Raw genomic sequence first — 128315 nt, forward strand, 5'->3', positions numbered from 1 at the left:
TTCCAAGTTCAATATAACATTTCTCTTCTACTGTTTTAAATCCCCATAAATTAAAACCCTTGCATATGTTCACATACCTCTTTTTATTCCCAGAGTAGGAGATTTATTTGTCAGAAGTCATATTAACCTCTCCAAGTCATCTTATTTTCTAATAATTTATCCTGGTGCAGACGCTCACATTTACACACAGTCCCTCAACTTTTATTCACCTGCAATGATTCTGAAATGACATTACCGGTGACAGCCAGGCAATAACAAAAGTACAAAAACTTCTTTGAAAAACAATAAATCAATAAGCCTTGCCAACAATTCCTGTTACATTCGCGACTCCTTGACACCTGAAGCTCATTAAACACAGCCTAATGTCAACTTAGAAGAAGGAGAGTACACAGAGGCTCGCCTTTTCACAACCTATCACAATAAGAGCTGCTGAGCAGCCTTGATATATTGTATATACTAGAAATAAATATGATTGTCCTTTAATCTGATTTTATTATACTGGGGACTCCCGCTGGCAAATCTACTGAGGGCTGATAGCCTGTAATCTTATTGCAGGGAGCGCGGTGTATTTCATATCCCCTTCCTGATAGTTTTTTATCATGTCAAGACTATTATTGTTCCTATTGGTATATGTATTTCTCCATTTATATGCACTCGTGTATATAACCTAATAAATCGCGTTATTGCACATTCTTGAGCATCTGTCTCTGTTTGCATATGTATGTGTGCATGTTTGCGTGCATCCAGAAGTCTCTCCAGCTCGCATGTGGGTGCTAATTTTGCCCCTCAGCATGCCGTGCTGCATTGAGGGTTCTGCTCTGTTTATGAACCAGGCATATTGACCCAATTTAAGGCCTTGGCGCTTTCTCTCTCATCTCTTTCTCCCTCTGTCTCTCTCTTTGTCCACCTGCCGGCACATATTGGGAGCCTGCACGGTTGGCGAGACGGGCTCGCTCGGTCTGAACTAAACGGCACCCGCATCATTGAGCAGCATTACCAGCCTCTCCCGACTCATCACTCCCACTAAATGCTGCAGGTCTGTGTGTGTGTGTGCGCATGTCTGTACAAGATGTGTTCGTGTAGAGGGCCCGTTAACTAGAAGGTCTAATAAATCAACCTGTCTGTCCACAGCCTCCGCCCATTCTTTGCTCTTATCTGTTCCCCCTATTACACCTCCCTCCTCCTTCCTCACAGTCCTCTTTTTGCTCCCCACTTTCTCTCTTTCTTCCTCCTCTGCTCTCTCCATCGCTCCCTCCTTTATGTCCTGTAATTCTTCTTTTAAAGCTCAGAGGGTGGTGTTGGAGGCATTACGCGCCTCCTAATAGATCACTGTCTGCGAGCAGAGCAGAGCAGAACAGTGAAAAGTAACATGGCCATCGGCAGATCAACTTACTGTTGCATGTGTGCATGTGGATATTCTGACAATGCACAGTATTGTCCCAAGTATTTTACCATTGTGCCCTTGTGTGCATGATCGCGTACACGCGTCTCAGGTACTCCTGATTGTATATTATGTGCAGCTTCTGTGTCCAGGCATACACTACAACTGAATGCAGCGTGTGGCAAGGAATGATCTCCCTGTCCTACTGAATGGTGGCTGATTGAGACACATGGACTGCCGTTGTGCCCTGATCTAGTTGCCATTGATTACCTATCAGGGTTTTTGATTGCATCCTGGAAGTAATTCTTTTAAATAGGCCCTAATGGCCTCCAATCTGGGCTGATGACGACCTCAGAGAGTCCAATCGCAGATCCATTTAGACTCTTTCAGACCCCTCCATGTACACTCTGAAACTCTCACTCATAGCTCACCCCTCTACCCCCCCACACACCCTCCACCATCACTACTGCTACTATTTCTTTGCCTTGTGTGGTGTCAGCGCCAGATTTTTGCCCTCTGTTACTCACACGCAAAGAAACGTACTAACCCTTAGAAATAGAGATCGTTCACGTCCTTCGTTTAAGATTAGTGGAGCTGATGATTTCGGGAGAGGAAGAAAAGTAACTGAGAAGGAGAGTAGGAAAGATAGAGCAAGGTGCAGAGATACACAAATAGCGGGCAACAGTGCTTTTAACTGAAAAGGACAAAGTAAGAAGACAGACATGCAAGTTTAGAAGAATTAGATAGGGATGATAGATCTGTTAGGGATAAAGGAAGGAATGTGTGTGTGTGTGTGTTTGTGGGTGTGTTGGGGGGGGCATCGCTATGTTAGACTGTGTTATTATAGTCTGAGGGTTGGATGGAGGCACAAGAAGAAAGAAGAGTGGAGGAGGAGGAGGAGGAGATGAGAGAGGCAGTGGTGGTGAGGGGGATACAGCAGACAGGAAGAGAGCTCGCCGTCTAATCCTCCAATTTTCTTACATTACTGCTCACCCTCCTTCTCTCCACCTCCATCCTTCTCTCCACCAGTTTCCCCCCTCACTCTTACTCCCTCCCTCCCTGCCAGGCCTGTCGACAAATGAAACTAGAGACAGCAGCAGCTTCACATAGATTGACTTGAAGGAGTAAAACACACACAGAGAGAAAAGAGAGAGTGAGACAGAGACCTCCTGCACCTCTAACAACATAAATGTACCCAGAAAACCCCAGTGGCTTGGTCATCTATTGTTCTGTGGTGGACAAGAAAAAAAAAAGACAAAGAAACAACACCATATAGGTCCACATATTTTCTTCAGTTGCAGCCAAATAATAAAGAACTAAACAAGCATAGAAATGTAAATACACCTGATGATAAGAAGAATATATAGGGGGGAAAAATGCAGATGTATTGTTGTGAGAGCAGCCTTGAGCACGATCAATAACTTCCTGCTGATAAGGAGAAAAACCTGATGACAGAATATTAAATTTAAGAGATTGTTTTACGCTAGGAATGTATTAACAGCTCACTTAGGAGAATTACGAAGCAATGATGACAAACAAGGTTCCTCTGCCAGGCAGTGCTGATTGCTAATATGCTGAGCCTTGTTTATTTATTGGTAGACCCCCCCACCCCCCAACGGATTTTATTTGATTCAGAGAGATACTGTGCCTGGTTGACCGGGCAGTGATTTGATGAATAGCTGATGCTGATTAAATATGGGCTTTAGAAAGAGTGTAAAACTGAGCTTTTAAGGGAATTAAACTTGCAAATTCAGAGTAATGTTTATATAATTTACAGTTGATTTCTTCAGGCTAACAAGAGTCACATGCCAAAGAGCAGTGCATCATCCATCCTGTGGAAAGAGACCAGTATTGGCCAAAAATGCCCCTCACGACCTGCCGTTGCAAAGAACAAACTTCCCAAATTGGCTCAATTTCGACCTTTTTCACTTTTCTGTCTATTTTCCTGTAAACAAGACGCTTGAATTTTTTATCCTCTCCAAAATAAACATTGACACTACATTCTCATCCTCTGCTCTTCACCACATTTTGCAATTTCCATTTGCCCGCCCTCTTGATTGATTTGCATTCCAATCACTTCTCATTGGGTGAGGCAGAACCCTGACTGAGTGGGACTAATTTGCCATGCTAATGAGATGGCTCCGACAAACAGAGCCAGCTGGAGACCAGAGTAAATGATCCTGTCATCAGTCAAGAACACAAACATGGCTAACAGCTAATTAGCTCGCGGCAGTTTGTAGAGGTGACATTCTATCTGATCTGTGCCTCGGTGGAAGAGAGGAAGAAAAAAGAGGCGGTACAATAATGAAGAGAGGAAAGTGGTGATGGGGAGGTTTGGCTTGCTTGTGAGTTTGGCTTTTTGTGTTCCCAAAAACAACTGCGGGGCATGCAGTGCATAACATACACAAGCACATGCTCAACACCATCTATAACCTCCCTGATTCCTTTGCGATGCACTGTGCAATGAGGATAAGAGCTGGTATATGCCATCAGAATGAAGGGAGAAAATATGCTAAGCAGACAATCAGAGGTGTACCCCCTGGTGCTAAACAGCCAATCATGGCTGTCCCAGTGTGTGTCACCAGCCAGCAGGAGGCAGAATTAGTCCTGGTTAGCAGCCAGAGCCCTGCCGAGTGGCTGATTAGTCTTTTAGACTGAAGAGGAGACAGAATGTTAAACGTCCAACTGCCTATCTGAGACTCCCCTGCACAGCAGACAAAGGCAAGGACTTTTTTATTGAAAAGAAAAGTTACCAGCTGCCCTGTTGTTTTATGAATGTGATACATCAAACTGGACAATTAGCACTTTTTAACGTGTATTTAGAGAATTGATTCATTATAATGGAGCAAACATGGATGAAGGAGGTGAACTAATTTCTTACAGATAAAATATCCACAAACGTTTAATCTTTTTCATTGTGTTCACTGTATTTTCAAATATATTAATTCACTGTGGTATAAAGCATTGAGAAGAAGTTCCTGAAAATCAAACAAATGGCCTTTAATATTTTGTAGTTTTTGCTAGCTTATTAATGTAGTTTCTTCTATGGTAATTGGAGGCTGGTGTATAAAAGTAGATTTTGTATTAGACTAAAACACTGAAATAAAACATCCCCTCAAATGGATTCTTGACAAGCAGGGATCCTTGATAAGCCTTTTAAATGTCCTTATAGCTGCAGAGGAGTCTAAATACTCGTTTACGGTTACTATGCTGCATGTAAATACTAAATGGTTATCTACTCCTACAATGTCTGCCACAATCTACTGTTATGCACGTTTTGGGATGCTGTAGCTCTGATGAGCCCTGTGCATTGTCTGGACCCTCAGGATTTCTGTTTCAGATGTTCTCGATGTCACCACTTCCCCAGTAATTAATTATTCTTCATCTACGTCTGCCTCTTTTTTTCCTGCTTTCACTGTCTTGGTCTGTTTGTCATCTGGTCGCTCCGTGCCATTTCAGTTTTTATCAGCACAAACACTTGCATCCATCCATTTGTAATCTAATAAAGAAATGGCAGCAATCTGTATGTTCCTTTCGGGGGACTGGATGACTTTGAGCACCAGATGCTGATGTTCCCCCAGAGTCGTTACCGAGATGGAGCCGATCTTTAACTGTCTCCAATAAAGACACGCACACACACATACAGGCACACTCACACACACTGCCTCCAGTCACTCACTCAGCGTGGAGGCAGGATTAACCTGCTGGTAGCAGAGTAAATCCAGCACCGCGTTGCCTCTGCCTCGTTCTCTCTCTGTCTGAGGAGGCCTGGTTATCCCTCCCTGTTCAAAGGGGCGGCCGCCAGGGATTAATGACGTGTTAAAGGGGCAACCATGGGGGATTTAGACACGGCTTGCTGTAAGGACAGGAGATTTGAGAACATGGACCAGTGGTTAGTGCTTATTGAAGTATGATTAGTTAGACTCTGGACCCCCAACATGCACATACACCAATGAGAGGCGAGATACCATATTAACCTTCGATGGATCTAGAGGATGCCATTGTGGTGGCGAGACAATGTGGTTATCTAATAGTAAATATACCTCGATAGCTCCGATGACCTGTGGGACAAGAGCAGATTATTGTTAGAGCAAGAGGCATGGCGACAATTAAAAGTCAGCCGTGAATGTATGAGATTAATCTTTCAGTTTAATGATTAGATAAAAATTATTACCAGTCCCATTTATTACCAGGTGAAGAGCTTTTAATTGCCTTGTCATGAGCTTTATAAACATCTTCCCTTGTTGTGTGTCTGTGAAATCAATTCCTTGGACATTTGAAGTGTTTCAAACTTTAACTGGTATGTCATGATGTAAGCGACATTTAAGATTCATAATATAGAAACACATTTGACCAACCTTTAGTATGTGATAACAACACCTCAGGTGAGAATAAGTGGAAAAGCTAGGTTATTTATATTGACGGTTTCATTTACGACTATAGTTATGCATCATAATGAATAATACATTTCACCGTTATTAGAAAGTGTTGTTTATGGCACATGTAGAATTTCTCGTTCTCCTTGGTCTTTCTCATTTTAAAATAATTTACACCAGGAAATATCAGTCTTTATTTTAAACAAGCTTTGTCAGTACCAGTGTTGGTCAAGTTACTTGAAAAAAGTAATCAGTAACTAATCACTGATTACTTCCCCCCAAAAGTAATCCCATTACTTTACTGATGACTTATTTTCAAAGGTAATTAATTACTTAGTTACTTAGTTACTTTTTAAAAACACGATTTACAACCTGAATAGATAAAGCGATAGATCTTTCAGCCCAATTCTACTTTTTCTGCATAATCCATCATACAAAATGTAATCAAATGGAAACGTCTCTTTTTAAAACTTTACATCTTTTAACTTTATGCATCAAGCAAAAACTTAATTATATGCAACATTCTCTGACTGGAAGAAATTTGTTTAACATTTAAACCTATTTTCTGCACATTCCAGCACATAAAATAAAATATTTTTTTGTGTTTACACTCACTCTTTCAAATAGATGCAAGTAAAACACAGCAGAAAATAAATAAAATCAAAGACTAGCGGTCCTGTTGCTCTATTTTCACCTGTAAAGCAGGACTGGGGTAGGCGGAGGTTTACCCTGGTGCAGGTGTGCCGCAGCGGTCAGTGGAAGAATCCGCGAGTTTCTCTGTGAATTTCACATTACGTCGTAGCGCACTCGGTGCTTGCTTGGAAGTTTAGGGGTTTTTTGCTGTAAAAAGAAGTTTTCTTCCCACGCACAACGGACACTAATGTTTTTGTCACTTTTTATGGAATCAAACTCAAAGTAAGGTCAGTACTTCCACGCTTTAAACGCTGCACGCTCATACTCTCTCCGCACTCCATATATTATCCATTGTTGAACTGCACACAGCTGTTGTCACAAACGTCGCACTCGCTTACGTCACTGTCATGAGACATTCTTGCAAAAATTCACGGTTTTAGTAACGCAGTAACGCAGCGTTCCTACGTGAAAGTAACGGTAATCTAATTACCGTTTTTGCAATATAAATCCCTTACATTACTCGTTACTTGAAAAAGTAATCAGATTACCATCTCTGGTCAGTACTGCCTGCCTGGACTCACTTCTTCTCCTCTCTTGTGCCCTGTCTGTTGCTTTGGATGGTTATAATGTTGACCCCTGGTATTTATTTAAATTCATCCACCTTCACTATCTCTGCTCTTTGGATCTTCACGAGTAAACTTGCCTTCCTCTCACTCACATACATTCACACGCTGTCTTTCCTCTGCTGATTTTCATTCCTCTTCTCTCCAGCAGATTCCTCCACCTGCCATGGCTCCCATCTTCCACTTGCTCCCTACTCTCACTACAGATCACAATGTCACCTGCCAACATCATACTCCACAGACCCCTGCCTGACCTCATCAGCCAATTTGTCCATCATCACAGCCAACAAGAAGGGGCTCAGAGCAGATCCCTGATGTAATCCCACCCCCACCTTGAATACATCTGTCACTTCTATCACACACATCACCACTGTCTCGCTGTCCTCATACATCTACTGCACCAACCTCACATACTTTTCTGCCCTCTTGACATCCTCATGCAGTACCACAGTTCTTCTCTTGGCACTCTATCATGTGCGCTCTAGATCCACAGAGAGACAGAGTAACTCCTTCTGACCTTCTCTGTACTTCTCCATCTGTAGTTACTAACGAGGGATAAAGCTTGATTTTGAAAATTGGTACCAGTACTCTTCTTCCTCAGACATCCTCCCACTCTCCAAGACTGCACTAAACAATCTGGTCAAAAATTCCTCTCTCCTAGACATCTCCATATCTCCACAGGTATGTCATCCTAAACCAACTTCCTTTCAACTCTTTAGTCTCTTCATAACTGCCTTCACTTACTCCTTACAAATCTTCTGCTCTTCCTGATTCATTTTCTATTTTCATATCCATAATGTTAACCAAACAAGTTAGGAATAAAAGTACTAACTAAAAGTCAACAACTTCTTTAGTATATTGTGGGATGATACATCGCAGAGTGTGCAGGGATCTATTGTTGTTCTTGAGTTGTCACCGCCTAATAACACTGACTCTCAGTGCCACTCAGGTGACCACTGAACACAGCCAGAGGCTTTGTGTCAGCTTTTTCAGTTTGTAAAACAAATAAAATTGCAAAAAAAGTAACAAACAGGACATAAGAATAAAAAACGAAATACAAATATAATAGAAAAACATGAAGTTAAATCAAAACTTCTCAGGGGAACATTTAGAGACCAAAATGACAAGTTCTTGCAAATCTAAAAGGAGCATACTAATGAACAAACCAGATAAATAGTTAGGAGATAGTCTATTAAGCTTTTGTTTATGAGCACTAAAATAAGCCCCTATTTTCTTTTGTGTTTTAGCAGTTGCACAGAACTTTGGTGTCCAGTGAAACACACTGAAGCAGCTATCATAATGAGCCCATGCTGGTGCTGCCATGTTATGTGGAGTTTACAGCAATCGATGTAGCCTGACTGATAATTGGTTTTTAATGCGCTTGCTGAGGAGTCTCGCCTAAACGACACCTTCTGCACCATTTAAAGTTGATGTGGCACACATTATTAAACGTAAATAGCAGTAAAGTGAAAACCAATTTCTGTCCCTACAGGAAGATTTTCCTGTTTCTTTAAGTTAAATTAAAAGCATTCAATAAATTCTTACATTTGCCATTCTGTATCTTTCTTGTATCTTGTATTGAGTTTTGTTCTATTTGTGCCTGTTTAGTTTTCTCTGGCTTCCTCACACAGGCAACCACCTTAATTAGTTATTATTTGTCTACAATAATTTCATGGACAACCGTGTCAGGCTTATTGATGGATCACCCCGAGGAAGTATAAAATTAAAGATGCACCTTTTTTAAACGTTCTGTTTTTGTACCCTGACATAAAAGACTGGTCTCCTTAAGGCACAAACTACAAGCTTACAATGGTGGTACTTTAGAGGGTAAAGCTATGGTGATCAGCTGGTATATTCCCAAATGTAGTGGAAGATACTTTATTTTCTGAGTGTACACAAAGATCTCATCTAGTCTTTATATGCTGCATGGAAAGCTAAACAAGGGTATGCTATCCTCGACCAGTGGTCTGTATTTGTGAGAGCACGGTGTTGAAAAGTAATAGTGAGGGAGTATAATATTAAAGATAAGCAGAAGCAGTAGGCAGTGATGTGTGTGCATCTGCGTGTGTGTAACAGTGAGAAGGAGGGAGGGACATATGTACAGGTACTGATATCTAGTTGGGATCAGTGCACTGAGCAAGATGTTAAGCTCGGGTTTCCTTGCCACCCACTCCCCACCACAGACCATGTCAAGCCTCCCCCTTAATCCCCCCTCCCTGTATAAGCCACTCTCCATACACACACAGACATCCAGCATCCAGCTTGCTACCCATCTACGCTCAAAATCCGCTCCTGTGCAATCTCCTGTGCATCAGCTGCCAAATGAAGTTCCTCTTTAGAAAAAAAAAAAAGAGCCTTGGCTGTCGAATCGTCTGAGGCATCGTGCCTGGCGGCATAGGCAGCCCTTGTGTTGAAGCCAATAATCCGGCGTCAGAGCTTCAGGTGCGCAGAGGGTCGTGATTGACAGGACTCGATATGAGGCCCTCGCCTCACTTGACATTTGGGTTTCATAAGGTCTGGAACAAAAGGCAGGGGCAAAATAATCAGAGAGGGGCACAGGCAAATAAATCTGTTTATTCCTCCTCACCTGCCCCCCTCCCTCACCTCTGCACCTCCTCTGCTCGTCTACATCATGGCTCAACCCTTGGAGGAGAAAAGAGGGAGGGCATGATATTACCTTTTCACAGCCTTGGTGGATTCACGCACCGCGACAGCAGGTCACTTTAGGCTCTGTGCTTACCTGAGATATTAGTTTGTATGTGTGGTAGATAGAGATGTGTATTTGAATGGGTGAGGCAATGTGTGTGTGTGTGTGTGTGTGTGTGTGTGTGTGTGTGCGCACAATCCCATGTATGTTTGAGGGAGAGGCAGAGACAACAGACAAGACAGAAGCAGACTGACAAGGAAAGTGGATTGATGTGGTGTCACATTGTGGATTATAATTCATACACCTGTTAGTATGTTTGAACAAATATTATTATTAATCATAGAAGTAACATTACAACATTTACTACTGAAACACTGAAATGTATTTTATTGTGTCGTGTGAGGCAGACACACACATTATAACAAATGTGATCCTAAATAGCTTTAATGGGTTATGATAAATTCAGAGAAAGAGACATGAAATATAAAGTGTAATGCAGCACAAAATGATTAAGATTTCTGGACACAGTCAGTTAGTTCTGCTAAATGACCGAAGGCAGCAGTGAAGAGAGCTGCTGACCCAGCAACAGTGTGTTTCATCTACCCACACTGAACATCTTCTCACAGCCACAAATGCAGGCTGACAGACTATATGCACTTGTTCGCTCAAAATGAATGGTGTCAACTCTGCGTGTGTGTGTGTGTATGTATGTGTGTGAGAAACAGAGTCTTAGTCATAATATTTCAATTTACTTAGCAAGAGGTGTTCCATTTGGGTTGTACTACTTAAAGGGCAGACAAATTAGGCAAATGATTCAAGCTCTTTTAGGCGGCATTTATCTGAGCAGCGCACACGTATGGAATACATAAAATGCATTCAGTCTGCTTGTACATATAAGAAAAGGATAATGTCACATGTGTGCTGTATGTTAGAGTGTATGCTGAAATATGAACAGCAGGATTAGCATTTAGGATTAGGAATTTGTCTGAGACATGAGATCACATAAAAGAGACTGAGAAAACGAAAGAATGGTGGGAGCCTAAATGTGTATTAGCAGCATTTTCCAGCCATAATCAGAAGCCAAAGGCAACTCAAGTACATAAAGTGCTGACATCATAATTTCACTTCACCAGATTTCGTTTGCCTGCGGTATATTTTAACTGGCAGTCATAGATGCTACTCACTTTTCAAGTTGAGATCTGAGGGATTTCTAAAATTTGTTAAATGTTTAAATGCAGAAGAAGTTAAAAAAAACAGCACCACCATAACCAACCAGATTGTTATTATGTAGTTAAAACCTTAATTTAAAAGAAAAAATGTAAAATTAGAAATTCATGTAAATGTTTTTCCAACTAGACATGAATAAATAGAACGGGCTGAAGCGCTAATTGACATCCAGCCTGATATTGATGCCACCTTTGTGGCTCTAACATAATCAGTTTTTTATTTGTCCACCCTCTGTATGATTTACATAATGTGAAGTGAGAGATGAGGGGGCTGCATGAGAATTTAATTGCAGGGTTATAGGTGCAATCTGCGGACATGATAGCAGACTGTTTAATAGGTGATTCAATTAGGAAACGGGAAAAAAACATGAGACCAAGGGGCCATATGTTCGCTTCTGCCCCGAAGTCTGGAAAAAAAAAAGAAAAAAAAGAACATATAAGTCAACAGATAGTTTTCAGATTAATCCCTGTGACATCCTTTTGTACCAGAGCAGCCCCCACGTGGGGGTCTGCATAAATCGCGTCTTGCTGGATGTGATTGGATAGCTTATAGATGATTGGCAGGGGGGTGCAACGGAGCGTGTATAGTTTTCTTTCGCTATTGGCTGGCTTTAATGGCCGCTCCTCCCTCGGACCACACATCATTGGCTTTGGGGGTTTCGCGAAGGAGCTGGGAAGTTGTAGTTCTTTACAGCAGACGCGCATCTGTAGGGCTTATTATCGACTAATATGAATTAAACTACACGTCCCGACGTCGTGCTACGGGTCCTTGTAATTGTAGTGAATATGTAATTGAGCTCGTACGACTGGTTGCTTCTAAATTTGGCGTCGCAGAGGCAGGCTGCTGTAGTCGGAGAGGTGGTCGGTCGGCCGGTGCTGAATGAGGATGCAAACCTTTAACGGAGACTGTAGGAAATAAACCAATGAACGCGTGACAACGGGACGCTGTGGAGAAGCGTACTCGCAGACAAGTAGGGTCATGGTGTGCGAGATTTTAATGTTTTCTGTGAGAAATCTGAGAAAATAGAGGATTTGTTGTTAGTTCAGAAGGAGAACGTTAAGCGCTTAGAATAAGGTGCTGAAGATTTTGGAAAAGACTGGGACAATTTTTGCCTTTACTATTACGCTGAATGGACTTTTGAATTACTGTCTTGCTGTCTTTGGTCAGCCAAAGGTCCGAGGATGTCTCCACTCTTCGCGGAACCTGCATTTAGCCCGCAAACCAGCCACTGACTGACTTTTTACGCACGGAGAAAGCTCTGTTCTCACACACTTTGTTTTCGTGTTTTTCTGGATGAACACTGCAATACATTTTCAATGATTCGAGATCTGAGCAAGATGTACCCCCCGGCGCGGCATCCGGTAAGTACAGAACAGTAGCGGTAAGAGCAGTGTGTCAAAACAGCGCAGATTAACAGTCGCGCCTGATGCGTAATCAGTTTAGATCAAGTTTCCGTGCCACTGCGCGCTCTCACGGACAATTGCGCTCATTGTCAAACTGCCACAGCTGCATGTGTGTCTCTGAGTGTGCGTGAGTTAACGTGTAAGGAGACTGAGTGAAACCAAAAAGGCCATCCTTATCACAGAGGCCTATTGTCAGCTACAGTCCTGCCTGTGTGTGTGTCGTGACGCTGAACTTTGGTGGCTCAGTTCTTCCTTTCTTCCTTCGCACGCTGTTTGCTTTGGATTGAGGTCCCTCATCAGCCGGGACAGCCGTTCAAGTTCACTGTCACCGAGTCCTGCGACCGGATCAAGGAGGAGTTCCAGTTCCTGCAGGCGCAGTATCACAGGTAGGATTTCGGATACGAGCATGACATTTGGGCTGCATGGAAACATCAGCTCATCAGCCAGAACGGCAATAAACTTAGAAACCGTTCTGCATTCCCCACAATAGAAGCGATTGCGAATTTGATCCCTGTTGTTCTGGGTGCACATTAGAAGTAATTAGTGGGTTAATTAATCACTTTAATAGCAGGAATTAAAAAAAAATAAATGTTAAAAAATGTTTACATGTAAAATGCACAATTAATTAATTAATTAATACGTTTGGTTTTATATTATTAAATGTTACCTATAATATTTTTTTCTTCTTAATTACCTTTTGGTTCTTGCACTTTTGGTCAGTTGAAACCAGTTTTCCTAAGTCACCTTGGATATCTGGAGCTTATACTAGTGACCCCCCCACCCCCCATCCACACACAGAAAATGCTAACACTGTATTAGAGAAATAATAAATCAAAAAGAATTGATTGATTGACTGTGGATTGACTCACACTGTAAACCGAAAAACCCGAGATAATGTTAAAGAAATGGTCGAGTTCTGTGCTGCTGTGTACTAGTCATGTATGACTCATGAAGTATGACCAAATTATTAGGGAAATGTGTGATGCAATAACATGAAATACAAGACAGAATGTATTTTTTTATTTAAGTTTCGATTAAGAAATACAGTATGCTGAGTTTGACATCTATATTCAGGGATGTTATATTGCTATTCCTCTCAAATGCACAATATGCAGCTAAAACGGTGGTAGCCTGTATTTGTCTAAGGTCCATCTGTTACTAGTGACTAACCACAGGTAAACCCCCATCGACCTTTGCATGCACGTCTCTCACTCTCTCTCTCTCTGCAAGTGCAAGTGGTGTGAAATACTTTTTTACCTGACATGATGAAGTGTGAAATACATTGCTCAGGGCTGAACCACAGGCACAATACCAATGCATAATAATCACCCACTTCTGGCCACCTCATAATTATTACCAATCACCTGGTGAGATGAACCAGTGGTCCAGTTTGTTGGCCAGTCCTGAGGCTGAACAGGCTGAATGGTGCGCTGCATGCTTAATGCTACAGCCGCACAGATCAAACTCTTTCGTTCCAGTGAAATCCAAAACGAGGGTGGCGCTGATCAGATTTTATTTATTTATTTTTTTAAATAGCAGTGAGTCAGACACTCTGGGAATACGCTACAATAAGAATTACTGTGGTGCCACATGTTTCATTTCTTTTAAGGACGAATTTATTAGTATTTATTATTACAGTAGTTCTTATTTAGAAGAAAAGTAAACATGTTATAGACCTTACTAAAACCATGAATCTGTTTGAGAATATTCCCCAACCTTAGAGTACAAAAAAAGACGAGGGCACCGTCATCATCTAACTTAAATAAAGTTGAGGTATTAAACATTTAAAGCCCCAGATTTTCAGCTGATTTTAGCATTTATATTTAAGTAAATATTGAATTTTCTCAGTTTTTGTCATGTTTTACATCGCTGTATTTGAAGTGTACACGCAAAGGTTTTGATGATGATATAAACCTGATGAGTTCCTTCTTAAAAGATGCACAAAAACTTTATGAGGAGCGATACACTGGCAGACACAAAAGAGTTAAGCTTTTTCGCAAAATGGATCCTAATGTTATGGTTGCTTTTTTTGTTGATGTTGCAGTTTAGGCTTTTACTCGCACTATAAGAATATATGATGAGGTTTGTGTGGTTGTCCATTGATCCATTAATTACTGCACTACACCTGCTGAGTAAGTGCCTGTGTCTGCAGAGGAAATAGCTGCGATCCAAACAACTTATTTGTCTTTCTTTTGTAGCTCTCATATTTAGAAATGCAAATTTAAAGTGGCAGGATGCAGTGACTTGCAGGCTCAGTATAGTGCAAGTATCATCTCCGCTTTCAGTTGGCTAAAGTCTTGTTTCATTCTCGCTCATCGTCTTTTATCCACTCCCTACAAAATAAGTCAGTTAGAAGTCAGAAGTTAGAAAAGATTTTTGGTCTTTTAGTTTTACTTTTGATCATGTGTTTGCGTGTGGCATGGATGTAGCTTGCTGTGTGTTTGATGGTGACATGTGCTAACAAAACATTTTCTATCTGTCTCGCAGTCTGAAATTGGAATGTGAGAAACTGGCCAGTGAGAAAACTGAGATGCAGAGGCACTATGTCATGGTGAGACAGCTTACTTCATGTGTTGCCATTAGTATTTTATTAGTGTGTGTGTGTGTGTGTGTGTGTGTGAAAAGAGGAACAGAGAAGACATGTTTGATCGACCTTGCTTTTATCTTTCTTTCAGTACTACGAAATGTCATACGGGCTGAACATCGAGATGCACAAGCAGGTAAGAGATGTTTTTACTCAAATGATGAAAAGGAAAAAAACCAACAAAACAAAACATCTGACGTAAACCACACTGTACTGTGTGACAAAAGGAATGCAAATGGAAATGGGACTTTTATTCCAATTTGTAAGTGCTTTTAAATTCTAAATATCTCACTGGGCAAAGTCCAGCAAACTTGGGGGCACTTTAATTTATTCACCCCATTACATAGGACAGCTTTTAAGCAGAGGACTGACATATCTCAGTTTTCAAAATGTCCCAGCATGCTGATAATATTCTGGAAGAATATTTTTGAGGTCTTTACCTTTTCTCTTTCACCATTTTCTTTGACAGTGAAGAGTCGTGTGCTTCCATAGTACAGATAACGCAGCAGCATAAGTATAGCTATTGCTTTTTCTGGATGTCATCAAAGACTGCTATCAGTTTACAAAGTGCTCTGAAAAAGTGGCATTGTAGTTAAATTACCCAACATAAAACAAGTTGCATTATCAATATGTTGATATTTACATACAAAATGATGTTATTCTTATTGCTTGTGATTTTCTAAAATAGGATTAGAATTCCCAACTTGAGAAATGAGTTACACATAAAAAATAAAAAAAAAAACTCCCTTCAAGGCAGACGTTTAGCAACTTTCTGAATTATTGTAAAGAAATCTAAAAGTCCTAGTGAAACAGGAGCAGCCCAGGATAAGGCCAGAACATCAGCCACCAACATTTAAGAATTTGATCCATTTGTCCCCTGTTCTATTTTCGAGCGGTCGGTTGCCTCGTGAGGTTGAATAGTCATTTCACATGCGAATAATAATTTCATCAGTTTAATTGAACAAGAAAATGGGCTGAAAAATGACTCAAGCGAACGAGGATTTGGCCTTTAACGAGCCTTTACATTATTGCTGCCTTTTTTTAAACACGGAAGGTCATTAGCATAAATGTCTCTGTTAACCACACATCAGCTGCCAGGATAAATGAACCACAGCTAACCAGCTACACATTCATTTCCAGACAAATGGTGTGTGTAGTGTGTGTGGCTGTGTGCGCGCGTGTGTGTGTGAGAGAGAGTGGAAGTGATAAATTGTTGGCCTTTGTCTTTCTGTGTGTGTGTGTATGCGTGTGTTTTCTGTATCTATACCATGTGTTTGCTTTGCTGTGTGTGTGCATGCGCGCGCGCGTGTGTGTATGTTTAACAGCCTGTACATACTGTACATGTTTACTCTGTGTGTGTGTGTGTGTGTGTGTGTGTGCACACGTGTGTGATTGTGTGTGTTTGTCTGTAGGCACACTGTCGTTGTTTATTTAGTTTTGTGTGCACTATTTGTGTATTTGTTCACATTGTGCGTGTGCTCCTACAATGTAGACATTTACTTGTGTGTGCTCTAGTGTTTGTTTCTGTCAGTACGTGTGTGTATTTCTGCGTGCAAATGTTGGACACACGTGCAGCTTTTTACTGCCACACTAATCAGACTTGTCTGATAAAATATGGGATCCCTACTATAAACTCCTGCTGGCTGCTGCTGTTTGTGTGCGCGTGTGCTGTGTTTATATGGGCAAGGCAGGCAAAATAAAAAGCGGTTAAATGTGGCCTGTAGCTCCGTGTGGTGCCCAATGATTTCTCTCAGAAGAGTGAATCCCTCATTTCTGCCAGCAGTGTGCGGTGCATGTTTTGTCCCTGTGCGAGGGAGAGACTTTTGGAAGCAAATGACTTTGAGTATTACACCAACATGCCCAGGCATAAATATGTGTTTCTATCCATGGCATTCAATATGATGATACAAAGTATGTGGCTTGTTGAGTGGATGCTGAGATTGAAGAGAGGGGGGCTGCTGGTGGTGCTGAGGGTAGGAAGGGGGGGGGGGGGGGGGGGGGGGGACATTAAGGCCTCCACCACCAGGCGAGTCGCTAATTTTGCTTGTTTAGCATTTTCGGAGGGTAATAGGCCCATTGATTTTTGACTCTGCTCTGTGTTTTATTTACACAGAAGGGCCCCGGTGCCCGGGGAGTGAAATGTACCAATGCTCGTTAAAGAGAAATTGACTCGCGGATGGAGGAGAGGATAGGCTGTGAGGTAAGGGGAAAGGGGGCGAGGGATAAGGAGGGAGGAGGGTACGAGGGATGTCGAGCATGGGACTGAGCTGACTGAGAGGACAGCTAATCAATTGCAAATTAGCAAAGCTGAAAGAGAAATAAAGAAAGTGAAGGATGTGGAGAAAATGGGTAGGAGAAGGGATGAGAAAGTGGTAAAAGAAGGAAGTAATAAGACGTTTTGATACTGAAGACTGGCAGCGATTTCAATGAGGTCTGACAGCTCATTTTACTGGTGCAGACAGAGAGCCATTTATTTCGAATTGAGGATTTTGGTCACATAGTGTTCCAGTGGTACTTTGAATTTGGGATTTTAGAAATGCGTTGAGAACAACATTAAATTAGTAATATAAAACTACAGTAAAGCTACTCCCTTATTCACAAGGTGTTGCCACAGCGGGTAGATCCACGTGTTTGATTTTGCAGATTTTCATGCCAGGTTGCGTCATGAAGGACATCAGTCCCGGATCAAACCTGGGATCCTGTGCCTTATTAGACAAATGTGTAAACCACTACAGGATGGCACCACTGTAATATAAAATGACAGTATTTGCTATTTAAATCACTAAGTATTTATAAATTGTAAAACTTTCATATACATAGTTAGAAGATAATCTGTTCTATCTTAAATTTCACTATGTAACAGCATTTTTACAGTAAAATTCATATTTGATGGTGAAAAAGTGTAGTACCACAGTAACCACAGGAACTGCACAAGATGCAAAGTTGGGTTTCAACCAGAAAAGCAGGAAGTCCCGGTGGTGGTGAGGTTAGAGATCACTTCAGTTTCATGTCATGACATTATCTGCTGCTAGTGTGAGGAGAGAGGGTAAATGATTTAGTCTACTATGCTTAAGTAACATAAACATAAGTAGAAATTAAAGTTTTTTCTTTACCTTTTTAATCTCCACTAATACTGTGGGGATGTTTTCTTTAAATTGTGAAAAATAATTAATGATAATAGTTGATTTATTACATGCATTAGCTAAAAACTTATTAAAAGTACAACACTCCCTAATGCATGGGTCCCGGGGTTGGAGGGTGTCGAATTTAAGGCCTTGAAACAATAACTGTGTGGTAATAACAGCAGAGAGTTCACAATCCAAGTCAGCTCCAGAATAAGCAATTTCCACTTCCATTCCTTCTTTTATGTTGAGGAATGAATGATTGTTGTTCCATGTTTTTCAATGTATAGCTTGTTCAGGGCCTCCATTCTGTAAAAGTTGACCTAAATTTTTTTGTGTGATTATTTTTATTATGTGTAGGTATGTCAGTCTTATAAAACCTACATAATTCATCTGAAACTAGGCTGCATGTAGACTTTATTTTACAGCAACAGAGAAAGCCACGTAATTGGGAAAAAAAAGATTTGCACATGTGGCAATGAGCGTTGTCAGCATTGGTCTGGTGAAAATTAATCAGGCTTTCGAATGTTTGCTTCTCTTCTCTATTGTAAGGCAGGGTCTTAGTCTGTGTGTGTACCCCACCACTCCCATAATCTCTGAGAGAGAGAGAGGTTGCTTTACAAAAAAGCATCACAAATGTCTCAAACGAATTGCACTTAAGAAATTAAGTTTTTGAGGTATGTTATCACAAACATGCTGTTGCTATTCAGGACATTCTGCCAAACAGGCATGCATTTAGTGAGCTGGACAAAATACAGTCAGGCAGAGACATGCACTGCTGTGAGTTTGTGCATATCCTGATTTCATGCAGTTCAGACTTGAAAGTAATATGTAAATGTTAATTGGCCAAACCCAGTAAGTAAAGCAAATATGACCGGGGTGCTCATTCAAACATGAAGCTGAGACATTTTTATGCTGTCAGTTAAAGGAAGGAGTGCACGGAAGGGGCACACATGTCAGAGTCAAAGAGGGAATGAAAACTTTACATTAAGTGCTCCTTTCCTTTGAACTGTTTGTAACCTGCCTGTATAGCACCCTTTGTTTTTCTTCTCTCTTTCTCTCCACTGATCTAGCTGTTTCTTACACACACCCACCCACGCACACACACATACAGAGTCACAAGGGAGAGTAGCCTTTATATGGTGGGGTCCATTAGGTGTATTAGCTGGTGGTGAAAAGTGGTGCTGATGTGGTGCTTACAAAGCTCCACAGGGGAGATGGACATTTGATCTTCTTTCTGACCCAATCTGACTCCAGGGCTCTTGCCTGATCTAATTTCTTTGTTGTTAGGAGTTAAAGTGGGGGTATTTGGGCAGTTTTTCCTCTCATATTCTTCTTCTTATTATTACTCTTTTGGATAAAAATTCAAGTTAAAAAAAACCAAAACACTTTTTTCTCTGTCACTAGCTTAGTTGCCACCCTATTATCACAAAGAGAATTTTTTTTAAAGACAACAGATAACAAGTGGATTATTTTGGGCAAATAATGAAATAATAAGTAGGAATTTCTTCAGAAGCCAATTTTTGTGGTTATGAAATTCAATAGCTCAGGAAGATCACACCATTAGTTGCATTTTCTCTGTATTGTTGAAGTTTGATGTTGCAAAGCTACTGATGAAAGATATTTTCTTTTTTTTTAACTGGTAGAACATTTCTGCAGCGACTCACATACAGGTTCAAAGAAAAATCCAGTACCCATGATCTCAGGGGTTGCTGCTGTTTTATGTGACTGCAGACTCTTAACTAGCAAAAGGCTCCATAGATTGACTTAGTTTGAGTCCCAACCTCAGTGCAATCTCTGGCCAGTTGTTTCTTATTTTTGTCAACAAGGTGAATAGTGCGTGTTAGAGCTGGGCCCTGATCATTGCAGAAACAAATTCTCCAGGTTTGCACGAACTGCAGGACATTTTTTTGGGAAAAAAGGGAGCCTTGCTTTTTTTTGCTTTGGTCTCTTCAGGGTGAAAAGACGTGTTGGCCAAACGGGCTGACATCCCTGCACTCTGGCCGCCAGACACAATATTTTGCCATTGATGTAAAATGTCACCTGAAATTGGCTGCGTTGCCTCATGGAAAAACACCTCCATTTCCTTTTCCGCTCTGGTGCTTTTGTTTCTGTTCCGATGCCAACATCTTTGGGTCAGTTCTTCCAAATGAGTTGCTTGGAGTTGTTAGGGAAGATCTGCATCTTTACAAGTGATGTTGTAACTTTGAAATCTTTCAAAGTCAATGCATATACACAGTTACATCTATAAGCTTTTGGACAGTGGCAATTGTTTTGTGTCATTTTTGCATCTCTATATCACCCCATTGGATTCTAAATCAGACAATGTGATTAAAGTGCAGCTCTTCAGCTTTAAGTCGTGGAATTGACTAAATTCCACTTTTTGTAGCTTTGCACGAATTGAGGTCCAAAAAGTTGTTGATGGAAGTAAAGGTGACCATAATTAGGGTGAAAAAACAAAATAAACCTATTAGAGAGATAATAATGTTAAGTGTGTCAAAAGAACAATCTGGTACTTTCTTAAAAAGGAGAAAACCACTGGCCAGCTTAGCAACATCAAAAGGCCCCAGAGTCCTTGTAAGCCAGTTAAAATGGATGATCACAGATTCTTTCCTTGGTTGAGAAAAACCCTTAATAACATCTCTCCAAGAACACTTTTGAGGAGGTAGTGTTTTGGTGTTTTACTGTCACACTCCAAAAGCAAGGGACACCTTAAGTAGTATAACTGTTTACAGTGCAAATCACTATTTGTGTTTAAGAAGAAGAAGGCCAGATCAGACTTTTCCAGAACACATTGAAATGACCCTGCCCAGCTGTGGACAGTAATCTCTGGACAGATGAAGTCAAGATTAATATGTAACAGAATGATGGGAACAGAAAAGCATGGAAAAGGAAATAAATGGCTCGTGATTTGAAGTACACTGCACTTCATCATCTGTCAAACATTGTAGATGCAATGTTTTGGCCTGGGTATATTGGAACTGAGCTACTAGTGTTTATTTATGATGCGACTTCTGATAGAAGTAGCAGGATGAATTATGAAGTGTGCAGGGTTATACTCCCTGCTCAGATTCCACTAAATGCTGCAAATGTGATTGCAGAACTTCACAGTGAAAATGGACAATGACCCAAAGCATACTGAAAAAGGAACCCGAGAGTTTCTCAAGACAAAGAAATGGGATCTTCTTTAAGTCAGTCACCTGATCTAAACCCTGCTATTTGCTTTTCAGCTGTTGAAGACTAAACTAAAGACAGAAAGACCCACAAACAAGCAGCAACTAAAGGCAGTTATATTAAAGGCCTTGCAGAGCATCTCAAAGGAGGAAAAACAGCATTTGATGATTACTGTGGCTTCTAGAATTCAAAGGGTTGTGAGTGAGTGTTAAAAACAATTCTTAAGTTTGAAATTATGTTAGTTTGTCCAATTTCTTTTGAGCCTCTTAAAATTGGGGACTATGGATTAAAAAATACTGTAAATCTTTAAACCAGTAATAAAGTACTTTTGTTAAACTCCTTGAATTAAAGCTGAATGTCTGCACTTCAGTCACATCTTGCATATTTGATTTGAAATCCGTGTTGGTGATGGACAGAGAAAAAAAACCTGAGAGGGAAAACATTTTGCTTTCTTAACTACAGCATTTTTTCTCTGCAGTTCTCAAACACTTTACATTTTACATTGCTGTAAAAAGAAGAGATGATGAAACAAAGTGGTAAACATGTCCCTGATCCAACTTTGAAGAAATGTGTCTGAAGCATCAATAAGTATATATTTAAACAAATCTCAGTTTTACACTATGTGATGTCTTTGTTCTTTGTTAAAGAACAAAGACATCACATCAAATGTTGTCTTTGTTCTTTGATACACAAATCATTGTATACACCACTTTTTGGGGCGGGTTGTAGCACGATGTAGCCTTAGGAAGAAACAAAAAAGCCCAACACTTTCAATAATCAAATTCAATTGTGGCCTTATACAGAATTACCAAATAACTTCCTGGCTGTTAAAAAAAAAAAGAATGTCTTCCTTTCCTGCTTTTAATTTCAGCACTAAAAATTAAGGCGTCCTTTAGTAAGGCAGTTGAATGGCAACTAGCTTGGGTCTGATACATACTGGGCAGCTCCCCAGTGTGTGTGAATGTGAAGAAGAACCTAGCTGAGAAAGGGCATCTGTGCTCAGCAAGTCTTTTCTAAAATTAAAATGTCAGTGTTTTAGGTCCTCTATGCCGTCTTGTTATGAATTAGAAGGTAATTTGAGGTGTACATGACACTAAATGGTTTCCTTTGTGTCCTTCCTTTGCCATCCTAAAGAATACTGCAGGCTCCTAATTCACATCAACTAAAGCAGGGATGTCAAACCCATTTTACATTGTGGGCCACATAAAGCCTACTTTGATGTTAAGCAAGTTGGAGGAGTGAAACTCTGCTTTCTGTCAGTGTAAGGAAGTTTAATTACACATTTAATCCCTGATATATTTTAATATAAGAAAAAGAAGGTCAGTTTCAAATAGTGTTTCTGTATGATAAAGAAATGCTTAAATTATAACAAATAAAGGTGTAAAATTACCGAAAAAGGTTTGTTAGCTTGTTGCACAGACTGCCCTGTAATTATAAAATGGAAATTTTTAGTTTCATTTTGATGTCTAAAAAATAATTTCTATAGTAAAAAGTGAAAAAATGGGGACTTTTTTTTTTAATGCTCAATTCCGATTTTTTGATCAAATCCGATTTTTTTGTCTGCTTGTTCACACTACACATAAAATGCGACATCAAACGCTCTCCAGTGTGAACGCTCAAAGCGGCCTGCATGCGCAAAAGATGATGTCACACACAACTCGCTCTGTTTAGACCCAGAGCAAACAATATTGTTTGACTGATTGCCCTTAATATAAAGACTTCGGACTTTATGCTTCCAGATTTTTGCTTTAAGTTATTTTGTTATTTACATAATAATGTAGATGACCTAATAATGATCCTTTTTGCTGTTTTAGAGGAAGTAAAGGAAGTTTAAAGGATAGTTGCAGATTTCTGTCAGAATCTGCAGAAAATACAGTAAAAATAAAATGTTCACATTTCTCCAACGTTGTCTTCCCAACAGTTTCACCGGATGGTAGGAAATCGTTCGCGATGTCCTATCGGGCGCTTCTCCGGCGCTGATAATTGGCGTCTGTCTTGTGTCAGTGACGTAAAAGACGGATTCAATGCGACATGACCGCTCAAACAGCAGTCGCTTTCTAAAACATCGGATACGTATCGGATTCAGTACCACATACGAAAGTGACCCAGATCGGATTTGAAAATATCGGATTTGTGCCGTTCACACTGTCATACCAAGATCGGATACGGGTTGCATAGGGTCAAAAAAATCGGATTTGATGCGCTTTTGCCTGCAGTGTGAACGTAGCCTAAGTTATTTAATTGCTTGTCTAGAGCTTATTTGCTTTGATGTAGTATAAATTGCCATTGATGGGGGGCGCATACAGTAAATACAGTTACAGTATGTCCTATTCACAAAGCCTTTGGAGTAGTCTTTGGAAAGCCAGTTGTGGCCCCTGGGCCTTTTGTTTGACACTTCAGCTCTAAAGTTTAGCACTATTTATGAAAAAAGGATAAAAAGTTGAATGTCAGATATGTTTAAAGGTATTTTCTAACACTGTGTCATAATTTGTGAGGTATTTGTAAGTGAATCATCAAGAGTAAACACTGAAGAAGTTATTCTGAATCCCCTTGAGTTAATAACCCCTCAAGTCTCCTAGTCTCAAGAGTGAATAGGCTCGCTTTGAAGTAGTCCTTCTGTGTTTATTTTATATGGTTTTATATCTCCATGCTGCCTGGTTGAGTACTTTAAAAATATATATATTTTCTAGATAAATGCCTTTTCTGTGGCATCTACTCTAAACTTGTAAAATCTTCACTTGAGCTAGTGCTGCTTCTTTGGCATTATATTTCTTCATACTTCAGCCTTGGTTGAGATAATGTGAAAGTCAGCTTCCAGCCAGTGGCAGATTTAGGTATGTGATGGGCAAGTCCACCTCCTTTAGACCTTGCACTGGCAGTTTTGTGATTTTTACTGAGTCCTAGCTTATTTTTTCAGTCATCAACTGGCATGTAGGGCTTTTATGGACTTTTGTTTGACTAGACGATTGAGACGAGACACAGCTGCTGCCTGCTAAACTGTGTCTTTGAGAGAAATGGGGGAAACTATTTCAAGCTCCTGCATTAAGTATTCTTTAAAAAAATCCAAATAACATAGCCTCTGCACATGGAAAAGTTAAAAGGCTTTTGCACACAGCCTCCAGATAGTCAAGATCTCTGCTTACTTAGTGCTTACATTTATTCACCTTGATCCACAGGTCTTGTGCCACTTTCGCCTTTGCTTACACCTTACTTCTTTTCACTTTAGGTTTTGCTAGAGCTTGTTGAATTCATTTGTTCAGATTGCAGAAATGCATATATGCACTGAAAAAAGGGCATATTGGATTTAATTAATTCAATAGTGGACATTGGTTGCACACAGATGTTGTGCTTTGGCAGCAACTTAAACAACTTATTCATATTCAGTAAACCTGTGCATTTTGTGTTGATAAAACAGGATTGAAACATTTTTAGATGAAGTAAGTGGAGCTCTTGGAATATTTTAATCCTTCACAATTTTCTCACTTTATTCCCACACTATTCAATAACTTTTACCCTTAAGAGGCAGGGTACACTCTGGACAGGTCGCCAGTCTATCACAGGGCTTAAACATAGCAACAAACAACCGTTTGCACTCACATTCTCAGGTAATTTAGAATCACCAATTTACCTATCCCCAATAACTGCATGACTTTTAACTATGTAAGGAAACCAGAGTACCCAGAGAGAACCCACTGCAAACTAACCAGATCATGGATTTGAACCTAGGACATTCTTGCTGCAAAGCAACAGCACTAACCACTGCACCACCGAGCTGTCAATCCAGGCTTAACAAAAGTAGGAAAGCTATTACAAGGCTCGATGCAGAATTTTCTTTACATTTGTGTCCTTGACAGCTTAAACCACAATAAATAGCGATAGCATACACGTGGTGTGTGTGTGTAGTTGTCTGCCTCTTATAACCCCAGTGATTTTCCTGTGGTTTGAAATCTCATGTGATCTTGTGAATTTTGTGAGTCCAGGCAACTAACCACTCTTACTAGATTATATCATGTCATCTCAACAAGAACAAATTAAGTTGTTGAATTTCATACAGATCCTACATGATTTAATTATGTTCACCATAGAAACATGAAATTACTTTCTTCAAAAAGTTATTCTTTTGTAAATGTAACAACCACCCAATTTCCTTTTTTGACTGTGGTTTCATCCACTTTATGTATGGCCTAATGGGCCAAAATGCCCTCTCATCTGTTTCTTTGCCAGTTTCCCGTCAGCCCATCATGTTTGCTAGAGTGGCCCTAACAAACTAAATGCACAGTGTTTCTGAATGATATATACCCCATGCATCAGATTTCTAAACTTCTGTCTTCTGAATAACTGTGATTCCCTACACTTCATAAAACATCTCTACTGCCTGTTCAGGTCCATCTGACCTGTTCTGGTCAGATGGCACAGAGGCGGTTTTCCTATTATTTCTGCTTGTCCTTTAATGCTGAGATGAGATTGTCTCTCTCAGAACATTAAAGTGTTCTCACTAAAGTTCTGGGTCACATCATTAGTCAAATTTGAATTTAAATAGACTCGTTAGTCACTCCGTTCTGACAATCAGTTACTCGTTTCATTAAAGTTTATGTGTCTCGTCATAAAAATAGGGCACACTTTGAGAAATAGTAATTAGGAGAAGGTTTTATTGTTCTCGGTGTTTTGTCATGGGTCATAGATTAAAGATAAACTGATTAATCAAGAAAAAGAAACATTATCATCCCACTGTTCATATACTGTAAACTTTAGAGTTATTTGAATGTTAAACAAGCAGTTGACTATTAATAATTGGTAGTCATTAATATTGCAACCCTAACAACCTAATGACCCAAACTGTCTCCTTATACAGGCTCTAAAACATCTTTTATCAAAGTTTCTTGAAACTTTATGATAAAAGTTAAAATAATGCTCAAACCAGCTATTCAATAATTAGCTAACATTATGAATTGCCATTTCTTTGTTCATTACCAGTTAAAAAATAATAAAATAACCCAAGTTTAATGGCATATAAATTCACACTGTTACTCGCCATTACCTTTGATTCAGTACTTGATTGGATTATGTGCTTTCAAGTTTACTAAACAGAAACAGAGATATCGTTTAGGACTTAGAACTTAAATTGTCACCAGCAGGTTTTGATGGGAACTGACTCTATAATGTTCATGTCATCGCGAGAGGAAATCGTCAGTTTTATGCACTTAGTGTTGCAAACAAAGAAGGTGATGTTCATCTTTGTGTACCCATTAGTATGCGGTTCTGTGTGAGTCTGAGTCTTTTGTCTGTGTTGGTGTTTGTATTTGAGGTGCACTACTAGCACTCCCTTTGGGACAGTGGATCAGGCAATTTCCTGTTAAAAAAATTCTACCTGATCTAGAAAGAGAGAGTGCTGTGTAATCTTTAAAAGCTAACCCTTGGGCTCAGTATAAAACATCTGATGAATACAGAGAAGCTGGAGTGTGTATGTGCATGTGCATGTATTTGCGCACACGGTTGTGTTTATGTGTATCGTACTGCCGCAGTGTTGCTTGTGCTGCTGTCTGAAGGGTTTATTTGCCTCTGAGGGCTCTGTTACCACTGATGCCAGAGCAAAGTTCACCTCTGCCAAGGTTATGTACATAAAACAAGTGCTTGGCAAGGTTACGGATGTAACTTATATATTTGTGTTGGCCTTGGAGAAATTATCTCAAACTCTGATTGCTTTTTTGTCAGTAGTTGGGTCTTAATTTAACCGAAGTCAACAAAAATGTTACACTTTCCTTTATCTGTCTGCAAAGGATTGCACTTTCTCTACTCCACTTTCTCAGTAGAGCTTTCTGGGTTTATGTTTACAAATCATCCATTTAGCTTAAACTGAATGAAGCTCAAAGAGTACAGCAGAGAATAACCTTTCAGGGATGTTGAAGGATAAGGAGTAAATCTGATAATGTAAAGTTGGACTTTTGAGGCCAATAATGAGACATTTAGCTTTAGCATAGCAGCATTTAAAACAATCAAATATAATTGCTATAATTTAAAGAAATAAATACACATCCAGTCTTCGCAGATGAAAAATGGATATGTCATAGCTTTCTGATGAGCATATTATGAAATTGTGATGCCTTTCAAAGTGACCTCTCAGAGGTTGTTGTTACAAGTGACTCTAACACCCATTAAAGTTAAGTTATGTTAAGGCACATTTTATCAGTTTATTTCAAATGTAGTGCTGTGATCATTCCTCTGGTACTTAAAGGATTACTCCAATTAGTTACAGACGAGAGTCAGTTTAAAGGTCTTGTTAAATATTATGGAATTGTGAGCAATAGTGCATTGTGTATGTGCTTTTTTCCCATTATGTTACATAGTTAAGTTGACTGGCCACTTGACCAGTGTTCTGCAGGGGTACTATAAACTTCATCTAAGTTACTGTGTCCATCTCTGAAGCAGCACCCACACTGGAAGCAGGGCAGCGACTAGAAATCATAGAATGTAAGTAATATTTGGCAATTTCAAGCGACTCCAGGTGAAACCATTGGCAAAGTAACCTGGGCAGAACCCAAGATAAATTTTTGACAACTTCCGGGCAACTGATTGAAGGGACTACCAATGAGAATGCAGTCTAATATATGACCTAGTAGTAAATTCATTAGAGGGTTATAGTTAACAGATGTCAGCTTCAAAGAGACGCGCAATGAGCAACTTCCTTGCAGTGTGGCTGCAACTTTATTCATTACCCTTCGGTTTGTTTTTAACTTTCAACATGCACTTCACGAGTAGCTTCACATATTGTTTCACACTACTAATACCGATCATTCTTATTTATACTGAGTTTAACAAATCTATATTAAGTCTTTGCAAGTCCATTGTTCTGGTCTGGCAAAGTGGTCATATCAAATTGGGGCTTGTTCAGGAATTAAATGTGTCTCTGTACAAAGACTTGACCTAACCATAACTCTGTATCGTGATTTGCTTTAGGCTAGCAGCAGAAGACTTCTTTTGGTGCTACTAGGACAATAATCTTATATTAAAGCAGTCAACTGTCCATTGTTGGCAGTCGTGGCATATTTGCCAAAGAAGAACTAATAAAAAGAGAGACACTCAGCTGCACTGATTCTGATATTTTTTGAATACTGCACATTGTGAGTGTTACAGGAATTCAGTCCTGAATCGGTTCACTTCTCCTTTTATATCTCAGTTTGATAATGTTGATGTTCCATTTTGCTATCAGCTTCCATTACAAGTCTCTTAAACAACCACATTGTTCGATTTTGTGCCTTTTCTTTCACAGAGTGACACATTGTTTTGTTATTATTCTGTCAAGAGGCTTAGATGGCAGGGTCCAAGGTAAATTTTCAGCATCTTAGCAGAAATGTTGTTTGATTATTTAAAGAATTCAGCTGCATTTGTTTTCGAAGTTGATACAGTTCACCAACACTGCAAAAAGGATTTGTAACTAAGAGATAATGTCCAGGTTGAGAGAGGGTGAAAATATAAGCGATAGACATTTTTCAGGATACATCAGGATAAGAGTACATGAATGCTTTATTCTTTCTCATATGAAGTATGTGTGCAGAGTATACACACTGTGCCTGTTTGTATTTGTGTGTGAGGTGCGTGCAGATTCTTTTACATTTAAGTGATAAAATGGTAAAAACAGGAAATGTGTGGCGTGACTGTGTATATAAATTTGTTAGAAAATGTATAAAACAGTTTTGTATTTTAGTTGGATGAATGCTTTTGTGATTGGGAGCTTTTGTCTTGCTATTACCAGTTTGGAGTCTTTACTTTTAGAATCATTTGACTCCTTCATGGCATAGATTTAACAAGGTACTGGAAAAATTCCTCAGAGACTTTTGTACTTTTCTACTGATATTTCAGCTACACGTGGATGATGCTAATCTTCCACCACATCCCAAAGGTTTTCTGTTGGATTGAGATCTGATGAGTACAGAGAACTCATGCTCATGTTCAAGAAAGCAGTTCGAGATAGTTTAAGCTTGACACGGCATGTTTTGCTGCTGGAACCATCCATCAGAAGATGGGTACACTGTGGTTATAAAGGGATGGACGTGTATGCTGTGGAGTTTAAATGATGCTCAGGGGCCCAAAGTGTGCCAAGAAAAAGTACCAGATGCCATTACACCACCAGCTGCCTGAACCACTAATACAAGGCAGGTTTGGATCCATCCTTTCATGTTGTTTACATCATATGTAACCCTATCATCTAAATTTTACGCTGAAAATCGAGACTCATGAAAGCCATGAGTGAGAAACACTCTTTCAGTCTTCTATTGTCCGGTTTTGGTGAGCCTGTTCAATCTGTAGCCTCAGTTTCCTGTTCTTAGCCGATGAGTAGTACGCAGTGTGGTCTTCTGCTGCTGTAGCTGATCTGCTTCAAGGTTTGACATGTTGCATATTCAGATGCTCTTCTGTATTACTGTAACAAATGGTTATGGCAACCATGCCACATTCAAAGTAGCTTAAATCACCTTTCTTCCAAATTCTGATGCTCAGTTTGATCTTTAGCAGGACATGTTGACTGTGCTTACATGCCTATATACACCGAGCTGCTTCTGTGTGATTAGAAATCTGTTTTAATGAGCAGTTGAACTGGTGTACCTAATAAGGTTACTCCTGGTAATTAGGTTTAGTAAAAATTAGGTTTAGTAAAAAAGTTGTTGCTGTTTAGAAAATGCTGGTTATGGGTTAGATGCTTAGTGAATTGAATATGTGATAATAGTGATGCTCTATATTTTTGCATGGAAATGTCTTCCTGTAGTTTAATGTGACATGGGAATAATGTTGTAGCTATGAAACAGAAATAAGGCACCAGCAGTGTGTGTGAGTTTCTTAAAGCTAAGCGGTGTGTATACACACAATGTATGAAACTTTCAGATATAATTTCTTGAATTTTCTGCTTTGGTTAGCAATACTTTTTTTTAAGACTTACAGTGCTTTTCCTAATTCACACAACATGTTACAGGGAATTCTTGGTCTGTCCAGTATCCTGTCCAAGCATAACGTAGAGTTTGTAATCAATCTGCTCTACCTCCTGAGTTAGAGTTAACTAAATATTCTTGACATTTAAAATGCAAAAGTTCCCGTGCACCCAGAGATTTGTTTTGGAGGAAACACACTAGATATTATACACTAAGTTTATGAGAGATGTCAAATTATTAGTTTCATGTGACGAGATAAACAGGTCTTAAAATGAAAGTTATGTGAGCTATTACTTTAATATAAATTGAATGAGGAGTTGAAAGCTGTGTGAACAGGATGACGCCTTCTTGTCTGCTAGAGAATTTAAAAAATAAAAAAAAGATTGTGTTTTATGCTTCCCACTTCTCTGTCTTGCAGGCGGAGATCGTTAAACGGCTGAACGCAATCTGCGCCCAAGTCATCCCCTTCCTCTCCCAAGAGGTAAGACTCCAAAATGCCTGTCACTGTGAGTTAAGAAGGAGGTGGGTGAGAGAGAGTCAGAGAGCGGGAGGAAGGGAGACAGGAAAGGGGAGAAGTGTGTGGTGGATTTTGAAGCAAGAGAAAGAAAAATATAGAGAAACGCACACACACGCAGACACACACACTCGTACAGATTATCCTGGGCTAATCCCCCCTGCTCAGGATAGACAGATATGCTCTGAACTTATCAAATGTCTCCCACTAACATATGCAGGAGCCAGCGGCTGAGTGTGTGTGAGAAAATACTTTTTGTGTTAAAATACATTCTAATTGTGTGCACATACAGCAGTGGGTGTGAGAAGTGTTTTTATGCAGTGTTTATTGTGAAATTTTTAGGTGTGCATGTGTTGAGCTGATAAATCCTTCCTCTGAGGAGCTGACAGTGTGTGTGTGTGTGTGTGTGTGTGTGTGTGTGTGTGTGTGTGTGTGTGTGTGTGTGTGTGTGTGTGTGTGTTGAGGGGTGGGAACAGCAGGAAGGAGTGAGTGTGGACTCCAAAAGCTCTCCTCCAGATTAGCCATGGATTAGGAGGGTTTAGGGTGGATTAGGAATAATGGCATTAGACTGTGGTGCTGCTACACAGCCCTGAGGCCTGCAGAGAGGGGAGGCAGGGAGAGGAAGCTGCTTTGTTTTGGTGCACAGCCTTGTTTACTGCATGTGCAAGTAAAATGTAACACATTCATATTATTGTTGTGCAGCAAATCACATCGACTGTGTCTGTGTATTTTGGTGAAAGCGCTTTGTTTTCTATTTTTATTTTTGTCATTTTCTGATAATGTTTCATTGGCCTTTGGGGGCATGTAAGTATGATTGTTCCATTTACAGCAAAGGCAATAAGTTTGTGTTAAGTCAGTTGTCAAAAATGTTATTTCTGACAAATTTATAAAGAAAAATTATGCTTGAGTAAATAAAATCTCCCAATTAACATAAGATATAAATAGAATCATTATCATGGTGCAGATTTTATGCCTCTGCCATAAAAAAGGCCCCTTTTTTAAGATCACATATGCATTTCTTGGTTGACATTTACATTTGCAAGTAAGGTAAGGCAACAAAAGTGCCATCTATTTCTGAAAGTTTTGGAATAACTACGTCCTTAAAGTGGACCAGTTATACTTTTTCTTATTTTAACTCTTTATCAAACAAGTATCACACATACCAGCTGGACTTATTTTGGAGTTTTGGCTGTAAAATTACAAAATAATTCTCATATTTCACCAATCATTTAAATTTTCTCTCTAACCCATAATGGTTGAGTTATAGTAATGTGAAGAACACATGATAGCATCTAGTTGGAGCTAATTTTTCTGTCGGTGTTCAGACGGAAGTACTTCGGGAATACAGTGGGAAACCACGACATACAGAATATCTCCATAAAGGTTGTCTTCTCTCCTTAATGAAACCATTTCAGTTTTGTCTCTAGCACATCGCTAACAGAGTTATGATCATTTAAAGCAGCGGTCCCCAACCTTTTTTGCGCCACGGACCGGTTTATGTCCGACAATATTTTCACGGACCGGTCTTTAAGGAGTCGTGGTTAATACAATAAAATAAAACCAGTACTGGTACCAAAAAAAAGAAGATTTATTCATAAAACACGGGAAAAGACCGAGGGAAACCGAGTTAACGATAAAAACGATAAACAAATAACGATAAAAACCCTGAAAACCATAAATTTCACACCCAAGCCTCAACTCTCGCAGCCCGGTACCAAATGACTTGCTGACTGGTACCGGTCCGTGGCCTGGGGGGTTGGCTGATTTAAAGAGCACTTGTAAAATGGGCACACCACCTGGCCGCTGGTTAAAACTATGGGTTAAGTCTTATATTCTAAGTTGAATCTTTGTGATGTCAAAGAGAGGAAATATTCTTAATATGCTCCTCTCAGAATTGGTGGCTATGAACTTGGTCATGTCTGGTACGCAGCTCTGGTGATGTGCATAGCAGGGACCCAGTCCACCTGCTTCTCCAACCATCTGTTTTCAAGGTGCAGTTGGGTGGGCTGAGGAATTACGCTTAGCTATTGTAGCAGTTTTCAAAAATGAAAATCTGAAACTGGAAAGGAGCATAATTTGTTAAATCTGGCATTTAGTTACTCGTTATTCACATGTTCCTCGGTTGTTGCCATATCCCCAGTGAGGAGTCATTCCTCTGACTTTAAGGTGTTCATGTGCTTTTGAGTTGGAAAGACACCAAGATGTGTTTTAGTCAGTTGCTCAGAGTAAAAGAAAAAGACATGTTGTTCTCTGCGAATAACTGCTTAGCCTGACTTCTTACTTGAGTTACCTCAAACAAATACCTCCATGCTTATCTAGTTCCCTCCTTGTGGTTAACAGCAACCAGATATTTACTTAAACTCACATATTTTTATGTATGACATTAACAACTCAGCAGATCACGTATCAACATTTTCTGAGCTGATTTCTGAGCTCTTCATTTGAACTTCCTCAGTCAGAAAGTCAGTTTTTGCTATTATTCAGCTACCAAATGAATGCACAATTAATTTGATATAATAATTTTAGTAATTTTGTCTGCTTTACTGTGCTGGTTATTAACCTGAATAATTCATCACTGAATAGGTAAAATCTAAAAGTATTTTGTAATGATTGTGTGTGCTTTCGGCTGCTTCTTTATTTCCCAAGGGGGTCACCACAGTGGATGGATCCCCATATTTTGATTTTGGCACAGATTTTATGCCAGATGCCCTTCCCAACAGAACCATCTCATTTATCCAGTTTTACAACCAGCACTAGGAATACATTACCGTGTAATCTCCACCCCGAGGCTGGATTTTTGTCTCCTCCAAGTCCCAAAACAGGTGTAAGGTGAATATGTTAATCACTAAACCATCGAGCCACAGTTTTGCTGTGATTACAGGTACTGTTTCATATTTGGAGTCAGATTTTCCCTTGCAGTTCTACAAGAAATCATAAGTAATCAATCCTCTTTAGGCAAATACAAAAACAATGGTGATACGATTTTTTCTTTTTAAATTATGAAAAGGGAACCTGAGTCATCTGTTGGTGCACAGACAAGCACAAACAGTTATTCTGTAAGAAAATCTTCTTCAATGCACTGAATCCTTGGTGCCATCTGAAGGCAACAGAATATGTACGTTGGTAAATATAGAGCTCTAAATTCAGACGTCCTCTGTCAGAGTGCAGAGGCATTAAGCAAACTATCACTGATTATCTACGTTCAGTCCTGTGCAAATTTTAACAGGCTGCTAGAATACGACCCTCTACAACTCCATCTCATTAGTATCATGCATCATGGCGTCCTTCTCAACTTTTATCAGCTTTCTCAGCTTTTTCGTATTTACTCTTGAAATGCATCACAATGGAAACACTGCTGCAGATGAGGTAGACTTCACAAAATTATTTTGATTTCTTTCTCTTTAAGAGAATTAAAGATTGAACTCTAGTCTTGATTATACGACTGATTTTGGATTGTTCTATTTTTATTTTTTTTTAGAACTGTTGCATAGAAAGTGTTTGCCACAATTTATATAGTGGATCATTCCGTGTGTGTGTGTGTGTGTGTGTGTCATGTTCAGGCAGGTTAGTCTGAGCCTGCAGAGGTGTAGCTGAACTCGATGGTCAGGTTCATTTCCACACCTGATAAGCTCTTTCATCTCGGGCGTACTTTGATGTTTTGCGCTCCTGGATGAATCTCGCTGCTCTCTCACTGTCTGGATCTGTCTTCCTCTCTCTGTACCCTTTGTATGACTTTGCCCTGTTAGCTGTCTGCCTCTCTTGGTACCCATCTTTTTTTCCTATGTGTTGAACTTTTTGGAGCTGTTCAGTTTCGAGACGTGTGAGCAGACTGAGCAAAAATCAGGAAACAGTGTTGCATAAAATTTTAATAACAATCTCCAAACGGAAACATTAAACCAATCACAGAATCCACAAAATATTGTACGAGTGTGTAACTGAATTTTTGGCCACTTGTAATACACATCTTTAACTGCCTCCTTTGGACATCCACTTGTTTGTTAGTTTTTAAATTCTCCTCCACGTAGAGGAAATCAACCAGCCTGTGCAGGTTACACTTGACTAACTAGTATACCCTAATTAGCTGCTAGCTGCTTCTTCTGCCTGATGACTTTTAATGAACGCACTGATGGGTTTCAGATTCTGAAGAGAAGCACTGAAGTGCAGTCATGATTCAAAGGCCTCGGGGAATCTTGTCTGTCTGGCATTTGACCTGAATCTGGTCAGAACCTCAAGTTTTAATAAAAAGGAAAAAATATATTTCAAGTTTCAGGTGATTTTATAGCACGCTCGTGTTACTGAACATTGATATCTGTTTTAATGAGATTGTCATATTTGACAGTCAGTGCATTGTTAATTCTGAAGAAATTGCAGGCTGTGTGAAGTTACAGTGTGCAACTAACTGACAGCTGCTTTTTAGCTGTGAATAAGGTTTGATAGGCAAAGCACAATGATGGATTCAGATGGAAAGCAGGTTAAAAGATATCACAGAATGCATTAGAATGATTGCTGTATGCATATGCAAGTTCAATGTAATGAAACGAGCTAAGTTCCTGCTTATTTTACATGTCCATTTCAGTCCATTTTAAATGTTGTTTGAATTTTGTAAAGATGTTGTTTGTAATAACTATAAAATTATTTTCATATCATTCTTTTCTCTGTCTCAGCTGCTGTTTCAGTTTCTCTGATTTTTTTTTTTCCGTTTCTGTGTGTCTCTCAGCATCAGCAGCAGGTGGTGCAGGCAGTAGAGAGGGCCAAGCAGGTCACCATGGCTGAACTCAACGCCATCATAGGAGTGGGTGTATTACACACACACACACACACACACACACACGCAGACATACACAGTTAAATACAAAATGCATAGATTGTTTTTTTACAGCAATGTTGGAAAATAGCTTGAGAGATTAATTGAAAAAGAATAATGTGAGGAGAAGAGCAAGTACAAAGTCAGATGTATTCATAATAATATACAATAAAACCAAAGTATTTTGTATAGTAGTAATAGCTAACTTCTTTCTGCAAGAAATTTGAATCTTTTAGCATCTTTCACAGAAAATGTCAGTTATATAAATATCACCGTTCATGTTGGCTGGTAATTCAAAGGTTTTGGTGTTTTTAATCAAATAAAAAAAGTGTATCTGATATTTAACTATTCTAGCTGTAGTCTACATGTTTCAGTTGCTATCTTTTCCCCGCTCACTTTGAATGTGTTTTTCTTTCCTCCTCTTTTCTTTTGCCACCTACTTATTTGTATTTTATCATGCATGATCTTTCAAGTCTTAATTGGTGTTTCTGTGTCTGGTTCAGCAGCAGCAACTCCAGGCTCAGCACCTCTCTCATGGCCATGCCATCCCTGTCCCGCTAACACCCCACCCAGCGGGCCTTCAGCCCCCTCTGCCTCCTGGGGCCAGTACTGCCAGCCTGCTGGCTCTGTCCTCTGCCCTGAGTCACCAGCTGCCACTCAAAGATGAGAGGAAGCATCACGATAACAACAGCGAACACACACGAGGTGAGGTCTGCTCTGTATGTGCTGTTTTTATATAGCAGGTGTTGATTTTGGTTTGTGCGTGCTTGTTTCTGTGTGAGTCTTGGTCTCTTCATGCCTGAAATTAACCTTGCATTTGTTACATCTGCTTGTATGTTCAAAGTCACAATTTGAGTTTTCAAACTACTGCTTTCAGGTTTACTTTAATTATGGTTTAGTCAAAAAGCGAGTTACCCGATTATCAGGGGCAAATTCTTACACAAGAGAAAGGTAGATACAAATATACGCTCTCAGTTTGTTTACTGTAAAGGCAAAAAGAAAGCACTCCTTCTGTCAATTCTAAGGTTTCCCACATTGGGATAAACCTATCTAGTCTTTTCAGCCAAGGTGTATCAGGTCTTAAAAGCAGGTAAACACAATCTCAGTTAAATAACAACAGATGATATATTGCGTCATGTCATTATTTAACAAAAACTAAGCCAAAACGCAGAAGCAGCCTGTGAAATAGCCTCAATAGCTGGTAGAACCACCTTTGAAAGCAATAACTTAAAGTAATGCTTTCTTTATGACAGTCTCTCACATTATTGTGGAGAAATTTTTGCCCACTCATCTTTACAACATTGTTTCAGTCACCTGAGGTTTGAGGGCAAACCTTTATCTCCGGCTGTCTGAAGGTCCTGCCATAGCATTTCAGTTGGTTTGAGGTCTAACTGTGCCATTGCTACATCTTGATTTTTTCCTTTTTTAGCCATTCTGTTGTAGATTTGCTCTTGTCCTGTTGGATGACCCAGGTTTAGCCAAGCTTAAGCGTTCAGACAGATGGCCTCACATTAGACTAGAATATTTTATTATAAAGAGGAGTTTGTGGTTAACTCGATGACTGCAAGGTGCCCAGATTCTGTGATTACAAATCATCACTCCTGCACCGCTGTGTTCTACAGCTGATATGAGGTGTTTGTTTGGATATGCTTTGTTTGGTTAATGCCAGATATGGCGCTGTGCATCATGGCCAGACATCGCCACTTTGGTCTTGTATTTCCACAGATGTTGTTTCCAGGAATGCTGTGGTTTGTTCAGAAGCAACTTTGCTAACTTTAGCTGTGCTGCCATGTTCTCTTCATAGAGAAAGGGCTTACTCCTGGCAAACCTTCCAAACAAGCCATATTTGTAATTGCACTGTCAGGAACTTTAACAGTTGACATGCTAACTGAGGCCTGCAGAGTCAGGAATGTAGCTCTTTCTCTGCATTGCATTGCACGGTCTGGTCATAGGTAAAATTTGCTGGGATAACCACTCCTGGGAAGATTAGCAGCATTCTTGAATGTTTCCTGCTTGTGAATATTTTTTAATGATGATGATAGACTTCAGAATGTTTGGAAATGGCCTTATAAGCCTTCCTTAATTACTGGGCAGCAGCAATTGCTTCTTCAAGATAATTGATGTCTTTCCTCCTTGGCATTGTTTTAACACACCCCTGAATGTTAACGACGAGCAAACTGCCAAAACCTCTGTTTTTATAGAGGTGCTCACACTTGCTGATGATCAGTTAATTAAATGGGTGTGCACAACCTGGCTGCTACTTACTTACACACACTGCTTCTGCGTTTTGGCTTTGTTTGTGTTCAACAAATAATTACACAGTATAATATATCACATGTTGTCATTCAGCTGAGGTTTATTTCCCTCATTTAAAACCTGCTGAGGACAAGATATTTTGATTATGCCTTGATGTGTACAGCCTTATAATTGGAAGAAAGTACACTTTGTTTTTATCGTGACTCTTCGTGAGATAGTTTGGACTAAAATACTTTGCAACAACTTGGCTGTTTTATTTCACTCACAGACAGACACTAAATATATTTGGTAAACATAAACGTCAAAGCTTAAATCTTTTGTTCAGTTAATGATCCAAATCCACTTTTACATGTCAAAGTATTCAGCCAGCATTACGAATTACCACTTGTAATGGCTGATGCTTAATTGTTAGTGCTCTGAATGAACAGCAGTTAAACAATTAAAAACTGATTTGTCTTTATGCCATTTTAATTGGCCTAATAGGAAGCAATACACAACCACCATGATGCCTCTTTTCTCTTGTTCACACAGAGCGCTTCTAATTCTTCTCTGAGCTGACTTTGAGCTCAAGCATTTAATTACTCTTCATAGACACTATGTGTGTGCATGTGTTTGTACGTGTGCGTACTTGTGTGTGTAGGTTTGAAACTGTGTGCCAGCACTTAATTACTCTGTTGCAGCATGGCAGTGAGGGTTTTTACAGTGCAGCAGAGCAGTTAACCTTGCACTGTAGCTGCAGTAAAGCTAACGGCTGCTAACTGAGGTAATACTTACCCACCTAAGGTCAAGGTGGGTCGCTAAGAATACAGTTCCAGCTACAGCTTGCTTCCTGAAATGACTATGTGAACAAAGGGAATAAAAACTTTCTTTTTTCTCCTTTTAGTATTTTAAAAAGCATTTTCTCTGCAGTTTACACTGTTGAACATTGTGTGACTGTGGTGCTAACCTCAGTGTATTTTTAACCCGCTGGACTTCTTCGCCTCCCCATTTAGAAACTTCACTGGTCAGTAATAATGGTTGATATTAATGTGTTAAAAGACTGACACTGATAATGACGGATAATGTACAAACTGTAATAAATAAAAATCTATTCACTGGATCAGCTGAGAGCAGAGTACTGAAGCAAACACAAATTAAACCAACAAGTCTTCCAACAGTTATCTGAGTTGTTTTTTCTACTTCCTTGCTTTAGTTGTTTTTATCTTACTGCCCACTTTTATTTTTGTGTTGTATGTTTTGTTTTAGTCACCAACACTACTTGGTTAGGATTTAGTGTTCCCGGCGTGCTGAGTTCTGCCCCACTAAAGGTGCAAACATCAGCACACAACCAGAAAAAAAGACATTTTCAAAACTTAAGTCTTAAGTCTCCAAAAAATGGAGGCTTTCACTTGTTACTTTATCTGAGTCCTCAAAAGGTTCTCCACAACTTTGAAATTAGGATTTAGAGCAAGTTAGGTTGATTGGTTAATCTGCAGCTTCTCCTGTTCATTTGTCGAAGTGCCTTGGGCAAAACAATGAACTTAGACTTTCCAATGTGTAGACGTGTGCTTTGAAAGGCACCCCTGTCACTATCAATGTGTGAAAGCGTGCGTGAATGGTTAATTGAGAGCAAAACTGTAAGAGATTTATCTGTTAATTTGGAAAAGAGGTGTAAGTTCTGTTTATTTGCAGTAGTACTCTAATAGTACCCCTCGAGATCCATAAACAGTAATGAAATTCCCCAGTATCCTCATCAAAAATATCATAAATTTTCCATTAGCTCTCTTTTTGTATCTGTTTGTATCTGTTATATGCAGCAGTGTGTGCGCTTGTGTGTTTGCCAGTGTGTTCTTGTGCTTCAGACATTGAATCTGTCATTCTTTTTTTTCTCTCTCATGCCCTCCGCCCTCTCAGACAGAGACTCAGTCAAGGTAAGTCCTTCCTTTCTTTAGTCCCTTTGTAAAAAAAAAAAACAAAGACATGTTTAGAGCATAGCTTCACTTTTACTCGCTCAACTTCTCTGCGTCATTTTTGTACTTTGAATTTTTTTTGTTGTTGAAATAAAAGGATAGACAAGTTTTGATTTTTATTCATAACACACACAAAAGACTGTCTGTGATGAAATCTTAATGTTGGCTTTAAGGATGTCTATGTGCACGTCTGTGTTTATGTAAAAGAGACTGTTAGAGACAGCCATCAAAGTGAAAACAGTGCTGTGACATTTCCAAGATCCTAAATATTTACACATGTAGTATTTGATTTAAAACATTGCTGTAAAAAGATATTGTTAATATGTTCCCACAAAGCTCTATTATGGACTGGCGACATGTTTGGGGTGCATCCTGCCGCTCGCCAAATGACAGCTGGGATAGGTTCCAGCCCCCCCGCCACCCTTAATTGGATAAGTGGTTAAGAAAAAGGATGGATGGATGTTCACACAAATGTCCTATTATTAAATTTTATTTTATGCTTATCAATGTAATAGGAAATTAAAGTGACCACACTAAGGCGTAATGAAAACATTAGAAGCTTCTGATCTTATTGTCATTTTCATGTTCTTCACTTGTGCTTTGTGTGTAATAAAAATATCAGATATGGGAAACTGGTAACAGCTCGGGAAGAAAAAAACAAAACAGTGTGAAAGAGAAACCCCAAGGTGAGCAGAGAAGAAAGTGGGGGAAAAAAAGCACAGTATGGTTAGTGAAGGAAGGAGGGAGCAGAAAGAGGCAGTGCAACAGATCACTGTTCTATCCAGCGCTTGTAGTAATTAGTCCCTTAAGCGCAGCGTTTTTCCCAAGGCAAACATTTGGTTTGTTGAATACTCAATGAGCAGATTAGCATTTCTTTATACCAGCAGCCTGAGCGCACACACTTTTACACAAACACGCATGAGTTTAGAAGCCTGTGCATGTGTGTGTGTGTGTTCTTTGGTGTTTTGGAGTAGGCGGAAACAGGAGGAATGCTCTAACTGGAGGTATGTTTGTTATCTCTTGCCCCCCATGTAGTTTTCTCCTCCTCCACACACACACGTTCAAACACACCTGGATGCACACGCACATACGCTCAGAGGTGTAGGCACCATGATGGGAGAGATTAGCAGTGTGTGTGTGAGTGTGAGGTCACAAGAACGCTTTGATAAAGATAGAGAGAGGCCAGAATGATGGATGCCTTTCATTAGTGCCCTGTGAGAACACACACGCACACACACATGCAGAGCTGCTCTTTGACATGGCGGCCAACAGTCACTTCATGAAACCAATAAGCCCCTTGTCAGTGGTCTGCAGTTGCCTTGGCAACAGTCCACAGAGTACAGTGTGTGTGAATTGCATGAACATCTGTGCCTTAATGTCCTTGGCGTTAGCACCTCACACACTGATAAAGCTACGTGAATGTAAACGCTACTTGTATGTGTGCTTATGTGTGTATAGACGCCAGTACAGGCAGTCAGTTATGCAGTTACTTTATGGTGTGTTCAAGGACTGCAACTTCACAGACCTTTTATTTTTGGTGGGACTGATTATGAGTACATATTAATTGCTGGATCATTGGTCAATGACAATTTTATTTTAATTTTATGTTTTTGGTTTTTTAATTTGTGGCGTTTTCTTTTAGTCATTTTTGAAATGCAAATTCTCACAAACAGGTTTTCTTTTTTTTAATTACCTTAAATGGAAATAGACTCGTAGAATCACAGAGTAACATTGTAACCATCTTTGTCTGTCTGCGGGATTTTTTTTTCTTTTTAAAAAAAAAAAAAACAGGAGGAATACATTTCTAATGAGGTCGCTTTCAAGTTTAGACTGACCTTTACAGGTAATCACCTGTTGAAGTATAAATGCAGTGCAGCTTGTTGTTTGTGTGATCGCTACAGTGGCCTTCTCTTTCTATGCTTTTTGTGTTGAATTTTGTCGCTGGTAAACAAGCTGTACAGATGCAGTCTGCTTGTCTTTGTTTATGCCGGGATGCTCTTTAAAAGCTCTGCATACAATGTACAGTCTGGCTTCCCATGCTGTGTTGGCTGCAGAATAATAAGTGACAAATTGAGCTGAGCAGAGTGAGAGAACTATTAGACAAAATTACATCAAGCCAGAGTTCTAAAGATTTGGGGTTTTTGCAGAAATCATTTGTGCAGAGCCCCCTGTGGTCCAGCGTAGAAAAAACATATTTGTTTATAAATTCACAATTCTTCGATCTGTGCAGATTTGCTGATGACTTCAGAGAACAAGAACGTCCCTTGTAGTTTAAAACTGAAAGGCTGGTTTTGAAGTTATAGCACAAATATGGACACTCTGTGAGGGAAATCTACCCTTAGATCTAGATAAATTGGACTTACTTGGGCAATGTGGTTGTCGCTAAAATGTCTCTGAACAAAGAAGTTGTTTCTTTGGAGGAGAATATGAGAAGATTTGCACATTTACACACTTTTTTCCTGCTGCACCTGGGGGGGTTCTGTGTTTTTGTGCATGTTGATGACACAGGATTTTCAAATAGCATCTCTTGTGCTGTTTTTTAATTTGCATTTTCTGTGATAAAGTGTGGAGTTAATTTGATTGAACAAGTGGCTCTGTGTGTAATCTCTATAAAAAACGTATCTTCTTATAAATATGCAGTTTGTAAGTAAAATGTATGATTTTTGGCACCTGGAACCTTTCTGGTTTCCATCTGGTCGTCTGCTTGTAGCCCTAATCCTGAGCAGGATTTGGTTGCATCTAGTTAAACAGTCTCTGTGGAGAGCAAAAGAAAAAACACATTTGCTCAAATGCAATCTTGAAAAAGCTTAGTCTTTTTATTACCTTTACTGAACCTAAAGTCTTGTGTGTCCACTGGCTACACCAGAAACCCCCCAAAACTGACCTGTTGCTCCCAGTGGATGACTAGAAATGGAAGACGGACAAAGTTTGATTTTTTGGAAAAGGTGTCAGACTCAGGTGCAGCAACTTCTCAGTGTCAGGCTGCATTTGAACTGCATTTGAACTCTATTTTTATAACCCTGTGATGCACCCCAAACATCCACGCTGAGCTTTGTTGGTCTTAAATTCACGGTGCTTAACAACAGCATAGTAACCTGCAGAAATGGGCTCATCCTGGACGTCCGTGCTCCTAATTACCCGAGAGACACTAGGGAGCGAGACTGTTTGTAAAGCTGAAAAACACAAAACACTCGAGGTTGCAGATATCATTATCAGGACCTGCAGAATCAATTTGAAATGGGAGGCAAATATAATTATGATGTGAATGAAAATGAATACTCTCACTCAACCACACCTCAGAGGTCCTCGCGTTCATAATGCTCGTGCTGTCGGCAGCGCCTTCATTTGTCTCTGCGGCAAAATTAATTTGCTTTGATGTTTTTGAAAGAGCTAATTTGCAGGCTAATTAATCTAATCAGTCTGGAAATAGAGCGACACAGAGTCGGGGGCTCAGTTTGCCTCGTCTCACTCAAGACGAGACACACACCTGTACACACACTGACTCCTTAACACTGTTTGCACATATGGAGTACTAAAATGTAAACAGGTACAAGTGCTGCCTGAGCAGCACGCTCACGCAGACAGACACACACACACAGTGAACCCCTCACTCCTCCCCCACAGAATCTTTGTCATCAACACTTGCAGCACGGCAAAGGGCAGCGGAAAGGTTACAAGCGTGAGTTAGTGGAAAGGTCGAGCTAAAGGTCCTGCTTTATTTTTCTTCTCTGTCCATCGTCTGCTGGGTAAGAAGGACCTCCCAATGAGTGAGTGAGAGAGAGAGAGAGAGAGATCAGCAGAGGCAGGCAGAGCTGGAGGGGAAATGTTTAGTTGACCTTATTTTGATCCTTGCGTCTCAAAGAAGATTAATCCTTCAGTAATGGTATTTAAAGGATGCCATATTTGATTAAGAAAGAGAGACGTCAGCGAAGCCCTCCCCGTAAAGCTGCGATGTTGTAGTCAAACTGTCAAGGCTGCAGTGCTGCTTTTGTATTGTGTGATACAGTAAAAAGGAAATTGTTTTGACAGCCAGGGGATCTTTTAAAAGCGATACAGAAATCTAGCCGCGGCGTACGTTGTGTCTGCACCGCTCAGCTTTGTGTTTTTGCTCAGATTGTTGACTGACCGCACGGCTCTCAACACATTCCAAAAGTTTCTTTTAACGGTAAAAGCTCCAGCTTACATATTTCCTATTAGTCTGTCCTGGGGAAGATTAGTAATTTATCTCAACTTTTTTTGCCTTTGATAATCACATCTTCTTCAGTGGAGCTTGGATGATTCTTTCTGTGTCCATTTGGGTTGGGTTTCACATCCCAGAAAATGTAACCTAATCTTTAAATTAATGTTTTTGTTGAATACAAACAAATGTAATTTTATTTTAATTTTCCTTCTGTCCGGAAGTGTGTTTTGGTGCTATTAGCACAAGTTTGAGTTATTTGTTTCTGGAATTCCTGCCTTGAGTCAATGGAAATGAATGATTTTCTGTTTGGTATAGCAAAAACCAGTCCTCTAATAACTATTTTCCACAGATGTCTGAGCTAGAAAAATGGCCTGTTCTTATCTGATTCTGCCTGATTTTATTATGATTTTCCAGTGCAGGGTTTATGTACTTTAGAAACAAAAAAGATCAGTTTTAATCAGCTTCAGTTAAGTAAATGGTTGTTTTATTCTTCCAGAGCTCATCTGTCTCTCCATCAGCCAATTTTCGAACTGGAGAGAAGCATCGAAGTTCAAGTGATTATTCCTCTGACAGCAAAAAGCAGAAGACAGATGATAAGGAGCTGACCTCCACACGCTATGTGAGTGAATATGCTAAAATGAATCGTTTTTGAGCTGCGGAGAAGATTTATTATTAAGCTCATTAGAAAGGATTAGGGACAGGGAGAGCTCAATTATTGAGTTCTCTTGTGATTACGTGGCCCTGTACTGTCATATCTACAGTAACTACACTTTTCTTGTCTAAATGAAGTAAACTGAGATTAGTTGTTCTTTATTTCAGAGATGAGATTAGGAGAGCTGTACTTTCTAAAGAATCCACCATTATTTTTCATGTTTGCCCAGCTGAAGCTAGAGACTTGTAGAAACATGGCACACCAAAGGTCTTTGAACCAAGGATGATGCAGTTTATGACCTGTAACTCAGTCAGATGACCCACTGGGATGCTTTTGGTGAATCCGTTTTGACCATTATATTTAACAAATGGCGTGTAGCCTGTGAGCTAGTTCAGGCAGGCAAGTCAATCTGCGCTATGCTGTACACAGGTAACACCCCTCACTCTCATCATGTTATATACCAACCATACCTATAAACATTATTTAAGCTGCCAAATTTCTCATGTCATCTTCTGATATGTCTGTGGTGCTGCTGCCCTGCAGCACTGCCTGCTGTTTCAAACCTTACCACCCCACAAACGCCACCTTTAGCCGCTTTGTTAGGTACAACTGCTCAGCTGCTCGTTAATTCAAATATCTGATCAACCAATTACAAGTCAGTAACATGCAGACATGGTCAAGATGACCTGCTGAAGTTTAAACCGGGCATGTTTGCTTGTCTTATGAGCCTAACATTTGAATGGCAGCGTCAGAATTTGGCACCAATGATGTGAAAGCATTGACCCATTCCACCTCGTATTAATGGTTCAGTATAATGGTCTGTGGTTAATATTTTCTTGGCAAACTCTGAGCCCCTCAGTAGCAAATAGGCATTGTTTAACCCTCTAAAGCATAACCTGTCACTGGTGTTAGACAGGTAACAGTTGATTTCTGAAAGCAGCGACTCTGCGCTTTTCAGTGATATTAGGGTCATTACGGTAATCCCACATGTCGCAGCACTATTGCAAAGACGAAGGTTGGTTGAAACAAGAGAGAGTGAGTGAGTTTGATGGTGCTCTACAGAAAACAGACATCTTATCACTCATTTGGGGTCATGTTATTGCTTTGTTTTTGCTGTTTTCTGTTTTTTGTGGTGCCCCGCGTGGGATTACTGTAAAGCACAGAGTTTCTGCTTTCAGGAACCACTGGAATTTTCTGATTGGTTCAAGAGTTACAGTAGTTTGATCTAAAAGTTTGACGCCCCCATTGGTTTTAATGAGTTAAACAGCTTACCTTGGTATTGTTGTTGACCGTGTCCATCCATTTATGACTAGAGTGTACCCATCCTCTGGCTGCTTCCAGTAGGATAATGTACCATGCCACAAAGCTCAGATTAAGTGTTTTCTTCATGACAGTGAGTTCACTGTACTCAAATGGCCATTTGACGTGGTGGAAATTTGGGACGTGGTGGAGATTCACATCATGGACGTGCAGCTAACAACTCTTTGTTGCTATCATGTCAACATTGACCCAAATCTCTGAGGAATATTTTCAGCACCTTTTTGAGTCTATTTCATGAACCATTACAGCAGTTCTGAAGGCAAAAGAGTCCAACCCAGTATTAGCAATGTGTACCTAATGATGCCTATCAGCAAATATAACACATGTGGGGGGTGTGGCCTCAGACTTCTTCTGCTAAAATACATTATTACACTATTTTATGGTCTTTTCTCACAATGAGGGAACTACTTGATTAAACTGAATTTGTACATGAATTTAAATAAATGTAAAAAAAAAATGGACACACAGACATGAGCATACACACTTTTCAACAAAGAATAATTAGCTTGTTGCCTATTCTCAAATCTACATTCTAGGAAATGTATTTTATTTACTTTTGTATGGTCCTTGTTTGTGTTTGACCCAGGAAAGTGATGGAGAAAAGAGCGATGACAACTTGGTTGTGGACGTCTCCAACGAGGTACAAAATATTACCTGCACACTACCAAACTACCCTCCTGTGTGTTACCTGTTCAGAAAATGTGAATTATTTCGGTTTAATGCTTACAGGATCCAGTGTCTCCCCGAGGAAGTCCTGCACACTCTCCTCGGGAGAATGGGTTGGACAAAAGTCGCCTGTTGAAGAAAGACCCACCACTGAGTCCTTCCTCAATTGCTTCCTCCAGCAGCACACCTTCCTCCAAGTCTAAAGATATTAATTTGGTGAGTCATTTGTGTAGCCTCCTTTTCATTTAATTTCATTTCAAGCATTGTTTAACCCTTTATTTAGAGGGTTAAACAATGCTTATTTGCTTCTGCAAAAATGATCAAATAGTAAATATGGCAAATTGTAAACCACATGAAAGATGTAAGATGAAATCTGAGAGATAAAGGACACTATTCGACATTTTTATAGAATATCAATTTAACGAGTCTTAGAATAATCTGATGCATGAATGCTCCTGCACTGTTATTATATTTGAAAAAAAAAGCATAAAGATTTCTTTCCATGTCTTTCAGCTCTGAAACCCTTCTATATGTAGAAATCTTTCTTTGTTAATTTGTCCGGTAGAATGAGAAGTCAACAACTCCCGTGTCCAAGTCCAGCACTCCCACATCCCGCTCTGAAGCCCCCACACCCAGCAGTGCCGCCACCACAGGCCTGAGGTCTGCACCCAGTAAATCATCAGGAGTTGAGGCACTGAGTAAGTGTTGCAAGCATAACATAAAACATCTCTGCCTGCATCTGTCAGTTGGTGGATATGACTCAGTGCAAATACATAAGTATATGTTTTTGAAAACTGAAAAAAAAAACATATTACCATAGACTAGCTTAACAAAAATCTCTGTATTTAAGACTAAACATTTGCTTTAAAGCTTCAAAAAGAATAACCTTTGTACACCACAGTTGAAAAAGATAGATGTTTGTGTCACAATCTGGCTGTCTTGTTTTGTAGCTCCTGGTCTTCGCACACCCCTGGCAGTGCCCTGCTCGTACCCTGGCCCATTCGGAATGGTTCCTCACCCTGGTATGAATGGAGAGCTGAGTGGAACAGGAGCAGCCTACACTGGCTTGCATAACATTTCCCCACAGATGAGTGCAGTGGCCGCGGCCGCCGTGGCAGCCTACGGACGCACACAAGTGGTACCTGAACACTCACAGATGCGTGCAGACGGCAGACGTGAACATTAGCTACATATTCTGTCAGTGTTAAAAATGTATTTTAAAGAAAAAAATGATTTAGTGGAAAATAACTAATATTGTTTTAGTAGTGATGTTGGGTGATTCTAATAATTAGTCAATTTTTTCAAGTTATTCCATTTAGGTGCGTTTTTACGACTGTATTTTCAACCCTTTATGTCAGTTGTACTGAGAAACTGTCCTAAAATGGTAACCATGTGTGCACAAATGACCTCTGGGTGATGACAATCTTTCATCAGGTAGCGGGTAAACACAGTACCGTTAACTACCATCCCCACTGAAACTATGTGAGCGTTTTTGAGAGAATAAAAACTGAAATGAAAAAATCAAACTCATTCTGAAAACTAAACTGAATTAGAATAAAAGCTAAAAACGGTGGTCTCACCAGGATTTTATTATTATTTTTCAGTTGACTGTTGCTTAAATCTGCTTTGAAATGCTGGCATGTATCTTGTACCAAAAATTTTAATTGAAAATTTACTTCGAGATAATTTAGGAGTACAGCTTCATTTATAAAAAAATGTATTTAGCATTTCAACTTTTGATTAGTTTTAAGATTAATCCCAATGGTATGCTTATGTTCAATTAGTAAAAATGCTTAAAAACATTCTGCATAAAGAGAAATGAAAACTGTTTGGAGTTCATGGCGATGGGTGAGGAGGTTGAAGCAGGGCAACATGTGGTATTTACTCAACTAAAGAGTTGATTAGCAAAGCATGACCTGCAGCTAAGGAATGTGGACGAGGTAGAGCATAAAGACTGAACTGTTTCTGATGTTATTAACCATATATCATGATTCACGAGAAGAAAAAAAAGGTCATTGCAGCCTTTGAAAAATCTCCTGCCTCTAGAGCACACTTACCAGGATTTTCCAATAATACAAGAACAGGCGAGGGCACTTGTTTCTAATTTGACATGCTATTTATAAAACATCCTTCTCTTAATTAATTTTAATCCTCCTGTTAATTCAAAACACCTTGATGTCTGGCAATTAATTCCTACTGGGTATCTGTAATGACCCTACATAAACAGTGGGAAAATCACCTAGGTTAAGTCTAGACTTTTCTGAGAGACAAAATAATTTCCACATCAGAGTGTTTTTTAAACACCTACTTGCACTTGGTTTCTGCTTGAGTCATAGTTGGGATTAAAACTGATCATTTGTTAATTTTATAAATGAGGTTGCTGGATGTAAAAACACACTTCCTTTCCTGTCACGTCGCTATAAATGCCTTCCTGCCCTGCACACCTGACTTCATTCAAGTCTTCTATTTGTTTAAGCATTTTTGTATATTTTAAAAATGTCTCACTTTTACGTTCTTTAGGTAGGATTTGATCCTCACCACCACATACGTGTTCCTGGACTTCCTCCTAACCTGTCGGGCATTCCTGGTGGAAAACCGTAAGTCTTTTTTAGTCTTTCTTAAATGGCATAATCATACTGAGAAAGTTCACAGAAACACACATATATTCCCCTCTGCTTATGTTTTCTTACTTTTCTCTCATCATCACCTCACACGACCCCTTTATTTTGCTTCAGAGCTTATTCCTTTCATGTGAGCGCTGACGGACAAATGCAGCCTGTGCCTTTTCCTCCGGATGCACTGATCGGCCCTGGCATCCCGCGCCATGCTAGACAGATCAATACTCTCACCCACGGGGAGGTGGTTTGTGCCGTTACCATCAGTAACCCTACACGTCACGTTTATACCGGCGGCAAGGGCTGTGTCAAGGTGTGGGATATCAGTCACCCGGGCAACAAGACACCTGTTTCCCAGCTGGACTGCCTTGTGAGTGCCACACATTGGTCCTCATGTAACATACTTTTAGAATACCGCACATTTTCAAAGTGTTTTACAGCCACTGGTTCCCTGCATGTATACGTTTCAATGACAGTTCTCTTTTGGCACATCAGAACAGAGATAACTACATTCGATCCTGTCGGCTACTTCCTGATGGACGAACTCTTATCGTTGGGGGAGAAGCGAGTACTTTATCAATCTGGGATTTGGCTACACCGACTCCTCGGATCAAAGCGGAATTAACTTCGTCTGCACCTGCATGTTATGCTCTGGCCATCAGCCCGGATTCCAAAGTCTGCTTTTCCTGCTGCTCCGATGGAAACATTGCCGTCTGGGATCTTCACAACCAGACTCTGGTTAGGTAAGGAGCTGGGGAATGTAATTTAGGGTTATTGAATTATGCTGAACAACAACAAAAAAAAAATTATGAACCGGCTATTAAACCAAAACAGCATCACATGTTGGCTACCCATTAGTTTAGTCAAGATGCTGATCTGGTTGATGTCAAGCCAACTTGAAAGAAAAACAGTATTGTTAGTTATGGGTTTGTCTGTTCCTCTGCAGGCAGTTCCAGGGCCACACAGATGGAGCCAGCTGTATAGACATTTCTAATGATGGGACCAAGCTTTGGACCGGAGGTCTGGATAACACTGTCCGGTCCTGGGACCTGAGAGAGGGACGCCAGCTGCAACAGCACGACTTCACCTCTCAGGTACACATTCATACACGTACTGCACCACGTGACTATTGGGAGCGATCATAATGAAGCAGTGTGGAATTTGTTCCACTCCTCCGGCAGCTTTCAGGTGTGTTCAGGGTTCAAAAATTTGGGTTTTGCACAGACGTCTATTATTATTTGGTGGTAAAATGTCACAGATGAAAATTGTGCACCCCAGGACAAGTCACTGCCATTTGCAGTTTGTGTGATTACTGTCTCGGGTTTTGATTTATTGCAGTCATTTACAAGCTCAGTTCAGAACATTTAACCCACACTAAAAGCCCGGCTGAGCCCTGTCCTCAAATACTTTTAACACTAATAATATGTGCAGGTAGAATTTAGTTTTTTTCCCCTTGTGAGTAGAAAAGCAGCAATAATAGACCATTACTGCAATTTTCCTGAATAGAGCCATTTCAGTGTGCACATGAGGAGGTGAGTGTGCAGTAAAGAGAGCTCAGAGAGGACAGTCATGGCTGATAGAGTTCTTAGGCTTTCCAGTAATGTCAGGTCTAGCCCCACTCCCCCCTGCTACAGCTTGAGCAAATCTAGAACCATTTGACAGAGAAAAGAAGTAATGGTTTACAAGCTTTTTCAGCTATTAGTTGTATTCTGTGCATTCATTTTGCTCTTCCATAGTGTAAAAAAAAAGGGATTTTTAAAAAAACAATAAGGACTTAACTATTCATCTACCTCTTTATAATGTAAAAGGTTGGGGTGTGGGACTATAACATTTTTTTGGAACATCTATCTGTGCCGACCTCCAATAGACAGATGCATACCTTGCCCTAATATAAGAGATATACTGAGTATTATTTACACAGAATATAGGGAGACATAGCTGTCATTAAAATGGGTATGTTGGTGTTGGTTGCAGATCTTCTCACTGGGATACTGTCCAACGGGAGAGTGGCTGGCAGTTGGGATGGAGAACAGTAATGTGGAGGTGTTGCATGTCACCAAACCTGACAAATACCAGCTCCACCTGCATGAAAGCTGTGTGCTGTCACTCAGATTTGCGCACTGTGGTAAGAATAAACAACTTTATTGAGATGATTCTGTTGTCACCAGTATTTTGCAACATGAATTAATATATGTGCCAGGTCTTGAGATGTTAACGATGAGATAATGGTTTAGCACCTGAGCGAGCATATTAACCTTCACTTAAATAATTTACTTTGGCTTTTAAACATTTAAAGCGTTTTTTGTTGCCGTAGCCTAATGCAGTTGTCGATCCTCTGCAGGGAAGTGGTTTGTAAGTACAGGAAAAGACAATCTGCTAAATGCATGGAGAACCCCATATGGAGCCAGCATATTCCAGGTAAGTGGGCAAGAACACAACCATGGATGAAAGGCAACTGAGAGGCCAAGTGCAGCACAGCGTAATAGCCAAGAGTTATGGATTTTAGAGAAATATCCCAGGGAGACATATCAAACACCGCTTTTGCTCACTGATTGTAAAGTTTAGCTATCAGGGCTCTATATAGAGGACCCAAGAGTATGACACAAAAGACAGATGGTAAAAAGCAAAAGATGAGCTTTAGTCACAAAAGCAGATTCAAGGTTATAAAAAAAAGCACAGGGAGCAGCTGAAACAGAATCCTGGGCACTTCCAAGGTTAAAAAAAAACATTGGGACTAATCTGGTGCAAAACGGAATTGAGCAGCAGAACACCAAAGAGCTAAAGCAGTAGCAGTAGGTAATGTGAGACTGGGAGTAGCCTGCTGAGGGGGCTGATTAGATGAATGAAAACATATGAGAAGAGGAACATGGAAGAACAGGTGATGCAGCAGGTGGGAAAGTGAAGCAGGTGAGAATCAATTATGGGAATAAATAAACTGGACTGAATGAATTACTAGATTAAAAACAAAAAACACGCAAGTGGGGGTGTTATTTCTTATTTTTAATAAAGAAAAATAAGAACTCTTAACAAGTAATTCTTGGATATTCCTTGGATGAAATTACTTTCCTAATGAAAATACAGCAGTGAGAGTCTGTATGACTGAACTTTTGCAGTTATTGTGAGATCAACAACCTTCTGTGGCTTTACAATAACAAAAAAGCCGTGTGTCTGCGTGGCCTTCATCTTTCTCACCGTTTTTATACATTTTCTTGCATCTTTTATTCCCCCGACAGTCAAAAGAGTCATCCTCTGTGCTGAGCTGTGACATCTCCATCGATGATAAGTACATTGTGACGGGATCAGGAGATAAGAAGGCAACTGTCTATGAGGTCATCTACTGAGAGAGCTGTGCTTGTTAAACAACAAGGCCATCCTTCCATCCAACCGTGTGGTCTCCTTCATCTGTGTACATTTTTTATGTGTATAGGATAAACTTAAAAGGAACAAACCAAACATTTTCTTGGACCATGACCTGCTGACCTTCTGGCTAGTCGAGGATCAAAACCAACAAGCGGACCCAAGCACAGATCTTTTTTTTTTTCTTTTAAGTGACTTTGTGTTATTGTGAGGATGAGTGAATGCTGTTGGGCTGTTAACATTCCTTTATGTTACCTTTGACTTAAGCCTCTTATATCATTTTTCTTTTTTCAGTGTGTAGACTGTAAAACAAGCGCTACTGTTCACATACATACTAATCTGCCTGTGTACTTTATACATACATAGAGGCTAAAATGTATGCAAACTAGGTGGCAGATCAGAGCCGTAGTGCTTCTGGGCTACTCTGGAATATCAACAGCCAACCTGCACACAACTAATGCTGATGGTGTAAATAAAGGGGCAACGCTAATAATAGCAACAATTTGGTTACTTTTTGCCATTTATATTGCCACGTGTTTTGAGTCTGCAGCTGAGCTTTCTTCACATTTTGACATCCCCTCATTATTTCTGTGCTTAACTGCATCCTGCAGATGTGTCGCCTTAATTGTGACGATGGCACATTCATCCAAAGGGTGCAGGGCACACATAAATATAGCACTTGCGCACATGTAAATGGGTTTTTCAAGCAAATATATCAGAGGCTCCATTTTTTAAAAAGTATCGAAATTATTTTGTGAGGCAGTTTATTCGTCTTTAATTTGTTAGTTATGGCTTGAATTCATGTACAGTGTGTTATTTCATCACACTGATTTTTCCTTCTTTGGACTATGAAGATACATACCGTTTTTTCTTTTTTTTTAAAATAACTGTAAGAAAAAGCTTCCACCTGTGAAAAACATCAACAAATTTCATAACAATCTATTTAAAAAGGTTGTGTCAGACCCGCTTAAAATAGTATTGTCCATCAAGAATTAGTTTAGAATAGTTTCTTATTAAACATGTTCATATATTCAGTTTTTTTAGAGATAAGATCAATAAGACTTCCTTCTGAATGCTAGATGTGAAGATGCAGCCAGGAGGACTTAAGCCTGGCTCAGATTAGTATGGATACTCAACTATGCCTACTACAAGATATCTGGTCATTGCTGTGAGATTTTCAGGCAACAAGAATTTACACCTAGAAATATCTGGTAAAAGAAAACTGCATATGAATATGCAAAATTTGGAGACAAGGGATGATATTTCAGGTACCACAAGTTTTCCAGTTACCATGTTTAGTTAGAATTGATCTATTACTCTGAGGAGACACTGGTTGCACATACATAAATGGTCCAAAGTATACAATCTAGAAACTACTAGCTGTAGTCTAATGAGATAATGATCATGGTTTTTGTTTTCATTTTATTTATTAGCTTCATTTGTAATTAATGGCTATACTGGATGGTCCAAACTGTTGGCTATTGTTCCATCAGGTGATAAATGAAAGGGTTCCTAGACTAACAGAGTAGTGCTGATCTTCTAATTCATTCATTCCCAAACTTAAAAATGTTGCCAAACAATTTGAAATCTTAAAATTTTGTGCGACCAGCCAAAAACATCAATCACAACTCTCATCAACACATCAGTTGAAGACAAAATAGGTATTTATTTAGAATTTTGTCTCTATTATTTCCGTTACTCCATTTGTCCCTTTTCCCAACAACGATGAGTTAAAAATACACAAAACATAGGTAGAATAAGCCAGTAACTTAATTCATCAGCTTGACTTTTTATATGAGTTCTGGTTATGCTTTAAAATGTAAATATATAATCATAAAATATGATCATAAATACTGTTTGGGGGCATTTGGTTTAGGGCAGGCAAGCCCTTTCAAGACCCAATTGAAATACCTTTGAAGGCCACAAGGAGGCAGCCACAAACGCTTTGGGAAATCACAGCTCTGATCTAAATCTTAGCAAAAAAAAAAAAAAAGAACTGTTCCTTTAAATACCGTTGTTTGTTTACCTACGGCATCATTTTCTACCTGTGTTCCTGAATTTGCTCTTGTAGTTCAGCTTCTGAGTGAAGTAAGAGCTGTTTGTGTGTGCGCGCGCGTGTGTGTGTGTTGTATTTATGTCTGTATTTTCGACTCTGTGGGCACTGAACAAACTAACAGAATTGCCCTCAATGCCCTCTCTACTGACTGACTTTTGCACTGTCTCTGTCCCTTAGCTCGGACTTCTCTGGATGCTCGCCGGCTTCCTACTGATAGATTTCAGTAAAACTGATTTATTGGTGTTTGGAGGTCAGTCACCCCTGCCTGGATTTTCTGTTAAGACTTGGGAAAAACAAGTGGTCAGCGATATGGTCTTGATTTCTCTTGGATTTACGTCTGTTGGCTTGTAGAAATAACACAGTGCCTTTACGCTATACTTCTGCCCTCCTTTTGTCCTGCTGCGTTCATTTACATACGCAGAGCTGAAATGTGTCTCCTCTGTTGGACAGGTTGTAAAAAAGTGTTTTTGAGTGTCTTGGAACATTTAAGGATCCTTTTAAATTACAAGGATCATTTATCAACAGTACTGCTGAAATGATCATAAATTTCCAGAACCAAACTTTATTTCAAACACTTGGAATACAATATTGACCAGTGGAGTTAACCAGAAATTAACTATTGGAGTTAAAAAGTTTTTAATTCTTTGATATTTGTTGCTGTTTAGCTTTAAGAACTTGTTTGTTGCTTGTAATTCATTTGTGTTATTACATAGTTATAACATCAGTCCCACATCACATTAATCTACAGGAACGTAAACACAACACAATGAGTTTTTAGCACAGATTTATGTCACCAAGATTCTAATCTATAATCATCCAATCAGGATGGATGCCAGCTTATCCTAAACAGGCATTTTAAACTTTCTTACTAAACCTAACTATCAGGAGGCATATGTTAAACAGTAATAATTTTAAATTGAGTGCCTAAACCCAATCTCTTGGTTTAGCTACTGCCAGTTACTTTTGTTAGGTAAGGTTAGTTTGAGATGAGATTTTTAGTACTTTGGAGTAATTTGGCAACAAGAGAGACTGATATAGACTCGCATCGTGGATGTACTAGTAGTGCCTGTCAGAATGAATTTGAAGACTATGAATGAAACTGTTCTTATATTACTCAGATCCGTCCTGTACTATTGCTGAATTCATCTTTTTCCATTTGAGGTAAATGACATGTTGCCAGCAACGTATTTCTGTACCTCATTGTTTACGCTGTTTGCTCTCATTTCATGAAATGGGAGGGGAAAAAAAACTAAAAAGAAATGTGACCACATTTTTTTAACTACTGTAAATGACTGCTTTACTTTGAAAACTGATAAAGCACTCATGCTTAGTATTACCTGCCTGAGATCTACCTGCCTGTCTTATTTTAATAAGGTCTTAATTAGGGATATACTGATATATCGGCAGATTTTAGGAAAAGAAAAGTTTAAATTAAATACGTTATATAGAAGCATGTTGGCTGTGGCAGATTGAAAGAAAGCCTTGTAATAAATGCACTGATCTGAATACAAAAAGACATTTTACAGTATGGTATGTTGAGCTGACTGGATTTCATACAGGAGAGACTGTATTGAAGATAATTTACTGTTATGGCTGTTTTTTGTTTGTTTTTTTACACAGACACTGTACATTTGAAGGTGGTTATAAATATGTTTTTTCACATTCCTGTTTGCTAAATTCAGCTATGCTTTCTGATCAAAATGACGATTCATTCACTTTGCTGTCTTGAGTGCTCTTTTGCGCTTTCTGCTCTTGAATGAATAAAACCTGGTGTCACCTCCTTGTACTATCTTCAGTCTTCATCTAGATAAAACATTAAAAAGGGAAAAAAAAAGGAAATGCTCTTTGGTTGTACTCGCTGTCATGTCAAGAGTCAAATCTGAATGTTACTCATCTTATCTGACTGCTACATGTTAGAAGGCTAATAAGATCTGGCACAGAAATGTTGTTAAACAGTAATGATGTGTAGAGCATTTAGCTTGACTGGTTATAACTTTACTGTAAACATGTAATTATTCGAGCTTACAGCAGAAACTTCCTGTTACTAGTTGAGCTTTTTTCATTCAATACAAAATGCCTTTGCTCTCTTTTTTCTAGTCTGTGCTTGATTTTATTAAATTACTGTGTGGACTGTTTTGTCTGAGCCTCTTTTACTGTTCAAACTAGAAGTCTGTAGGACTTTGCTCGAATGTATCGTTTAGGTTCCATTTTATTACCAAATAACATAGTTAACTGCAATTAAATTCCCCAAATAAACCACATTGTAGTTGCACTGGAAAAGCATCAGAGAAAGTGTGAGATTTATTGCTACATATTGCAGCAAAAGTATTACTGACAAGGATTTGAGATTTGAGTTTCTTCCGCGAATCAAGCAAGGGATCCTTCACTTGTTAGCTGAATGTGTAAACCACTGCACGATGGAGCTGCTATATTTAACATATTAGGTGCTATGTGAAATATAACAATGAGTAGATTTTGCCTACAGTACCTATGTTGGTGGCAACTTGCACTTTTCTATTGCACTCAGCGTCTGAAAATATTTTTTAGGTAAAGCAGCCAGCAATAAGAAAATGTTTAGTTAGTTATACTTGTTAAAACTAATGGACATTAGTATTCCTCACCCCTAACTGTAACTATTCAGTGCAAATGCATAACCCAGCCACCGCTTGTCTATACATATGCAATGCTGGGATAACTATTTGAGTTAAATTACTAACCCTAACTACCACTGGTTTGTGGACCTTCAACCAAGAAGTCTTGACAAACTTTCTTTCATCTCTTTTTCCTAACCTGGAACGTCAATCAAGAAATACTGGTCCACACTCTTCTACCACTTTTTCTGGTGAACAATACACAGTCAGCGAATTCCAGGTGAGTTAACATCCTGTGTATTACTTTTGGTTCTCTAAATTGTTCTAATTGATGGACTGAGACTGGAGGAGAGTTATTAAAATAGTTTTTGGGTTTATTCATTGACAATTGCAAATGTCCAATGTAGACTTTTTTGTGCATAAATCCATTTCCTCCCATTTATCCAATTCAGGGTTGTGGTTGGAGCCTATCCCAGCTGTTACTGGGCAACAGGCAAGGTACACCATAGATATATTTTTTTAAGGAATTAGTTGTGTAATGCACTGAGAAAGGTTAACTGATGTGATGTGGGGTATACCAAAGAAAATGCACTCAACGTGTCAGTTTTGTTGAGTAGATTACATGGGATTGTTTTTATGACATGCAGGTCAATCACTTGTGTCTCATTTTAAACTGAAAATCTAAGCTGCAGTTTGCAGATTGTCTTTTGTTTAACTGATTTAACATTAAATCTACTGAAACAACCTTCCATATATTCCCATCTTTACATTTTAAAACCTGCTTCAGAATCCTCTTTGCACCAAACTGATAGAATTTAATTGAATAAACTGGTCAAATAAAGTATCCAGTATGTCCACTGTTGCTTAGAAATCCCACATATTCACTGATTTTAAAGTACTCATAGGACACGATCATCTATGTTCACTTTAAAGTATACTGTGCGCCCCCAAAAATTTTATACCAGAAAAGATCCTGATTTTGACTGTAGTGTGTGGCAGGCCTTCTCTACATCCATATTAAATGAGCTGCGAGAAACAAGGGTTTCGAGTGTTTTAGTGTGGCATTTTAGTGCAAACTGACAGGTCAGCGTCTCTCTCTAACCTCCCATTGTGAACGTGCTGTGTTCACACAGAGCACAGCACTGGACTGCTAAAGTGGATTAAGTGATCTAAGTGAGGGCTGTGGAGGAGGACGCTCCACCATTACAGTGAATGATACTCCTGTTACAGCTCTCCAACCAGTACTTCACACAGCCAAAAGTGGGAGAGAAGGAGGAAAGGTGGGGATGCAATGTGGGAATGAGCCACCCTACTTCAACGTTTTATATTAAGAGCACTTGCAGCATGCAAATTGCCCACTTTCCTGACAGACACAGAAGTTGGATTAAACAAACAGGCCACACAATAGCAACATGGTGTTAGTGTCCATGTGATGAATCACACTGTTGCTAGATATGGCTCATAAAGCAAGATATATTTTGTAACAAAACTGCACATTTTGATATTTAAAGAAGGTATTTAAATTTATTCTCCTTCCAAAAACTGCAAGGATTCCAATAATCCAGGGGTAGACTAAAGGACGGTGCTGACTTTGATCAAGCGAAAGGCCACACACTGGATAACTGAATTGAATGAAAAGTGGTTACAGGTTTCAGTCTCAATTTTACTAACATGAAAGAAAAATCTGTCTAACTGATATATTAACATTTAATTTATCACACGTCTTTAAAGTGATATCAGTGATATCACTGCAACCGAGTTAACAAGCTGTGCAGACTCACTGTAGTCATTCACCTCGAATCTGTTTCCAGCCCTTGCACCATATTTGCCCATGTGTGTCATAGTCTGTAGGCATAATGTTCACAGAGTGCCACTTAACAGAATTATTGCAATACTCTGCTGACTTCGTAGCACTGTCAGAATTGCTTTAATCAACTCACCGTTTTACAGCACTGGCAGTACACTCTAGAAAATCTACAGGATTATAGTAGCCGAGTGAATATTTACTGCAGTTCCAAACAAAGACTGTGAAGGTGTCCTTCAGTGCATAGTTCACTAGAAACACTATGCAAAAGCTCTGCGATCTACTTAGGAAAAGGGATTCTTTAAGCTAGTATCAGATAATGATGTTTAGCAGGATTAGCATTTTAGCTTTGCATGCTAAAGTTAGAGTTTTTAAACTGAAAGTATGTTGATGCTCATAAATTTCGCATATACTTTGTCAGAAACAAAGTTACTGAAAATTTATTTTGTAAATTAATCCCACAGTGATAAATAAAATGAAACTTAAAATTGAACCAAATTTAAAATTTCTTTCTGAGTGTAACAGGCAAGTCCTTAGTTTAGTAACAATACAACCAACTGTAGCAACAGTTTCCTCAAAATGAAAAGTTATGGGAGAAATTATATTTCAGTCGGGATCACGGAGTTCTTGATCCCGGAGTTATTCTCTGTAAAAACAAAAGACATCAAATGACTTTGCCAAAACACCATAGAAGTAAAACTGTAGATAGAAATCAAATAGATAGCTGACATTAGCTCAAGATATAAACAAGGTATAACCATATATGCAGGCATATCTGAGAATAAATAACCCATAAAACAAACTTAAACCATACTAAATCAACTACAATGTCAGCTTTAAGAATTACTCTGTGGTTAATTCATTCATATTTAACAATTTATTCAGGCACAAAAGCTCTTATGGTTAACTTTAGCTTTTATTTTCATTTTTTTGATCAAGCCTCATCAACTGGATCATGTTAAATCTGAAAACAGGGTGCAAACTTTAGCAGAAGTCCTTCAAAGTCCTGTGTGCAAGCCAGATGATCAGAGGTAGGTTTGGTGGGTGTGTTACCCAGTCAGCAGCAATGTGCATGCAAACTCTACTGTTTCCAAAAGACACTGCATGTGTGTCTTTAGTCTTTTATTTCTCAGAGGACACCAAGTGCACAAAGGGTATAGAAATGGCAAAGTTTAGGCTTTACTGGGATTATGTCAGTGTTATAGTACTGTCTTTTATGGCCTTGCATTTGGCTAAATCTTTCATTGTCTGACTTACTAATTTTCATCTTATCCCATTTTCTGCCTTGCCTGTACCGTCACATCTATGAAAAAGATTGGATGAGACTACATAGGAGTCAGCATGTCCATTAACTTATCTGGGGAAGTAAATTTGACAGTGATTCTGTAATGAGATGAAAGATTTGTAAGAAGCTTTATACTTTTGAGCGATTCAAAAGCAGCATTTCTCACAACAGCTGATGGTGCTAACAATTTCCTGCCCTGTTACAGGGTGGACTGATGATTAATTCATATCTCTGCCATCTTAACGAGGTTGTGCCCGTTAGTGGGCGAGAGGGGTGGGCGCACTCTGCAGGGCTTTGATATCCTACATTCAAGGCTGTGTCACACATTAATGACTTCTTTGAGCTACGAAACGAGCGTCATTATCTCTTTCCAAAAAGGGAAGGATGAGAGATTTCAGCTCAACTTGTATAAAGACAGGGGAGGAATCAGTCATCATGTACTGACTATGCGTGTGTATGCGTGTGTATGTGAGACACTTCAGCACAGGAAGTGGACCTGAGTCAGAGGATGGAAAAGGTAGATTTTGGTGTGTATAGATCTACATGAACCAATCAAGTTTTGGAGGAAAAACATTTAGTTGAATGAGCTGAGGGCACCACAGTGTAGAGGTTAGCACTGTTGCCTCACAGCACAAGAGTAATGGGTTCCCTGGGAAAGCACCGGTTCTTTCTGTGTGTGTTTTCATGTTCTCCTGGTGCCTGTGTGTGTTCTTTTAGGTAGTCTGGCTTCCTTACGCAGTCCAAAGACATCCATGTTAGATTCATTACTGACTTTACATCAGCTGAATGTGTGAATGTACGCTATGAAATGAGTTGTCTGTTTATGGGTTAGGCCTGTGACAGACTGGCGATCCGTCAAGGGTGTAGCCCGCCTCCTCCCTGATGACAGTTGGGATAGGACCCAACCCCCCTGTGACCCTGAATTGGATGACCAGAAGAAAATGGATGGATGAAAGATAACCCTGATATCACTGAAGATCATATTGCATCTGCATCTTTTAGGGCTGCAATCAAAATCACACCAAAAAAAAATCAAAGTTCAAATTGTTCAAATATCTGATTTAACTACCTCAGAAATGATGCAGGGGAGTGCTTGAGTGGCCTTCCTATTAGTTGATAAGGTGGAAGAATTCACATCTGTATCATGAGTTGGTTCATGACTTGAAGTGTAATTCCAGCATAATTCATTTCAGCTGCTGCTTGAACTGCCATAGAAGTCTAATCACTCGGAAAGAAATGGACTGGTCAGGGCATTCACAGTTCAGGCAAAACAAGGATAATGGTGGCTTTTATTCAAATATACCAGTAAGCAATTTCAGTGAGTCAGCATGAGCAGAACCCTGAAGCCAGCTTACCTAAATGGAACCAGCTCACCTAATGTTATTATCTGCGCTTTTCTGATTAGACTGTGAAAAAGTAAAAACACCTGTAGCTTATATCTTAAACCAATTTGCTTGCGAATTGAAATCTTTCAGTGCCCAATCTTTGGATTTGTGAGATATGCTGCCAGCAGGAGGTTAATCATTGTGATTTTGAAATAAATAGCTCAAAAACTGGAGTACCCCTGGATCCATGAAGGGATAACCTGCAGTATATCTGGTGATTCCAGAATGTTTCCTTCAGATCAAAATTTCAATCTGATAGCAGATTTACCACCCAAAACTTTGTGTTTTTAGAGTATAAAATGAATAAAATAACAAATACCAGTATTAAAATATTTATCAGTTTCATGCCTTGTATTTTTTTCCTTTTCATTTGCAATTCAGTCATTTTTCTAAACCTCTCAGCTATCAAAATGTTTTAGCTTTTTCTTTTTCTTTTTTGCTTTACTTTAAAAGAGGCTTTTCATGCCTCTACATCTATTCTGTCACTTCACGGCTGCTGCTGTGAAGAGTTCAAGGGTCACGGAAAAGTAGAGAGAGCTGGATGAGTGAGAGGGTTTAAGTTCACACGGAGAGTGGAGGATTGTATATTCCCTAAGAAAACAGGAGCAGTCATTTGAGTGGAGGTCATGGACATTTCCATGCATACTGATAGAATAGGTGGGAGCGTTGGAGGAGAAAGGCCTCTTAAAACCAAATGAACTAAAAGCTCTTGGTTTGAATGCTCTTCAGCCCGTACTTTACTCTACCTCGAATAAAGCACTCAGGTCAGAAGGGATGCTTTTTGAAGCTTTTAGGCTAACTCCCATTCCCACTTAAAACCAACTTTAGTTCCCATTTCTAAACAAGGCAAGGCCTTTTCCCTGCATTGGTTTCAGTGTTACTTTAGCATGTTTTAAAGACCAATTTGTGGCCACAGTTTGTGAAATGTTCAGTGCACACCTTTTTGAGAAACTGAAGATGTGCATTCTGAATAAGCCATTATTCATGCACATATGAGTCCAGTCCACATTTAAACCAATGCACATTTGATACCAACAGATCAGTTACTTTCTGACTTTTCTCAAAGAATTGTATATTTTAACCTGTATAATTGTGTGAAGGGCACAGTTCCCTAATATACAAACACTTTTTGTAAAATTACATTGACTAGACAATTTACCCCATTGAAACGACTACATTATTACTATAATGATCATCCTAACAATGAGCCAAACTGAAAACTTTCAGTTTTCAGCTTAAGCACCTTGAGGCAACAGTTGTTATGATTTGGTGCTATATAAATAGAATAGAATTGAGTCTTCATTTTAAAATTGGATGTTTTGTTTTCACAAGGGAGACAGATCCCCACAGTGTAACTGTGTAAATAATATACAAGAAGAGTAAGGCAAGCACACACACTCATATAAGTTCAACTCAGCTGTAGTGCTTTTAAAATCCACATGATGGCAGCTTTGACGTGTGATGCTCTGCTTGGTCTCATGCTTTCAGAGAAGAAATACCAAAAGAAGTTTGCAGTTCTATCGCTTGGAGCCGATGCCTATTTTTTTTTTTTTTTTTTATTTCCATCTGAAAATGCATCTGCAAAAATTATTCAGAAGCCGATTTACAACCTTGAGGAAAAGTTTTTACCAACTTAGACCTCTACAGGGAGGTCTAAGTCATAGTCATTATTAGGCAAGTTGTATTTTTGAGGAATAATTTTATTATTGAACAACAACCATGTTCTCAATGAACCCAAAAAACTCATTAATATTAAAGCTGAATGTTTTTGGAAGTAGTTTTTAGTTTGTTTTTAGTTTTAGCTATTTTAGGGGGATATCTGTGTGTGCAGGTGACTATTACTGTGCATAATTATTAGACAACTTAACAAAAAACAAATATATACCCATTTCAATTATTTATTTTTACCAGTGAAACCAATATAACATCTCCACATTCACAAATATACATTTCTGACATTCCAAAACAAAACAAAAACAAATCAGCGACCAATATAGCCACCTTTCTTTGCAAGGACACTCAAAAGCCTGCCATCCATGGATTCTGTCAGTGTTTTGATCTGTTCACCATCAACATTGCGTGCAGCAGCAACCACAGCCTCCCAGACACTGTTCAGAGAGGTGTACTGTTTTCCCTCCTTGTAAATCTCACATTTGATGATGGACCACAGGTTCTCAATGGGGTTCAGATCAGGTGAACAAGGAGGCCATGTCATTAGTTTTTCTTCTTTTATACCCTTTCTTGCCAGCCACGCTGTGGAGTACTTGGACGCGTGTGATGGAGCATTGTCCTGCATGAAAATCATGTTTTTCTTGAAGGATGCAGACTTCTTCCTGTACCACTGCTTGAAGAAGGTGTCTTCCAGAAACTGGCAGTAGGACTGGGAGTTGAGCTTGACTCCATCCTCAACCTGAAAAGGCCCCACAAGCTCATCTTTGATGATACCAGCCCAAACCAGTACTCCACCTCCACCTTGCTGGCGTCTGAGTCGGACTGGAGCTCTCTGCCCTTTACCAATCCAGCCACGGGCCCATCCATCTGGCCCATCAAGACTCACTCTCATTTCATCAGTCCATAAAACCTTAGAAAAATCAGTCTTGAGATATTTCTTGGCCCAGTCTTGACGTTTCAGCTTGTGTGTCTTGTTCAGTGGTGGTCGTCTTTCAGCCTTTCTTACCTTGGCCATGTCTCTGAGTATTGCACACCTTGTGCTTTTGGGCACTCCAGTAATGTTGCAGCTCTGAAATATGGCCAAACTGGTGGCAAGTGGCATCTTGGCAGCTGCACGCTTGACTTTTCTCAGTTCATGGGCAGTTATTTTGCGCCTTAGTTTTTCCACACGCTTCTTGCGACCCTGTTGACTATTTTGAATGAAATGCTTGATTGTTCGATGATCACGCTTCAGCAGCTTTGCAATTTTAAGACTGCTGCATCCCTCTGCAAGATATCTTACTATTTTTGACTTTTCTGAGGCTGTCAACCCCTTCTTTTGACCCATTTTGCCAAAGGAAAGGAAGTTGCCTAATAATTATGCACACCTGATATAGGATGTTGATGTCATTAGACCACACTCCTTCTCATGACAGAGATGCACATCACCTAATATGCTTAATTGGTAGTAGGCTTTCGAGCCTATACAGCTTGGAGTAAGACAACATGCATGAAGAGGATGATGTGGACAAAATACTCATTTGCCTAATAATTCTGCACTCCCTGTAGATATATTACAATATATATTAGCAATAATATAGATGTGTAAGTATATTACAGAAATGGGTCTATTATGGTATGTTATAATGTACACGGTATGAAGTATGTTATGAATATTCTATAACTATAAGTATGTACAGGCTGTAGTGAGTACAAGCTATGTACAGGCTATGAACAGGATATAAATATGAAATAAAAAAAACTATACAGAAATATGAGATATACAGCTATACAGAAATGTGAACTATGCAAGTTATAAACAGTTGTAGGAGTAAAAATTATTGTATGTACAGAATGATTGGACAATAGATAGTTGAGAAAATGTTTAGATGGGTGTTTTTTTGTTCCCATCACAAGGCTAGAGAAAGAATTTAAAAGCTACACCTAAAGGTGACTGAAAGTGCCACAAAAGTTTTTAGCTGCCTCTCTAAATTTGATGCAACAAATATGAAATAGTGCGTACTTCAGTTACTGCAGTACTGTTTTCTTAACAAGCAGAACCTGTTCAGGGATCTTATGGTAAAAAAGTGTTTAGGCTTTAAAAATATGCAAGATTCTTTACTTATATTTTGTTTAATTATAGCCATACCTTTACTGGTGCATAAAATTCAAATAACAGATAGTCTAAATATACGAATGTGTGTGTATGTATAAATATATGTAGATATGCATAAAACTATCTATATTATATATAAATATGTGGTTTTGGAGGATGTAAACAGTACAGCTTGACAAAAGAATTGCTCATCAGAGCTATTTATAAATAAGTTGAAAAACTAAAGTGATAGAAATGCTGCATTTAAGATCACTCTTTACACTATTTGTGTGAAGCTGTAGAAAAGGTTGCTATAGGGAGCTTGATTTAAATATTTCAACCATATGACATAATTGTAGGATTTAGAAGTAACAAAAAAACAAGCAATATTCATAAAACTGGTGGTGTGGTGCGTTTTCACAAATCTGCACATGTAAACCGTTTCTTTAATCAGAAGGTGGCGATATGGAGCTCTACTTCCCCTGCCGAGAACCACAAAAGAAGATTACCGCTAGGTTACCTAGCAGGCTAGCAGTTGCTGAATTTGATCCCGTTTAGTTAGTCGAGAACATTAAAAATGATCCTGCAATCATTCAGGCCGTGGCTGCTTCGTTGCAGGAGTCTGCCGTTGGCTTGCACAAGAGCGTACCACGCAGATAAAGTCGCTCGACTCGGCTCACAACCTGATAAACAGACTTCTGAATATCAGGTAGGTTAGCCTGTTGCTAACGCCTGCTAGTCAAACAGTAAGGTAATAGTTCGGACAGTTCAGACATACCTGCGCATCCAGGTGAGGTGTTTTACACCTGACAGGCAACAGTAACTAATAAGGTTCCCAGACACGAAGGACAGTGTTTGTTTAGTCTGTCCCCTATGTTGAAGTTCACTCTAGAGGTCAGACTCCTTAAAAGCTAAGAATTTATCAGCAATATCAGGGCTGAAGAATTAAGTGAGTTGTGCATCTAAACAGCGTGCAAAAAATTCTACCAGTCTAACTGTAAAGGTGCAACCTGTGAAAGTAAAAGACACAAATAACAGCTTTGCATGTCATTGCAACAACAATAATCTTCTTAGAATAACTGTTTAGTGAGGCTTGATGTTTTATTGCTTAAAGTTGTAATTTAATGATTATATCAATGGCACATAAACAGCCAATTCATCCTCAGTGGCGCAATCATCAGCTGTTTAAATACAACATCAAAAAAATCACTAGATGGCAATACAGACAGACAGAGAGGCTCTGTCTGTCATATACACACACAAGGACTGCAGTGCTTTCCCACTTAAGCCATTAAGGGTTAGTTACTGGAGGCCAGTTACAGGTGCAGAGGTCTTGTGTGAATCAGACTGGTGTTCATAGCAGGTTACTGTTGGGGTTGAGTGGTGTTTTAATTCAACAGTTAATCTGTTGTTTGTGACAGCGTGTTTTTGTAATTCACAATTTATATATGTGAATTACAAGTTTAAAAATACAAGATGATCAACTGCCCTTGACGGTAAACTGTGTAAAAATCTCACCATGTCACTAGGTATAAGTAGATTGCCGATTGCAGTCAACTGAATTCTTTTTTTCTTACACTAACCAATTCACGTGCATAATACTTGCTATGTTGACCGCTGTAGGACAAACAACTCTGGTTGCCATTAATCTGTAGTGCGTTTAGGTTGTCAGTATATGTCCATGTTTATTTACTGGAGGAGGCTGCAAAACCTTGTGAAACGAGTCCAATACAAATCGATGAATCAGTGAAGCTCACTTCTGTGAGGTGAGTTGTTGAGGGTATTCTGAACTTTTCAATTTTAAGCACTGCTGTCTTTGCTGCTGTTGGCTGCTGTTTTCTGCTGTTTTATCAAGTGCCTCTAACATCGCTGGACTCAGACACTTGGCAAATAAACTCTCACTATGTGAGAATGCAGTCAAACTGTTTGTCAGAGGCGAATGGTGATTTTTAGAACAATCAAGCCTAATATTAGCAGGCACGATATTAACTTATAACCAGCTGTTGCTGTTGTTTAGCTGGTTTGTAGACAGCTGTCCAGAGATCGGAGGATCGCTTGTCCAATCTCTGTTTAAGCATGTTTTCATGTGTTAGAGCCCTGACTTCAGTTCAGGAAATGAGGCTTGAGGTGAGCAGGACGAGGATGAGTTTCTAACCACATGCTGCTTGCTCCTTCACATTTTTGCTTCTTTGGTGAACGAGATCTACTCTCTGTTTATAAACCATAGGTATGATCCTTAAATCTGAATCTGAAGGTGCAGACATGAATTAAAATTTGCCTCCATAGTACTGCCTGTGTGTTCTCTTCTCCTCTGCCTTTGGCGTACTACGTATGTGCTCCGTCTCTGGCCACGCATATAAAAGGTTATTTGGCAGAACGGTGATGCCCATCTTGTCCATTGTATTCAGTTTGACAGAGCAACATGGGAGCTTCCACAGACTGCTGACCTCTCCTGTGTTTTTTTAAAAATTTATCAATTTGTTGGAACACATAACTAAACACTAATCAATGTATATTTATGAGTACAATTTTTTTTTCTATTAAATAAACTCAAAAAATGACTGACTGTATCTTTAAGGAGAGCATTTACATCATCATCATCATCATTTACATTTTCTTATTTTAGTGCATATCTCTTACAGAAATTGGATTAAGTGGAAACTCTAACAAATGAATTTCTCTCTTTTTGTTTTTCAGGAGAATTATGACCGAATGAAAGTTCTTGTTGATGAGCTGAAAAGCCGGACAGAAAAGATTAGATTGGGTACGTGTTCGCACACAGCAGGTTACGCACTACCCCAGAGATAAATTCATCACTTTGTGTTTTCATTTCAGCAGTGCAAATTAGTGCCTGAGTTCAGGCAATCTGGGTGATGAAATTGTTGCCCAAACATCATTGCTTACACCTATGTGTTCTAGTAAAGTAATCAGGTTCCACTTGTAGATGATTAAGCCTTAAGGGACCCGCTCTAACAAGTAAATGCGTAAACACTCTTTATATGGGCGTATTTGTTAAACTGCATGCGGTTTAACACATAGTTAGCTGTTTACTTGATCTTAACATAAAAACACAGAATAATCTACTTCCAAACTCTGTAATGAGAGGTTGCTATTATTAGAGAGGCGTAGTCGGAACTCAGGAGAAAAGGTATGTTTAAAAGCAGTAGACAAGACATATTAAAAAATGTAAGTTTTTATGATTGTGTAGTCTACTACGCTGTATAAATATATAATAAAAGTATGAAATATAAAACTTATGTAACATTGTTATTGTTTATAAAACATTTGTTTTTCTCTTCTGTTTATTTGTTTTTAATTCTTTTTCTCTTTTTGGTGAAATTTAGTTATAAAAGTATTGCTATTTAGATAGTTCTGTAAAAAGTGTAGGCGTAATAAGGTTTCAGATTTTTGTTCTTTTGATAAGTGATGACTAAAAAATGACAAAAACATTGCAAATAATTGACCCAACGAAAAGAATAAATGTGCTCCAAGTGACAATAGAAATGGTTTTCAGTAAAACACAGAAAGTTGTGACCCCGATCAAGGTACATGTTCGCTTATTTTTCAATCCTTCTGGCACACAAAAAAACTTCAGTAACTACAAAAGTCACAAGAAATGAGTAAAAGCCTGTCCCACCAGGGATTAGCATTTTTTGGTAATTTTCTATTTCTATTTTTTTTAAAACCATCACCACTGTTGTAGTAGTAGTAGTACATGCAAAATATTCTCAAATTGTTAAGTTTGTAATTTTGTTACTATTCATTTATTACTTTTTAATTAATTCAGGAGGAGGAGAAAAAGCAAGACGACTTCATACTTCCCGTGGGAAACTGTTGCCGAGAGAGCGCATAGACAGACTGCTGGATCCAGGGTATTACTGCCTACTTCTATCTTTGTCACAGATTTAAAAGTCATGGCTGTTTCATCCCCCCTAGCTTTTGTCCTAGAATTTGTCCTTACACAAACTGTGGTATCACTAGTTTTAAATGTCTGATGGTGTCTACAGTACAGTTCTCTGTACAAAGAGAAGAAGCAAAAGACAATAACATTTCTCTAAACTAAAATGTACTTTTTTAAATGAACTTGTGCAGAAAAACATGGATGCATGATATGAATTTGTCTTCTTTTCCCCACTTTTATTTCATGTTATTGCAGGTCTCCATTTTTGGAATTTTCTCAATTTGCAGGATATGAGTTATATGGAAAAGAGGAAGTCCCAGCAGGCGGTATAATTACTGGAATTGGGCGAGTTTCAGGGCAAGTGCTATAAATGTTTCTGATATTCACCAGATTTGAATGTAATGCCTTTAAAAAATAGTGAAAGTGTTTCGTTCTGATGATCATATGTAAAAATGGTTGCGTTTAATAATTTGCCATGGATTAAAATTTGTATTTTTAACCACAGGATCAGATCCAAAGTAATTACAGTGTAGGTTTTCCACTAGAATCTCAATTGAGTACCCCAGGTGCATAATCTAATATTTATTTATTCATATTTTTCTAAATGTTCATAGGGTGGAATGTATTATTGTTGCAAATGATGCTACTGTCAAAGGGGGAACATACTACCCAATTACAGTGAAGAAGCACCTTCGTGCACAAGAAATAGCCCAGCAGAACCACCTGCCATGCATTTACTTGGGTGAGTATCTCTGTATTTGTAAGGGTTTGTAAAACACAAATAAACGATTATCTACAGAATCAAAGAATAATAATATTATCATTAACATTATTAGTAATAATAATAGTAATAGTATTAATAATTTTCTCCTGTCCCTGTTAGAATTTAACTTTAAAATACAGTAGTACTGTTGGGTTAGGGTTTGTCACTTCACCTTTGCAAGTAGAGCCTGACTGATATATATTATATGATATAATGGCTAAAAAATAAACATTTTAAAAGTAAGAGAAAGATGGATGAAACACTTTTAACTGTGTTATGAGTGATGATGTTGCATAGTTTGTCCACCAGAGGACACTCTGCAATTTCACTGTTGACAACACTTATTTGGTACGCCACAAACACAGCAAACCAGTTTACCTGTGCAGTCAGCAGAGTGTAAATGAGTAATCAATGACTTGTTGTAACAGTAAACCAAACTGCATTTTCATTATATCTTAGTAAACACTCATAAATAACTGCTGGGGAAATCTGTTTGTTTCACACATCTGAAAAAAAATATTGGCCAGTATATGAGATTTTTAAATCACCAAATATTAGTATCAGTTTTGGGCTTAAAACCCTATAACAGTTTCTTAATGACCTTATGGGAAAAATCCTAATATTTGGGGGGTTTTTTTGTTTGGTCAATATTTACACCAGAGACATCCCAGAATGCCCTGCCTGAGGATAGCAGGGAAGTCTTTCTCTGTAATATAACTATAGTCGAGATGTTTATAATAAGTGAGTTCTTTGAATATGCTAATGTTTTTATCTCCTTCAGTGGATTCTGGCGGTGCTAACCTACCCAGGCAGGCTGAAGTCTTTCCAGACAGAGATCATTTCGGGCGCATTTTCTACAACCAGGCTAGGTTGTCTTCAGAGGGAATATCACAGGTGATGCATTGTATTAACTCGTTTAATGGGCACAAAAGCAGCATGATAAAGCCCTAACGCAGTGGCTTTATAATTTGCTTGCCTCCCCCGATTACGTCTTTACTAAAGCCCATTATTGGGCTTCCACGGTATATTTGTATACCTTTTAAATAATGATTTTTCTTATTCTTTCATTCTATATGTGTAGAAGGCAATATAAATTAATATACATGAAAGTCACAGTCGTTTTTTAAGGTTTTTTTTTAATTATTTAATTTTTTTCACCATGCTGTCTTGGGGCAAAGGCCATTTTGCTGCAAGGCAAAGGCAATAAAAATACTGAGTGACAGATACACAAAAGAAATTAATTATGGCAGCAGGGGCGTTCAGGCCTGTAGGAACATTGTGGGAAAAGCTTCCATGAACAGAAATTGACAGCGATCACATGATAAACTGTATTAAATTGAATTTAATATTTATTTAAGAACACAGAAGAGCCTTTATCGCAAGGGTTATATCACATTACGCTGCTCGGTATCTGTATTTTCTGCAGTTCTGGTAGCTCTCTCTTTTTTCAACCATACATGTGTTTACATCCTTGTTGGAACAAGAAAAATATCAAAGAGCAGAGGTGGTATATTCAAATGAATTCCATGCTTGAAGGCTCTTCATGTTTTGCACCTGCAGGCTACTCAAATCCTTCTTATATATGATGATGAAGAGAACTGCAGCAGTTTTGCACTGTGCACGGTTTTGCACCTGTCTTGCAGTCACATCTCTATTGATTCAAGGATGATAAAAAGCAGGATATATTGCTCACCAAACCGACCTTCACTGTGTGTTAGTTTGACACTAGAAAGCTGTTTTCAAATTCATCTGCAGGAAGACGAAAGTTTTTCAGAGCTATAAAATGTTTTGGCCAATGTAATGTTCTCTTGGAATTTTTCCTTCACTTGGGAGAATAATATATGTTCAGAATTTATTTCTGGAAGATTGGTTCTCTTGAAAATGGAATGTTTCTATGAGCCCACCTGAAATAAGAGATGTAGTTCCCACATCTAAATTGAATACCATTCCTGGTCCAATAGGCATCATAAAGTCTGCAGTACTCATAGCTTAAAAGTTGTTGTTCAGTGATGTAATGGCCATTTTGTTTCGAGTATTCAAACTTTTCAAGTGAGACTATAACCTGATTTTTTTTTTTTTTTTTTGCTAATGGAGTAGTCATAGGTGGCATTATAACTGCACACAAGGTTAATTTAAATTTTAAAGAGAAAAAAAACCCTTAACCACATGCAAATTATTCAAAGCAGAGTAATGAAGATATCTTTGAAAATGCCTCAAGGATATGTTCTAATATTGTACATGTCTGATATGAGACCTAACTATTTTTCTTCTCTCTTCAAGATTGCTGTTGTGATGGGCTCCTGCACTGCTGGGGGAGCGTATGTGCCAGCAATGGCAGATGAGAGCATCATCGTACGGAAGCAAGGAACCATTTTTCTTGGAGGACCTCCACTGGTTTGCTAATTTTTGTATTATTTCTGTCATTATTTAGAGTAACTGACAAACAGACAAATATCGTGTTTCATTTTATAGAGCTAAATGTTTGTTCATATAGCAAGCTATATATTTGAACTTGTACTGAACACAAGAGATGAAATGCATATTTCCTGGTAATATAATTCCTTAATAGGTCAAAGCTGCCACTGGGGAAGAAGTTTCTGCAGAAGATCTTGGTGGTGCTGATCTACACTGCAAGTATGAACAGATCATTTTTATGTGATATGTGGGATAGCGAATCCATGTTATTTCTCATCTTGACTTTTAAACACCAAAGAGATAGCTAAATAGTTTTTGCAAAATATATACATCAGGACTTGATGTTCGTATCCCTGAAAATGACGATTTAATGTCCTCTGTGCTCTTGTGTTATACGTCCAGTTTGGGTATTCAAGTGATGCTAATTACAAGCTGGGTTGATAGAAGAGTAGGTTATTCTGTTACTGAAATCATAATGTTATACAGATCCTTAAAGCGAATTCACTTTCCTTGTTTCTGTGTCAGTCAGGAGGCAGTACTTCACAATGACAAAGTGTTGTTACACAAAAGAAAAAAATATCCAAATATCCCATTTACATAAATATTCAGACACTTATTGTTATTTTCCCTTATTGTCATGTTGGGAAAGTTCCTACAAGCTTGGAACGCCATCACCTTAGACGCTTGTCCCATTATTCCTAGTAGTTGTTTGGTAGAAGCTTCACCAGGTTTTTTTAAGACATCTCTAGATGCTTTGCTGGGTTCAGGTCTGGACCTGACAGAGTTTTTCCCCAAGCAACACCATTGTTTTCTTGGCAGTATGCTTCAGGTTAGTCTTGTGTGATTTTAGTTGCTTGTTTAACCGAGGTCCTTCTTCCCAGATGACTCAATTTGGTTGAGCAGCCAAATTTAGGAAGACTGTTCCAGGATTAAGAATGATGGAGGTTATTGTTCTCTTGGATATTATTGTGTCTTTCCCCAGATCTGTGCCTTGAGACAATCCAATCTAGCACACCTACAAATAGTTCTCTCGACATCATGACTTGGTTTTTTCATCTACAGTCTGCTGTGGGACATCATATAAACCCATGTGTGCCTTTCCTGATTATTTCTATTTAATTAAGTTAGGCACAATTGGAATCCAGTCAAGTTATATAAACATCTCAAAGATCATTGCTCTGTTGTGAGTGTCATAGCAAAGGATTTGATTTGACTTGGGTAATTAAAGTGTTTCAGTTTCTTTCTTTCTTATTTTGAACCAATTAACAAAATACAGTTTGGGCTTTGTTTCTTATAAAAATGAACTCAATCCAATTATTAATCTATGAGACGCTTTCATGGAAAACATCAAATGGTCAGGAAACTTTCTACCTACACTCTGTACTATATAGAAAGTACTGTAGTACTGTAGGTTTTTTTCCCCCACAGTAATTATCTAATTATTGATTTGTGATGTAATATTTTCAATGACTGCCGTTGTTTTTTCTTACTTTGCAGAAAATCTGGAGTGACGGACCACTATGCTTTAGACGATAACCACGCTCTTCATTTAGCGAGAAAGACCGTGCGAAGCCTTAACTACAGAAAAAATATCGAGGTCAGTCTGTTGTTTACAGTCGACAATTTAAATCAAACTGCTCTCTCTGTAGCTTCACTGACACGGAGTCTTTTTGTTTTCTTTTATTTAGGTTACTATAGAATCTCCTGAGAGTCCTCTCTATCCTGCAGATGAACTCTACGGCATAGTCGGAGATAACTTGAAACGTAACTTTGATGTCAGAGAGGTAATTGCCCAGTTTCCAGAATGATGGTTTCAAGTTGCACTTAAAAAATTTGCTTCTATATTAAGTGATACGCTTTCACAGGAGTATGTGTAGATCTGTGAAATATGGACTACACCCCATTATTCACTAGCTTGTAGAACCAGCAATAACTTGGAGTAATAATGTTCTGTATGACTTTATCAGTGTTTCACATCATTGTGGTGGATTGTTGTCCCACTATTCTAACATTGCTTCAGTTCATTGATTTCTGCAAAGCTCTCCTAACATACCTGCACAGCATTTCAATCAGTTTGAGGTCTGGGCTTTTATTGGGCCATTGCAGCACCTTGATTCTTTTCTTTTTCAGCCAGTCTGTTGTAGATTTTCTGCTGTCCTTGAGATCGTTGTCCCGTTATGCAACTCAGTTGTGCCCGTGCTTTAGCTGTCAGACAGATGGCCTCATTTGGCTTTAGAATATGCTGGTATACAGAGGAGTTCATGGTTGACTCAGAGACTGTAAAGTGCTGCAAAACAAGCACAAATCATCTCTCTTCCACCATGCTTGATAGTTGGTGTGAAGTGTTTGTGCAGATCTGTTGTGTTTGGTTTTTACCTTACATGGTGCTGCGAATTATGACCAAACATCTCCACTTTGATTTTGTCCAAAGGACATTGTTCCAGAAGTCTTGTAGTTTGTTCAGAAGCAACTTTGTAAACCTAAGCTGTGCTGCCATGTTCTTTTCAGAGAGGAGAGGCTTTCTCCAGGCTGCACTTACAAACAAGCCATTCTTGTATTTCTAATTGTACTGTCATGAATGTTAACATTTAACATGCTAACTGGACCCTGTAAAATCTGAGATGAAGTTCTTGGTTTTTTTTTTACGCCACAGAAATAAAAGGCTGATGGGGTATTGTTGTCACCCTCCTGGGTGAGCGGGCAGGTGGGCAGTGTGGACACCCACATTTGTGAATACAATAACTCAAGAAAGATGCGATGCAGATTTGGAAATCTTTACCATAGGTGCATCTGCTAGAAGCTGGAGCATTGCCCGGCCTGAACTTGGGTTGGATTTCCTGGGAAATCCACTCCTGGGAAAATTGTGGCATTGTATTAACAAACACCTGAATATTCCAGACTAGAAAATTTCTGTTCAGTTTTATTTATACAGCTCCAAATCGCAACAAACTCTCAAAGCTTCTGCTTTTATAGGTCACACTTGCTGATGATCAGTAAATCAAATACATCTGGTTAGCAACACCTGGCTGCTACTTATCCTGTTCCTATGGAATTCCTATGAAGCAATAAGGTTGTACTTAGCTTTTCACAGGACTGCTTGGAAGATTTCTTTACCATTTCTGAACATTTCAGAATCTTATTTGGATATTTTAGTAGGCTACTGTGTTGAACCTCTTATTAATTAGTTAAAATGGTGAGATAAATAATAAGACTTTTCTTTTCTATGATATTATTTCTTTAATGTGAGTCAAATATAGTAAAATCATTCATTTATCTAATTGTTTAGTACAGCCAAAACACCGATTTACATAATTTAGAAGTGCTATGACTGCTTTAAGATTTATAAATAAACTGATTTTGATTGGTTTATTTATAAATCTGGCTGTCAGAGGTTCAGAATGCAATTTAAACAATGTTGAGTTGTCATGTTCTCCTATCAGCAGCTGAATCAATAATAAGGTGGCTGGCATCAGTCACTTTGCTTTTCTGCTGTGTGGCAGTGCTTGCCAGATATTCTCTATTGGTTTAAAGCTTGTGCCCTTTGATTCTTGATGTAGACCCGCGAGCAAGAATTACTGCTTACTCTAGAGATGCCAAAGTGTTTGTAGTGTAGAATAGTATTGGCAGTCCATTTAAGGTTGTAAGATCAACTGAGTGCAGCCTCTTTACAGGAGTTTTTCAAGTGTAGCATTGCTTTTAGCAGAGTGAAAATCACTTAAATAAGTAGAAATTGTTGAAAAGTTGTCACTATCTGTGTTATTTGATATTCCATCACATGTTTTTTATAACTTTTGTTTACTGATTGGATTGCAGGTCATTGCCAGAATTGTAGATGGCAGTAAATTTGATGAATTCAAGGCATTCTATGGAGACACGCTTGTTACAGGTATGTGAACTAGGATTGATTTCAATTTCCAAGACATGGATGATTGTTATTTTTTTCGTATCTAAATTTAAAACCTAACCATTGTTTGAGTTCACTCATGTGAATTTCTTTTAAGGATTTTCAAGGATATTTGGTTATCCCGTTGGAATCATTGGGAACAATGGAGTCTTGTTCTCGGAGTCTGCAAAAAAGGTAAAGGCACTTTATAGCCACAGATAAATCAAACTGTAAAAACTGTCTTTTATCTACAAAAACAAAACAATACAAAACATAAATAAATAAATAAATAAAACCTATATGGTGTTAAAAGCTGAATTTCCAGGAGACTGAGCTTTGTAATGTTTATGTTCCTCTCAAAATGTCAAGGACTTTAAACACTGTGCGGAAATAGTACAGATAGCGTGCTCCACAAATATTTGCTGCTTATGAACACCAACATTTTTCTGTTTGTAGGTTATTTGCACTTCTCATTCACAGTAGAGTTGCAGTGTTTCTCCTATGCAAGAAGCCTTAAAATGCACTTTTACATCCTTTCACGAGTAGCCTGATAAATATGATAGCATTTAGAAACCATGCACGGAGAACAGTAATAATTTTCATTCAGTGTAATTCACTTAATTCTCAAGCCAATTTGCTGTGCACAGAGCTGAACTTTATACAGGCTTAGGGAAGATGAGGGGCTGAATTTGTGATTATAGACTAATAAGTTTTTCTAAGCACGTTTTGAATTGGATTACAAGCTTGACCTGAACGAAGATTTCTTTCATTCATTTTTATTTTTTGCAAGGTCTCAACATGACATTATAAGCATTGGCTATCTCGTCACTATAATTACTTTCAAAAGGGTCTGATACAGTGCCTCAGACAAAGATGTGGAACAGACATGCTCAGGGAGCATATTCAAGAAAAATCAATACAGTACCTGCATTTCTGAGACACGCTGTCATTGCTAAAGACATGCCCAGGCTTCCATTATGCTAACTGTTAAACTGTTAAAAGCTTTTTCCCAGTTTTTTCTGTGTTGATAAAAGGGAGAGGTATCAGAGACGCGATTAGATTTCTGTTGTTCACACATTCGGGAGCAATGTTATAGATAATCTTATCTCATACTACCTCATGCTACCATATTATCTCAATAGAACACTTTGCTCTCAGACTGCAGGCTTACTTGTGTTTCCGAGAGTATTTAAATGTAGAACAGGAGGTTTCAGGCCCTTCTTCTACGGAAGACCCCCTCTTTTTTAAGATTAGGCTTTTGTTCTTATAGTTAGGGCTGGATCAGGTGAACACACTCTTAGTTATGCTGCCATTGGCCTAGGCTGCTGGGGGCTTCCCAATAGCACTGAGTGTTTCTTCTTCTTCACTCATCTGTTTTCACTCTTTGTGTTTATACTCATAAACAGTGCATTGCATTTAATCATCAGCTATTACTTCATTCGTCTTTTGTCCTGTCTCCCTTCCCTTACCCCCAGCTAGTGGCAGTATATGGCCGCCCCTCCCTGAGCCTGGTTCTGGTGGAACCAGGCTGTTGCTTGCTCAAAGGAGGGTTTCTGACTGTTCTCTTTATTATCGTAGGGTCTTTACATTAAAATATAAAGCGCCTTGAGGCAAATGTTGTTCTGATTTAGTGCTATATAAATAAAGTTGAATTGAAATAGAATAATTTCGCAGAGAAGCAGTCATATTTCACATTGTTTCCAACTGTTGTTTGCACTTTGCAACACACAACAAAGTGCTTCACTGAAAGAGAGCCAGCTGAGGAAACTGCGAAAATAAAGAAAACACCTGAGTAATTCAGCAATACAAATATATGGAAATGAGTTGTCTCCACATAGTTCAGTCTTTTGTATGTGTTTGTCTGTTCAATATTTCCTGGCAGCTCTGTGTTATGCAGTGATTTTTTCTGACATAACTGAAGGCCATTCACCTCCTTCGTATTCAAACTAGAATACAGCAAATACAAAGCGAGTGTAGCGGCAGGTGAGCTCGCTCCCAAAGTAACTGGTTTCTGTTATTTCGGGATGGATTGAGGGGAAGCCATGAACTCTGTTGCTTATTTTATTTATTTATTTGTTTTTTTTGTATTAACAGATGTAATGCAAGATTCAAAAACATCACCTCAGGCAACATTGTGACAGTTTACATCTTCTTGTGAAAATACAAACTCCAGATGTAATCCAAACTTTTCAGTGGGTTATTACACAGATTTCACCTCGAGCACTTCACTGGATAAACTTGTGCGCTTTGAATATATATTCTTAAAAATTTACACCTCTCTTTCCTTTGGCAGTTCATTTAAAGTTTATGGTCTCTTGTTTATTTCTTGAGAGGCCCAAAAAGTAAATCATTACCATCTTGTACTATTTTAAAGTAATAGATGTTTGAACTCTGGGCAGTTGTTCTTTAGGTCTGAGAATGTACTACATGTAATGAATATCTGAAATTCTTTTCAGGGGACGCATTTCATTGAATTATGCTGCCAACGAAACATTCCACTTGTTTTCCTCCAAAACATAACAGGTTGGTGGGAATTCTTCAGCGATTTGGGGCTTATTTACATCTGTAATTTTGTTCTGTTGTGGGGTTTAGATGTTGTTTGTTACTCGGCAAACAATTCTGAATGTTATTTACTTTAATTGCAATGTGATCTGTGATCATAGGGATAATTTTATAATTTACATCATAACCAAATCTTATTATATGATGTACAAATCTGTTTCATTAATCTCCCAGTTTTACGTATTTAGTGTTTAAGATTAACACAGCCAGACTTTCTTCCTTGAAATAACAACACAGGCTTAGGCTATCTCTTGTCTTCATCTTCATCTCAGGCTTCATGGTGGGTAGGGAGTATGAAGCGGGAGGAATTGCCAAGGATGGAGCCAAGATGGTTACTGCGGTTGCCTGTGCCAGTGTACCCAAGATTACTGTTATCATTGGCGGCTCCTATGGTGCAGGAAACTATGGCATGTGTGGCAGAGCCTACAGGTATGAAGAAATTCTCTGTAGGGATGAGAGGTTTGCTGGAATAAAAAGGCAGCCCTGGTAACAGCTAAGTAAATGAATTCATTGTGAACTATTGCGAAACACATTAGCTGCTTCTCTGCGAAATTCGAGTGTACAAAATGTACAAAATATACAAAATGCAATTGCCTTTCATTTTGTGCATCGGATAGCCTTGGACTTCTTGCGTGTAGGTGGAAGTGACCTTTTGTAACAGTAAAAGAGACTTTCTAAGTGGAACCCTTTCAAAGCTGAGAACTATTTTAAAATAAAATAAAAAAATCAATTTTAATCAAAATTGAGTGACATTTATTACTCGAGGATGTCATTATTTTGTCTTTTTAATTTTTGTCGGATATTTTTCAAAGACTAGGAGTGATAAGAAGCTGAATTATTGATGTGTAGCATCCTTAGTGAAGAGCACTCTACAACAGAGTGCAGTGTATTTGGATAGATAGATAGATAGATTGATGGATGGAAGTCTTGGAATCACTTGAGGAAGTTTATCAGATTTTGCACAGCTCCCTCTGGATAGAAAAAAATGGCTTTAACAGTATTAAAATTACCATTCAAATAGCTTTAAGCATGTATGAAGTCAGTGGAATGATAATATTATTGTGGGCACACTCATGTTTAATTCCTATCAGGTTATTTGAGCTGTAATAAGCGTCCTCATGTAAATTGAAATAAGCATAAATGATTTAGCGTCTTGGAAAGTTGGAGCTGATACTCACCCTCCCTTAGTCTTTCTATGAAATATCAAAGAAGTACTTTTCCCAGGTTAAGCCCTCCTAGTCTCTCAAATCATATTTTTGATGTTCAGGGTTTCTTTTGTTATCTTATTGGTTGTGATCTAGGTGACTATTCTGCTTCTAGAAACATACTCAAATTGACACTGTTTCTTGTCTCACAGCCCACGTTTCCTGTACATGTGGCCAAATTCCCGAATCTCTGTAATGGGTGGTGAGCAAGCTGCCACTGTCTTGGCTACCATCACTAAGGATCAGAGGGCACGTGAGGGAAAGGAGGTAATGATTCATGTTAATCGCTTGACACGGCAGACTAAAATCTGTGCTCCGCTGGAAAGGCTTGAATTGGCTTTAGTGGGTTTCCTGCCAACAGCATAAACATTATGAAAGACACTTTTCTTTCAATAATGGTTTGACATGGCACAGTAAAATAATTTCAGTGTTAAGTGTGACTGTGATGACTTATCCTGAATAGTGTAGCCATCAAATGGCTGTCATTAAACTGTGTCAGGTATGCTGTTATGGGGCTATTAACCAGTGCATTAATAGCTTCAGAATGACACCTCACATCAGTGCCCTGCTGACAGCCGTTTTGATGATGTTTAAAATGTTTCAACTCAAAAAGGTTGTAAAAACTAATCATGGGTCAATTTTTGAACAGGTATCAAATATTCTTATATTTTCTGCTTTTATTCTACTTGTCTTCACAGTGGAACACAGGTTGAACTACCGAGAGCTTATTAAATTATACAGTATAATACAGCTTACATGTTAAACATGTATTAGGTGTACAGTCAGTACTACAGTTGAAATGTATTTGTTGTTTGCCCCACGAAAACACAGATGACAGTATTCTGAGCCTGCACCACTCATCACTTCCACCAAAATAGGAACTTACTTTGTGATTAAGCAACATAAGTTGAACTTTATGTGAGAACTCAAATATCTGGTTCAGTCGTTTAGAGCACAGGATGGTCTTTTCCTTGTCATCTTCCTAGTGTAATTGCAGTGTCCAATTGCAGCCATGTGAGTGCAGCAGGGGTAATTGTGCAGTGAATTCCCAGCAAGTATGGTGTCATGTGTCGTGCCTCCTGCAGGCTCTACACTAGGTACCCCTCAAATGAAGTGTTTCCAGTAGAGAGAATGCATCTGAAGCATTTTATCTTCTATTATGTGCTTCATGTGAGAAAGGATAACTTAGGGCGATGAGTTTATGTGTGAAAACACATCTTCCTGGTTAAAATTAAAGCAGTTCAATATAGAGACCTTGGAATGAATTACAGTCTAATGAAATCAGTTTTTCTTCATACCATTTCTTATATTTTTGTTGCTGTTTGATTTGTATTTTTTTCCCCTTTAAAAAAAATTAGTTTCTGATATTTACAGCAGTTTGGCCCATTTATATCAGTAAAGATTAGCTTTGTGTTATTTATCCAGTGTTTGATCTGTTTTTATTATGTTCACAAAGATTGGCTTAGTGTTTTGAAGCTGAGGAAATTGACCTTCATGGCAAATGAAATGGCTGTGTGCTTTCAGCTTTACATTTCACTACACCTTCAATAATTCAGACAACCTTTAAAACGCCTCTGGCGCAGGTCCTTACCGCCTAATTCTATTTTCTCAATATATTCACAGTTCACAGCAGAGCAAGAGGCTGCCATGAAGGAGCCAATCGTGCGGCGGTTTGAGGAGGAAGGCAGTCCGTATTACTCCAGCGCTAGGTGAGATCTGCTCATCCAGTATGTTGTGTTTTAGGGATGTGTGTAATAAAATGAAGGACTACACATAAATGAGCCTTTGAATTTCCAAAATTGGTTTAACTACTGTTGCTAAGATAAAATGTTGTTTCTCGAATGGCAGCATTGTGCACAAATGAACTATCAACAGGCCACCAGCATGTGTTTATAATTTATTTTTTAAACTCCTTTCAGTAATCTCACATTAGCCTTATTTTCCAAGAACTAAGAAACCACAAGACTATTCATGCAGGACCAGTGATGCTGTGATGTTTTTCTTTTGCATCAGATGTCCTGTTGTTTAAATAATAAGAGCCGTATTCTTTTCATTTAGTCCCTGAGCTGTTTTCATTGTGTGTTTGTAAGCGTAGAGTACAAATCCTCATGTGGTGATTACATGTGCGTCTTAAAATGAGATGGATAGTATACTGTACATATTTATCTAACTGGAAACTGCCTCACTGACATTAAAAACCAATATAGTTATGAAGGTTAAACAGACATTTCAGAGCATGTCGGTGCTTATTTTTGCAGTTAATTGTATAAAATATAAAGAAAGAGAAAGGCCAAGGGGCAATCAAGGCCCCATTACACACTAATTAATCACAAGCTACCCTGAAAGCACTTGTCAAATTTATGTGTGTCATTAATGCTTGAAACCACTTGTATCAGAATTGCTTGTTGTGGAAGCATCAGTTAATGAATAAAAAAAATTAGCTAACTGCAAAAGAGTAAGAATTTTGAAAACTGATTCATGTCTTCATTTATTTACGACTTTACCAGGAGCTGCTATTAGTTTCTCAAATATCAGGACTTGCTTTGTGTATTATAATCATCTATCTGAAGGGACACAGCAGGCTTATAATATACATATACTATATTATATTAACAACAGCCATATTGTTTGCTCTTTAATGAAATATAGGTCCGACTCTGAAAAGAATACAAATCTGATACCTTGCGGAAAGGAAAAAAATGCAAATCTTTAAACCTAGACTATAAGGGAGGGAGTCATCCAAAGAGAGGAAGACAAAACCTTGACACTCTATTAAAGTAATTGATTATAGTCCTGCACAAGCACCGCAAGAAGTATCGCATGAGTGAGGAGTAATGTGCCATCTAATAATGTGGAGCACTTTATTATTTTTACAGGCTGTGGGATGACGGGATTATTGATCCTGCTGAAACTCGTATGGTTTTGGGTCTGAGCCTCAGTGCAGCACTCAATGCACCAACAACGAAGACACGTTTTGGAGTTTTCCGGATGTAATGCTCATTTAGTTTGTACATATAGAGACACGAGACTTAGTATAGATTTACTGTTTGTATAGTATTTCTCGTAGTTTACCAGATTGAGTAAAAACTCTCAAAGAGTTGGGATCGCTCGACTTTGGATACCTTGAGATGTGACTGGATGATGGAATCAGAGACACTTCCCCTGTTAAGTTGTGCCTTAACTGTTTTCATTCCAGTGTAAATGTTCTCTTAAATCTGTTTCATTTGTTGGCTCAATTACTGTAAATGCAAACAATAAAAAAATGTGAAAAGTTCAAATTGCTGCCTTTTTATCGATCGTGAATGGCCAGAAAGAAGGAAATCTTCATAAGGGGGCACTGTTTAGCTATAAATATCTGAGGTAGAGTAGAGGAAGGGTAGAAGCACGCACAAAAGGACCTCCGCATATAAAAGGAGAAAAAGTATTTTGAAGATTTCCAAGTTTAGTGTAATTATTTATTATTTAGAGACACTGGAGGGTTTATTCTTGTCTGGCTTTCTGAGGCTTCTGCTTGTTTATTCTTTTATTGTAAAGCACTTTGTGATGTTTGCTGTGGAAAGGTGCTGTGCTACTATTGTGTCAAAGCAGGCACAAATAGGATGTGGTCTTATATCTCATGCTGCAGACAGAGTGTGCTGTGTGCCGAAGCTAAGCCTCAGAACGAGAGTTCTTCACTTTACCAGCTGGCCAGCCTCTCTTTCCCGCCCTCCCAGTTTTTCATTTTGTCGATTTATCTTTTTAATTGAACATGTTGCACACAGTTGATATGTTCATATATTGGTATAGACCATCTGAATTCCCCTTTGCAACAAGTTAGGTTTTCCTCCGAAGGATTTTCAGAGGCCAGGGATTTGGTGCAGAAGTAGATTTGAATGTTTGTATGAAGCCAGGTGGTTAAAATGCTTAACTGGAAGCCCTTCATGCTCCTCTGTGTATGACTGTGTGCCTGGTATACTGAGGCTGTGAGAGCCTCACTTTGGGGAGAGCAAAAATACTCAGGCCATGATATGTGTGGAAGATGTGTGTGTGTGTATGCATGTGTATGCCACCCACACACACACTTTTTAAAACTGGTTTGCTGGTTATTTCTTCCTTCATGTTCCACCAAATGTCACTGTGGGAGGACTTACCAAGCACAATGGACCCTTCTTCAAAGTTTTTACTGAAGTAAAAAAGCCATAATGATTCAGAAAAGTCTTATCTTAAGAATGTTTTAACATAGAGTATAGATCAGAGAGTGAAATATCACTTAAATGTCAAATTTATTTTTGTTCCATTTTTTTATTTAACCAGGAGATATGCACTTGAGATCTAGAATCCTTTTTGGAAGAGCATCCTCCACAAGATAGAAATCAGCAGTCACAGAACAACACACGCATAATACATTAAAGACATGAAGTATTGAGATTAAAAATATCACTATAGAAATACCTGAAAAATGTGTTTCACTGTAGGTCAATGTGGCAGTTCTAGTTAGACAGATGTGACAGCCTTCAAGTCATTTCAGATTAGTCATATTTAGTGAGCTCAGCTTCCTAAGATTTAGTTGGTTTTGCAGCAGATTTCAAGCAGATGGAGCAGCATATTTGAAAACTCTTTTTTTTTTCTCTCTCAAATTCAGTAGAGGCTTTGGGGATGGATAAAAGAACTAAGTCTTGGGAGGGAAGACAGTAACTTCCTACGCATTTTTGACTGATGTAGGTCAGTAAGTAAGATGGGAGCAGACCAAGAATAGTTAAATAACAGGATGCCAGCAGATGAGTCTACAGGACAACAAAGCACTAATCCATCTGAAGCACACAGATACAAACAATTCAAAGAAATTGATTCAAACAATCAAAAACATACACTGTAGAAGAACTGTACTGAAAGTAGATCCCGCAAAGGAGAAATGCAATGCAACAAAAGTGACGATCCTTGCAATCGCTGACACAAACGTTAAAAAGAAAAGACTGAAATGAAGGTGAGTACACCTGTGTAAGTCGACTCTTGGACATATCCTCTGTCTATCTCCATGTCTGCACTATGGTTCCTCATGGGAAGAACCACCTGATGGAATTTAAAAATCTGATTCAGTGACCAACTAAAAATCAGTTGAAACACAGTTGTGACAGTAATCAGGAAGATAAGAGTGGGGCATAATAACTCTAATCAGAGGTGCAGTAGCCGTCATTCTAGAATGATTCCACAGATAGTGCACCACTTACAATCTAGCACTGAAGCACAGATGGTCAAGTGCTTCAGCCTTGGCACAGGGGTTTTCAATGGAAATCTGTCTCCATTGAAAAGCTTAGTACAAAGGACACAAGACTGCAATATTAAACTTTGCTATAGAGCATAAAGAGTAGCTTGAATATTGGCAGCAAATTCTTTAGTCACATGAGACCTAGAGAGCTTTGTTTGGCTCAAATCGATTCCAGCATGTTTGGCCTGATCTTGGCCTGGAACAATGACTGAATGCATTGTCCTGACAGTGAAGCACAGTTTGATGTTTTGGGTGAGTGCAAAAGGTGTTCGGGAGGTGACATTCGTAGATTGCACCATGAATTCTCGTGAACTAGATAATTCCCTGTCTCCAGAAGCCTGGCAGAAGAAGAATAGGTGTAACAAGACAACAATTCAAAGCACACAGCAAAAGAGTTTCACACAAGTGTTCTTAAAAAAGAAAAACTATGAAATGCCTGGCTTGGATCAGAATACCTCTGTAGTAGAAAGTAGAGAAATGTAGAATAACAATTCTCTCCGGAAAAGACAGACTCAACTATGTCTCTCCAGGAGCTTCCATAATATTTGTGTCTTTCATAATGAAAAGGATTGAGAGTGTTATTAAAAAATACATAAGTATGAGCTTTAAATTTCCACAATGAAAGGTGTAGTGACTTTTGTTGGATTGCATTCCTACTGTGAGGTCTGTTAATGCAGTTACTGTAAGGTGATACAGTTTTGACTCATTTCACATGTAAGTGATACATAAGTGGTACAGGTGTGCACTCGTTTTTGTTGAAGCTGTTTATTTACAGCCTTAGTGATCTTTCCTACTGACTTGAACTACTTTTAATTACAGTAGCAATTAAACTTATGAAACGTTTTGCCTCTGAGGATGTGAGCTTCTCCTAGGATTCACAGGAATAAGAGGTAGTTGGGATAATTTGCAAGACAGAGGCAGATTTTTCAGACCTGGCCGCTGGCAGCACTGATTTAGATGACCATAAGCATATACTTTCCTGAGTCCCTTTTGTGTGAGTGCTGTGCATCTTGTCTGTGCCCATGTGCTAAATCGAGTCTGTGTATAGAGCGCATTCACAAACAAAATGCACTGAAGTGCTAAAGAAGAAAAGGCCGGCATTAAAAGAGGCAGTTTCAGTCAGTCACAGTGAAACAGAACAGTACCTTAGTTGAATATTGTGGTACCTCATAGAGAGGCCAGCCATACACAGTGGGTTGCCATGCGTGGGTCGTGGTATCTAGGGAGTCTGGCAATCTTTCGAACTTTGAGGAAGGCTTCAGAGTAAACTATGGCTGCAGCAGACCCTGCACTGAATCATAGCAACAAACCAAAGTTTTTAATTTTATTTTTAAATTTTTTTTTGCTGCATTGTTCCATCACCACATGAAAGTAATTATAAGAAACCACATTTGCATAGCATATCTTGCAGCTCTTAACTCACTCAGTTTTTACTTAGATTGTAGTTTGAATACAATCTTCAACTAAAGAATATGTAACTATTTAGCTCTGCGCTTCTCCACAGTCACCATTACTTCAGGTTCCAGTGTTGAATTCGTTTGTTTCTCGCCTACCTTGTTCTGTAACATAGTCAAACCTTTGACTTTTATTTGGTCAAGGATAAGAAGAAAGTGGATTTCTCTGTTTTAGATCAGTGAAATGTCAAACTATGACAGCTACCTGATGTAAAAAAGCAAATCTGTTTTGTTTACTAGTCATAAATGAATTTAAACGAAATTCAACTACTCTGTACTCTATAGTTTGCTGCTTAAATGAAACCCTAGGAAATTTGAGTGGCACCCATCCAGTGCGTTGGATTTATTAAAGTCTTTGTGAGTTAGTGTTAGATAAGTAGAGTTGCATCTTGTTGGGCACATCAGTAACATTTTTTTGACATTCTTACCCTCCAAACATTTTTTTTTTTTTTAGCTCAGCTCTAATGCTTCAGTTTAATGTTTCATTGATGGCAGATCAATTATACTCAATCCCAATAAATTTGCTGGGACACTTATGACTCATGCCACCCCATGGCCTAGAAATAAGAATCTGAGTCATTCTTAATGCTGGTGTCCTGGTGGTAGCATGATGATTGTCTGACAAACACGTCACCTGATGACCATGTGATCCTTAAAATGAAAAATTCAAACTCCGCAAGTATATTTTACGTATTCACTCACTTTTAAATAATTTTCACTGGATAACTGTAATGACTATTTTCCAGTTCAGTTGAAACTCATTGCCCACTTGTGCTTTGTTAACTGTGGTTTGACTGCTTTTATATGTGAGGCTCAAATTGAGCCCACTATGAATCATTAAAATAAATCCTTTTAGCCTTTCATTTTATTTATGTTCACGTAATATGTGATATTTTAGGGAGCATGTATATTGCTAGTTTTGGAGTTTCTGCACTTTTACTTTTTTAGTCTAACAGAAACCCAAATTAGTTGCTTTGAATTTATTAATCGCTGGAAATCGTATTTTATTAGTTTTGAGGCTTGCACACGACCACATAAGACGAAGTCTTCCATTCCTCCAAAGTACCAACTTTGTGTCCTGGGTCCTGGCAGAAGAGGCTGCAGGCTCGAGGGGCAGCTGCAGCCGCACACCTCACTCGTGCCCGTGTCGGGTGGCCCGGACGGCGAAGTGTGAATCCTTGTGGTGCAATCTACGTCTGCACTATCGCCGGACTGACAGGGCCGGAGGTCCAATGAAATAAGTCGACATATTGAGGTTGTCAAATCAAAGCCAAAGAGGAGGCGCTGTCCCGTCGTCGTCTGAATGACGTCATGCACAAACAGCTGGTCGTTGGCAAATATCTGAAAAAATGTAGACCAGCAGAGCGTCTGAGAACTGCACCCGGGCTGGAGCCCCTCGCAAAATATTCTGCTTTTAACGATGTGGCAACTGGAGCGCCTGGGCTCAGGATGTAGCCCTCCGAGGCTCCTCTTGCTTGTTTACACCTATCTCTGCGCTGTTGGAGGTGAGTTTCCATTCAGTGAGTGTTGCTTTTGATTCGCGGAGAGCTGTTCCTTTTGTCGGGGTGCTGAAATCCTCCCAGCAGCGGCAGCAGCGGCGGCAGCATCTCATCCTGTCTCTGGCTTCAATTCAGTCTCCGAAACATCCACAGCTGCTGCTTTCAGTCTCGGCCACTGACAAAACCGTTTTCACGAACACGGACTGGCTTCGGTTACGTGACGCATGGGGAAGGATGCTGCTAATTATGGCTCACAATGCACTGAGTGAAGCTCCTATAGGTTGTAGGCTACGATACGGAGGTCTTAATGTGGTCACAAGAAAACAGATCAGTCCGGACGTGTTGACTCTTGTTACCTTTGGTTTGTTCTTGTTTTGTTGAGACGTGAAGGCTCAAAGCCAAGTTAGTGCACGCTGGCACTGCTGACTACAAAATGTGACCATAGTAATCGGATAAAGGGAAAGGTTAAGTCAAACCTTCTTGTTTCCTGTCTTAAATTTAGCCTACTTTGATAGGAGATAAGAACTAAACTGGTTTAACTGGATAATAGGACAATTTTGAAGTTGACTTTTGTAAAATCAAGTTGTTTTTAGGTTTTTAAATGTAAGAAAAGTGCAGCATGCTCTTATTATATCTCTCTATCTGTTTCCTTAAAAAAAGAAGAACCCAAGAGTATCCTCCTTGATTTGTTTTCTTTTTTTTATGTCTATCCATGAATATTTCTTTGCTGCTTCAAGGCTGAGGCGTGCAACACAAGTCTCCCTGTGTGATAACAATGAATCCATACCTACAGCACAGACTGTACTGGCTGTGGCCACTAAGGACCATACAGGTCTGTCTGACTTGTTGCTGTTTTGCTTCATCAATTCTGGTAACTCATTCGACATACTTGGCTTTAGACAGAAAGAACAGTTTACCCACTTTACCCTTCCTCCCCTCCTTTCTTGGATATACCTCAGTATAACAGAGACAACAGAGAATTAGAGCTTATTCTTTCACCATAAAATAATTGATATTAATTTACTTAATTGACAGGTAGATTCTGCATGTTTAGATGTGTATGAATTGTTAATGTTTAATATCTCTGGTGTCTGCATCTCCCGTTGTGGAAGTGGAAGGTGCAGTAATCTTTACGGCTGTGTGTCATCTTCGAGGCGTTTGTTTCTGTAGGTGGATGTGAGGAGGATGAAGGAGAGAATAGTGTTGACTCAAAATTTGACTTTATCGCTGGTCAGTATTAAATTCGGTGTCATTTAGAGGCTCTTGTTCCAGATGGTTGATCTTTAGCAGCTCTTTTTTTTTTGAGAGAGATTTTAAAATCTGCTAGAGGATGAGGAATTTCGAAAAGCAGCAATTACTTTTTGCTGTTCCAAAAAATAAAGTTTAAAGACAGCCCAGCTAAGTATTAATGGATAAATCCCATGTTGAGATGACACAAAGCAGGATTATGTCTATATTAAGCCTCTAACAGAGTAAAACAGTGGTAGGGAGGTGCTCATTGAAGAGATTATTGAATCCAGAACCGCACTGTGAGAAAGCCTGTAAGCACTCTGCTGCCTTTATCTTCAAATGAAACGTCTTTATTTGGCTGGCAAACAAACAAGCATATTTAGATATTTTGGCATGTTTACACCTTCACGTTAAGTGAAGTCTCTGTGCGTGGCTGCTGGAGTGTCACCGAGCCTGGAGCTTTTCACGCGTAGCTTGAAAATAGATATGTCGTTTCATTATTCTAATTTTCTGTATTCATTTTGTCACAACAACCTCAGATCTTGAGATCTCGACGTGTTTGACACGTAGCCTGTCTTGTCAATTAAGTGTGACGGTACCCACCTCTGTGTAGCTTGCACATTAGAGAGCATTGGAAATCACAACTATAAAAATGTAAACGCGAGGTTGTGACAGTTGCCAAAGAAACGCGCCCTGTTTCAGGATATTCACTACTTGCAAGACACTGATGCAATTAACACGTATAAGCAAAATCAAGCCTTAAATATTAACTTGTGATCAAAATGATGATTAAAAGCTATGCTTAGGAAAAATAAATTTTTAAAATCTTTTGGCTATAAACCCCTCTAAGATTTTAAGTTTGTGCCAGTGAAGAGGCAAAATGACAATAAGCAAAGGTTTTACAAAAGGAAGAAGAGTTTGATTTTCTTAGTTCCCTCCACCATCTCTTGACCCGCTGTGACAGCCCTGACCCTCTGTTAGTGATCTAGAGATTGTGTGGAGGTGTATTTTTGATGATGAATGGTGGCTTTCATGTACCTTAGATTATGACACCTGGAGAAAGTGACGATTAGCAATTCATTCTGATTTAAGGATTCCTCTTGAATAGCGTAATCACCATTCACAGTCCTACTTCCAGATGTGCAAAATCGGCGGCTTCTTCTTTTTCAAACCTCTTTCTGACCGATCCACTGTAACTACACTTTTTGTGGTCTTAGCTGCAATCTGTAAATGGAAAGAAAAAATCATGTCTGTTTCTTTCTAATCAGCCAAGCAGTGTCTCTAGGCTTATTGCAGACTCCAGCAGTGTTAGCGCCAAACTCACCCTTTTGAGTTATAGCACTTCAGACTGTGACCCCAGTCACAGTCTGTTAATGAAAGGGCAAAGAAGAACCTTAATGTAAAGAAGGCTCACATATACCAGAGATAACAGTCCAGCAAAAGGCTGGAATGAAGCTCAAATAAAGGCTGGGAGCTTTGTATGGGATTAGGCTTTCGCTCTTGACAGCAAACCACTTCATTCTTCTCAGTTTCTGCTTCCGTAGTACATCTTTAGTATTCAAGGTTGCCTCCATAGGTGAGTGCTTTGTGGATGGATAATGTCGTGGGGGCAGAAAAGAACAGAAAAGAGCTATTTTGCTCCTTTTACGCAAATATAAGAAAGTATTGCGCATTCAAGAAAACCTATTTCTTTACACGTCTGCACCTCATTGCCGTTTCAGTGTAGAGGGTCACTCATTTTATTTATCATTTTTTGTTTTGTTTTGTTTTGTTTTGTTATTTTACTGTCATCATTTTAGAGGTCCGGGCTTCTATTCACTGTATTCTGAAAACAGTGGTGTGAAATTATTTATATTTTTGTACAAATTGTAGGTGAGACAAAAAGAAAACCCAAACAATGTCACCACAGGTATTGCAATTTTAATGGCTGACATGCAGAAAGCGAATGCGCCACAAGTGGAAGCATTTTCCTCCAGTGAAACATCAAAGTGCCACGGCATTATTCCCGTAATAATCTGCTGCCTTCTTTTCTACCTACTTGAGTTTATATTTATGATAACGCCTCGCCTAAAAGACGCTTTATGTTCTAGTGTAGCAATTAAGTGACTTGCACACAATTTCCCCCAGATTTTGCCCACCCGCTGGCTGTGCTTGATGCCAGCCCAGCTCATGTAGGTAATGTGGCAGATTACACCTGCTGCTTGTCTGCTGCATTTATATGGAGAGGCTTTGGTGGATGTAATCCAAGGATTTGACATTATGCAGGACGTGAGTGAGCCTGCATATATCCGTCTCCCGCAGCTTCTTTTATAGGAGTTAAAAGTCTTTGATCACATATTTTGATTATTTACCTCTTAGAGAAATAATTTGCTGCCTCTGAGGAGAAACTCTGTAAGTCATTACAGAGAGTCACCTTAAGACTGCTCTCTAGTCACAGCAGTGATAGTACAGGCATATTGGGAAATGTTCATAATTAAATATTTATTCTTTGTAAGCAACAGCTTTAATCATGATTCAATGCTTTCAGCGATGTTGATATTGGTCTGTTAGTGAGATGGTTGTTCCAAGCACACAGCTTTCCTAATTGAGATGTGCTGACAGTTATTTCACGGGCTACCATAAACGTCCGTGGAGCTATAGATACATTGAATACATGAACATACAAATAAATCCATGAAGACCAAGGTCGTTTCCAGCTTAGCGGTCATACTACACTGTGCAACACATTTAATAGATTATAATACTACACTCTGCAGTCCCTGTGTAGTATGCAGCATGCAGTATGGATGTCATTTTTTTTTAAGTTTTAAGCTTCCCAGCTACATCCATGAGTCAAAGCACATGGGATGTTCAGTCAGTTGAGTCAAAGTTTCTCTTCCTCAAACCAACCACTGCACTTCAGAGTAAAACTAAGCACCCGCCTGTCTTGTCTATCTTTTCATTGCAACTTTGCTTCAAGATTTATAGGACGTTGTTACTTTAAAGTAATAGTGGCAGTAAAACTGTTTTCCACCCTGTGATATAGTGCCCTGCATTGGACACTACATCACTTTGATCGCCTGACTTTTCATATAATACCATTATTAGGTCACGTTTTTATTTTCTTGCAACTTCCATTAACCTCAGCTATACTTTGTATGCACTGAAAAGAAATGTTACCAATTAAATTGGTAACATTCTAAACTAATCTGGTAACATGCCAAACACGATTCGTACATCAGTATGTTGAAAGTGACATTTAGTTGTGACAAAGCAGAGTAATGGGTCGATAAGGCTTAAAGGCTATCCACCATCACAAATATTTTGGGACACATTCCTCTGATTCTCTTCCCTGCAGATTGCCTTTTTGTGACTGAATACTTCACCCGTACGCCTCGTAAGCTGAGTGCTTTCAACTCCTTCGCCAGTGTGGAACTGTTCCACTTCAATGTGCCTGACGACACCATGATGGCCGTATGGAATCTCATCACCTTCAAGGAGCAAGGGGGCACGTTTGGAGACAGCTGCCCGAACCGCAATGTGACTGTGTAAGACACCGGGTTTGGCTTAACACCATTCTGTTGTTGTTCTCTAACTGAAGTGTCCTTCTTCTCCAGATGATTATAAGCATCTTAAATACATTTAGAAAAATAAAGGGTTATAGCCTTCATGCAAGGAGAAACTTTAAAGCCATTAGCTGTATGAAGCTTTATGTATTTTTGTCAGTCTCCTGTGTCTCAGTGATATAGCGTCTGAAATAATGGACGCACTTGTTCCATTCAGATATGAAGAGCTTATTATTAATGTTCTGTATCTGAAACGGTACCAGCTGTGAGTGTGTGTTTGTCATGCAGAAACATGGCCTTGGAAACACTTGCTCTAGCAGAAACCAGAACAAAGACCATTTTGAGTGCTTTGGCAGGTGTTTATATGCCTGTCTGTCTGGATTGTCAGTGTGGTGGTGTCATAACTGTGCGCGATACAGTCAATGCTCTACAGGTGTATAGCTGAGATCAAAAGAAAGGTCAAAGATGGATATGTACTGAATAAATTAACTCCTTGCTTGAAACATCTTTGTCTGGTGTATAAATATATAATATTTTTGAAGACGTGTGGTCTGAGAACTTGTTGCTGTGATTCTTATTTGTGTATAGGATGCCAGCTGTACTTCTGCTGTTAGCTGTTCCCATGGATAACTTTAATATTTAGCAGATGTTCCTGTTGTTTATGACAGTGTTAGGCCTAAGGAGGCTGAACTGTGGCTTTGTGATTAATAGGTACTTCAGGTCCGGGGCTCCTCCAGTAATCAACCCCCTGTACACCCGCTTCCCTCGGGATACAGTCATCCCAGGGTCCTTTGCTGTGACTCTGACCTGGACTCTTCCAAACCGTACAACAGGAGCATTCAACGTGACCAGCCCTCTCCCTGGAGACTGGTTCCTGGCGGCACATTTACCCAAGGATGAAGGCAAGATCTCAGTCAAGGTGAGCCTGCACATTTATCACAAATAAACACCAGAATTCCTACAGCTTTACTGAAAACAAATACTCTGAATGAATCTCTCTTAGTACTGAACCACTAGAACAATATTGCCAGTGTTACATCCATGCTGTGAAAAATAGAAACCCCTCTGCACCCGGCATCAGTTGTTTAGAGCAGTAAATGAAAAGACTGCATCATGTTTGTGTTACACATCATTCACCACTTATGACTGGTAAAATGTAAGCTTATTTGTGTCAAAGTGTTATGTATCATAACTCTAATGATATCTAAATCATTTTCTTCATGCTTGCTTAACTCCCCTTTGTGATGGAAAAAAAAAAAAAATTAAATAAAAATGATGTAAGTGATCCTTGGCATTAGTATTCCAGTATGTGCTGCAGAACCTAAAGAGGCTGAACAGTGTCAGAGAGTTTTTCTTCATCTCATCGTGTTCTCCTATTTGGCTGCATAAACACCTGCTGATTTCCATTTCAGGGAATTTATGTGTCACTGGCATGGTGTTCACTTGTGCTTTGTGGTTTCCACTGACTGGCAAAAGTGCACCTGAAATACACAACAATCAAAAATATAATCAGAACTTGCCAGCAGCATCACATATACAGAAGAATTGGTTTGTTTTGGGGGCTTTGGGGATATAAGCCACCATGGCTCAAATGTGACCAGCTTCCAATGACACACTCTATAGATGGAAATAACAAACCTTTTAAAATTTTGCTTTCTGAAGCAATTTTCTACCAACCAAGATGTTTTTCCTTTAGAAAATAGACACAATTGGAAGCAATGCGAGCAGAAAAGGGAGATGTGCGATGCATTTATAACAATCTCAGTTTAATACCAATCTTAAGAGTAAGTAAGGATTTAGCAACTGAAAACAGAGTCAAAGAGAATAACTGCATTTGCCGAAATGTACTTTATTGCAAATAGAATATGCTACTCTTTACAGAGCAAGATTGGAGTTCTGTAATACCCTTCATTATATGTCCCTGTAGAGCGCACTGGATGCCCTTGAGCATTATTATAAGTGAAGGGCTAATATTGTGAAGAGGTACATTTGTAAAAGGTTCTTCTAAACTTAAACAGGTACTTGTTGTACCTATACCAGATAAAGACATGAGTGCAAATGAAAAAAAAGAAAAGAAAACAAGTCAGCAAAAGTTCCCTAATAAGGTACAAGCCACGGTCTCCTTGCTAACAAACCTCTAGGCCAATGCTACACCTTTTCCAAGGGAGGGGATAGCTTTGTGCTTATCTCTGTGATGCCAGTGGCAAACCGTTGTATTTGACACCTTAGGATGAGAATGTGTTGACAGGCACTGTGTCCTGTCAATTCAGTGCAGCAACAATACAACAATACTTACTGCTGACTCAAATATAATAGCATACAATTGAACAGAGTTGAACGTTAGCTCTAAAAGGTTCTTATTTTTTCGCAGCTCTCCAGGTATACCTGATGAACTTTGACATACTGTATATTCCAAAGCGAACCTTAAATTACATCGTCTCGGTGGGCAATTTTGACTGAAAGAGCTAAAATAATGCATTTAGACAGGGTTTCATTAGGGAGTTTTAGTGCTTTATGGCTCTAATGGAGTTTTAGAGGCTTTAACATCTTGCCAAGAGTGAAATTCTGTGGAAAATGAATGAATGCCCACATCGCTTTTGGTATGAAGAAGGTCAAATGTAAAGCTATTGAACATCAAAACCGTTTGGACTCACAGTGTAAAACCATTTGCTCTCAAAAGCCCATATTGGTTGAGCTTTTATTCAAGCACAAGATGCATGTGCATGTCCAGGCGACAGGCTGTAATAAATCAAAGGGTCACCCCAGCAGCTTCCAGACTAATGACATGCCACAGTAATTGTGACTCGAGAGCAGGAGGGGTCAATGATCAGTTGACAGAAATGAAGGGCCTAATTTGGCATTCACACCTGTCCTGTTGAATCAGGTGCAAAAGGCTTCTCTTCATTTTACAAACAAATTTTACAGCAGATCATGTGTAGAAACAAATGCACGGTCTCTTGGCTCTAAATCAGTCTGTCTACTCGGCTCATCTCACAAAGTAATGCACATCAAGCATTAATGGTTCAGAACAACACAAGTGAAATAGTGGGTGCATGTTACGCTGTGTGGCAGGGAGGGGGAGGACGGAATGATATTAATCCAGGAGGCTGACAGGCTTAATGCACACAGTCCATTAGGAATTTTCAGTCGGTCTGAATGATATCTAATCTCCTCTTTACCAGCTTTTAAAAAAATTGGTGAGTTAACCACAAAAATACAATCTGAACAACTGCTGCTTTATCTTTGTAGGGTCTGTCTGAGGAATGCCAGTATCTGTTCCAGCCTCAGCTCATTGTTCAGAGGCTGATTGGGATTTCAGTACTTTACCCTGGATACTTCATTGACCAGATGATCCCAGTCCATAATAGATCTGCACTTTATAAGTAAGTCTCCTATGTGGGCTTCTAGAAACCTGACAGGGGCTTGACTTTGAGAAAAGACACCAGAAGAAAATTGCGTTTTATTTTTTATTTTTTGCAGCATAACACTTCCCCAGCCTAATCCTTCATCTGCCTCTTAAGTTATGAGGTTTTTTGTTTTTTTTTTAATGTATCTTTCCTCTGTGTGATTAGTTTGCACACCTTTATCAACTTCACCTACTTTGAGTCTTTTGAGTGGAATAATAAGATTTTGCTTCCAAGGTTAATCTTCATTTTTTTCATGGTCTTTGCTTTGGTGCCTAAAGGAAGGAGAGCTGCTATTATGAGTGCTGCATAAATGATGTGAAGGGACTATAATACTATATATATTTTTATTAAAGCCTTATCTTAATTTTCTCATGATAAAATATATAGTGTATAGATTTAACATAGCAGCCTTTGCAGAATAGATGCAGGTCTGATACACAACATTCAACAAATCTAAACGACAATTATTTCAATGAAGCTGGCTTACATAAGCGCAAAGGGAACTGCTTGCTTGAAAACATCTTTTATGATTACATTATGTTTACTCAGTAGATGTCTACATTTTATGGTGTGGTATAATGCCTAAAACATGTGTTTATGTGTGCCTGTGCAGAGTGTTCATCCCCAATTATATATCAAAGGTGAAGGTTCAGCTGGTAAACTGCAGCACCAAGAACAAGAGTAGTGACAGTTGTCCCGTGGTGCTGAAGATAAGAGCGCGGGCACCGCCAGTGCATAACTCAAGCGCCCTCGACTGCAGGGAGTGGAACCCTTGTGAATTAGTCACCCTTGTACCTGCCTGGGAGCAATGGTATTATATCCTGGTGGAGAGATATCTAAGTAACTCTGACGTCTACTTCCGCATCGGGGTGCAGGTCACAGGTGAGTGTGATGCGCTTTTGCCATATTTTTTGGCTAATGTTAATTTCAGTTGTTTGCAGCAAATTTGTGTTCTTTATTTATATCAGAATAAACACATTATAAACACATAAAAAATCATTTCAATAACAATCATTTCAATCAGCTTCAGACCTGAAGTTAAAAAGTCATAAAGTCAGAATATGGACTTTGTTGGTTAATATTACTTTCACTGCTATTTGCTTCTGGTCATTCTAGATAGGGCAGTAAAGCCTGATTTAGACTTCTGCAGGAAATCTGTTGTAACTTACAACATACCTGGAACCCCCTTGTAATCTTATGAAAAATGTAACTACACGTGTACATTATGGTACACATCAGGTCAATACAGCTCACAACAACTAAATGGCTTGGAAGGTTACATCGCAGGGTTAAGAAGCGTTTCCTGTTATGTCGTAAGTTACAAGGCAGATTTCCCACAGACGTCTAAATCACACTTACGTATTTAGACAGTAACAGTTTATAATGTCGCAACTGAGGTTTGACTGAGATTAGACTTTTCGTTTTAAATCAGGGGTTTTAATAATAACACTGCATTAACCATAAACGAATTACCATATAGACATTTTTTAAATTAATATTCCTTTGCATAGTCACTCCCTTTTTATGGATTTAAAAATAATTGGACAGCTGACTGATAAGCAGTGTCATGGCCAGGTGAAACCCAAATCCGCATTAATTCCCATTAAATTAAGAAGATACAAGGTCTGTACTTGAATTGGTATTTGCATTTGGTAGGTGCTCACAGAACTCCTTATGTGATCCAAAGACATGTTGAAGTAGTCAGCAACTTCAAAAGATAGTTTATCTCAGTATTGGAGCGCTCAAGAATAGAAAAGCCACAATAGACTTAACTCAAAAATATCTTTAAAAGCCAGTCCAGTTCTGGACTAGTGTTCTTTATACAAATCAAACTACTAGCGGAGTGATGGCAAGAGTATGGAGAAGGAAAGGGAGCACTTATGATCAAAGCATGCTGCATCATCTGTCAAGTATGGTAGAGCCAATTTGATGGCATGGGCATGTATGGGTGCCAGTGGAACTGGGTCAGTGCAGTATTTTGATGATGAGAAGTAGTCGAACAAATTCTGAAGTGTATAGTGATATAGCTTTTGTTTTGTTTTTTTTGTGGGATTTAGTCAAATGCTGCAAAACTGAAGCAATCCACAGAGGGATATTGACCCAGAACATACTGCAAACTAACCCAAGAGGTTCTAAAAGTAAAGAAATGTAATGTTCTTAAATAGCCGTAACATTCCCCTGATTTCAGCCCAGTTGAACATGTTTTAAGTAAAGGCAACAGATGGCAGAAAGGACTACAAAAGCAGCTCTGATGAAGCATCTTAAGATGGGGATGGCGCTCAGCTGTGAATGGAGACACAGACAGCTGCAGACAGAGCTGTTCTGGTTATACCTTTTTCAGGTCCACTTAAGAGGGAACATGCACAGGTGTAGCATAGTTCCTCCTCGGTTTCAGATTCAATACATTCATCAACAATAAATTATTTCCATCTAAATTTGAATAGTCTTTAATGTCTGTCATTATATTAATTTAGATATTAAAAGATCAAAAAATTTATAAAATGGTTATAACAAAACATATATATTCTTTCTTCTTTTTGAGAATTTCGTCATTAAGCTGTATTTTTTATCTGGATTTTAAACTCATGAAAGTAAAATATTGCAAACCAATATTAGTTTTATATTTAATAACCTCGTTTATCTATTGTGTTTAATTGGACAAGTGCTGGAAAAGCAATCGAAAAGAATAAAAAAAGTGCACTGTAAATGCCATAACAAAAAATAATTTTATTGAGTTAGATTAAACTAAAAATTGAGATGCTCATTAAAAAAAAACCCCAAACCCCTTACCTTCTGCTTTCCCTGAATTTCATGATTTGACCTTTATAGATATGGAGATTCGAAATTAATAAATAAAAAATGTATTCTGTTCAAATTTACATTTACATTTTAAAATGAATACATCTTTGTGCATTGGTGTTATAGCTTGATTTAAATTACTCTTAATGTTTTAATGAAACCTTGAGGTGACTTGTGATTCAGAGCTCTATAAATAACACTGAAATGAACTGAATTGAAATTGAACTTCAAAGTTTTTCACACTGTGAAGTTTAGACCATTTTCTGAATTAAACGATTTTACCAATTTTGCCAATTAAAGTATTTTTTACTGCTTTACTAGATGTTTATGTGTTGGATTTCTCTTCTTTCTTGTTATCTGCAGATAAATTGCGGTGTTTATCCATGAGCTGTTTGCCTGTAATTTTATTTATTTTTCTTCCTGCTGCTTTAAAAGACAAAGCTTGGGTGGTTTACCTCATAAATTAGGCCAAACAAAAGCTCAGAGTGGATCTCTGCAGCATGCCATATCAAGTATTCAAAGGTATGCAGTCAAAGTATAGAAGATTATGGCTTTCAGATGCACATAAAAGACTAAATCTTGGGTGTTCTACTCTTATCTAAGCACAAATCGGGAAATGTTTTTCAAAGACTGTCCAAAATGCTCATGCATCTGACAGTTTATGTTTGATGGGATAAGGGATGCCAGACACAGTCAGATCATCAAGAGGCTTCTTCAAGAAAAGACTGGAAGCCAAACTGAGGTGATTCATGCAGGATTGCTAAGAGGCAAATGATACCATACTTAAGTGCTACATGCTGTTTTTGGGTTGTGGAGAGCCGAGATACTCTTTATGCTCCCTCAATGGGGATAGCGCACAAATCTGTGGGACGTCCACTTCCATGTAGCGATCCCCTCCCTCTGCTCGGCACTGTACAGTGCACTTTGTTACTATGGCAACACAGACACTAATTATTCACACTCTGTCTCTCCTCCTGTCTGCCAGGCAGATCTTACTTGACCTTTTGTGGATTTAAATTGGAAAACAGCTCAGGTTGAGGGAGAAGACCATCTGGAGTCCTCACCTTTCTTTCTGTTATTGGTTATTGTTGTTATGAGCTGTCTCAGAAATATGTGCCCATAGTTGAATTCAGTCCAATTTACAGGTGTCACGGTTGCTAGTAATACAAAGTGTGGTAAAACTAGGTTGCACTTTATTATTTATTGTTGCTGTTTATAAAGCATTTCATCACTGCAGCTTTTCTGTCCTCAGTAGACAACCGAACAGGGTTCATGTGTTATGCTCTAAATGAAAGGGGGAAAAAGCCGCCCACACAAATACAGTACAGTACTTATTGTGTATATACATTTAGTCTTGCCACTCAGCAGCCATTTTTGTTGGATAAGAGCAACTGCCCATCTAAATGAAGGGAAAGAGGCTTTAATAAGAGACTTTTACTTTAATTGTAGTGGCCACCAAGACCTAAAGATGACATCAATATAGAAGGTTTACAGCTTAATTTAAAAACCTACTCGATTTCAGCACTGAATAAATACAATGTGAAACTTATCTGTATCATCACAGAAATAAGTTAATATGTCTGCCACCACACAGCTGAACGTATCATGATCTGTATTATGTATGATGTGATTGGTTAACATGTTTTCTGGTTTAATTATTGGTTGGCTCTTTTGGAGACAGATGGGTGACATTTGCCTTCTTCTTCTCCTTCTATAGATTTTTCTATAGATTTTTTTCAGGATTCTTCAAGTGCTCCATCTTTGTCATCCAAAGAGGCTTTACAGATTTTACACAAATTTTACCTGCAGCTGCAGTATTCAGTATTTTTTAGGTGTTCTCCACCTGCCTGTACGGACATCAAAATACTTCAAACCCTTTTGAGACAATAATATGCAAACGAGCTAAAAAGCCTTTGAAATCCTTTCCCCTTGGGGGACTGTTGGTATTGGATGATACTTTGCCATTCGACATCAGTGACCATTTTGCATTGATTTTCTATGTGTTGGTGGAAAACATACAGTCTACAATCTAGTTAGAGGCAATCCACAGCACTGAATCTTGGTGTATATGTTCTGGAAGCCAGCTGAACTAAATAATTAGGTTTCAGTTCCATTAATATAGTGCCAAACAACAACATGGGTTACTCTGGGTGCTTTACATATATGTCAAGACCTTATAGAAAACCCATTAATCCCCCTATGAAATGCTTTCTGTGAGGAAAAAACACCTTCTAACAGACAGAGTTTTTAAGAGGCAGGGTGGGCGGCTGCCTTGGTGATCAGTCGGGGGTCACAAGAGAGCAGAGAGAGAATAAATGATATTGAGGAACAATAGCAAACAATAAACACTGCTGCAAGCACGGATCTAAAACACAGAGCTCCAGCTCAAACATTTATAGAGACTATGTTGCTTACAGTGCATATAAGTGCAAATTAAATAACAGCATTGTTTTGACTTTTTTTTTCCTGAACAGATTGCTCCAAACCCAGTTTGTTGAAAGACCAAGCACAACCCAGCTCCTCGATGAACATGCCTCAGTCTTTTGGAACAGCGATGGGTTTCTCCTTATCTGATACACTGTTAATGGCAGCCCTGCCAAGCCTGTCCCAGAACAGCAGTCACCTGCACACCTCAGAAGACAGCATCATTTACCTTGCACCGACTGCAGACACTAACAAGTGCTGGCCGATCCGTCCTACTCTGCGCAATGAGCTGGACACCTTTTCTGTGCACTTCTACGTCTTCTTCGGTCCAAATATATCGATTCCACCGGACAGGGCTGCCGTGTTCGCCGTGAACCTAATGCCCGTTTTAGACAGTGGAGGAGTCCTAAACATGGAGCTCAAACTCAACATGGTGAGCTTTACAGATGATACAGCTGTTGTTTCTTTCATAATTTCTCGCAGTATTTGTAAAATTTCGAGGCACTGTTAGCTCATCAAATCAGTATTATCATCCTGGTCCAAGGAAGGGATTTGGCCCAAGATGCTGGACAGTGCTCTGGCACCACTCTCACCCTTTGCTTGCTGTATCCTGCACAGGGATCAGATTGTTATCAGAAAAGTAAATTTGCAACAGTCATAGAGGAGAAAATCAGCAGCTAGCAAGGGTGAATAACTGGGCTCACAAAGTGCCTGGCTGAGCTTGCCTGCTAAATATGGATGCACGTATGGTCATAGACTTTGCTGTGGGAACTGAAAAAGTTCACAATGAAACAGGCGCCAGTGTTTGGGCTTGTGGCATATGTCTCTAATTGAGAGCAAACAAAATGCAAAAATCAGCCAAGCAGGATTTAATATGTCTGTGTTGATCTGTCCTTCAGATAGTAATGGCATTAGGAATGCACCTGCATTGGCTCTGGAGGTCTACAGGGAGCCAGAAACTGGAGAGCTACAGGCTGGCAGATGGACTTTTAAACATTTTACTTCTAATGGAGAGAAAGCCAGCCAGTGTTGAGACAGCAACAAGATGAAGCACAAAACACTAACAGATATCTTTGATTGTTTACTTCTATGGAACATCCTGACAGTTTGGGAAATATTGCTTAAAAAATCGGGTTTATCTCCCCACATTTAAAGATAGAGTAAAAATATTGGTAAAAGAAATTTGTAGCCCACAGTAGCAGTGATTTAGCACAAAAGACATAAACAGGAGGAAATGTCAGACATTAAAAAATGTGAAAAAGAGCATTTGCAGTAACAGATTTGAAATTAACACTAAATCTATTAAGCTCTAGGTTTAATAGACAAGATAAGTCAATTAATGAGGAAATTAATGAAAGTAAACCCCAGGTGTAGTGCCCCCCGTACAAACCTGCCCTGACAGGTTTGAAATTGTCCAAATGCAGCGTCTATACTGTTTCTCACCGCTTCAAGACTTTATAATAAGCCAGACTACACATCCATCATCTCTACTGAACACACACACACAGATGAAATTAATGATCGATCTTCTCATCTAACCCCCGGTAAGAAAGCAAACAGCCTTCTTTCCAAGATTGTCAGAGAAAATTTTTAAAGGAAATGAAAATAATTGACGGTAATTCATTTAACAGTGTATCAATGGACTTTGGGATTGATGTGGCTGCTGTCACCACCCACAAAGACTATGTGAGCCCCTTGGCTTTCTCCATGGTGTGCCCATTTTCACCTGTTTACTGTATCTGCCCTTTATCTTGCAGCATAGCCAGTAGAACCTCTCTTTGCATTTATTGGTGCTATCTTTGCAGTAGCAAAGTGTTTTCCCTGACCCCTTTCACCCTCCATTCAACACCCCAGTATACTCCCAAGTGTGTGCTGTTGGTTAATTTTAACTGGGTGCGCTCTGCAGATGTCACAAAGACAGTATGCTGGGATGAAACCTGGTTGGTGTGATAGTTGTATGAGCCGTTAGATGTATTCTTCAGAGAGACTGTCATGCTATATTATTCTATGGACAGATTTAACCCCCCTCGGCGATGATCTGTCACTTGCTTGTCACAGGCGCAGAATCCAGTCAGCCGCTGCCTGTGGGGGACTCTGGCAGATTTGCAGGGCTTTAGGAGACAATAGCTGGACCTGCTTGTCTGCCTTGCATCACTCTCTGTGCAAAAGTGTGAAAGGAATGCATATGGCTTTTATTCCCACTGATGCCTCACCTGGCAGTTGATCAGTTTAAGTTTACCTTTGGTAAGGCTCACGCAGAAAAGAAATTAGAAGCAGTGTAATGAGCGCATATTCATGAATGCTTTGGCTAACCCTTATGCGCTAGTACTTTTGTCATAGTGATAAACTGTTTTGGCAGCATAAAAGTGTTTGGGGGAGTAGATTAAAAAATAAATAAGTGTGATACATGAAAAATAATGCTTACATAATATACTAGGTAATAATAGCTAAGCATCCAGGGCCAAACAATAAATATGTATTTTTAAAACTACATTAATTTCTTATGTTCATTTATCGTATTCTATTTGTAAGTTTATTTTCGCATCCAGTATTTCCACGGCCATTTATTTTCATATTTTTAATCAGCCAGTGAAAACTAGGCGCTTTTATGGCAGAGTTGTGCAACACCATCTGTCATTATCACACAGGAGAGGTGTGAAATTGAATGCTAAAATAAATATTGATTAAAAGATCATTCTAAAAATCTTCATAAATATATAATTAAACATATGCACAATAAATAATAAATCTAAAGAAATCTAATATTTTTCACATCTTAATTGTGCACTGATCTAAGTATCTTTTATCTTTTATTGTAAAACAAAAAACTTGGATTGATACCAAAAAATAAAATTACAAAAAAACAAAAAAACAAACAAAAAACAAATACAATTTCTTTTGTTTTTGCTAAGCAGCATTCATGTGGTCAGAGGCTGAAACATGTGCTTTAAATTATAATGCCCAAAATGATATGAAGATATCCAGATAGCAGAGATATTATTGATTAAAATTAAAACCCGTCACAGAGTTTGGGGTTTGGTTTAATTAGTTTGGGCACTGGGATATGGAGGCAGTATATACAGCACATGACAGCTTGTCCATGTTCTTGCATCAGTTGGCATTATGTACTGCCTGGCACATGTCATCAGCATAACTTCTATGAAACTCAGCAAAGCAAAAACATGTCAGTATACAACACAGACAAACTGGCATTCATCAAACTTTTTTTTCTCCTCTATTTTAGCGATCAGAGTTGATGCATCTGGGCCATCGAAGTGATCCTTTTAAAGATTTTCCACAGTAGTTTTCTTCAGTCTTTAACCTTGAGCCTTACTTTGCTGGTAGATAGCACCCCTGATTGAATTATGGGTCTGCCACTCACATTCACCAATCATAACTAACATCTGCATAATGGATCGGGCATATAAATCCTAACATTAAACATGATTAATATAGCAATGCTCACAATCATATTACAAAAGGCTTTACGAGTAAAGCCAGTAAATAAAAAACCCATACAAAATCAACATTAGAATTCCAGACATGAATGTGTTCTTAAAGCAGAACAAGAATCGAATATTATTAACAACACATCACATAATGCCCTGACAGCTAAAGCTATTTTAAGAAGTGATTCAAATCCTTTTAGAAATTCTGGGTTCTGGACAGAAATGATGCAGTGTGCTGAGAAAGTCAGCATCCATGCTGAAGGGAAATCATTTCAGACAGATTTGAGAGACAGAATGAGCCTCAAAAGTTATCAGTGAAATATCAAAGAAACAAGGGAATATCGTTGTTTCGAGTGCATGAATGGTTTGGATGATAGATTTGAGAGTGATCAAATATATCACATAATCTTCTGTATGTTGAGATAATCTTTCTTCCTTAATTGCATGTGTTTCCTGGGGAATCAGGATGTTTATGGGCAAATAATGAAATGAATAAATGAATCACTGAGATTCATTACTGGTGGAATAATAAATCATATTTAAAAAGTACACTGATTCTGAAATAGTCTTACAGTTTTTTTTTATATATTTTAAAAGTGGATATAATTTCTAAAAAATGAAAACAAGCTACACATGCTCTATTGATTTTTGAGCATTTTTAGCTTTCTTGGCTAACCAGGTTAGGAGCACTTATATTAAATATGAGGGTTTTTTTAACTTGCAAATAATTTACACACATGTGTCTGTCATGTTATTTTGGTTTCATAGGTTATTCTGTAAGGTGTAATGAGTAAATACACCAAAAACAGGATGGACATCATCACATTGTGGCTTCATGTAAGCTTTAACCCTGTAACAATTTTCAAAGCAGCTTGAATTGCAGGCTGGGGTAGGTCGAGGACTCCATATTGGGATTTGTTATTTCATATGCGACAGCATACAGTTGAATCCTCGCTAAACCTTGACAAAGTATATTTTGTGTGACAGTGCAAAACCTCATGATTCTGTCAGTTTAAACCGCTTTAAGACTGCAGTATTACTGCATCAACAGATGCTCAGGAATGCATATGAGGCCAGCAAAAAAGGAAGTTAAGATTGGTAACTCATTTTTTAAGAGTGAATTCCAAAAAAGTTAACTTTGAGAAAAGACTGGGACTGTAATCATAACACTTCAAGATACTAAGAATTTACATTTACATCTAGTATGTCTTTTTTTTTTTTTGGTTTGTCCTCAGCAGGGATGCCGTAATTTATAAAGTAAATTTATAAAGTAAATAATAATAAAGTAATATGGATGTTTATTTATTTATTTTAATTCCTTTATCTTAATTGTCCTAATGGAAAAACAAATGTCTAATAATTAAAGTACGTTTTCTGTTATTTCCTTTGCATCATTAACGCTTCACACACACTCATTTTGCTCAATTAAAAAATATGGCTCTTTTGACTTTTACACTGAGCTTTGTGGAGCTTTCTAGTGTAGAAGAACAGCCGACAGCTTTGTTGTTCTGAATGAAAAGTTAGGAAAACAGTGTCACTGAAATGTGTCCTCATTAAAGTATCAGACTATACCGAACTTTTTGCTTATCCATCTATCCTTCCATCAGTCCATCCTCAATTCAGGGTGAGGGGGAGATCCTATCCCAGCTGTCACAGGGTGAAAGGTGGGGGTACAGCCTGGACAAGTTGCCAGTTTGTCACAGGGCATACATCACAGTAAAAGTATAAATTTAACCGTTTAGTGGTGTTTAAGAGCAAGGGAGAAGATTAGCGAATAAGATTCACCAGGACTCATCCTTTGCAGACCATGAATAGCTGGATAAACCTGTGTTACAAAAGAAAAAGTCAGAGGAAAGAAATCACAAAAAATCACCGTGTAGATACTTTTAATTTGTGTTTAAAATTTTATGAAAATCCCCCTAATAGTGCTTGACATATGTCTGGTCAACTGGCACACCCACCTTGCCATCTATCTACATTGGTTAGAAACATGTCTAACTTGGATGGAGCTCTTTGACCTGCCCATTAGACTGATATTATCTGGCTTTGGGGTGGCTCTTGCCTGCTTTGCTCTCCCCATGTTTGCATCTGGTGAGCCACTTTGATATTTGTTGCTTAATCCTTTATCCTCAAACTGTAGAGGAGAGCCAGGATGAAGGAGGGGGAGGGTGTGGGACTGTCTCAAAATGCCAGTGGGTGTGATTTAGTCTTCCCACCAAGAGAATAGAGGCCAGATGGTGAGTTTAGGAAGCCTGAAATCTCAGCACCTGGCAAAGTGTTTGTTAGTCATTGCATTAATCAACAACTTTGCCAACTCCCTATATATACATTATGCCCATTTTGTGCTAAGGGGGGGGGGGGGGGGGGGGGGATAGAAATCTTATGTACTTAAGAAATAACTGTCTAAAGTTATCCCACAAATGTATATAATGTGGTGAATTTCTGAATGTAAAGTTTTTGTCAGAAAGTCTTCTGATTTTCAGCATAGTTTCTGGTCTAGTAACAAACCCATCGCAGCACTCACCCACACACACACACAGACAAAAGATAGAGACTGGGTAAATAATGCAGGGGAATTTTAAAACTAATAAAGTGTCAAGTTTGGTGCTTGAGTGCAAATTGACACATCCAGTTTGCCGCTATTTATTGTTTACCAATAGACCAATTTGGACAGTTGTGGCCTCCCTTCACCTCTCTGCAGAATGAACCAATTTGTATAAGCATATGCAGTTCCCAGCGCTTGAATAATTCTCCTGGATTTCTTTTAATGCATGAGCATGTTAATGTATAATTGATGCTTCAAGGCGATAAACTGCCAACATCTTCATTTACTGTAGGTGCCTCTGGCAGACAGAGAGAGAGCACTTTACTTGATTTGTTAGTTTTAAAGTTTACTATCTCATGGCTGTGCAGAAAATAGACCTAAAGGTAATCATGAACAGTGTTAGCTCACCAGAATGATAGCAGCAGATGGTTGATGGTTGGACGGATGAATGACGTTTGATTATGTGTTTTTCCTGCAGTCTACGCTGAAAGGAGCTAATCTCACAGTGTTTGGCTGCCTCAACCACGGGATGCCACTTTTCTTACGTGAAAACACATCACTGAAATGTGAATCAGGTATGCCAAATTTTGCTTAAACAAAACAGCCACATAGTGTGTGATTTTGAATCTAAGCACGTTTGGTAGAATTGTGAGAACAGCACAAGTAATCGATATTTTTGCCGTGTATGCGCAAAGCTTATTCAGTTATGGACCTTCTCTGTCACAGCTTGGACTGTGTTTTATTGTGTTACCTTTTTCTTCAGAATCAGTGGCAGGGTTTTTCCTCTCTGTGAACACCTCCACTAATATCACCAAACTGAGGATTCCCTACCCACAAACAGGCACCTGGTACCTCAGTCTGCGCTCTCTATGTGCTACTGAACACGGGTAAGACAGAAAGCACTGCTTCCCTTGAGAGCTTTACCTGTTTGTTGGTTATGTATTCTATTTTATACAGCTTCATATAGTCTCCATATTTGTTATATATTATCTGTGCCTTACATATGGTGTTGTAACTGCTGTAACTTTCTCATCTCATCTTATCCCAATTTCCTTCGGGGTCAACCTTCAGGATCAATAAAGCTGAATTGAATTGAATGTCATGTATATATATATATCTATATCTATCTATATATATAGATATATATATATAACCAGCGGTCCCCAACCCCAGGCCACGGACCGGTACCGGTCCACGAGTCGTTCTGTACCAGGCCGCAAGAGTTGAGGCTCGGGTGTGAAATTTCTGGTTTTCAGGGTTTTTATCGTTATTTTTTTTATTGTTTTTATCATTAAGTCTGTTTCCCTGGGTCTTTTCCTGTGTGTTATGTATAAATCTTCCTTTTTTCGGTACCGGTACTGGTTTTATTTGTTGTATTTATCCACGACACCTTAAAGGCCAGTCCGTGAAAATATTGTCAGACATAAACCGGTCCGTGGCGCAAAAAAGGTTGGGGACCGCTGAATTAAACCATGTTTTACTGTTTGTTTTTATGCCTATAAAGAAACATTATTACAGTTTTGGAAATTAATATTTGCTCTGTTGAAATTGTGATACTTGCTGGTTATACACTAAATATGAACCTCCTGTCAAACAGGAGTTTGAAAAACTAGCTGGTAAGAATCCTTACAGCTATGCCTTCTTTAAACTATTCCTTTAAAATTGTGTAACTATAATCTCCTGAGTGCTCAACCTAGAAAGTCACAAAAACATCAATTACAAGCAGGAATTCAACGAAACAAGCTGAACGTCATAGATTTTGACACAAATTTATGACATTCTCATAATCAGTTCTTCGGCCTGGTCCCAACGCTCCACAGCAACCTCTGTGAGACAATATTTGCTGTCAATTACACAAAGACAATTGCAAAATAGGACATTCAATATATCTTCTGAATTTGTCAGCATAACACAATCACTAGTTTGTTTACCAAAATAAATAATTCATTGCCATAATGAAGACACCATGCTTTCTGTTTGAATGACGAAGCCTCCCTCATTGAACCACATCCTCTGCCATCTGTCACCCAGCAGACTGATTTGGCACTGGCTTCATAAATGTGTGTATGGTGCACACCAAGCATATGACATAGAGGAGGGTTAGATTTTGAGGTTTATCCATATTTTCACACTTACCAATTTGCACAAGTCATAGTGGATTTTAAATCAAACAATCAAGTTGTAATCGAAATGCACACATTCAGTTTTAATTCAAGGGGTTCAAGAAAAGTTTGCAAAAAGGTTTTTTACAAAAATGCTATTACAACCCTGTTTTATTGGTAGTGGTATTTGGATATTAATAGTATACTTTGTAGGTACCAATAAGGCTTTGGCCTACTCCACACCAGTGTCCCTCTCTTTCTGTTTTTCTCTCCGTGTTTATGTAAGTGTTACTTAACCTGTGAATTCAAGAAGTAAAGTGTTTTTCTCTGAGGGTTATTTAAAGTCGGCGCGAATCATGTCAGAGAGAGAAGTTAGAGCGAATGTTTTCATTAAGTTTTGTTGTTGTAATGTTATATACGAGTTCGTAAGTATTAGCAATTCAGCAGATTGAGCTGTTTTGGCGAAGCCTTTATGGCACAAAAATGTGAACAGAATGAAATTAAGCAGATTTTTCCCGTCCCACTTGGGAGTTCCAATTGAATTTGAATAACAGATAATAACAGATGGTGTGGGACGTGGACTCATCCTCACACGAACACTTAGCTGATGTATGAAAATGCAGACAAAGATCACAGTGTTATGTGCTAGATTTCAACGCATTTGCATATACTAAACCAATCAGGTGTTATTAGATGGTAAATGACAGGTGCCCTTCAAAAATACAGTTAAGCTGATGTATACAACTAAATAAAAAATAAATAAATAAAATGTTGCAGAAACACATAAAGAAACATACATTTGAAGTTTCATTCTCTTTAACTGATTGATTAGCAGTTTTTGTTTTTGTAGTGTTAAAGATGAGAAAATTAAGTAAGTAACCTGTGTCAATCTGTGAATATGCGGTAACCTGTAGAGCTAGAGTTTTGTGAGAAATTACAGCTGAGGTACCTTTTCAAAATAATTAATGAAGGTTAAACTAGAACCCTTGGTGGAATAGACATAATTTACAGAAAATTAGTTTTGTAATTGCGTTATAAAGTTGGAGATTTCCGAGGCCTAATAGAATGAAGTTGTCTGACATCTAGCAATGCCGAAACAACCTTTTGATCTCCAGTGTTTTGTGGTGATGAGGGCTTCTGGAGGACACAAGAAAACTAGACAAAACCCTGCAGGCGCCTGAGCGGCTTTGCGAGGCAAAGCTCTGAAAGAGCTTGGAGTGATATGTGAATGTCAGCTTGATAGCATGCTCACAATAACAATGCTGTCATACTTGTATTTAGTAAGTATAATATTTACCAGCCTAATTTGGAATGCTATAAAATGTGCACAGCTATGCAGTATATAGATCTGACACATTTGGCCATAAACAAAAGTATTGAAATGTTGAAGCCATTATGCAGATGAAAAACAGTGAAGGCATCACCTGCAATCATATATTTTTGCCTTTTCCAGATTTGAGCAATGCAGCAATGTAACTGCAGAGGTTTATATGCGTGCATACCTGACTCCGTGCATCAATGACTGTGGGACGTATGGACAGTGCAAGCTTCTGCGCACCAACAATTACCTTTATGCTGCATGTGAATGCAAAGCAGGTAATGTTTTACTTTAAAAATCTATTGCAGTCCATCACAGTGTCTTACTTTTTCCAGCTTAAATGGACAGCTTTGTTAAATCCTTGTTTATTTATTTGAACTTGTAGTGCACACTGTCAATTAAATTGAAACGAGGTGGTCTGGTAAAGTCTTTTTTGATTCTGTTTTAATATCTAAGTCATGCAGTTATTAATAAAACAGCGCAACTTGTTTTATGTAAGGGAAAAATAATTAGTACTGTATCTATTTAACAACCCCCTTAAATATTTATCAGTAATTAATTAGTAATTAATACACAGCAAGCAAGTGCAACCCTGAATGTATAATTACACTTGATTTTTGTCTGTCAAAAGATTCTTTTGCATATGAAAGATAAGACAGAACTTTTCTTTGAGAAAATAGGTCATCACTGCTGCAAAGAATTTCTAATTTGTTGGAAAATACATCATGAGGAGTGACAAGAAAATGAGAGAGAGCCAGGTGGGATGGCACGGGTCATTTTCCAGAATTGAGCTGACAATTCTGCAATTAAATTGTATGTGCCACTTTTCAGTGACTCATTCAGCGGCCTGGTATTAATCTTCTAATATAAGGCATTTTGATAAGACAATAAAACACAGTCTTAATTACCAACAGCTTTTCAATAAAAGATGAGCTTATGAAACTAAACAAAGCATGTCCTCTGAGGCTTTTTTAAATCCTGCCTTTGATCTTCTATTATCAGAGTTGGTTTCTCTTCAGTTTAATTCATTGTCATACTTCATATGTGTGACTGCTTCCTGGCAGACACTTTGTATTCAGCACTTGCCCTTGGCCCATCTCAGACTGCAAAACCTCTGTTCAACAGTGCTCACGAATATTTAATTCACACTGTCTTATTCAATCAACCACTTGATAAAGATCCAATGTACCAAAGCGGGGGTGTTTTAAAATAGAAGTGAGTTCACACCAGGAGGCTCTATTGTGCTGGATAAACAACTTCACACATATCTGTTTTTGATTATTTTTACAGAGAAATGTCTGTTCATAGGAAAAGGCTGCTAAGGCATTATTCTTGTCAAGAGATAATAAATATTTCATACATTTTAAGAGATTAAGGGTTTGAAACAAACAGTTTCACCTGCTGGGGAAACTCTTCTCATTCATAAACCAAAACCAAGTTTTTCCTGGAGTTGATTTAGGGTTTAAGGAAGACAGACACCATTTATGCTTTTTCCAACGTGTAAAGCCTGTCAAAAAAACAAAAAACAAAAAACGTCTTAGAGCTTTAGTCCTTTAGGTGAAAGTACCATATTTACTAAGGTGGTCTGTGTGTCTGCGGGTGTGTGGGTATTTTAGGCTGGGATGGATGGGGGTGCACAGACAACTCAGAAGCCTATTCGTACAGTTTCCAGCTCCTCTCCACCCTGCTGCTCTGTCTCAGTAACCTGATGTTTGTCCCGCCCGTGGCCATCGCCATCCGAAGCCACTACCTCCTGGAGGCTTCGGTCTACATCTTCACCATGTTTTTCTCTACTGTGAGTGAAAAGTGATAACCTAAAGTATATTTTTCTTTTATTTAAGCATGGTATTTTGCTAATAAACAGTTGGTATCAGTAATGCACAAAAGTAAGCATAAAGAAAACAATCATAGTGCTAAATAAAAAAAGAATTAGAATTTAAAACTAGAATTTAGAAAGAATCACAAAAGCAGATGTTTCTGAAAGTCATCAAATTGTGGCAAGGCTGGCTTTAATACGAAACACATTCTGCATCAAATTCCCGTGTATGCGGATGACATACTCCTGTTTTTGAGTAAGCCATTCAAAGCTACACCACAGTCAGAAATACTTATGCTTACAATTCTATTCTGCATTGGAAGCATTAAAATGAATGTCCTTCATTAAAACAAAAATGCTCCAGCACCCTACTATAATCCCCTGCTCAGAGCCATAACTTTATTACTTTTCCACTACAGGAACTTCCCCCAGGCAACAGCAAGTTTTGGAAAACATTTTCACTGCAAAAATTACGTCTAAATTAAGTTTGGGTAAATTATTTCACCCCCACCAAAAGTACTGTTTGGCAACTAGTACAGTTAGAATCAAATGAAGTTTTTTGTTTTTGTTTTGTTTCTTTCAGCTACCTTTTAAAAACCTATATCTAGTATATTAGTATAGAATTACAATTAAGAAATACTGACTGACAATAAACATTACTATTGATGCTAACGATGAAAGCTTGCTGGAGCCAGAAACAATGCTCGATATGGCATCATTATTTTTTAATAGTGCATTTTATAGAGTGAAAAAAACCTACATTTAAAAGCAGACCATGCTTTTTCATATCTCAGGGGGCTAATTTAATATTTCTCCTTGGATAAAAGGTTTCACATGCTTTTGCTGAGAAAGTGCCTATTGTGTAATTTTTTAATATTATTTAACAAAAAAAAATCATCCTTTATAAAATGATAAAAACCTCCAGTTCTTAAAATGAATGATGTCTTACTACGATAATGTGATATATATATAATCATTATCACTTTTTTTAATGATAGTTTGATAGTGTATACAGTAGTGAGTAGACATTCTATAGATAATGTATTCATACCGGGATTTTTTTTTTCTTCTTTCAACAAAGCTGTAAAAAATAAAATTGCAGAAATATAGAAAGTAACATAGCTGTAAACATATGCTTGTGGGATTTCATACAAAAATAGAGTTGGCCAGTATGTGCACGCCACTGTGTTGCAATGAATCTGAGATGAGTTTGTAAAAGAATGGTCTGTATAGCTTCTTTGTCAGTAACCAGCAATAACCTGTATGCGAGTATTGCTTATTTTATTCAGCTTATCATTCAGCTCTTTCTTTTTATAGAATCAATACTTTTGTGCTGCTGTGCCGCCTATTGTTCTGACACATCTGCGTGTTTTTGTAACCTCTGTGCCTTTCTCTTCTTTTCTCACAGTTCTACCATGCATGCGACCAGCCAGGCATTGTGGTGTTTTGCATCATGGAGTATGATGTTCTGCAGTTTTGTGACTTCCTCGGGTCACTCATGTCAGTGTGGGTCACCGTCATCGCAATGGCTAGGCTAAAATCCATCATCAAACAGGTATTTTTAATTCTGAGCGAGGCCTGTTTCTACTGATACTCAGACTGGATATTTGTTTTCTTTCTATAAAACTGAAAAGTCCTGTTGTAATAGAAACTTTTCCCTTTATAAAGATGAAAATGTAAGGCTTGCATGGTGATATCAACAGTTCTTCGATACATTGATCTCAACACAAATGAACTGAGAAAATGCATGTTAGACGGAATCATTAACAAGTGCATATTTATAAACACACTTGTTAATTTTCCCCACTCTAGCTGCAAAGTAATAAGCGGCACTTCAGCCTAGACACATGAAGTGCAGCTTAGGTCATGTCCTTTTATATGGAGATTATGTCTCTAAATGGATAAACAGCTATTTAGAAAAACAACTCAGCCTGTCGCATTTGCTACTTAATAAAATGTTACTTGTAGGTAGATTCAGACATCCTGACACAGACATTTTCAGACCCTGATGGCTTTGGACTCTCTCAGACCATGAACAAAGAGAGATTAGATTAGATTAGATTAAAGGACTGAGAGGCTGTCGCGCTATAAACGAGTACCGCATATGCCTCAATTTTCAGTTATAAATGAAAAGATCAATGTGTTAAAATCAGCATTGCATGGCACTAAATTCTCTGGTTGCTGACATATTGCGTGGGTAATGGTAAACACTAACAGGTGCACCTTCTCCATGGGTCACTCCCTGGCTGCATACCAAGATGGAGCAGTCTGAGGGAAAGTGTGCGTGTATGTGTAAATGTGTGTCCATGTCCATAAATGAGACAGAGAGAGGGGGGAGAGTGGAGAGAGGGTGTGAGGTAGGAGGAGGGTGGGGAGTGCATGAACATCTGCTGTCCTCTAGAGTTTTCATTTTTGCTTAGCGCTGCAGTACGCAGTCACTAATCAAATCGCACATGTCAGGACTGGCAAGTGGGACTTTGTGTGTTTGTGTACTTGAAAGAGACACTGAGTGTGTGTATGTGTGTGTTTGTTTGTATGTTACACTAGTACTAGAGGATAAAGGACCTAAGAGCATGGAATATTGTTTGTCTCACTGTGTAGTAGCGACTTTTGGACCCTCAAAGCTCTTAATGTCTCACAAAAATGTTGGCTGAAAATCATTTTATGCTGGTTCACATAAAGATTGAGCACCAGGAGGTATGTTAGTCTCAACTTGGTGAAAGTTCTGGATCACAATTATGAAGATAATTACACTTCATCACATCTTTGTAATTTTGGCCCTTCCTTATTGAAGAGTTCTGACAACATTGTTCTCACCAATGTAATTGCTTTTGGCACTGTAGGACATCAAACATGTTTGTTCAGTCAATCAGAAAAAAAAATTAGCCACATGATCTTAATTACTAGTAGTTAAATAGGTATGCCTGCAAATATCTGCTGCAAATAGAAGCGCTGTTTTCTCTTTCAACGTTTGACGCTCCAAATTTTCTGTTTCCGTTTGCTTTTCATGATATGAAATTAAACCAATATTATTTATAATATTTGTAAAGTGACTTCACAAATAATTTGCAAATTTGAAAATATACTATAGAATGAATGAATATGTAACATTGTTAATAACTTTGACGAATAAGCAGACGGTACAAAAGTACAGCCAGAAATTTACAAATGCAGCAGTAATCCAGAGGAATCTTAGTACATCAAATGTGCAACCTTGTAAAAAAGTTTTATATGGACATATGTTAATATATTACTGGTTCCAGCATTATTTAATTATGAAATTCTTATTTGAAACCTTATAAGCTGACCTTTACTTAGCTGCACTTCATCACATGCTGTTTCCTTGGCTGTTATATGACACCTCAGTGTGTTACGGCCATTAGATATGCACCAATACTATATACATTAAATCTGACACACTGTATATCTTATTAAGCATGAACATATAAGTTGCAGATAAAAATAGATTTTGTTTTTTTTTTTTAGAATTCCCACAGGCTCATTTGTCACTATGCATTCATACATCCATGCAATGCATGCATGTTTCTGTGCCACTGTGTGATCCACTAGAGCAGCATGACTGATGACTGTTGCTGCAACGAGTCCTCAGGCTGCACCATGCTGCTCCTTTCCTCCTTGGTGTGTGCCAATTAGTTCTATTCTCCTGCAGACAGGTCATCTCTTACCAGCTCAAAAATCCCCAATTTCTCCTCACATTGCCTACTAGACCCTAGGCATTCTGGATGGGCTCAAGTTCTCCCCGAGCATGTGTAGCACAGCTTATTGATTTTTTTCATTCTCACTTTATCTCTTTTATATCCTGTGGCTTTATGTCCAGTTGTGAGCTTGGCAGTGAAATAAAATAAAATAACTGATTTTATATATCATGTGGCTCTATTGTTAGCATTTTGTTTTCACTGTTTTATTGGGGCTTTCAGCTGTTTCAAAAGAGGTCTAGTGTATTTTTCTATAAGCACTTTAAAATACCCATTTTGATTTCACCTGAACTCTGCAGTTATTTTCCCTACGGGTACATTAAAGTGGTTGTATATTTACATAATGAGAGGCTTTTACCTTTTGGAGCACAGACTTGCATGCTGTGTGCCAAAGGTAGCTTGTTGTGGCAGTTAACAATGCAGTAAATAGCTGCCATTATTTTATATTTTCTTGTTTTGAATAGATAACATGAACAAATACTTCTATACTGCCTTAAAACCATCTCTCAATACTGTCAAACTGTCTGTGGTTCTCAACCGCAAACCTGTTTGTTCTTTCATAACATGGACATCTTTAATAATAGCTCAACATTACATGTAAACATGCAACAGCAGACTATTAACTGAAAACTAAAATTTGTAATATATTATTGTGGTGACTAGTAGAAAATAACAACATCCAAAGCCTTGCTGAACTGACAAAGCACAACAACATTTCTTTTTAGTAAGGCACTTATTTCTGTGCAGCAGCACAGCTATGTTCTCCAATATAACTTGATGTCAAAAAACCATGTGTGTTAAGAAAAGTATAACTCTGAGAGCCAAATAACAGGATGTCAGCTCAAAACAGAGAAAACGTGAAAGTATAGTCCACACATGAATCACCTGATGGTTTAGAGATTGATGCAAAGCCATTTTTCTTATATGTATGGAAAAAAGATTAAAGCTTTGCCAAACTGACAATAGTCTTTACCTCTCCAAAGGTAGAGTTGTGCTATCGCCTGACCGCACAAATATGTTCTTGCTTGTACATGTAACAATGCTGACTGTGTTTATGGAGGGCAGTTATTGATCCATGTTTTTTTTTTGTCAGATTCTGTATCTGCTGGGGGCGATGTCTCTGTCCATGGCATTGCAGCTGGACCGTCATGGTCTGTGGAACCTGCTGGGACCCAGCCTGTTTGCTCTGGGCATCATGGCCGTGGCATGGGTAAGGGAAAAATGATCTACTTATTTATAGGAACTGTAGAGAAACAAGCTAAAGCAATAAATAAGTAAAAATAAAAACATGATATGATATAAGGTAAGAACATATAAAGTACAATAAAAATTCTATTAAAACCATATAAATCAGGTGTAAAAGCATTTCTGCATGTATTTATAGGGTGTAAAATTATTGTGCAATAGGAGATTTTTCATTTGATATTTGTGCACAACATGAAACTGTTACTTTAATACATAATTTGTGTTTAACATTCATGCTTGTTCAGACATGCAAATAAAATGCGTGTCCACAGTCCCTCTAGTCTCTGATGATAGTAAGTGTAAAAGGATTAAATCTGTCATGTAAGCTAACATAGGCTTGGAACATGTGCATGCGTAAAAAACTGGTGGTTTTCTGACCAATGAAGCTATTTTACATTAGTATTGAAGGGGCTTTAAAAGTTTTGCAGCCTGCGGGTATTAGTCATGGGTTGTAGTTCCATTATAACTCAGCTTGTACTTTCACTGACTCTTCTTCGAGTCATAATGTGCTCCCTGAACTGAGAAGATAAAAAATAATAGTCTTTCAGGCAAGGTTCTTGTGGAAAAAAAAAGCCTTTAACACCAAACCTCTGACATGAGTTTGAAAACAAGGTTTGTGGTTTCCTTGGAGAAAGCTTTGTGCTGAATAAAGTGTGGGAGTTGTAGCTCTGAGAGTTATCTATCTGCGAGCTGGAGGATACTACAGAAATATTGGAAGACGAAGTGCTGTTTAATTCCACCATGTAAACCCTGCAGCTTTAGCACAATGAGTAGGAAAGTGTATATTTTACTATTGTCAAAAATATCTTCTTTCTAAATGCTTTAGAATAATTCACTGGAAATGTATGTAAAGCCACCGGCTTTCAATATTTGGCTGATTTTCTTTAGTCTTTGGCTGATTTGTAACTCAATTATAGATGGTTTGTTGACATATGTTATTTGACAAGTGGCAAATGATATACTGTGACAGTGTCTACGGACTGGAAGTATAAACAGAGACAGATAATCTCTCATCCTCCCTTGGCAAATGAAACAACAGACTGCATAGGAATAAACTCCTCACAGCAACCTTTCCATAAAAAGCAGTTGAATCTCATGCTAATGTTGCAGTTTTTAAAGATAAACCCGGGATTCTGCTTTGATTACCTGACACTTAATAATTTATCAGCGGTTCAACAGCGTATGTCTGCATTTCAACATTCTCCGCTCCGTACTGCAACTCCGAGTCTGAGCACTGCACATTTTCTACAAGAGCCCTTTCATTTCAGCTTGTCATGTTTCTGCAAAGCTTGGCATTCTGAATGTTCTCAGACACAACCGAATTAGATCAGTCAAGCGGAGGGCACAGAGCGTCTGCTGCTGTGCAGGGGTGTCATTAGCAGCAATAGGAAGGGGGGGAAGTTCAACTCTGTCAATGCCAAATATCCCTAATTCTCCAAACTAAATGAGGTCCCTGCCTCATACATAAAAACACAATCCTGGTCTAGAATTATTTGGCTTAACCACAAAAGTATGCAAGGATTTTGCATTCCTCATTGTTAAATGCATACAGAGCCATTTTGTGCATATAATTACTTTTGTCATTCATGACCAGCTTACATTTCCCCTTATATTGTGTCAAATTCTTCATAATAACCTTTTGAGAAAGGAAAAAAAATCATTCAAGCAATCAGTGTTTATGAAGCGATGAAAATAGAGACTGAATGAAATTAAATGTTCATTTCTCTTTGCGCTGTAGTGGAGGCAATCATGGGACACTTACAGAAAGCATTAGCACATATTCTCAAAAATAGATTTCATATCCAGCTCCGGCAAAGAAAACATAAACATAAAAAAGCAGATAAAGCATTGACAGGCACGTCACTAATCCATCAGCTGATCCAGATGATAGACTTTTTCTGCGGCGCTAGGCATGAATACAAAATTTCATACAATAAAACCACCAGAGATTCGCGGAGAATACCATCCCTCTTCACCTGCAATAAAATAGAGATGTCTAGTGGTCCCTCGCTGAAATCCCACTGGTCTCAGTTCTTTAATGACTCTCCCTGTGTGATCTCCCACTTCAATATGCTCTTTCTACATAAAAAAGTTCATTAAATTAAATTAGTAAGACCGTTAAACACAAGGCCTTGGAGATCAATTCATGTGGAAAACAAACTATGAACTGTGAAAATAAACTTCACTATATAAAACACTTCTCACAAGAAGTGGAAGTAAAATATGTCGTGTTTTCTTTGTGGTTTGCTACGCGAGACTCTGCTGCCTTTGACACACATCATACTGTTAACATGTGAGCATAAAAGAAACACACATGACAATGTGTTCAAACATGTGTTTATACACAGCCCTGGGAAGCGCACGTTATAACTCTGCTTTCTAGTCTGTGGTGATGAGGTCAGATACACATGAATACAAAAATAGATTTTTTCAGGTTCTTAGTGGTTGTTGCTAGGGTTATATTGGTTGCAGGCAACACAGCACATATGGGAATAAATTAAGTCTTTTTCTTGGTCTGTAAATGGATCTCAGTAAAGGATTGGCGCTGTGTTTTTCTTTTCATGGAATTTCTTCAGGAAGCTGTCATTTCCTGTATGAAATTATGAGTGGGTATTAAACTGTTCCCATTGGAAAATGTTACTTTGTGAGCTTTCAGAAAAAAAACAGGTGTAAATAGTGATACTGATAACCTTTTTTTTATGTGTCTGTGGACCTTGTCAGACTGTGCGCACCATCCGGCGCCGACGTTGCTACCCGCCCACCTGGAAGCGCTGGGTGTTCTTCCTTTTCCCGGGCACCATGATTGCCACATCTGCCGTGGCGCTTTACGCCTTTGTGGAGACGGAGGAGAACTACTTCTACATACACAGCATCTGGCACATGCTGATTGCAGGGAGTGTGGGCTTTCTCCTGCCACCTCGAGCCAAGCCTGATGCCAAGGTGACCCCACTGAAGCGTAGGCGGGGCTGTGGCTATCAGCTGTGCGTGAATGAGCATGAGGAGCTTGGCCTGGTGGACCCAGGCATCATTTCCATCAATAGCATCTGCACCAGCTGATAAACTCCCCACTCTCAGCCTTTTACCTTAGAGACACTTCATTGCCTTCTTTTACTTGGGAAATTCACACACGGGAAATTAAGCCACAGAACTTGAAAAAGCAATGTAAATACTTTAATGCCGATGTGACACTATGTATTTCTTTTTTTCTGTTGTTATTGTCATGGTAATTACTATCAATACAAATGTAATTATTATTATTATCTATAGTTAAAGTTCTGATGAATTGTGGGTGTACAGTGACACACTGTTGTTTGTGAATATGTATTTAAAGTCTAAGCTGAAACACTGCTGCTACCTGACAGTGACTGTAAAACTGCTTCTGTTAGTTATTTATTGGTGGTCTTGTACAGTAAACAGGCCAATTATACTATTGTAGGGGCACAGATAAGGGGAGGGATATGGACGGACATTTAACAAGGGCACGGCTTTTCTGAAATTCTTTTGGAATATATATCTTTTGCACTGAGACACAAAAATGTTATTCTGTAAATTTTTATAAGGATATAAATTACAGTGGGCATCACAAATGTAAAACCTAGCTGTCATGTGGAATGTTAGACTGTCTTTTGCAATGTACTGCTTTTACACGAATGTGCTGATTGTTCTTGAAAAAGAACAGTTCCAAAGTCCAGTTTCCTGTGCTTAGAGAAGAAGGGGGGCAGGATTACTTCAGAGACCTCAAACCAAGACCTCACCTCCCTGCTCTTTTCTGACAGGACCTGTGTGACACCACATTCATGAACAATAAATGTTTTCTTTCTTTGCCTCAGTATTGCTTTGCTTCTTTCGAAGCTTTTAAACGTAGTGCAACTGGCGAAGCCTCCCACAAAGACATCGTAGAACAATTCCTGGCCCTAATGGATGGCAGGGGTTCTCAGACAGTGAGATGGGATGTTGTCAAAAGCATCCTCCCAGGAATAGAGCTAAAGATAAATAATTCTCCTACAGAGCGGGAGCATGAATGCCGCTTCAGTCCATGCTGTTTATATGTAGACTCTCTTCTTATATAAGGAAAAGAAGAGATGTGAAAGTTTTATTACTGTTTGCTATATTCCTTTTAGGTATGAGCCATCAGTTGTTCTTCAATATTTATCGTTCTGGGTGGTTTCAGGTTTTTGTTCTTTTCATTTCAGAATAGATTAAATAATTTATTGTTTTGGCAGGTGTACAAGTGAAAATTGTACCTGGCCTTGATAGCCGTCCAATAAGAGATCATCACAGTGCTCAGAGGAAGAGACATTTTTGAAAGTATTTTGAAAGTACGCTCCTTTGTCTTGAGTAAACTGATACAGCATTCCTGTAGGGATAAAGCAAGAAGGTGATGAAGCTGTTAGCTACAGCAAAAAAGACAGAAAACCTGGAAAAACAGTTTTACATCATATTAAATAATCAGATGTAAGAGTTCTTTGAGTCTTAGCTTGATAAGCTACAGTATCAGATGTTTTTTACATGTAAATGCAGTCAGCCGAAAAGCAAAGCAGTTATATAGTATATTAGGTTATTCTCACTGCTGTTGCCCTCACACATAATATCTGTTTACTGTTATACACTTTCATGTCTATGGACCTTAGACTTTATATAAAAGATAAATATAGCCTCTGGGGAGGCAGAGAGCTAGCTGTATAAAAACACAAGTCCAATTGTATAGAAGTCTATAAGAAAATGATCCTAGTTTTCACTTGATTTGTGGCCTCAGTAAACACTTTTCCTGATGAGTTTATAATCACCATTGCCAGTTTCAAGGCTTCATCAGTGCAGCCTGATCCTCATTTTGTACATTATGATCCTCATTTAGAATAAAATATATGATAAAGAAGGGAATGCTTTAGAATGAAGGCTATCTCATGATTGGCAAGATCGTTATGAGCCTGTTACTTAGTCAGAAGACATTGTGAGACCATGCAGAGTTATCAGTTCAGTTTCTCCACTGATTGCATTTTCCTTTAACCCTTATGTGGTGTTCACATTTTGATACCTGGCCAATTTTTGCATTTTGGGTCTTTTTTGATTCAATTTAGTCATAACAGTTTGTAAAAATACTTAACATATGTTTACTTTGTCCCAATTCCAAACAAATCATCTCAGTCTATAGTTCAGCCCCCATTAAATAAATAGCCTGTTGGTGCCAGCATATAAACCACACAAGGGACAGAGTTTTGCTCTGTGTGTTGCATACTTAGTTCATGCACTTCATCTATCTTTCTGCCCATCTTGGACCCACACATCTCTTACATGCTTCTGTTGCTCCTTGATAAGGAGGAGAATTTATATCAAGGAACATCTCATGGTCAGGATGATTTTCTAGATGACATCTAGGATGTAAAGTTAAAGATTTCATGTCCTGCACAGCAGTAACTACCATTTGTGCTGGCCCTGGTTGCATCGTGGTGGCAGTCATGCGGGATGGCTTATTTCTTGGGCAAGAAGACCATTCGCTCTCACCATTTTTGACATCCATTTGCCCCCGTTGTGGGCTGCTGATGGGACTGTTTGGGAGCAAAATGATGGTCAGTCCCATCCGTGTCTTCAAACTCACTGTTATACTCTGAATTAATGGTCCTGCTGTAGCTCACTTGATTGAGTAGGTGAGCCATATACTGAACATTAGAGTCCTTACCACAGGGGCCGAGTTTGAGTTTGCCCCTGAGTGTTTCCTGTATTTTAAACCCCTTCTCTCCCAACCCTGCTGTCCAATAAGGACAGGGTTGGGATCCAACAAAAGTTCTCTTAGAGAATATTTTCACCATTTTGATTGAAAAGCAGGCACAGGCACAGCTACTTGCTGTTTCCTGTCCCTGATTTGCAGTTGTAATAGAATGTGAGACAATACAGAGTAGTTCGCACAAAACAGAGTGTAAAATGTGCAGGAATCCAGGAGCAGAGAGTTGGAGGATTGGAACACAGGCACACAAGAAAAACACACATTGTATATGTGCTTATATTATAATTCATATGTCTTTCACAGTAAACGATTGAAAGACAAGGTGTCTGAGGTTGAAATGATATCAAATCACATAATGTTTCTTTTGGTAAGCACTGGAAACAGGTCCAACACATGAACACCACACAAAGATTAAGACTGTTACTGGGCAGCTAAAACATTTATCACTGGTCAACAGACTCACACATTTGATTTTTGGAAACTAAGCTAGTACTAGCATTAGCTCCTCTGTACTACCTCGTGATCCAAATATGGTTGTGTTGAATTTTTAGAAAAGAAACAAACAAATGCCAACAGCCAAAATGTCAAAGAAAAGGTTTCAAAAGAATGTCTGAAGTCTATTAGATGATGTCACTGTGGATATGTCCATCTTTTGTGTACAAAATGTATGAGATGAATTCTATAAGCATGCCTGTCTCTGTTGCTTAGCTCCACCTACAGTATGTGTGAACGGAGGATTCCCAGAACTTACCAAAGGAGACTGTCAAAGCAACTGGAAACTAATATTTCTAAAGAAAACCTGCCACCTGATGTTTTCTTTTTTGTCATTTTTTATGGCTACTTTCTACACATGACCTCTTCTATTGTTTTAAAATGTTAACTCACTGTATTAACAACACATACAATTGAATAACAAGTCTTTTCTTAAATTCTACCTTTAAAAGCAAAGTCTTTCTTTACAGCTCAAGATAGAAGATTCTACTAAAGCCTCCACTACTGCAGCTAATTATGTCTCAAGTGTTTGTGTGTGTGTGTGTTTGTGTATGTTTTTATGTTCCAGCTAAATAACAAGACTAGCATATAGTGGAAGGAAATCAACACACATAGCAATTTGTCCCCCGGGAAGGTCCATGCAGAATTTCATGGCATACAGTTACATTAGTCTCTCACAAACTGAGGCACTATTGTGCCCATTAACAGAGTCGTGTCAGGATATGTCCAAATAAGACCTCCCAAAAATCATAAAAAACCATGTTTGTGTGTGTGTGTGTGTGTGTCTGAGAGAGAGACTGTTGAGCTTTAAAATATAACAGAATGAGGTCTCTGAAGGCTATATAAAGTCCTTACATTGAATTTTCTTCTCTTTGTTCGAAGGGGAAAAGGCGCAGGAGCACGATGTCTACAGTGTGTTGCTACGGTGCTATTAAATAAGAAACAGTATCAAAATGACTCATACAGTTATTTATGCTTAAAATGTTTGTTGAATCATATTTATATTCATATTCTTTATATAGAATTTCATTAGGGATTATTAAATGCACAAAGGTACAGCCCACATATTCCACACAACCTAGACAACCTATAGCCTTTGCTGCACCCTTCATCTCATCAAAACATCAAAGCATCCTTTTTTTCTTTTTCTGTATTATTATTATTATTAAGAGTTTAAAAAGCACTATTCTTAAACAATCTTGTTGGTACTGAACAGGAAAATAAAGTGCCATTGAAATTCAAAATGAAAGAATGGTTAAGTTAACATGAAACTTTGTGAAGCTGTGTATATTCCAGGGCATTTTCTCAGTCACTCCCTTGCTACATCAATGAAAAGCCAAGAAATGGAAATTCATGTAATAAGAGACTCAATATTCCAAGTGCAGAGTGCACCCCTTGGCGGGAATAAAAAGCCTCAGACTGTACTTAATGAGACAAATTAGACCAAAATGACAAGGTCTTAGATATTGAAATTTCAAACACTGGATATTCTTTTACTTCCATCACACATGAAATCAAAGCAAGAGGCATCTTTGTATTCATAGATTCTTGGCTAACATAACAGGGTTATTATTACTTTAAAACATCTCCATAACCTACAGCGGGAGAGCTATTTAGTCTTTACTTATTTACATGGCTATTCCAAGGTTAGTTTCTGCAGTTTGAGCAGGTATGTGATGCAAAGACAAAGTACTAGGAAATTTGACGAAAAAATAAGATCTAGCGATCATGCCAAATATCTCTGCTTGGCTATTTGGCTAACAGAATCATGTTTTCAAAATGATCCATTCATTCTTAGCCGCTTTCTGATTCAAGGTCATGAGAGGATGGAGCCTGTCCCAGCTGTCACGGTGGAGGGGAAGGGTACACCTTGGACAGGTCTCCAGTGTACTGCAGGGCGAACACAGAGAAGAAGACAATCTTTCATGCTCACGTTCAGTCCTACGGCCAATTTAGATTCACCAATTAACTTGATAAGTATGTTTTTGGACTACACAGTTTTGGAGCATACCCAGAGAGAATCTCATACAAATGATTCCAAACAAAAATTAAATGAATAAAGTGCACATGCAGCAATGTTCTGATTTGGACTGACTGACAAATGAGTGCCTGCTGTGTTATTTCATATTTTCCAGTTATGGTGCCAGTTATCCCACTTTTCCCCAAAATATACATAAACTTTTTAAAAAAATATGGAGTTCATAGGGTGTTTTTATGGTAGATGATGGTGGCACATACACAAACTGTGATTTTTTAACATATACCCTGAAGCATCAGCATGTCTATAGGCTCTCCATCAGGTTCAGTTTGAAATGATTAATGTAATGACTTTTGTTGTGCTTCTATTGGATTTTCATTTGTAAGAATAGTTTCACTATAATAAGCACTTTTCCAGCTATAAATTATAACAGATGCACAAATCATATGGAGAGCATAAATTTAAATAATGTGTTAAAACATTAAAAATAAAAATTAATCATGCAAACGGCACAACAGTGCAGAAAATGTGAACATAAAAACATTACACAGAGCTAATAACATGAGTCAATAACACGAAGAATATGCATATTTGAAGGAACGAGGAAGAACTCCTCGGTGCCGTGCAGGGAACACTGCTGAAAACGATTAAACTTATTCAAAGCACATCTTTATGTGTTTTGAATGCCCCAGCAATAACAACAGTTTAGCCTTCAACTTTACTCATGTTAGAAATTTTGACCTCGGTGTCAACAGAGCTGCACATCGTGAGCATCCCAAAGTAGGAACAGAAAGGCAGTCTGAGCACAGTTTATATACAAGGTCAACACAAAGATGCATAATGTAGTCGAAGCAGTTGAAATGCCAGAGGGCTCATGACTAAGTAGCTTTTCATTCGGAAGGGTTTAAATTTGAAAAAAGTCAAAAGAGCGAGTTAACCCACAACGTCATGTTGGTCAGTCTCCAATGGTTAAGATGTCCATTGGGTAAGGGTCATTAGGTCCAGTGTCTGTTCTGCATGACTGCATAGCAACCAGGAAATGAGCCCATTTTACAGAACCAGATGCACTCTGGGGTGCAAATGCTAGCTCGTAATGATGTTAGTTTATTAATAAAGAATTTATTACATTTTGAGCAGACAAATTCAATTACAGTGAAAATACACAAAGAAAATGTTATTCTTTCTCGTTTTTATTCTTATTTCTATGTTTCACTGACCTTTTCGTTGAGGTCAAAGCTAGTGTTCCTGTGTAACCATTGGGGGGAAACATTGACTTTTCCAGCATCCTCATCACTGTATCACTGTATCACTCACTTAAATTGAGCCTGAAACAGTAATGAGCTTCATTTTCCTCATGAGCCACACATTCTGCATAAAGTTGTGATTTAAATATAAATGAGAGATTAGTGTATGTCCATGAGGGAGATTAAAAGTTAGGAAAGAGAGCAGAACTAGTGATTAATTTGTTACAGCTACTGTGACTCTATCAGTTGGAGGAGGAAGAGAGGCTCTTCTTTCACTGCAGGAGCAAACAGTACGGAGACTGCAGGGAAAGTTGAGAGTCTTGAGTTTTATCTCAGCTACTGACCTCGGGGCAGCAGGTTAAATACTGAACTGGGGAACAAGTCCACAGTATTAGGTGGAGGTAAAAGAAGTCAGCACAGTTTCAGACCTCTTAACGGAACAGTGTTTGACACTATTTTGCCCAGTCCCTATTGGCAGCCCGTTTTACCGCTACTGCCTACTGGCCACCTGCTCTCAGTGTGCAGGCAATCAATATTACATATAGAAACATCCATGCCAAGTCCCAAAGTGTTTGTTTCTGCTGTATTAAATATTACATGTTGTTATTCACATACACTCACCACAATAGGAAAGAAAGGTGATTTAAGTTACATTAAATGTGGTATGGTTCTCGGTACGAGATGCACTGGTTTGAGTATTTCAGAAACCAAATTGCAAACCAGAAATAGTTTGCAAAAGAGAAAGTTAATGTCAATGCTCTGAGCAAAAATGCCTTGTTGGTGCCAGATGTCAAAGGAGAATGGCCAGATTACTTCAGTCTGTCAGAACTCAAATAATGCCTGCATCTATGCAGAAGACACAATGCATTAAACCATAAAGCAGATGAGCTACAGCAGCAGAACCACACCAGATGCCACTCCTTTCAGCTAGGAACAGCAAAGTGAGGCTACAGTTTGCACAGGCTGACCAAAATTTGACAATAGAAGACTGGAAAACTGTTGCTTGGTCTGATGACTCTAAGTTTCTGCTGCAACTTCCGGGTGGTAGGGTCAGAACTGTAAACAACATGAGTCTTCTGTTGGCTGCTT

General features: G+C 38.7%; 3 protein-coding genes and 1 long non-coding RNA gene across 7 annotated transcripts; all 4 read left to right on the forward strand.

Moving 5' to 3' along the window:
* The first annotated feature begins 6623 nt into the window (after positions 1 to 6623).
* LOC112841874 (uncharacterized) lies at positions 6624 to 8701 on the forward strand. Its single transcript, XR_003213296.1, has 3 exons — positions 6624 to 6677; positions 7165 to 7329; positions 7556 to 8701. It is a non-coding gene; the product is annotated as an uncharacterized LOC112841874 (long non-coding RNA).
* Positions 8702 to 11452: 2751 nt separating this feature from the next.
* On the forward strand, positions 11453 to 56589 carry LOC100694813 (transducin-like enhancer protein 4). Of its 3 annotated transcripts, XM_013277621.3 has the most exons (21): positions 11453 to 11857; positions 12055 to 12248; positions 12579 to 12676; positions 14778 to 14841; positions 14966 to 15010; positions 30507 to 30569; positions 35320 to 35394; positions 35910 to 36111; positions 39556 to 39572; positions 44288 to 44410; positions 46350 to 46403; positions 46493 to 46645; positions 46995 to 47127; positions 47380 to 47567; positions 48950 to 49026; positions 49165 to 49414; positions 49540 to 49787; positions 49991 to 50138; positions 51019 to 51169; positions 51386 to 51462; positions 52278 to 56589. In XM_013277621.3, the coding sequence occupies exons 2-21, from the start codon at positions 12204 to 12206 to the stop codon at positions 52383 to 52385; spliced, it is 2319 nt and encodes a 772-aa protein (XP_013133075.1). In that variant the 5' UTR covers positions 11453 to 11857; positions 12055 to 12203; the 3' UTR covers positions 52386 to 56589. The 3 variants fall into 3 exon arrangements, with proteins under 3 accessions (XP_013133075.1, XP_003455348.1, XP_005459867.1); XM_003455300.5 differs by having other exon boundaries at positions 11453 to 12248; positions 35913 to 36111; XM_005459810.4 differs by having other exon boundaries at positions 11459 to 12248; positions 12591 to 12676.
* A 9157-nt stretch (positions 56590 to 65746) lies between these two features.
* Positions 65747 to 83274, forward strand: mccc2 (methylcrotonyl-CoA carboxylase subunit 2). Its single transcript, XM_003455299.5, has 17 exons — positions 65747 to 65976; positions 67965 to 68031; positions 69055 to 69139; positions 69424 to 69525; positions 69783 to 69910; positions 70713 to 70825; positions 72212 to 72325; positions 72501 to 72565; positions 73844 to 73943; positions 74035 to 74130; positions 76160 to 76232; positions 76348 to 76424; positions 78686 to 78752; positions 79064 to 79220; positions 80149 to 80263; positions 81620 to 81705; positions 82873 to 83274. The coding sequence occupies exons 1-17, from the start codon at positions 65845 to 65847 to the stop codon at positions 82988 to 82990; spliced, it is 1695 nt and encodes a 564-aa protein (XP_003455347.1). The 5' UTR covers positions 65747 to 65844; the 3' UTR covers positions 82991 to 83274.
* Positions 83275 to 87901: 4627 nt separating this feature from the next.
* Positions 87902 to 121619, forward strand: tmem8b (transmembrane protein 8B). Of its 2 annotated transcripts, none has more exons than XM_003455275.5 (13): positions 87902 to 88200; positions 92762 to 92951; positions 93681 to 93888; positions 96219 to 96352; positions 96990 to 97258; positions 101650 to 102032; positions 108072 to 108168; positions 108357 to 108480; positions 111149 to 111291; positions 112630 to 112808; positions 114238 to 114384; positions 117639 to 117755; positions 120512 to 121619. In XM_003455275.5, exons 1-13 carry the CDS (start codon positions 88116 to 88118, stop codon positions 120845 to 120847), a joined length of 2412 nt encoding a protein of 803 aa, XP_003455323.1. In that variant the 5' UTR covers positions 87902 to 88115; the 3' UTR covers positions 120848 to 121619. The 2 variants fall into 2 exon arrangements, with proteins under 2 accessions (XP_003455323.1, XP_019220746.1); XM_019365201.2 differs by lacking the exon at positions 87902 to 88200 and adding an exon at positions 88232 to 89026.
* Positions 121620 to 128315: the final 6696 nt, after the last annotated feature.

Source organism: Oreochromis niloticus, linkage group LG12 (genome assembly GCF_001858045.2).
Source record: "Oreochromis niloticus isolate F11D_XX linkage group LG12, O_niloticus_UMD_NMBU, whole genome shotgun sequence".
NCBI lineage: Eukaryota > Metazoa > Chordata > Actinopteri > Cichliformes > Cichlidae > Oreochromis > Oreochromis niloticus.

Excerpts from the sequence above, each read along its gene's own strand:
- LOC100694813 (XM_013277621.3), top strand. The coding sequence starts at position 12,204 with ATGATTCGAGATCTGAGCAAGATGTACCCCCCGGCGCGGCATCCG. Across the intron at positions 30,570-35,319 it reads TCCCCTTCCTCTCCCAAGAG|CATCAGCAGCAGGTGGTGCA; the intron begins GTAAGACTCCAA and ends TGTGTCTCTCAG. Across the intron at positions 49,415-49,539 it reads TTTCCCAGCTGGACTGCCTT|AACAGAGATAACTACATTCG; the intron begins GTGAGTGCCACA and ends TTGGCACATCAG.
- tmem8b (XM_019365201.2), top strand. The coding sequence starts at position 88,897 with ATGTCTATCCATGAATATTTCTTTGCTGCTTCAAGGCTGAGGCGTGCA. Across the intron at positions 93,889-96,218 it reads AAGGCAAGATCTCAGTCAAG|GGTCTGTCTGAGGAATGCCA; the intron begins GTGAGCCTGCAC and ends TTATCTTTGTAG. Across the intron at positions 111,292-112,629 it reads TGCATGTGAATGCAAAGCAG|GCTGGGATGGATGGGGGTGC; the intron begins GTAATGTTTTAC and ends TGGGTATTTTAG.
- mccc2 (XM_003455299.5), top strand. The coding sequence starts at position 65,845 with ATGATCCTGCAATCATTCAGGCCGTGGCTGCTTCGTTGCAGGAGTCTG. Across the intron at positions 65,977-67,964 it reads AACAGACTTCTGAATATCAG|GAGAATTATGACCGAATGAA; the intron begins GTAGGTTAGCCT and ends TTTGTTTTTCAG. Across the intron at positions 69,911-70,712 it reads CCTGCCATGCATTTACTTGG|TGGATTCTGGCGGTGCTAAC; the intron begins GTGAGTATCTCT and ends TATCTCCTTCAG.